The 135,283-nt window shown below is 56.6% G+C and overlaps 6 protein-coding genes, 5 long non-coding RNA genes and 2 other non-coding genes across 40 annotated transcripts in view; 7 read left to right on the forward strand and 6 right to left on the reverse strand.

The window, feature by feature from the left end:
• The first annotated feature begins 1,350 nt into the window (after positions 1-1,350).
• Positions 1,351-4,825, forward strand: RPL18A (ribosomal protein L18a). The gene is made up of 5 exons (XM_003982070.4): positions 1,351-1,504; positions 2,805-2,984; positions 3,617-3,746; positions 4,338-4,447; positions 4,668-4,825. The coding sequence occupies exons 1-5, from the start codon at positions 1,487-1,489 to the stop codon at positions 4,758-4,760; spliced, it is 531 nt and encodes a 176-aa protein (XP_003982119.1). The 5' UTR covers positions 1,351-1,486; the 3' UTR covers positions 4,761-4,825.
• LOC111559635 lies at positions 4,103-4,235 on the forward strand. The gene has a single exon (XR_002740759.2). It is a non-coding gene; the product is annotated as a small nucleolar RNA SNORA68 (small nucleolar RNA).
• Positions 4,826-9,001: 4,176 nt separating the features above from the next.
• On the forward strand, positions 9,002-22,677 carry SLC5A5 (solute carrier family 5 member 5). 5 transcript variants are annotated; one of them, XM_023247222.2, is made up of 15 exons: positions 9,003-10,886; positions 11,692-11,757; positions 12,134-12,185; positions 12,377-12,444; positions 12,718-12,872; positions 13,281-13,421; positions 13,503-13,632; positions 14,514-14,602; positions 15,207-15,319; positions 15,434-15,486; positions 15,918-16,004; positions 16,081-16,274; positions 19,590-19,714; positions 20,452-20,567; positions 21,599-22,677. In XM_023247222.2, exons 1-15 carry the CDS (start codon positions 10,530-10,532, stop codon positions 21,761-21,763), a joined length of 1,911 nt encoding a protein of 636 aa, XP_023102990.2. In that variant the 5' UTR covers positions 9,003-10,529; the 3' UTR covers positions 21,764-22,677. The 5 variants fall into 5 exon arrangements, with proteins under 5 accessions (XP_023103003.1, XP_023102990.2, XP_023102995.2 ...); XM_023247227.2 differs by having other exon boundaries at positions 12,757-12,872; positions 15,416-15,486; XM_011280067.4 differs by having other exon boundaries at positions 9,005-10,886; positions 15,416-15,486.
• A 19,369-nt stretch (positions 22,678-42,046) lies between these two features.
• Positions 42,047-53,653, forward strand: CCDC124 (coiled-coil domain containing 124). The gene is made up of 5 exons (XM_003982071.4): positions 42,047-42,196; positions 47,310-47,481; positions 52,243-52,432; positions 52,953-53,067; positions 53,204-53,653. Exons 1-5 carry the CDS (start codon positions 42,090-42,092, stop codon positions 53,409-53,411), a joined length of 792 nt encoding a protein of 263 aa, XP_003982120.2. The 5' UTR covers positions 42,047-42,089; the 3' UTR covers positions 53,412-53,653.
• On the reverse strand, positions 52,269-55,783 carry LOC123382658. The gene is made up of 2 exons (XR_006591348.1): positions 55,454-55,783; positions 52,269-54,613 (listed from the first exon to the last, which is right to left on the reverse strand). It is a non-coding gene; the product is annotated as an uncharacterized LOC123382658 (long non-coding RNA).
• A 3,144-nt stretch (positions 55,784-58,927) lies between these two features.
• On the forward strand, positions 58,928-91,373 carry KCNN1 (potassium calcium-activated channel subfamily N member 1). 16 transcript variants are annotated; one of them, XM_045048283.1, is made up of 13 exons: positions 58,928-59,045; positions 61,891-62,005; positions 71,767-71,984; positions 72,423-72,905; positions 73,663-73,758; positions 76,245-76,663; positions 77,081-77,089; positions 79,479-79,620; positions 82,896-83,006; positions 83,623-83,750; positions 87,894-87,902; positions 88,319-88,388; positions 90,769-91,373. In XM_045048283.1, the coding sequence occupies exons 4-13, from the start codon at positions 72,504-72,506 to the stop codon at positions 91,021-91,023; spliced, it is 1,641 nt and encodes a 546-aa protein (XP_044904218.1). In that variant the 5' UTR covers positions 58,928-59,045; positions 61,891-62,005; positions 71,767-71,984; positions 72,423-72,503; the 3' UTR covers positions 91,024-91,373. The 16 variants fall into 16 exon arrangements, 12 of the variants coding, with proteins under 12 accessions (XP_044904218.1, XP_044904226.1, XP_044904208.1 ...); XM_045048273.1 differs by lacking the exon at positions 58,928-59,045 and adding an exon at positions 59,999-60,148; XM_045048291.1 differs by lacking the exon at positions 71,767-71,984.
• LOC111558332 lies at positions 73,965-79,482 on the reverse strand. 2 transcript variants are annotated; one of them, XR_002739068.2, is made up of 3 exons: positions 79,343-79,482; positions 74,685-74,846; positions 73,965-74,136 (listed from the first exon to the last, which is right to left on the reverse strand). It is a non-coding gene; the product is annotated as an uncharacterized LOC111558332 (long non-coding RNA). The 2 variants fall into 2 exon arrangements; XR_006591361.1 differs by having other exon boundaries at positions 79,045-79,482.
• Positions 91,374-92,607: 1,234 nt separating the features above from the next.
• On the forward strand, positions 92,608-100,475 carry ARRDC2 (arrestin domain containing 2). 3 transcript variants are annotated; one of them, XM_023247295.2, is made up of 8 exons: positions 92,608-93,395; positions 96,392-96,458; positions 96,704-96,851; positions 97,372-97,474; positions 97,574-97,830; positions 97,944-98,106; positions 98,379-98,536; positions 98,780-100,475. In XM_023247295.2, exons 1-8 carry the CDS (start codon positions 93,137-93,139, stop codon positions 98,831-98,833), a joined length of 1,209 nt encoding a protein of 402 aa, XP_023103063.1. In that variant the 5' UTR covers positions 92,608-93,136; the 3' UTR covers positions 98,834-100,475. The 3 variants fall into 3 exon arrangements, with proteins under 3 accessions (XP_023103063.1, XP_023103060.1, XP_006928693.2); XM_023247292.2 differs by lacking the exon at positions 92,608-93,395 and adding an exon at positions 95,061-96,298 and having other exon boundaries at positions 98,783-100,475; XM_006928631.4 differs by lacking the exon at positions 92,608-93,395 and adding an exon at positions 95,063-96,298.
• A 102-nt stretch (positions 100,476-100,577) lies between these two features.
• On the reverse strand, positions 100,578-102,725 carry LOC123382673. Of its 2 annotated transcripts, XR_006591362.1 has the most exons (4): positions 102,523-102,725; positions 101,968-102,062; positions 101,433-101,601; positions 100,578-100,899 (listed from the first exon to the last, which is right to left on the reverse strand). It is a non-coding gene; the product is annotated as an uncharacterized LOC123382673 (long non-coding RNA). The 2 variants fall into 2 exon arrangements; XR_006591363.1 differs by having other exon boundaries at positions 100,578-101,601; positions 101,960-102,062.
• Positions 102,726-109,371: 6,646 nt separating this feature from the next.
• TRNAR-UCG lies at positions 109,372-109,456 on the forward strand. The gene has a single exon. It is a non-coding gene; the product is annotated as a tRNA-Arg (tRNA).
• A 3,041-nt stretch (positions 109,457-112,497) lies between these two features.
• Positions 112,498-115,657, reverse strand: LOC109494819. The gene is made up of 2 exons (XR_002149898.2): positions 115,143-115,657; positions 112,498-113,077 (listed from the first exon to the last, which is right to left on the reverse strand). It is a non-coding gene; the product is annotated as an uncharacterized LOC109494819 (long non-coding RNA).
• Positions 115,658-115,802: 145 nt separating this feature from the next.
• LOC105261320 lies at positions 115,803-120,667 on the reverse strand. Of its 4 annotated transcripts, XR_002149888.3 has the most exons (3): positions 120,457-120,667; positions 117,838-118,738; positions 115,803-116,225 (listed from the first exon to the last, which is right to left on the reverse strand). It is a non-coding gene; the product is annotated as an uncharacterized LOC105261320 (long non-coding RNA). The 4 variants fall into 4 exon arrangements; XR_002149887.3 differs by having other exon boundaries at positions 115,803-118,612; XR_002149886.3 differs by having other exon boundaries at positions 115,803-118,734.
• A 4,916-nt stretch (positions 120,668-125,583) lies between these two features.
• Positions 125,584-135,283, reverse strand: part of IL12RB1 (interleukin 12 receptor subunit beta 1) — a 19,437-nt gene continuing 9,737 nt past the window's right edge. The window contains exons 9-16 of one of the 2 annotated variants that reach the window (XM_045048334.1): positions 134,661-134,904; positions 131,931-132,092; positions 131,093-131,230; positions 130,572-130,727; positions 128,904-129,038; positions 127,852-127,954; positions 127,480-127,561; positions 125,584-126,704 (exon numbers count right to left, since the gene is read on the reverse strand). In XM_045048334.1, coding sequence (XP_044904269.1) covers positions 126,351-126,704; positions 127,480-127,561; positions 127,852-127,954; positions 128,904-129,038; positions 130,572-130,727; positions 131,093-131,230; positions 131,931-132,092; positions 134,661-134,904 — 1,374 coding nt within the window. In that variant the 3' untranslated portion in view covers positions 125,584-126,350. The remainder of the gene's footprint in view (positions 126,705-127,479; positions 127,562-127,851; positions 127,955-128,903; positions 129,039-130,571; positions 130,728-131,092; positions 131,231-131,930; positions 132,093-134,660; positions 134,905-135,283) is intronic. The other variant, XM_045048337.1, reaches the window with a different exon arrangement.

Consider the following 135,283-nt stretch of genomic DNA (forward strand, 5'->3'; position numbering starts at 1 on the left):
GCTTGGGATTCTCTCTCTCCCTCTCTCTCTCTCTGTCCACCCTCCACCCCCGCTAGCTCGTGCCCTCTCTCTAAATAAACACGTAAACTTAAAAAAAAAGTTAAAAGGAAAATAAAAACAAAACAAAAATATACAGAGTACGTTCACGGTGCCTGCTTGCGAGTTAGAGCCCCACCTTGAGTATAGAGATTACTTAAAAAATAAAGTCTTAAAAAAATAATAAAAAATATTATATAGTAAAAAAAAAACAATTAAAAGAATTAAAATGTTACACTAGAAAAGCCATTTCATGCAATATAAAGCAGTAAAGACATAAATTCTAAAAACAAACGAAGAAAGAAAGAGAGAGAGAGAGAGAGAGGGAAGGAAGGGAGGAAGGGAGGGAGGGAGGGAGGGAGAGAGAGAGAGAGAAAGAAGAGAGAAAGAGAGAGAGAGAGAAAGAAGAGAGAGAGAGAAAGAAAAGAAAGAAAGAAAGAAAAGAAAGAAAGAGAGAGAGAGAGAGAGAGAGGAAGGAAGGAAGGAAGGAAGGAAGAAAGGAAGAAAGAAAGGAAGAAAGAAAGGAAGAAAGAAAGGAAGGAAGGAAGAAAGGAAGAAAGGAAGAAAGAGAGAGAGAGAGAGGAAGGAAGGAAGGAAGGAAGGAAGGAAGGGAGAAAGAAAGAGAAAGAAAGAAAGAGGAAGGAAGGAAGGAAGGAAGGAAGGAAGGAAGGAAGGAAGGGAGAAAGAAAGAGAAAGAAAGAAAGAGGAAGGAAGGAAGGAAGGAAGGAAGGAAGGAAGGAAGGAAGGGAGAAAGAAAGAGAAAGAAAGAAAGAGGAAGGAAGGAAGGAAGGAAGGAAGGAAGAAAAGAAAGGAAGGAAGGAAGGAAGGAAGGAAGGAAGGAAGGAAGGAAGGAAGGAAGGAAGGAAGGAAGGAAGAAAGAAAGAAAGAAAGAAAGAAAGAACGAAAGAACGAAAGAACGAAAGAACGAAAGAACGAAAGAACGAAAGAACGAAAGAACGAAAGAAAGAAAGAAAGAAAGAAAGAAAAGAAAGAAAGAAAGAAAGAAAGAAAGAAAGAAAGAAAGAAAGAAAGAAAGAAAGAAAGAAAGAAAGAAAGAAAGAAAGAAAGAAAGAAAGAAAGAAAGAAAAATTCCACACAAGAGCATCACGGTAAGTGGAACGCTCGGACTGCCACCCAGACAACCCTAGGCCGCCTACAACTCCCAGCGTGCCTGGCACTCCCAGGCTCCCTTACCGGTCAAGGCGGAAGGGGAGGGGCTACTAGACCTACCTCCTGTGAGTTGTAGTCTAGCTGCGAACGAAGGCGGGGCTGTGTGAGGTTGGTGGATCCGGAGGCAATGAAAAAGCAGATCTGGTTGAGCGCCGGGCCGACAAACCAATGGGCGTGCGGCTTGCGGGAGGCGGGACTTCCGTCAACGAAATCCTGGTGAGCGGCTGCGCGAGGGCGGCCACTTCCTTTCTTGGCTGGCGGCGAGAGCGGAGGGTGCGCCATGAAGGCCTCGGGCACGGTAAGGCGAGCGTGGTGGGGCAGGGGGCCGGGGAGTGCGGTGCGGAACGAATCCGGGGCCCCGGCAGGTGGCGTGGACCGGGTAGAGGGAGCGTGCGCCCGGCTTCGTCCCTCGCCACGCGCGCCACTGCCTTCAGGTGCAGCCAACATGGCGGCCATAGCGGGCGCCGCGTGGGGAGGCTAATGCCATGCTCCCGGCCCGCTTGGAAATCACGGGGCCCGAAGAGGCCGGGCCTCCTTTCCGGGGGAAGGGACAAGTTGCGCGACTTGGACGCTCGACCGACGGGACCTTGTTGAGCCTCCGAGCCTCAGTTTTCCCGTTGGCGAAGAGGACCCAGTGGGAGGGTGCAATAATATTACTCCTCTCGGCGTGGCTGTGAGAAGTAGAAGAAAACTATAAACCCGAGCTGACACCGGGAGTGCGAGCCTTATCTGTGACAAGTGCTAGGTGAAGTCAGGGCGCTGTGGTGCAGAGATGGAAGAGCAAGTCCCCGGGACCAAGGGGGTCATGTACAGCTCTCCAGCCTCAGGCCAGCCGCATCGGTCCCTTCCTGAACGGGTGGCCCGCGGGGCTGAGGAGTCAGATTGAGAGGTGGGAGTATGAGCCGAGTTGGCGATACTTGGGGCTATTCTATAAGTAAAACGTCAAGTCCGTGAGAGATACGTTCCTTTGTACTGTATCGCAGAGTTTGGCCTTGGCCGACATACTTGTCTGTGCATCCGGGTAAACAGGGAGTTTCCACTGGGAAGTCCAAACCCCTTGGACTGCTGCTGGGAAAACTGAGGTAGCTGCAGGTCCCGTGGCAGCGGTGCTGAGAGTCCAGGGCTGGGGAGGGCACTGGATTTTTTTTTTTTTTTTTTTTCCTGGTTCTGCCTGGAGCGTGCTGTGGGATCCCAGGCTGGTCACTGTCTTTGGGGCCCCGAGTGGAAGAGAACTTTGGGAAGACGTAGTGAGCCGCAAAGATGCAACGGAGTTAGGAGGCTGCAGGCCTAGGCTTCAGCTTTTCCCAGGAATGTAAACGGAAGGAGGAAGGACAGTGAGATAGATAGCCCTGCCCAGCTTTCTGGAGCCGAGGCAAAGGGTACACAGGCACCTTAGTGAATCCTCCCTGCCCTCAACCCCTGTTGTGGAAAGGCTGGGCCAGTGGCGTGGCTCCTTCATCAGGATTCCACACGGATGCCCTGGGAGGGGACAGTCTTCTCGCTCTCCTGCTCCATATTGGGAAAGGGAGCAGGGTCAATCTTCACGGTTGCCTCAGAGCTCTGGGTCAGGCCTCATCTCACCCCTGTCTCTCTTTCAGCTGCGAGAGTACAAGGTGGTGGGGCGCTGTCTGCCCACCCCCAAGTGCCGCACTCCACCGCTGTATCGCATGCGAATCTTCGCACCTAATCATGTTGTCGCCAAGTCCCGCTTCTGGTACTTTGTGTCTCAGCTGAAGAAGATGAAGAAGTCTTCAGGGGAAATTGTCTACTGTGGGCAGGTACGGGGCGTCTGAGACAGGGTGAGGTCTGGAGTGGGTTGTTTACACGTTCCTGTGGGGCCCTTCCCCACTGCACAGAGTTCCCAGACTTCATAACCCCTGGCCTGTTCGTATGTGCTGTTGAGGCCGTAGGTCAGGATGGGACGGATCCCTCGGTGCCCTTTTCCTAATGAAAGAGCCCGAGGCCCAGAAGGGTGTGGCTGGCATGCCGGGGCACCTTGGCTGAGGCCCGCACCTTTGCTGGACCTCATCTACGAAGGTGCCGTCACTTGGGCATGTTTGCTGTGTTGGGCACTGGACTCTGCGTCATACGGCCGCACAGGGTGGCAGCTGGTTTTTGGTCTAGATAGACCTGGGTGAGTGGCGTTTGGGAGGAGCCTGGAGCTGGTGGTCCACATGGGGGGAATATCCAGGCCTGGACTGCTGTGTGCCCCCGGCTGCTACGGTGGGAATTTGTCCTAGGACAGCGGGTTTTCCTCGTGTACTTTAAAATTCAAAGACTAGGAAATAGGCGCAGGAGAGGCCTGGGGCTGGGCTGTCCTTGGAGCAGCAGGGGCAGATGATCAGCCAGGGTAGTAGAAGTCGGGCTCGAGCCCGCTCACTACGCTTGCCTCAGCCAGTGTCTTTGGCAGGTGTTCGAGAAATCCCCCTTGCGGGTGAAGAACTTCGGCATCTGGCTGCGCTACGACTCCCGCAGCGGCACCCACAACATGTACCGGGAGTACCGGGACCTGACGACCGCGGGCGCCGTCACCCAGTGCTGTAAGCTTCCGGTGGCCACAACCCGGTTTCTCCTTTAGACTCACCTCGCAGGCGTCTGCAGCTCATCTGCCTGTGGCCGCCCACTCCTTCAGACCGAGGCAGGACGGGGAGTGGGTGGTCCCAGGCCTGGTGGTTGGGGTGCAGAGGCGGTGTTTGTGTTTGCTAAGGGGACAGGAGTGGAAAGGATGTTCCGGGTGCATCTTTTTCTGGAGCCTGGCAGCAGGGGGACCTTTGGAGTTGATCACTCGTGTGGCGATAATTCCCACCCAGAATCTAGCCGGGGCCGTGTCCGTAACGGATGTGGTGCCAGTGGCCCCAAGTGCTCCCAGGGCAGGTTGCCTGCCGGGGCCAAAACCGAAGCACCTCAACCCAAGAACTGCTGTTTCTTGTAATAGCGGTTTAAACAGAGGTGCTGACAGCAAGTTGATCTCGTCGCCTTTGGGGGGCTGTGGCCGTGCTCCTCAAAGTGAATTGAGAGGTTCTACAACCCTGGTAGCCCACGCCTGTTGGGGTCCTTCCGGGTCAGTACTTGACGGGGGGTTTAAGGAGTGCGCGGACCCCCGGCACACGTTCACCTTCACCCTCCTGCAGACCGAGACATGGGTGCCCGGCACCGTGCCCGGGCCCACTCGATCCAGATCATGAAGGTGGAGGAGATCGCAGCCAGCAAGTGCCGCCGCCCGGCAGTCAAGCAGTTCCACGTGAGTGCCCTGGGGGCCCTGCTGGGTGGGCTGGGCTGAGGGGGGGGTCTCCCCTGGAACGTGGAGCTGGCCTAGTTGCTTCCCTGTCCCCCAGCCTTGGGAGCTGCAGGGAGGCACTGGGTTTGACGCAGGAGCCCGGTGGGGGGTGGCCACACCTCAGTGGCCCCTGGAAGAAAGGTTAAGAGGCTTCGTCCCCTTCACCCATCTCTCCTTACCACAGGACTCCAAGATCAAGTTCCCGCTGCCCCACCGGGTCCTGCGTCGCCAGCACAAGCCACGCTTCACCACCAAGAGGCCCAACACCTTCTTTTAGATGCAGAGCCTCCCTGGCCCCAGGTCCGCCCAAATAAACTCCTTGGGAAAACCCGGGTGCTCAGACACGCTTGTATTCTTTGTACACCCTGCAGAGCTCAAAAGGGCGCAGCCAAGCTGTGAGTTCTCTGCTCTGGGAGGGGTCTCTCTCTCTTGAAATGGGACCCAGACACTTGATTTCTCCAGAAGGGGAGCTCTAGAAATGAGAAGGCCACACCCCCTGGGACTTCATCCAGCAAGGGGCTGTCATGGGCCGGGTCCTAGAGCCAGAGGGCCCATTTTTCAGCCCCATCGACTGGCCCTCTGCTGTGAGCTTTGTAGCGTGTTGCAGGCCAAAAGGTTTGGCCCCTAAACCTGTTCCACCTGCCTTGTGAGGCCTCAACTCTCCCCACGTCTGTGGTAAGCTGTGGCACTTGGATGCCTGGAAGGAATCGGGATGTTCGGGTTGGTTCATTCCACCTATGAGTTTTCCCTTCCAGGCTTAGAACGCTAGTCTCTGGTTCCGGGATCCTCAGAGCAGACGTGAGGGGGCACCTGAGAGGGCTGTGAGCTGTGGTAGTTTGTCCTTCACTGGCTTGGGGGCCCCTCAAAGGACACCCTGATCCTGCCCAAGGAGGTGAAGGACTCACTGGGTATCTGTCTCCAGGCAACCGCTTACAGCCTGGGGAATTCTAGGCATGAAGCTAATCCCACCCTGGCTGAGCCCGTCAGGAGGCCGACACAGCCAGGAAGGAGCAAGGATCTTGGGAGGCATCTGTCCTTGGTGTGTGACCTTGAGCAGCCCCGGCCCTTTGAGCCTTGATGTTCTCAGAAGATGAGGGCACGGACCAGATTTAATTTACTCGGTTGACAGTACTGGGGAGAGTCGCAACTACGGGCACCGGGGGCAAAGGTCAGTCAGGATTGCCTTCTATTCCGGGGAGCCGGGGAGTGAGAAGAAGGCAGGGCGAGTCCATGTGGAGTGGGGTGTGGGGAGCAGGCTGCGCTGGAGTGTCCCAGGCAAGGGTACAGCCTCCCCTCTCCACTTGGGGGGAGGGGGCTAGTTGGCATGATCAGTCTGAGTGGTTTCCGGAAAACCAGGTCCTTTCAAACTCCACCTATGCTTGGAGAGGCACCCAAGCCAGGGTTTGTGCACAGCCAGCCGTTGTCACAGGAAAGACCCCCGAGGATGGGGTGCCAGGCTTCCGAGACCTTCGCGGCTGCCCTGCCTGCTGTTTTCGAGTAGTTCTTTCCCATCTCCAGGCCTTTGCGCTTTGATGGCTAAAGAAAAATCACTTCTTAGGATTTGGATTTGCTTTTTTCTTAGGAGGTGGGCACTTGTCTTTAAGTAAAAATCACTTGTGTGGTCTCGGCTCATTTCTCTACGGGGCTGCGGGTCATTTTTTTAAGTTACTGTTTTGTAAAGGTCTTTATGTATGTAGGCGGAAGATGGGAAAAATACATGTTTTTCCCCGTAGATGGTACAAATACTGTTCTAGGGCACTTCATGTTTCTCAAGGTATATTTGGGGAGCCAGGCTAGAGTTTTTGAACTTTTTGCCTTGTTGATTTCATTAATCTTTTGGGACTTCGGGCAGAAACCCCTCCTCCTTTCTCAGTAATTGGATCTCTGTATCTAGATGCCCCCCACAAAGAAAAAGTCCATTTCCCAGCCTTCTCATCTAGGAGTAATCATGTGATACTAGCAGTGGTGATGTCTGCCATTTCCAGGACGTCCCCATCTGGCTGGAATAGAGGCGGAATGGCCGGTGCGCCAGCGGCCCTATTTGGCCATCGAGAAGCCACACTTGAGCAGCAAAGTGGAAGGGCCTTGGACACCTGACCCTGTGTCTGCAAGATTAGAACATGGAGAAGGAGCCCCAGTCCTGCTTGGACTGGAATCTGGAGCCCTTCAGTCAATTGTGACTTGGTCTTGAGGTGGCCCTAATGGTTGTGCTTGGGGCTAGTCACTACCCACTCAGCTTTTGTTCTGTGTGAAGTGGGGGTGGGGATAGTTCAGGTGAGCTAGAGACTGGATCCATCACTGGGAAAGTGGAAGGCCAGGGCCTCGACACACTATTCCATGTTACAGCCTGGGGGCTGGCTGGGAGGGCTCTGCCTGAACCAGCCAAACGGTGGGGTCAGTCCCACTATTGAGGGACCTTTGAACAGATGACGAGTGCACCCCAATTCCCTAACTTCCGTGTCTTCGTTCAACGCCCCCCCCCCCCCCACACTCATTCTTGCCTGCAGACCCCTCTACTGTGTCCCCACCCCACAGACCCTGCACAGAGCAGCTGGCAGGACGCTGGCAGGAGGTGGAGACCGCTGAACTGGGCCCTCAGTCTCCAGAGGTAGGTGAGGTGCTGGAACCACGCAGAGCGAAAGCCCAGAGTAGGTGGCGATGGGCCCTTCGTTGTGAGGCCCATGAGATAGGGCTGGCCTCTTGGACTTTTAACCCTCTGGCTGGCTGGGGTCCAGGGAGGGGAAGATTCTTTTGGGATCACCCAGCCAACTCAGGTGGACAAGAATGTGGAACCCGCAAGGCCCTGGTGGGCCTCTCCTGCTTCCAGTGCTGAGACTCCCAGGTCCTGTCCCTGGGTTTGTCCAGGTGCCAAGTGTCATTCCTGGGCTGGGAGCCCTGGGGGAGAGACCTCACGAGCTGCCCCTCACTCCTGAGTCAGGGACCATCAGGGACAAGGGTGGGCACCAAGGCAAAAGTGGGACAAGTGGGGGGTTCCAGAAGACCTGACCCAGATCCTGAAACCAAGAGAGACCGAGAATTGTGGAATCCTAGAACCCAGTTGGGGTCCTCAGGATGTAGGAATCGTGGAATCTCACAGAGCACGCAGCACCGTTAGTAAAAAAAAAAGTTTGCTTTTACCGAGTGCAAGGTAGAAGTTCAAAGACAGCCAGCCAGAAAGTCATGCTGGAGCCACAGTAGCTCATAACCAGGGAGCTGTGGGAGCACTGAGGGTGCCTGGGCAGCAGGCAGGGTTGGGGACAACAGATACCCGTGCGACAGCCCCTTGTGCGCTCAGACTGCAGCCGCCCAGCCTTCAGAGTCTCCCTGCCCCTCCTCCTCCACCGGGCTGCGTCCCGCTTGCCCCCTCCCTGTTCTGTGATGGGAACTGGACACTCAGGGAAGGTAAATCTCACCACCCTGCTCCCCGTACCCCCCCAACCCCTGAGAAGATGGTCCTACACACCTCTTCAGGGTTCCCAGAACACGTTCCCATCCACCCATCTCTCCCTGCCACACAGCCGCTGCGAATCTACGAATCTCATTAGGTCCCTCTGGCTCCAAACTCTCCAGTGCCCACGGTCCCTCCCCTCCCCACCGCCAGCGCCCTCACAGTAAATTCCACACACTTCACAAGGCTCCAGGCTCGTGGCTTTCCCTGTCTTCACTCGGCTCATCGCACTTGTTCCACCTCAGAGCCTTCGCACTGGCTGTTCCCCCTGCCCCGAGTGCCCTTCCCCCCCCCCCCCCCCCCTCCAAGCTTGGCTCGTTCCCGGCCTTCAGGTTTGCAATCACCTCCTCAGAGAGCTCCCCTCCCCGAAGCCCCACATAAAGTCGCCCCCCAGGCCGGCTCCGTCTCCGACTTGACTTCACGCTTGTCACCTGTCAGCTTCTGAAATGTGCGGTCGTCTGCTGGCTGGGTCAGTGCCCTGTGCCCGTGAGCGGTAGGGGTCCGCCTGGATGCTGCTGCGCCCCCAGCAGCCGGGGCATGGTTCTGCACACAGTAGGCACTCAATGAATGCGCCTCAGCCCGAGCGTCAGTCTGTAGCCTCCCACCTCACAGTAGAGACAGTAGAGAAAGGCCGGCAGGGGCTGGTAACCGCTCCCGGGACCCCCCTGGCGATGAGGACTAGTTGGCCTGCTCTGCAAAGGTTTGCATATATTTGCATCCGTTTGCACGGCTTTTGGGGACGGGGATCCCCACCCGGATTTCCTCTTTCCCACCAGATTTTCCAGGAGGGTGCAGCGAGGCCGGGCCTGGAAAGCATGAACGCGGAGGAAGGAAAGGAACTCGGTGTCCTCCCCACCCTCCTGGCCCGCGTTGAGGCAACAGATGCCCGTGTGGCAGCCGCAGAATGGGAGTCCCGTGGGGCGGGGTGCAGGTCCGCTCCGCACCGCTCGTCGAGAGGGAGCGAGAAGGCAGTCCCCCCTCCCCCCCCCCCCCCCCCCCCCCCCCCGCCGGACACGAAGGGATGAAGGGGAGGGAGATGCTGGACCAAGCGAGAGTGGCGTGTGTCGACCAGAGGAGACCACCAGGGGGCGGCAGAGGCTTGGGGAGGACTCCGGTACCCTCGCCTAGAACCCCGTGGTTTTGATCCCTCCCGCTTTTGCAAGGAGGGAACCCAGTTTGGGGAGACCAAGTCAGGACTCAAGCACCGAGGTCCGAGCCTCCAGTGGCCAAAGTCCCTCTGGTCCACCAGCGAAGGGCCCCAAGACGACAGCGTCTGCGTCCTTTGATGGCACGGCCCCAGGCAACAGGCTTCGCCTCCCCAAACTGGGTCTGCTCATCTGTGCCATAGGGACGTGTCAGATACTACCTCCCAAGTAGTCGGGGTCCTCCATTTATTCTGGCTCATGGCCACGGACAGCCCCTCCTCCATGACCTCCATTATACATACACTTAGTGCCTGGCACAGGACAGTCGCTCCTTGCCGGTGCCGTTCTGGAAACAACAAATGAATAAAGAGTGAATGAGGTGCTTACTCTGTGCCGGGCTTGTATTATGCAAGTTCAATTTATTTCTCCGAGGCAGGGGCTGTTATATGCCCATTTACAGATGGCGAAACTGAGGCCCAATGACAAAGATTCCCCCAAGTGTGTGCATTTAAGACCTGAACCCCAATGTTTCCCACTCAGCTTAGCCCGAGGTTGGGGCTTGGTGATGCCCTCCCACTGGGCTCCGGAGAAAGGGAGTGGGTCCAGATGCCAGTTGGGGGAGGGGTTCAAGCGGCAGGACAACCCAGAAAGTGAACCCCTGTCCCGTGGGAGAGTGAGCTCCCCTCAGCCTAAGGCACAGAGGGAGGCACAGCGGCGAGCTGAATGCGGAGGCCACTGCTCCCAGCTGTGTGGCCGGCCTCAGGTGAGTGACATATGCCATCTCGGAGCCTCAGTTTCTCCACCTGTCGACGCGAGACATCATCAGCTCGTGGTGAGAGGAAACCGTCACACAAAGTAAGAGGGGCGTTTGGGAGCCTCCCCCAGCAGCCACCCACGTGGCCGGTCATGGGCCTTTCTGACCCAGTCCTGCGCGGAAAGGGTGCGGGTCCTGCCCGCCCCCGAGTCCAGGGGCGGAGTTTCGCGCACCCGGGGAGGCCAATAAATTCACAGCCGGTCGCCGCGAGCTGCCCCTTTAAGCCCCACGGAGGCCACCGGTGGTCAGCGCTGAGCCCAGCCCCCAGGGAGAGGGACCGACGGCCGCCGGGCGGGGGACACGCCGCTGCGCTGGGCAGCCCCGGGCCGAGAGGGGGAGGCGAGGTGGACGGACAGACAGACAGACGGCAGACGCGTAGACGCCGAGGAGGGACGGGGAGGCAGACGACCGCCGCGAGGATCCACAGATTCCTTGCCCAGGGAGCCCCTGCCCGAGTCCCGGTCGCTGCCTCCCTCCAGGGAGCGACGGAGACAGGCGTGCGGCCTCGCTGCGGGGGCCGAGCATCATCCCGCCTCCACGCGGCCCTGCCTCCTCGGCCGCTGCGGGTTTCCCTTCCCCGGGGCACGCGGGGTGGCTAGAAGGGCCGAGGACGCGCTTGGCCCCCCGCACCTGCGCGTCATGGCCGCCGTCCAGGGCGAGGCGCGGGCCGCGTTTGGACCCTGGGACTACGGGGTCTTCGCCCTCATGCTGCTGGTGTCCACGGGCATCGGGCTGTGGGTCGGGCTGGCGCGGGGCGGGCAGCGCAGCGCCGAGGACTTCTTCACCGGCGGCCGGCGCCTGGCGGCCCTGCCCGTCGGCCTCTCGCTGGCCGCCAGCTTCATGTCGGCGGTGCAGGTGCTGGGCGTGCCGGCCGAGGCCTACCGCTACGGCCTCAAGTTCATCTGGATGTGCCTGGGCCAGTTGCTCAACTCCCTGCTCACCGCGGTGCTCTTCCTGCCGGTCTTCTACCGCCTGGGCCTCACCAGCACCTACCAGGTACCGGGCGGAGGCCCGGAGGCAGGACCCGCCCGGCTGAGGACGCAGGGATGCGGCGGGGAGGCCCTGGGACTTTGAAGCGCTGCCCAGGGGGCCGCAGGCGGGCTCTCGGGTGCTTTAATGGGGAGAGGAAGGGGGCAGGCAGCCCTACGAGAGGGTTCTGGGAAGTCGCCCCAGGCAATGGGGGGAGGGTCAGGAAGGAGGAAGAGGAGCCGCCGTCCCGGTTCTCCTCGGTGGAAGCCCGCGAAAGGCGGAGCCAGATGTGCTCGGAGTGTGGGAAGGCTCATACCTGCCCCCCACATGCCTGGGCGTGCGCACGCCCGAGCCGTCGCCGGACAGCGGGCCCAGGGTTCGAAACCTGACTTGCCTCCTCCCTCGGCCCGGGTTTCCCAAGTGTCAGACTGGGCTGATCAGGGGGCCTCCCTTCAGGGCAGCAGGTAAAGGGATTAAAATCGTGACCGGTCCACAGTGGGCGACCGACGAGAGTTGGCCACAGGCGCTGGGCAGTTCGCGTGTCTGTTCAGAGCGGCGCCGCCCCGGGGGCCAGTTAGCCGCCAGTGGGGGGCGGAGGGACGTGAGCACTTCGGGTGGATCGGGCTTCCCGGGCACACGCCTTGCGCACAGGTTGTCTGCAGACCGGTCGGAATGTGTGCGCTTGGCGGGGGCCCCCGCGGGGACGAGCGGAGAGCAGAAAGGCCTCCGGAGGGAGGGCAGAAGCCGGGAGGGCGGGCGAAGCACCCCAGAGGCCTCGATCTCCTGGGTAGGACCTGCCCAGGTGACCACGAGCCTCGGCTCCTCCTTGCAGTACCTGGAGCTGCGCTTCAGCCGCGCTGTGCGGCTCTGCGGGACCCTGCAGTACCTGGTGGCCACAGTGAGTGGCCTCGGTCCTGCCCTCGCCCGCAGGGTCCCGCTCCGGTCCCGCTGGGGTCCCGGTCTTCGTCGGCCCCGCCCACAGCACGCCCCCCGCCCCACCCCCCCCCCCATCCATCACTACCGGGTCGCGCGGGTCCCACCCTGGTCCTGGAAGGCCCCGCCCAGGCCCGGCCGCAAACGCTGGCCCCGCCCCTTCGCGCCCGGCCCCGCCCCCGCCCGGCCCGGCCCCGCCCATCCGCCCTCACTCCTCCCCTCCCCACCTGCTGATCCCCTGCTGTCCCGACGCCGCCAGCTCCAGCACCGCTCTCTCCTCCTCTCCTACTCCTTCCCCCTCCTCTCCGTGGGCCTCACCCGGCCCCGCTCTCTACTTGCAGATGATGTACACTGGCATCGTGATCTACGCCCCCGCGCTCATCCTGAATCAAGGTTTGATTCTAGGAGGTCAGGGGAGGGTGACGGGGAGGGCGCAAGGGCTTCAAGACTAGACCAAAGCAGAGGGGAGGAGCAGTCCAGGAGAGACTTGGAAGGAAAGAATCCTGGAGAGAGGAGGGGCCTAGGCCCTGGGGCCAAGTCCGCCCCCTGCCCGGAGGCCTGATGTGGGGGGGTTCCTTGCACAGTGACTGGGTTGGACATCTGGGCATCGCTCCTGTCCACCGGAGCCATCTGTACCTTCTACACGACTGTGGTGAGTGCCCCCCTCCCCGCCGCCATCTCCACCCCACGTAGGGGCTCCATGCCCGCTGGGTGGGGGACACCCTGAGGGCATCCTCCCCTCCCTCCTTTTCCTTCCTGCCAAGGAAGCCTGCATCCCAGCTGGGCCTCAGTTTCCTCATCTTAATAGTGAAAAGTAATTTGAAAGGCTTATCGCGGAGAGTTCAGGGATAGGCCAGCTTCGGGACGGGCTGGATCCAGGGGCTACAACAGGATCCCCTGGGTCCCTCTCTGTCACATCTTGCAGGGCGGCATGAAGGCTGTGGTCTGGACCGATGTGTTTCAGGTCGTGGTGATGCTCACTGGCTTCTGGGTTGTCCTGGCCCGCGGCACCATGCTGGTGGGTGGGCCCAGGCATGTGCTTGACATCGCCCAGAACCACTCCCGGATCAACCTGATGGAGTGAGTAGAACGGCGGAGCTGACGTCCCTCTGCCCGGGGGGACGCCAACCAATGCCTCCTGCTCCCCTCCCCAGACTCCCCACAGGCAAACCCTTTGTTTCCCCTCTCTATACTCCCCCAGCCCCCCTCCCTCCATCTGTCCCACCACGTCCCCCAGCCCAGACTGGAGACTCCAGGCTCTCGGAGGCCCCAGCTGGGCACAGGGAGAATGGTTTTTGAATGCATACGTGGTCGACTTGATAAACAAGCGAATACATTTTCAATCTGGCAAACTCCTACTCACACTTCAAAACCCATCCCGCAAATCCCCTTAAGGCCCATAAGGTCCGGAGTGTCGATCCGGGGCCCTTGAGAGGGTGAAGTCAGTATGGCATTCCCTTATGGCTGTCCTGCCCTGCCCTTCTCCAGCTTTAACCCGGACCCACGGAGCCGCTACACGTTCTGGACTTTTGTGGTGGGTGGCACATTGGTGTGGCTCTCGATGTATGGCGTCAACCAAGCACAGGTGCAGCGCTATGTGGCCTGTCGCACAGAGAAGCAGGCCAAACTGTGAGTGTTTCGGAGGGGCCGAGTGGGGGCGTCAGGGCCGCGCTGCCCACCTCCTCTGCCTGAGGCTGCCCCTCCCCCCAGGGCCCTGCTCATCAACCAGCTGGGCCTGATCCTGATCGTGTTCAGTGCTGCTGGCTGTGGCGTGATCATGTTCACGATCTATATAGACTGCGACCCTCTCCTTGCAGGGCGGATCTCTGCCCCAGACCAGGTAAGTCCGGCCCGGGCTCCTAGGCCGCTCAACCCTCCCCACCCCCGCTCTGAACTTCTACACTCTGGGGGGTGAGGGTAGAAGAGAGAAGAGCCCGCACAGAAGCCCAGGGGCAGGAGAGAGGATCTGGAAGGAGTGGGGAAGATGAGGCAGTGTGGCGCTGCGGGGGGAGGGGCGGGGGGAGGGTGTGAGTAGGGGAGGGGCGCATTCAGATTTAGAGTCAGACTCCCTGAGGGGTATCAAGGGGATAGGACCGTGGTCCAGCACGAAATGACGGTGTTGAGATTAATAATAATCACCAGCTCTCGTGTCCCAAGCACCTACTCTGTGCCTCATGCTGTTCCCTTCACAAGCAGTGGGTCTCCCATAAAATCCTTCAACATGCGATGAGGCCAAGGCTGTCACGGCCCCCACTTTATGGATGGGGAAACTGAGGCTGGAGTAGGAGGGCAGCGACTGCCCGAGGTCGACAGGCAAGTCAGGGGCAGCACCAGGGCCAGGACCCATGCCTGGTTCAGAGTCCGTTCAGCGTGAGCAGAAGGTGGAAGGCTGTCCCACCTGCTGTCCTCCCCTGGGGTCAGATCCTGGACTGTGCCTGACTGTGCAACCGCAGGCAAGGACTGCACCTGTCAGCTTTACTGTCCTTGTCAATAAAATGGAGATGACACGGGCCTCTGCCTCACTGGGATCCCAGGGCTCTGTGCGCGGTGGGGGCTCAGTGACTATCCTCGGGTGTATGCAGTCAATCAGCAAGCACACACCAAGTGCCCGCTGTGAGCCTGGGCTGCACTGGGCCCTGGGGACATGCAGTGTGAAGACAGACAGAATCCCCTGGCCTTGGGGTGCTGCTGTCCTGGAGGTCGACCCCTGCCTCCCCCCAGTACATGCCCCTGCTGGTGCTGGACATCTTCAAGGACCTGCCTGGAGTCCCCGGGCTCTTTCTGGCCTGTGCCTACAGTGGTACCCTCAGGTGAGCAGTCCTGAGCAACCTCGGCCACATTTGAGCCCCTGTGGGATAGAATGTTCTGGGCGTGTCCTTCATTTACAGCTCCTGCTTGGTCCCCAGTGGGCAGCTCAGGGCCGCACCTGACTCCCCTCTCCCTTCCTTCTTTCCTTCCTTCTTCCCCCAAACACATGTTGATTGAGCACCTGCTATGTGCTACTGCTGTTCTAAATCCCAGGGCACGGCCGTGACCATGTGGTCCCCTGCTCCTGCCCTCAGGGGGCCTCACGTTCTGGTGTTTTCAAATATTGCATGACTTCTGTCACACCCCTGCTCCACGCACCCGTTCTCTGTGCCCCAATTTTGATGGCTCTGTAACGATAACTCGTGTCCTTCGTGTCTTTGGTCAAGGGTATCCTTGCGCCCGTGGGGGTGTCTCAGGTCTGGGGGCGGGGATGGTGGGGCGGTAGACACCTCCCCCCACTCTTGGGGTATTCTGTCACCCAGGCCTCTGTCCTTGGGGTGGGTGGGGTCCTGGGAAGTCAGATGGCCTGAGCAGCCGGGGCCTCCCCCAGGGGGGGTGTGGCCAGTCCCTCCATGGGACCTGATGACCACCCTCCCCCCCCCCCAGCACCGCATCCACCAGCATCAATGCCATGGCCGCAGTCACCGTGGAGGACCTCATCAAGCCTCGGCTGCCGAGCATCACACCCCGGAGACTCGTGATGATCTCCAAGGGGCTCTGTGAGTTCCGGGGTGGGGGGTGTGTGCAGGGGGGAGACTCAGGGGTGGGGCAGGGGGGCATCTCCCTGCTGAGGGTGACATCCCCATCTACTACAGCACTCATCTATGGCTCAGCCTGTCTCACCGTGGCGGCTCTGTCCTCACTGCTGGGGGGAGGCGTCCTCCAGGTGAGCCCCCCCTCCCGGGCCCAGCCCCATCCCCGCAAGGAGGGGGGCATCACCTGCATTGAACTGAAGTCCGCAGAGGGCCCTAGCTTTTTTCTGTGGCGGAACTGGGTTCTGTCTGATGCCACCGGCGTGACGCATTCTGCAGCCAGCCACCTGGCTGGTGGCACCTTGAGGTGGGAGGTGGGCGGCGGGTGGCTTGGAGGCGGGACCGGAATTTGTCAGGACAGAGAATCAGTGGTCTTTGCCTCCCACGCAGGGGACAGAGGCAGGAACGGGGAGTCCCCTCCCCTTTGGGGAAACTGAAGCCGGGAGGGGTCTCTCGAGGCCCGCAGTGGGATTCCTCAGGTCTGGCTTTCCCAGCGGGGTGACTGACGCCAGGAGAGGTGGGGTGGCGCTGCCCTCAGCTCTCCCGCCCCCACCCACTGTCCCAGGGCTCCTTCACCGTAATGGGAGTCATCAGCGGCCCCCTCCTTGGAGCCTTCATCCTGGGAATGTTTCTCCCTGCCTGCAACACTCCGGTGAGTGGGGGCGGGCGGGGCACAGGGTTGGGAGGGGGAGAGGCTTCTCTCCCCTGACGTAGGCTCTGCCCCCAAGGGTGTCCTCTCCGGGCTGGCCACCGGCTTGGCGCTCTCGCTGTGGGTGGCGGTGGGCGCCACTCTGTACCCGCCCGGCGCTCAGTCCTTGGGAGTCCTGCCGTCATCGGCCGCCGGCTGTGCGGTGCCCTCCGCCAACACCTCCGGCCTCCAGGGCCTGCTCGGGGCCACCAACACCTCCAGCAAGAGCCCCAGGTGAGCGGGTTGGTCTGAAGGGTGGGCGTGGCCTGAGAGGGTGTGCCTGGGGGCGGGGCTCTTAATGAGTTACCGAATGAGAAGGAGGAATGTGTTGGGGCGCCTGGGTGGCTCGGGGCGGTTGAGCGTCTGACTCCGGCTCAGGTGATGATCTCACAGTTGGTGGGTTCCAGCCCCGCTTCGGGCTCTGTGCTGACCGCTCAGAGCCTGGAGCCTGCTTTCGGATTCTGTGTCTCCCTATCTCTCTGCTCCTCCCCTGTTCACACACTCTATCTCAAAAATAAATAAGCATTAAAAAAAAAAAAAAAAAAAAAAAAAGGAATCTTCTTGGGAAGAGGTGAGGGAAGGACATTCCCAGTGGAGAGAGGGAAAGTGCAAAGGCCCTGAGGCCACCTCAGTTTAGTGCCTTCCAACTATGGTGAGGTTTGGTGAGGTTGGGGGGTATTTAGTGGGAGGAGAAAGGTTAGGAGATGAGGTCCAGCCAGAAGAATTTGGTCTGATTCTTTATTATCATAAATATTATTGAGGTGTAATTAAAATCAACCACTTAAAAGTGGTTTTTAGTAGATTCACAAGGTTATACGACCGTCACTATTAAGTCAAGAACATCTTCATCACCTCAAACGGAAGCCCCGTACCCATTAGCAGTCACTCCCCATTTCCCCCTCCCTCCAGCCCCTGGCCACCCCTAATCTTCTCCTTTTTGCTACGGACCTGCCTTTTTTGGATATTTCTCATACATGGAATTATCCAACATAGGGCCTGTTTTGTCTGGCTACTTTGACTCAGCACGGTGTTTTCAAGTTGTTGTTTTTTTTTGTTTTTTGTTCTTATTTGTTTTTATGTTTTCAAGGTTTATCCACATTGTAGCACATATCAGGGCTTGATTCCTTTTTATGGCTGAATAATATTCCCTGTACGGATGGACCACATTTTGTTTAACCACCCATCCCTTGGACATCTGGGTCGTTTACACTTTTTGGCTACTGCGAACAGTGCTGCTGTGAACATTTGTGTGCAAGTCTTGGTGTGGACATGTGTTTTCGTCTCTCTTGGTTTATGCCTAGTAGTGGAATTGCTGGATCATATAGTAATTCTTTTGTTTTTGTTTTTGTTTTTGTTTTACTTTTTAAATGTTTATTTAAGTAATCTCTATGCCCAAGGTGGGGCTCGAACTCACGACCCTGAGATCAAGAGTTGCATGCTCTTCTGGCGAGCCCCACCCCAACCCCCACCCCCACATAGTAATTCTACGTTTGACTTTTCAAGGAACCACCAGACTGTTTCCCACAGCGGCTGCATGAGGGTTCCAATTCCTCTGCATCCTTGAGAAGACGTGTTATTTTCCATTCTTTAAAATCCTGGGGTGATTGGGTGGCTGCGTCAGTTGGGCACCCACCTTCAGCTCGGGGCGTGATGTCACGGTTCGTGAGTTCGAGCCCCGCATCAGGCTCTCCGCTGTCGGTGTAGAGCCGGCCTCAGATCCTCTGTCCCCGCCCCCGCGCCTCCCCCACTCACGCTCTCTTTCACTCAAAAATAAATAAACATTACAAAAAATAATAAATTAATTAAATTCTAGCCATCCTGGTGAGTGTGAAATGACATCTCATTGTAGGGGTTTTTTGGTCAGTCTTTTAACCTTTATTTCATCTTTCATAAAGAACACAGAAGAGCAGATATGCAGTATCATTTAACGATGACTTTTATTTTTTTAACAGGTTTTGTTTTTTTTTTTTTAAGATTTTATTTGTAAGTCATCTCTACACCCAACACGGGGCTTGCACTCACAACCTTGAGATCAAGAGTCACATGTTCTACTGGCTGAGCCAGCCAGCCGCCCCCCTAATGAATATTTTTAAACTGCCGAAGCTTAGGGGCATGTCTGGCTGGCTCCGTTGGTGATGTGAGCAACTCTTGACCTTGGGGTCATGAGTTCAAGCCCCATGTTGGGCATAGAGATTACTTAAAAATAAAATCTGGGGGTGCCTGGGTGGCTCAGTTGGTTAAGCGTCCGACTCTTGATCTCAGCTCAGGTCATGATCTCATGGTTCATGAGACTGAGCCCCACTTTGGGCTCTGTGCTGACTGCACAGGGCCTGCTTGGGATTCTCTCTCTTCTCTCTCTGCCCCTCCACACCTGGTGCTGTCTCTCTCTCTCTCTCTCTCTCTCTCTCTCTCAAAAAATAAATAAATACGCTTTAAAAACTTTGTTTTAGATAATAAAATAAAATCTCTAAAAAGTAAATTAAAAGCATAAACTATAGAAGTTTAGATTATAAATCAAAACTTTCTTTTACCTAAAACATAATAGTTATTTTCCTAATATTACTCACTAATATAGGGTTGTATAAACATTGACATATAATTCAAATACCATAAAATTCACCCTTTTAAAGTGTACAACTTGGGGCACCTGGGTGCCGCAGGTCCCAGGGTCATGGGATCGAACCCCGTGATGTGGAGCCTGCTTGAGATTTTCTCTCTCTCTCTGTCTCTTTCTCCCTGTGCCCCTCTCCCCTGCTCATGTGCTTTCTCTCTCTCTCTCTCTTCCTAAAGCAAAAATGAAAGCCAAACCAAAACAAAACAAAAAGTGTACATCTCAGTGGTTTTTAATATACTGGAAGCCTGTACCTCCCTCTCCCCTCCACCTGTTTCGCTCATCTCTCCGCCCCCTAATCATTGTAATTTTGATTTGCATTTCCCTAATGACTAATGATCGATACTAGCCATTTTTACACCTTGTTTTGAGAAATGCCTATTCGAACCCTTTGCCTGTTGTTTAAGTGGGTCATTTCTTTTTTATGGTCAGGTGGTAATTTGTATGTCCTTTAAATCTGTACGTAGTCGGGACACTAGATCCTTATCAGATGTATGATTTGCACATATTTTCTTCCACTCTGTGGGCTGCCTTTCCATCCTCTTGATGGACAAAAGTTTCCGGGTTCGATGAAGTCCAGTTTATCTACGTTTTCGTGGGTTGCTTGTGCTTTGGGTGTCAGAGCTAAGAAACGATGGCCTGATCCAGGGTCACACAGATGCACGCACCTATGTTTTCTCCTAAGCGTTTAATTTGGGTAGATTCTGAGGGCCCTAGGGAGCCACAGAGGGTGGGGAGCAGTGGCGGGAGGTGATCTGAGTTACCTTTTAGTAACGCTCCCTCTGGCTGTGTGTAGAGAACACCTGTGGGTGGCAGTGCGTCAGCAGGAGGGAAAGAGAGGTGAGCACCGCACACATCTGAGTGGGCAGTAATGGAAGACTGGGCTAGAACAGATTGGGAGTGGCTTTTGGACTCATGCCTGCCTCTCACACCCCCAGCCCCGGAATGGACCCCGGTCGACCCGCCTTAGCTGACAGCTTCTACGCCATTTCCTATCTTTATTATGGTGCCCTGGGAACGCTGAGCACTGTGCTGTTTGGAGCCCTCATCAGCTGCTTGACAGGTAAGCAAGGTGTATGCCCTTCTCCGAGATCACCTTGCGCATCCCTCTGCCTCCAGGACCCGCCGGGCAGGGAGAAGAGGAAGGACATTCCTGTCAGCCCAATGGCCACCGCGTGCTGGATGCATCTGCAGCCTTTATGCTGTGTCGTCTTCGGGACAACCCCGCACTTCGCAGGGCTTGTCCCATTTTGCAGAGGCAGAAACTGAGGCACCCCCCTCCCCCCTTCTACCTGACTCTAGTCCCTCCTCTGCCTCCAAAACTGAGTCTTTGCTAGAGGTCGTGGGGTGGAGCCTGAGACGCTGTCCATTGTGCTGAAATCTCTTCTCATCAGGGCCTTGGCGACTCCGTGTCCCTCCTGGAATTCTGAATGCCACCGAGAAGTGGAGAGAGATCAAGAGAAATCAATAGTGATCACAGTACCTGTTCTTGCTTCCTGTGTCTCAGACTTGACACTCATCTGGGCTTTACTGAGCCCTTTCCTGTGCCAGGCGTCATTCTAGATGCTGGGGAAATAGTGAACCACACACTGGACCTGCCCAGCCACCCACTGATGTATTACATCCCCTCACTGTGTAGATGAGAAAACTGAAGCCCAGAGAAGGGCAGAGGCTTGCCAGGGCACCCAGTGGGTCATTACTGAGCCCGAGATTGGGACCCATCAGTGTCTCCCTTCCCCCTCCCTGTGCTTGGTCTCCAGTTCTCTTTGCCCTGTCACTAAATGCCCCCATTTCCCTCAGGCCCCACCAAGCGCAGTGCCTTGGGTCCTGGGCTGCTGTGGTGGGACCTTGCACGACAGACAGCATCGGTGGCCCCCAAGGAAGAAGTGGCTACCTTGGATGACAGCTTGGGGAAGGTCAGTCACAGGGCTGGCTCCCAGAGCAGGGGGAAGGGCAGTGAAATGACTTTGGGTGCTCTGGGCATGGCCATAATTCAGGGGAGGGACATGGTGAGTCACTTTCTCAACCTCTTGTTACCTCCAGTGGAAAGCCTCCACTGAGAGTCGATGTGTCTTCAACGCTTTTTATTATTCCCTTAGCAAAGACTGAGCAGAATTTCATACTGTTCATTTCCTTGTATCATTTTTACAATTATTTTCAATCTATGGCAGGTGAAACTGGTTTGCCTTTAGGGTGTTGATGTAAAGTCCCTCCTGTAAATAAAATTACGTAATTCAGAAGTGAGTCAACTTAGAGAAAATCTTACATAAGAAACACAACAGGGAGTAGACCAACTTCAGCCAAAGCCATGTGGTTACTATGTGAATGCCCTGAATTTGGAACATGCTGCCCCTGATCCAGACCTGCCCCTGCTTTGGAATCCCTGTTTCATTTTCTCATCTCTTACGCACTTGCTGTGTCCCCAGGCCTATTCTGGGCTGGGGTTCGAGTCCACTGTCTAGGAGGAGCAGGGGAAAGCTGAACTGAGAAATGAGTAGGATCTCAGCAGGTAATGAGGACAATAAAACAGGGTCCTGTGATGAGGGTGGCCTCTCGGAAGACGTAAGAGCTAGAGCCCACAGGGAGGAGGAGCCAGTCTGCAGAAGATCTGGGGGGAGGGCACTGTTGATGGAGAGCACAGCAGGCGCAAAGGCTGAGGCCAGAAGCTTGAAACGGGGAGGTATGGAGAGGGAAGGGATTTGGCTGGAGTGTTTTGAAAGCTCCTTCCAGCTGCTGAAGGGAAATATTTATTTTCTTGAAAGGAGAGAAGTGGATGGGGACTTTGGAGGCAGAAGGGACAGGACTGGCTGATGCACTGACCAAGGGGACAGTTGTGCAACCCTCCCCAAGTCTGTCCTTCTAGGCCCTCAGTGATCCCATCTGCGGGATGAGCTGACACAGAGCAGAATGGGGTCTCTGAATGGGATTTCTTCTCTCTCCCCTCTAGGGTGCTGAGGAGCTGCCCCCTGGAGCCAAGAGGCCTCCTGACTTCTTGCCCAGTGATGAGGACCGTCCGCTCTTCCTGGGGCAGAAGGAGGTGGAGGGAGCCGGCTCCCAGACCCCCAGCAGTGGACATGACCATGGCCAGGACCTTCGGGAGACCCACCTCTGAGCCAGCAGGCGACTGACCACTGAACCCCGCAGGTTCCTGGGATGGAACCTCAGGGTGGGCCACTCCCAGGCCACAGGAGCATAGCCTCGGGCTCCGATTGGCTGGACTGTGTCCTATGCAAATGAGCTTGGGACTGAATGTCCCGCCCTACGGAAAGAGGTGAAGCCCTGCCTTTAGGAGGTCATTTTATCCAGCCCCCTTCTTCCAGCCAGTCCCTAGTCTTAGGTGCTGCACCCTTGCCCGCTCCCCCAAAATGAAGCCAGATTTTTCTCCACGTTCAATGGAAAGATGTTGGAGTCCCCTCTGGACAACACAGGAAAACTCCAGGCCCAAGATGAGGGTCTGAGAAAGTCTCCGGGGCTCCTCTGGAACATGTCTGAACCTTAGCAAGGATTTTCAAGGTCCTCAGGCACAACCCCCTGCACCCCATTTCACAGATGGGGAAAGTGAGGTCTGGAAAGGGACAACAACTTGACCAAGGTCACAGAGCAAACTAGAGATTCATTGAGAGTTGGGCACCAGCTCTTCCTCCTTCACCTCTCTGTTTTCCTCCCTCTGAAGGGTCAGACATCATATGGCCCTTGACCTTGGGAGCAAGAAGGGAGGATAAAAGAGAAATAGTGTTTTCAGTCTTCTTCTTTGCACTTGGACACTCTCCATCGCATCTACTAAGAACCATGAGCCCCCTTCCCAGAGGAATACACTAAGGCTTAGTGGGGTTTCCTGAGGTCACACAGCGAGTTGGGTCTGGGCAGGGGCAGGCCTGAGAGCTGCGTGACGCTGACGCTCCATTGCCAACATGTCACCGGTGAACAGGGTCACTTAGGTTGGGCAAACCCACGTCCTGGGGATGCTCTTGACTTTGGTTAGAGACTTACTCCAGGCACATCAAATAAACGGACTTTGACGCTTGATGTTCTGTGCTCTCTGAAAAATCATTCTGGCTGTTGCCTCTGCTGTCCTCCGTCAGATCTGAGTGTGAATCTCAGGGTCTCTTGACCCAAGCCTGTGAATGAATAAACCCGAGTATTTAAAGCAACAGAGCAAGGTAATAATTGCCACATCGGGGTGCATTGTGCTGCCCTTCCTGACCCCTAGCTTCTCTCCCCTTCTGACTTACTCTTGAAGCACTCCTTCCTCACCACTCTTTGTGCCTGGACCCTGCCAGTCTCCACACTGTCCTTGCACCTGCACCTTGGGGTGGCTGTGGCCTCTTGAAAGCTGGCTGCACTCACCTCTGCCCACACAACTGCTGTGGCTCCTTTGGTCCCCAAGGGAGCATCCCCGGCTCGTTTCCATAGGGTGTCCCCACAATTCAAGACCCAGAACCTCAGAACGTGAGCCTATTTGAAAATAGAGTCTTGGCAAGTGTACCTGGTTAGATTAAGACAAGGTCGTACTGGATTAGGGTGGGCCTTCAGTCCAATGTCTGCGTCCTTATAAGAGGAGAAGAGGCACATAGGGAGAAAGCCACGTGGACACCGAGGCAGAGATGGACACATCTACCAGGCAAGGGACACCAAGGATTGCTGGAACCACCGGAAGCCAGGGAAAAGGTAAGAGAGTCTTCCGAGGGAGCACAGGCTGCCAACATCTTGATTTTGGACTTCTGGCCCCCAGAACCGTGAGAGAATAAATGTCTATTATTTTAAGCTATGATAGCCACGGGAAATTAACACACGCTTCCAGATCTGGTCTCTCTCCACCCCTTGGAGACCCGGCCCTCTGTACAGGCTGTTTTCCGGAGACCTTTGGATTTGGACTTAAAAGGGACCATTACAAATTTCAAACCAATGACTGAGCAGCACGGGAAGCGGACTTGCCACCGGTCGGGGGTGTTCGCTCAGAGCACAGCCCAACGTGGGGGTGAAAGAGGCATGAGGGGCTGAGGCAGAACAAGCTGGTCTGAGTTTTTCGAGATCCAGCCAGGCTGCATGTATCAGGAGTTCGTTCCTTCTCATTTTGCTGAAGCTCAAGCCACAGCTCGCTCATCCATTCACCGTGTCAGCCTTGAAAACAAAGCAGTCCCTTATTTTACCAGCAGAATGGGCTTATTTGGGAACGGCAGAGGGATTGCAATCCGGGACTCGCAAGCTGTGGCGAGACCGTGGCCGAGTCTAGAAGGCAAAGGAGCGGAACGTTGCTTTGTAGAGAAAAAGGAGGAAGTGGGGAGGGGTTGGGGAAAAGTGAGGGTTCAGGGTGGTGATGGTTTCTCACTGGCGGTTCCTCCTGCAGGGGTAGTAAAGCTCCTTCCCGCTGGAAAATGCAAGGTGGCTTCTTCCCCTTGAAGGGCCGCCCGCCATTGACAATGAGTTGGTAAGGCGTCAGAGCGCCCTCTTCTGGCCTCCCAACTATTTTAAACCCAGTTTCCCTCTCCGTTTCACATCCGGTTGATGAACACTTGGGTTGTTTCCATCTGGGGGCTGTGACAAAGTTGCTGTGAACATTCACATGCATGCCTTCGTGCGGACCCTGCTTTCATCGCTCTTGGTTAAATACCCAGGAGTGAAATGGCCAGAGTCTACGGTGAGCGTGTGTGAAAGAAACTGCTGAACTGCCAACAACGTGGCAAGAGTTCCAACTGTTCCATATCTTCACCAGCACTTAGTATGGTTCATCCTTCTAATTTTGGTCATTCTCGCGGGTGGTCTACAACCACGGTCTTGATTTATATTTCTCTAATGACTAATGGTGTTGAGCATCTTTTCATGTGCTTGTTGCTTATCCATGTGTTTGTGGCCAAGCGGCTATTCAAAGCTTTTGCCCATCTTTTAACTGCGTTGTTTATTCTCTTATTATTGTAAGGATTCCGTTTATATTTTGAATACAAGTCCTTTGTTAGCCATGTGCATTGCCAACATTTTTCCCAGCTTGTGTCTTGCCTCTTCAGTCACTAAAGATGACCTTTGGCAGAACAGAATTTGTAGTTTTGATTTATCAAAATTATACATTAACATTTTTTTAATGTTTATTTATTTTTGACAGAGAGACAGAGCACGAGTGGGGGACGGGCGGGGAGTGAGGGAGACACAGAATCCGAAGCAGGCACCAGGCTCCGAGCTGTCAGCACAGAGCCCAACGTGGGGCTCGAACTCACGGACTGCGAGATATGACCCGAGCCAAAGTCAGACGCTCAACCGGCTGAGCCACCCAGGCACCCCAATCAAAATTATACATGAAAACAAAAATTTTTAATGTTTATTATTATTTTTTTGAGAGAGAGAGAGAGAAAGAGAGAGAAACAGAGTACGAGCAGGGGAGGGGCAGAGAGAGAGAGGGAGACACAGGATCCCAAGCAGGCTCCAGGCTCTGAGCTGTTGGCACAGAGCCTGACGTGGGGCTTGAACTCACAGACTGTGAGATCATGACCTGAGCTGAAGCCGGACGCTTAACTGACTGAGCCACCCAGGCATCCCTCTTTTCTTTTTTTTTGTGGTAAAATATAGACAACGTAAAAATTAACGTTTTAGGGACGCCTCGGTGGCTCAGTAGGTTAAGCGTCCAACTGTGGCTCAGCTCACAATCTCGCAGTTCATGAGTTCAAGTCTTGCACCGTCGGGCTCTGTGCTGACACCTCAGAGCCCGGAGCCTGCTTCGAATTCTGTGTGTGTCTCTCTCTCTGCCTTTCCCCCACTCACACTCTGTCTCTCTCTCTCTCTCTCAAAAATAAACATTAAAAAAATAAATATATATATATTTTTTGGTCATCTGAATGACTATATATATACACACACACATATATATGTATATGTGTGTGTGTATATATATATATATATATAATAAATCTCAATATCACAATGTCTATTATATTGTTTGGGGGTCCCTTGAGATTCCATATGAAATTAATGATAATTTTTTTTAATTTAGATTTTTCTACTTTTTTTTTTCAACTTTTATTTATTTTTGGGACAGAGAGAGACAGAGCATGAATGGGGGAGGGGCAGAGAGAGAGGGAGACACAGAATCGGAAACAGGCTCCAGGCTCCGAGCCATCAGCCCAGAGCCTGACGCGGGGCTTGAACTCACGGACCGCGAGATCGTGACCTGGCTGAAGTCGGACGCTTAACCGACTGCACCACCCAGGCGCCCCTAGATTTTTCTACTTCTTAAAAAAAAACACTACTGGAACTTGATAGGGATTCCATTGGCTCTGTAGATCACTTTGGGTAGTATTGATATTTTAACAAGTTTAAGTCTCCCAGTGCATGAACGTGGGACATCTATTTGTTTTTAAATTTCTTTCAGGAACATTTTGTAGTTTTTAGTGTACAAGTCTTTCACTTGCCTTGGCTAAGTTTTTCCTAATATTTTATTCTTTTTTTTTTTTTTTTTTTTTTTTAGAGAGAAAAGAGAACGTGTGCACATTTGTGCATGCAAGTGGGGGAGGGGCAGAGGGAGAGGGAGCGAGAGAATCCCAAGCAGGCTCCATGCCCAGCACAGAACCCAAGGTGGGGCTCGATCTCGTGACCGAGAGATCATGACCTGAGCCGAAATCAAGAGCTGGATGCTTAACCTACAGAGCCACCCGGGTGCCCCTCTTCTTTTTAATGTTATTGTAAATGAAATTGCTTTCTCTATTTTTTTTCCCATAACGTTCATTATTAGTACATCGAAATGCAGCTGAATTGGGGTGGCTCAGTCAGTTAGACGTCCGACTCTAGACTTTGGCTCAGGGCATGATCCCAGCGTCATGAGATCAAGCCCTATGTCAGGTTCCACGCTGAGCATAGAGTCTGCTTGAGATTCCCTCTCCCTCTGCCCCTCTCCCCTGCTCTCTCTAAAATAAAAATTAAAAAATCAAGTGTCACTGAGATTAAAAAAAAAAAAAGTCACTGTCAGAATTTCTCAGCCATGGCACTGTTGACGTTTCGTGCTGAATAGTCCTCTATTGTGGGTGCCGTCCTGTGGGTTGTAGGGTGTTGAGAAGAATTTCCTGGCTTCCACCCCCTGTCCCTCCCCCTAAGCTGGGATAACCAGAGATGTCTTCAGACATTGCCAGTGTCCCCAGGGGAGCAGAATTATTTCCGGTAGGACACGACTATTCTATGTTCAAAAAGAGTCAAGATGGGGGCGCCTGGGAGTCTCGGTTGGTTGAGCATCTGACTCTTGATTTCAGCTCGGGACATGATCTCAAGGTTCGTGGGATCGAGCCATGTGTCCAGCTCTGTGCTGACAAAAAGGGGCCTGCTTGGGATTCTCGCTCTCCCTCTCTCTCTGCCCCTCCCCACCACTCTATCAAAATAAACTAAAAACAAAAAGCAAAAACAAAAAAGAATATCTCTAAAAAAAAAAAGTCAAGATGGTATATGTAAGATGTCCTTTTCCATAGCCTATTTTTAATTTTTAAAGTCATTCATTTTTATAATCAAAATAGAAGAATATTTTGAGGGGCACCTGGGTGGCTCAGTCAGTGGAGTGATTGACTCTTGATTTTAGCTTAAGTCGTGATGCTGGGGTCATGAGATCAAGCCTGTGTTGCCTGTGCTGAGTGTGGAGCCCACTTGAGATTCTCTCTCTCTCTCTCTCTCTCTCTGCCCCTTTCCCTCCACTCTCACCCACTCTCTCTCTCTAAAAAAAAAATAAATAAATAAAGGCTATGTTGAAATGGTTGACATTTACTGAGCATGTACTATATGCCAAGTGGTTTACTCATGTTAGGAGTGTTGGTGATGGGTCACCTGGGTGGCTAAGTGGGTTAAGCGTCTGACTCACTTTTTTTTTTTTTTGAGAGAGAGAGAGAGAGAGATGAGGGAGGGGCAGAGAGAGGGAGAGAGAACCCCAAGTTTGAGTAGGGCCCAAACCCATGAACTGCAAGATGATGACCAGAGCCAAAACCAAGAGTCAGTTGCTTACCTGAAGTATCTGATTCTTGATTTGGGCTAGGATCATAATCCCTGAGTCATGAAATTGAGCCCCATTTCAGGCTCAGCACCAAGCGTGGAGCCTGCTTGGGATTCTCTCTCTCTCCCTCTCCCTCTCTGTCCCGCCCCTACTCGTGTTCGTGTTCTCTCTCAAAATAAGTAAGTAAAAAATTTTTATTTATTTACTTATTTTAAAGAATTTTTAATGTTTATTTATTTTTTGAGATAGAGACGGAGTGTGAGCAGGGAAGGGGCAGAGAGAGAGGGAGACACAGAATCCGAAGCGGGCTCCGGGCTCCGAGCTGTCAACACAGAGATTGACACGGGGCTCAAACTCATGAACCAGGAGATCATGACCTGAGTCAAAGTCAGATGACTAACCGGCTGAGCCACCCAGGTGCCCTGTAAATGAATGTAAAAAAATTACTTTAAGGGGCACCTGGGTGGCTCAGTTGGTTAAGCGTCCGACTTCAGCTCAGGTCACGATCTCACAGTTTGTGGATTCGAGTCCCGCATCAGGCTCTGTGCTGACAGCTCGGAACCTGGAGCCTGCTTCCGATTCTGTGTCTCCCTCTCTCTCTGCCTCTCCCCCACCCACGCTCTGTCTCTCTTTCTCAAAAATAAATATTAAAAAAAAAACCACTACATTTTTCTTGCTTTGGTTTCCCTCACCAAGTACTGGTACATTATTATTAACTGAAGCCCACAGTTTACTCTTTGTGTTGTATATTCCATATGTTTTGACAAATGCAGTGTCCTGTCTCCACCACTACAGTATCATACAGAATAATTTTACTGTCTTACAAAACCCCTCTGTTGATTTTTTTTCCCGATTTTCTGTGGATGATAGTATCATCGGGTTTCAATTGTTTTTCTTACGTTATTACTTTGGCCAGTGCTTCTGCATCAGCATTTAAGAGTAGCCATGACTGTGGGCGTTCTGGCCTCGTCCCGGGCTAGGTTACCTCTTCTGTTTCACCGTCCGACACAAGGCAGATGATTGCTTTCCAATCATGATCTTTGATCAGACTAATTTTTTTCCTAGTCACCATCAACTAAGAACTTGGGGGAAAAAAAAAAATCAGAGGTGGTTGCTGAATGTTATCCAATGTTTCTGCAGCCCAGTGAGATGATGATCATTTGGTATTTTTCTCCTTTCATCTCTCCATTGAGTAAGTGAGGCTTTCTGAGGCTGAACTTTCCTTGCCTTTTTAGGGGGAAAAAAAAAAATCTGCATCCCCCTGGTATGGTGTCCTTTAGAGTACAGCTGCACTCAATTTGCTGATATTTTATTTAGCATTTTTGCAGGCAGCCAGGCTCCTGACCCCTTCCTGGCATCTGCTTACCCTGCAGCTGTGCTGATTCCTACAGAGTGTGGGGGAGGGTCTGCTCAGAACATCTGCATCAGCTTAACCAGGTGACTTCAACTCAGCACCTCCCCAGCCCCCTTCCCAGAGCTGCTCCTCCAGGTTACCCAGCTCCTGGACTTCTGCTCCCTGCTCACCTTCTAACCCCATCCCTTAGTACCGTTGACTGAGTCTACTGAGGGGGGGAGGGGCCGGCCACAAAGCTTCCCACCTCCCCGACACCCCAGGGCCTCCGGCTTGGCTCAGCCTCCCCTGCCCCGCTGATCTTGGCATCCGCAGCTGAGGCCAACAGAGGCCCCAGATTCTTGTTGAGATTCTTGTGAGACTTGTCAAGAAGCCAGACGGAGCAAAAGACGGGACCTGGTGGGAAGCAGGTAAGTTTCCACTGGTACAACCCCACCGGCCTCCTCCTCGGGGCGACAACTTGGGTCAGCTTCAGGCTCAGTTGGCTCCAGGCGCACCTGGGGCAGAGCAAGGCAAGGATAAAGGACCACCCCCCCCCCCAGCCCCTCTATCCTGTCCTCCTTGGGGCCAGGTCTCAGACTGGGGCTGGAATCTGGGACTCCCCCTAAATCAGCAGCCCCTGAGGACCGAGGAGGCAGCTGACCTCACACCATCCCAACCCACAGTATAGACTCTCAACGAAAGAGCTGTGCAACCTGCCGTCAGTTGCTGCCCCTGTCTGGGTCATCCACATCACTTTCTCCAAATCCTGACCTGGCAACAGGTCACTCAAAAAGCAGGTCAACCTCTTTGTTGTCCCAGCAACACAGGGCTCCTACATCATGGAAAAAAAAAAAAATAAAAAAAAAGATCACGAGAGGGAAAGATTTTTTCTTTCTTCCTTTTTTTTTTTTTTTTTTTTTTAAATGCCTACTGGGTCATATTCACATTGCTCTGAAATTTACTGTTTTCTTTTCAAGAGTAAATCACAGAAATGTTTCCTGGGCAGTAATTATAAATCTGATTCATCTCTTGACTTCTTAAAAAAACTTGAATTTCCCTGTTATCTTTTTATCACACAATATGAAGTTTAGAGAGCCAGATTGTTCTGGAACGCTTGTTATGAAACTCTGTAGCCCCCTACGGCTCCCGTGTTTGATGGAATCAAGAAAAACAGCCACACCATCGGGAGAGAAGGAAGAACAGTGTTGGAGGGATCTGGACTCACGGGTATTAGGGAACGAGGGTGTTTGGACTGGAGCCAGACACGTGGACAAGCCTCCCTCTTGCCCACCTTCAGCACCTGTGGATCCCAGATCCTCTTTCCCCAGGTTCTGAAACAGCCCCTTGGTCTCCGCTCCCTGCATTCCGGCCTCTGACCTGCTTCTCTACTCCCGAGGGATCTGACACCCAGCCTCCCTCCCCGGCTCACACATCCTTCATAGCTCCCTACTGCCCTCAGAACAAAATCCATCTGGTAGCATGAAGCCTCTGGAATCCCCTTCCCCTCCTCATGCCCACTCCCAGTGAGACAGCGAGGGCTCTGGACTTAGAGCCAGGCAGAGCAGAGTTCAAATCCCGATTTTGCTGTTTTCCGGCTCAGCCCGGGGGCGGGGGGGGGGGGGGGGTGTCTCGGTCTCTTGGAGATTCACGTTCCAGGTCCGTAATAACAATGGGTGTGTGTTCTAAGGGGGCCGTAAAGGCATTGCCCTTGACCAAAGGCATTGCCGAGATGACTGGCCGCAGGCTCTGAGGAGAGCCAACCCGGGGTTCCTGGTGGAGGCCCATGTTTGATGTAGGGAAAGAGGCACAAGACTGGGCGACTATCGGGGCGAGGTGAAAATGACGTGATTTGAAGTGAGGTTCAGGAGCGAACGGTCAAGAAAGAGTTCTTGAGGGGCGCCTGGGTGGCTCAGTTTGGTAAGCGTCTGTCTCTTGATTTCAGCTCAGGTCATGATCTCACGAGAGATGGAGTCCCCCCTCCACCCCATGGGGCTCTGCGCTGGCAGCCCAGAGCCTGCTTAGGATTCTCTCTCCTTCCCTCTCTCTGCCTCTCCCCTGCTCATGCTCTCTCTCTCTCTCTCTCTCTCAAAATACACAAATAAACATTAAAAAAGAAAAGAAAAGAACGCTTGAGACGTTTTGGTACAAAAAGGTGGTTTTTTTTAATGTTTAAATTTAAATTTAAAATTTTTAAATGAAATTGAAATTGAAATTTGTGAAATGAAATTTAAATGAAATTTGACATTTGTGAAATGAAATTTAACATTTGTGAAATGAAATTTAACATTTGTGAAATGAAATTTAAATGAAATTTAACATTTGTGAAATGAATAACATTTGTGAAATGAAATTTAACGTTTGTGAAATGAAATTTAACATTTGTGAAATGAAGTTTAACATTTGTGAAATGAAACTGAAATGAAATTTAAAAAAATTGTTAATTTAAATCGAAATTTTTTAAATTTAAATTTAGAATTTTTTAATTAAAATACTGAGTGTGTTTGTACTAAAGCATGAGGAGAGGACCGCGGGCAGAAAGAACTGGAAGAAGACCCGCGCCGGGGTGGGGAGGGGCCACTGATGATACACTCTGGAGTTGGGGGAGGGAGAGTGGAAGTCTCCAGAAGAATTTCCAAATGTCAAAGACTTCTGGGATCCTGCAGGCCTAGCTATTGTCAGGCTAGGTTGTTTTTATCTCTAGTGAGGCATTAACGCGAAGATTGGAAGGTCTTGGAGGAGGGTTATACCCCCCCAGCCCCCCCCCCCCCCCCCCCCCCCCCCCCCGTCTGCCTCAAGTATTTGTCAATGGGCTATAGGTTATAAGGAAATGTAATTTTATCTACATTTCCTTTTGCCTTTGTTCCCCACACCCGAGGTGTGCAAGGGCTTCAGGAAACCCACAGATTACTCTTATTGGGGAGAAGGGTCAACCCCAGAAAGCAAATAGCAGCTCCGTGTTCCCAATAGCCCTGGTCACCCATCGAAGTCTGGTCCCCACCCCAGCCCACCTGGGGTCACCACCATCCACAGAAAGGTGCAGCGTGTTTGCTAAATGCAGTCCTTGCTCAAACATTTGTTTTCACGACAAGACGCCTGCAGAGGCCCCATATGCCCTTTAGGCAGGGACAGAGCCCACAGCTGGCGTGGAGGAGGAGGAGAGGCGTGTGTCCCCCGAGGCTGCACACAGCGGGACCCAGGGCTTCTCTCCAGGCCCGAGACTCTGGGCCAGGAGTCCCGTGGTGGGAGAACACGCCCCGCTCAGAGCTCGGGCCACGGACTCAGAATCTTCAGCCTTCATCATAAAGAAAGAACGAAGTACCGACACAGGGCACAACACGGACGAACCTTGAAAACATCACGCCAAGTGAAGAAAGCCGGGAAGCAAAGGCCACGTTAAGTGTTGGTTCGTAGGTTCGAGCCCCCTTGTCGGACTCTGCGTTGACAGCTCAGAGCCTGGAACCTGCGTCGGACCCTGTCTCCCTCTCTCTCTGCTGCTTGTTGTTGTGTTGTGTCTCTCCCTCAAAAATAAATGAATAGGGGCGCCTGGGTGGCGCAGTCGGTTGAGCGTCCGACTTCAGCCAGGTCACGATCTCGTGGTCCGTGGGTTCGAGCCCCGCGTCGGGCTCTGGGCTGATGGCTCGGAGCCTGGAGCCTGTTTCCGGTTCTGTGTCTCCCTCTCTCTCTGCCCCTCCCCTGTTCATGCTCTGTCTCTCTCTGTCCCCAAAATAAATAAACGTTGAAAAAAAAATTTTTTTTTTAAATTAAAAAAAATAATAAATGAATAAACATCAAAAAAAAAAAAAAAAAAAAAAAGAAAGAAAAGAAAAGAAAAGTCCAGAACAGGCAAACCCATAGAGACAGACAGCAGATTAGTTAGTACTTGTAGGGACTGAAGAAGGGGGATGGGGAGTGGCTGTTAATGGGCATGAGGTTTGCTTTCGGGGAGATGGGAGCGTTCTGGAACCAGATGGACAGGATGGTTACACAACACCATGAATGTATTAAATGTCACTGAATTGTACACTTTAATCGGTTAATTTGATGGCATACGAATTTCACCCCAACAATCATAAATAAGTAAAATACTGTAATAATAATTAAAAAAAAAGAATCATAGCCACTATGGAAAACTATATGAGAGTTCCTAAAACAATCAGATGCAGAATTACCACATGACCCAGCAATCCATTTCGGGATAGATCCCCGAAAGAATTGAAGGCAAATATCGAACAGATTTTTGCAAACATAGCAACATTATTCAGAATAGCCAAAAGGTGGAAGTGACCCAGATGTCCACTGACAGATGCACGGAGAAATATATATATATATATACACACATATATAAAATTATATATATATATATATATATATATATACACACACACACACACACATATAAAATTATATATATATATATATACACACACACACATATATAAAATTATATATATATATATATATATATATATATATAGTGTATATATATGTGTATACACACACACATATACACCTTGGAATATCATTCAGTCTTAAAAAGGAAGGAAATTCTGATGCAGTCTACAGCATGGATGAACCTTAGGGACATAATGCTGAGTGAAATCAGCTAATCCCAAAAGGACAGATACGGCGTGTTTCCATTTATGTCAGGCCTCTAGAGTAGTCATATTTGTAGAGAGAGAAGGTAGAATGGGGGTTGCAGGGAAGGAACAGGGAATTAGTGTTGTTGTTTTTTTAAAGCTTATTTTCAGAGAGAGAGGGCCTGAGTGGGGGAGGGGCAGAGAGAGAGGGAGAGAGAGGGTCCCAAGCAGGCTCTGCACTGACGGTGTAGAGCCTGACATGGGGCTCAAACCCATGAACCGTGAGATCATGACCTGAGCCAAAATCAAGAGTCAGACGCTTAACTGACTGAGCCACCCAGGTGCCCCATCCTCAGCCCATTTTTAAAAAAATGTTGAGGGGCACCTGGGTGGCTCAGTCGGTTGGGTGTCCGACTTTGGCTCGGGTCATGATCTCACAGTTCGTGGGTTTGAGCCCCACATGAGGCTCTGTGCTGACAGCTCAAGAGCCTGGAGCCTGCCTCGGATTCTGTGTTTCCCTCTCTCTCTCTCTGCCCCTCCCCTGCTCTCTCCCTCTCTCTCTCAAAAATAAATAAACATTAAAAATTAAAAAAAAATTGAGTTATGTGAATTCTTTATATATTTTGGATATTAACCATTTATTGGACATATGATTTGCAAATAACTTCTCCTGTCCAGTGGGTTGCCTTTTCATTATGATGATGGTTTCCTTCACGGTGCAGTTCGATGCCATCCCATCTATTTAGTTTTGCTTTTGTTTCTCTTGCCTTTGGAGTCAGACACATCTCTACCTCTAAGACCGCTGCTGAAAAGCCTACCGCTTGTGTTTTCTTCTAGGAATTTTATGGTTTCAGGTCTTACTTTCACATCTTTAATCCATCTGGAGTTACTTTTTGCGCACAGTGTAAGATATCAGTTTAGTTTCATTCTTTCACATGTGGCTGCCCAGTTTCCCCAGCACTGTTGATTGAAGAGGCTGTCCTTCCTCCATTAAATGTTCTTGACTCCTTTAAAAAAATTTTTTTTTAAAGTTTACTTATTTTTGAGACACAGAGAGACAGAGCATGAGCGGGGGAGGGTCAGAGAGAGAGAGGGAGTCACAGAATCTGAAACAGGCTCCAGGCTCCGAGCTGTCAGCACAGAGCCCGACGCGGGCTCGAACTCACGGACCACGAGATCATGACCTGAGCGGAAGTCGGCCGCTCAACAGACTGAGCCATCCAGACGCCCTTCTCGACTCCTTTTTATAAACAAACTGTTCATCTATGTGTAGGTTTATTTCTGGGCTCTCAATTCTGTTCCATTGATCTGTGTGTCTGTTTTTATGCCAATGCCATACTGTTTTGATTATTACAGTTTTGTAGTATAATTTGAAATCAAGGAGCATAGAGTTTTTCTTCTTTCTCAAGATTGTTTTGAGCATTACATAATGATAAAAGGGCCAATTCAGCAAGAAGATACATATTTATAAATATTATGCACTATATATATATATATATATATATATATATATATATATATATATATATATATATATATATCACAGAAGTAACAATGACCTTAAGTGATACATTAAACCAGATGGACTTAAGCTATATTTACGGAACATTCCGGATCATATGTTAGGCCACAGAGCAAGTCTCAATAAATTCAAGACTGAAATCATATCAAGCATCTCTTCCTACCACAATGGGATGAAACTAGAAATCAGTCATAAGAAGAAAACTGAAAACAAAAATGTGGAGACTGGGGCGCCTGGGTGGCTCAGTTGGTTAAGCATCCGACTCTTGATCTCAGGGGTGTGAGCTCAAGCCCTGCATTGCATTCTGCAATGGGCATGAAGCCTACTTTAGAAAAATGTGGAGATTAAACAGCATGCTGCTGAACAACAAATAGGTCATCAAACAAATCAAGGGAGAAATAAAAAACTACGTAGAGACAGTTGAAAATAGAAATACAACGTACAGTAACACCTTGGTTTGTGAGCCTGAAACATGCTTGTAATCCAAAGCACTTGTATATCAGAGTGAATTTCAAGAACCATTGACTCAGTTGTCATCGTGGGACATTTCAGCGTCACGTACTACTCGTATGGCAAGATATCGCTCGTTTAGCAAATTAAAATTTATTAGAAATTTTTGCTTGTCTTACAGAACATTTGCAGAACAAGTTACCTGCAGTCCAAGGTTTTACTGTAGCAAAATCTATGGGATGCAGCAAAAGTGGTTCTAAGAGGGAAATTCATAGCAGTCCATGGTCTCCTCAAAAAACAAACCAAAAAAAATCACAAGTAATCAGTCTAACTTAACACCTAAAGGAACTAGAAAAAGAAAAACAGGTAAAGCCTGAAATTAGCAGGAGGAAGGAAATCATAAAGATCGAGCGGAAATAGATGAAACAGGGACTAAAAAGACGATAGGAAAGATCAATGAAACTTAATGCTGTTTCCTCAACAAGATAAACAAAATTTACAAACCTTTAGCTTGACCAACCCAGGAAAAGGGGAAGTTAGGATGTGATGTATATTTCACTCCAAATTAAGAGAAAAAAGAATCTAGAGTCTTCAAGTGGCAGATTCCTAGAATTTGGGGACTTTAGGGACAGTAACCTTAAATTGTGTTCTTCTGACAATACTTTGGGCTCTGATGAAGGCCAGCAGCCTTGTCCATGGCACCCTCTCTCAGTGACCTGGCCTGATCCGGCCAGGAAAGCCATGGAAGCTCTGGTTGGACCATGCTGGGTATGTTGGCTTCTTTTCTTTTTTCTTTTCTTTTCTCTCTTCCTTTCTTTTCTTTTCTTTTCTGTTCTTTTTTCTTTTCTCTTTTCTTTTTTCTTTCCTTTCCTGTTTTTTCTTTTTTGAAGTTTATTTTGAGAGACACAGAGATAGTGTGAGTCGGAGAGGAGCAGAGAGAGAGGGAGAAAGAGAGAATCCCAAGTAGGCTCCACGCTGTCAGCACAGAGCACGACGAGGGGCTTGAACCCATGAACCCTGAGATCATGACCTGAGCCGAAACCAAGGGCCGGACGCTTAACCACCGGGGCCACTGAGGCACCCCATGCTGGGTATGTTGGTTATTGGCAAGGGAGACAGACACCATAGGGACCAGAGCGCAAGGAGGGGCTTATTTTTATTGGGTTCAAGGAAGGAGAGTTGTGCTCTGGATCGGCCACAAAGAGGAAGAGGGGGATGACTCTGTTTTGGCATCTTGATTTTTTACCCAGGGGCCAGGAGGAATCGGGGGAGGCTGTGGCTATAACTGTGAGTAGCAGCAGTTGCTCCTGGTGGCCAGGAAGGGAGACTTCTGGCCGTTTTTGTGATTTGCAAGGTGTTCTTGTGTTTGCCCGTGCTCAGACATGATTATGAACGGGTCTTTCTGGGTTTTTTTTTTTTCCGTTTTTTATTTTGATTATGATTATAGACCCACAAGGAGTTGCAAAAACAGTACAGACAGGCTCCCTCTGCTGATCACCCGGCTACCCCCAAAAGTGACTTGCGTATATTTGCAAAAGCAGGAAATGGTGGCAAAAAAAAAATTATACACACACACATACAAGTACATTATACGTGTGTGTATGTATATATATGATGCGTGCATATTGTGTGAAGTAGAAACATGGCAAAAAATAAAGGCAGATTACAATTACGTGTAATGACCGGCGTTTTGTATCTCTTCCTTACTTAGAAACCAAATTTCTTTTCCACTGCTGCCGCATCAGATGACCACACACTTAGCAGCTGAAAACAACACTCATTTCTTATCTCATTATTTTCTGTAGGTCCAGGCCCAGGTTCATCAGAGCTCAACTGGGCTTTGGGTTCAGGGTCCCACAATCCCAAGTCAACGTGAAATTCAGTGGCCTTTTTTTTTAAGTTTATTTATTTTGAGAGAGAGAGAGCGAGAGAGAGCAGCGAAAGGGCAGAGAGAGGGAGAGAGAGAGAATCCCAAGCAGGCTCCGCGCTGTCCGTGCAGAGCCTGACATGGGGCCCAAACCCGCGAACTGTGAGATCATGACCCGCGCCGAAGGCAGACGCTTCACCGACTGAGCCACCCGGGCGCCCCCGGGGTTTTGTGTCTTTTCGACAATTTTGTCCCATTAGCCGGAGGAGATGCTCTGAGAACATGCGTGGAAAGACAGTGCCATTTCCATTAAATCGTCTTTAAAGTTTCCCAAGTGAGGAGGAAAGGGAGAAAGACAGAAAAAAGAAATGAGGGGAGTCCTTTTCAGGTATGACATTTCCACTCGGTCAAAGGACCGAGAAGTTTCAGTGGAGGAAAACCCATTGGCACAGGCACACAAGCACAAACAGAGTCATTACACCCAGTTCAAACATTCATCTGGGTCCTTGATAATCTCATCAAACCGTGGATTGCGGAGCCCAGCCCTTGTTACAGACGCCCCAAAGTCTAAAACAAACAAAGGGGTGTTTGGCCAAATGGTCTGTTTAGACAGGATGATGTCCCTGTGACAGCCTTTTTCTTTCTTGTTTCTAGATCCCTGTCCAATGAAAGGCCCCACAGTGGCCACTGCAATTCGAAACTTTGTTCCAACTCGTCCCCGATGGGGACAGTCCCAGCAGAGAGCGCCGTGTTTGAGTTAACGTGACGGAAACACGAAAGACGCAGGTGCTTGGCCCGGACCAAGCGCAGCTTTTGATGGAGGAAACTCCACAAGAACAGCAACGAGTGTTGGGAGGGCCCCTGTGCAACCTCGGCTTTCTAGAACTTTGCTAAAGGCTGGTCGACACCCATCGGAGGCCGAGAGGAGATCAGCCTGGATTTAGAGTGGACCCTCAACCCAATGACAGTGTCTTTAGAAGAGACACAGGAGGGGCGCCTGGGTGGCGCAGTCGGTTAAGCGTCTGACTTCAGCCAGGTCACGATCTCGCGGTCCGTGAGTTCGAGCCCCGCGTCGGGCTCTGGGCTGATGGCTCGGAGCCTGGAGCCTGTTTCCGATTCTGTGTCTCCCTCTCTCTCTGCCCCTTCCCCGTTCGTGCTCTGTCTCTCTCTGTCCCAAAAATAAATAAACGTTGAAAAAAAAATTAAAAAAAAAAATAAAAAAAGAAGAGACACAAGGGAAGGCCGCGTGAAGAAGGAGGCGGAGACTGGAGCGATGTGGCCCCCCCCCCCCCAGCTGAGGAATGCCTGGGGCTGCCGGAAGCTGGAAAAGGCAAAGAAGGATGTCCCCCAAAGAGCCCCTGGGGGGTCCTGGGTGGGGGCAGCGAGGGTCTTGGCGGGGTCTCGACAGGATGCCCATCCCTCCGGATGCCCTACCAGACATACCTGTAGTCAGACCGAGTTGGGTGTAATGGCTCATTGCAGGGGGGCTCTGTGTAGCATCCCAGAAAGAGGGGGTTAGGAAGGGCTTATTATAAAACTGGGGCTTACGTGCGGCGGTTTGAGGACGGGGAGGTTTGGCCCTCTCGGCGGTTTGTGATCATGACCTTGTGTTCGTCTGAGGTCAGATGCACCGGAGGGGGCTTGTTTTTGCCTTGCTTCATCCTGGCTAGAGTGGCCTTTTCTGACACTGACGTTCTGTGAAATTACGTCACGTAGGAGAAAACCATAGCGCCGCTGTAGACGCTGGGCCAACTCCCACCGGACCAAGGTCACGGTCCGCTTTCTTCTTTCTCACTTTACACCTATCACCCGGCCTTCGCGCATGCCATTCCCTCTGCCCAGAACGCCTTTCTCTCCCTTTCTTCACGCAGCCCTGTTTAAAGGCCACCTCCTCTGAGAAGGCCTCTTTGATCACCCAGCCTGCTGGCTTCTGTCACCCACTCTCAACGTGGGGAATATCTTCTGAGTATGGTGAGGATCATAATTTGGGGGGGGGGGGGCGCCGGGGTGGCTCAGTCGGTTAAGCGTCCGACTTCGGCTCAGGTCACGATCTCCCGGCTCGTGAGTTCGAGCCCCGCGTCGGGCTCTGCGCTGACAGCTCAGAGCCCGGAGCCTGCTTCGGATCCTGTGTCTCCCTCTTTCTGCCCCTTCCCTGTTCACGCTCTGTCTCTCTCAGTCTCAAAAGGAAACAAACATTTAAAAAATAAAGGATCATAATTTTTCTGTGTGTGACTTCCTGACTGTGTGAGCCCCAGAAAACCAGGGACCACGTCTGTCTAATTTTTTTGTAAATGCTTATTTATTTTGAGAGAGAAAGAGAGAGAGAGAGCAAGAGGGGGAGGGGCAGAGAGAGAGAGAGAGAGAGAGAGAGAGAGAGAGAGAAAATATATCCCAAACAGGCTCCACGCTGTCAGTGCAGACCCCCACATGGGACTCGATCTCACGAACAATCGCGAACCGAGCCGAGATCAAGAGTCGGACGCTTAACCATCGGAGCCACCCAGGTGCCCCCAACTTGTCTCTGTATTCCAGCACAGGCTCGAAGTAGGCACTCAACACTTGTTTGAGAAGGAGGGCATGGAAGAGCTGTAGTGTCACCACGATAGAAGCTAAGAATCCTTAGGACGGGGAGTAGCATTGTGAGGCAGAGTGCCTGGCCGGTGGCAAAAGTCATCTTGCAGAAGATTTTGCTTGTTCTGGAACGATTCACTTGACCTACACCTCTGAGTTATGTCAATATGAAGCAAGAGGCATCCTGCCCCCGGGAAGGTGTGACGAGCCAATCTCTCTTTTAAATTATTTTAGCATTTTTTTTTTTTTTAAACCTGGCTCTTTACCAGCAGAAGGTTGACTAGGTGTTGGCTTTGCTGCCTCCACACATCCTGTACCTAATACTGAACAATACAGGTGACCCTTAAACTGCATGGGTTTTTAACCGCACGGGTCCACTTATCCAAGGGTTTGGTTTTGTTTTGTTTTGTTTTCTCCATAAATGCAGTACAGGGCTACCAATGTAATTTCTCTCCCTGATGCTTTTCTTAGTAACATTTTTTTCTCTAGCTTACTTTCTTGTAAGAATGCATTACATAATCTATATAACATGCCAAATATGCGTTTAGCAACCGATTGTTATTGGTCAGGCTTCTGGTCATTCGTCATTAAGTTTCTGGGGAGTCAAAAGTTATAGGCAGATTTTTTCTGCAAGGTTATTATTATTTTTTTTTAATGTTTCTTTAACATTGAGAGAGATAGACAGAGCGCGAGCAGGGGAGGGGAAGAGAGAGAGGGAGACACAGAATTGGAAGCAGGCTCCAGGCCCTGAGCTGTCAGCACAGAGCTCGACGCGGGGCTCGAACCCACGAACCGTGAGATCGTGACCTGAGCCGAAGTCCGACGCTTAACCAACGGAGCCACCCAGGCACTCCGGCAGACTTTCTTTTTTCTTTTTCCAATGTTTATTTTTGAGAGAGAGAGAGAGAGAGAGAGCGAGCAGGGGAGGGGCAGAGAGGGAGGGAGACACAGAATCTGAAACAGGCTCCAGGCTCCGAGCTGTCAGCACAGGGCCCGACGCGGGGCTCGAACTCATGGACCGCGAGATCAGGACCTCAGCCGAAGTCCGACACAACCGACTGAACCACCCAGGCGCCCCTATACGCAGACTTTCGACCCCGTGGGAGTCGGTGCCCCTAAATCCTGTGTGGTTCAAGGGTCGGTTGTACATGTTTTCTGCTGAGGCTGCTCCAGCTGCTTGGGTTCCGTCCCATGTCACAGCCACGGGAGAAACAGAAAACAAACAGGTCAACAAATGGACAACGCAAGCTGATTCTCTGACTGAAATAAAGGAGTCTTGAAAGGCAGTGGGAACCCACCAGGCTCTAGAGCAAGGTCCTGGCAGTGTGACTGGGGTTGCCTTTCAGAGAAGGGTTCTGTGGTCCACTCGTCCTGCCCGGACGGTCCCCTAGATCCAAACCCTGCCTCTTTCCCCACAGCCAGGTCCAGGGTAACCACCCTCAGACCCCCTAGTACTCCCCATTTTTACAGATGAGGACACGGAGCCCCAGGAAATGCAGAAACTCTCAAGTGTAGGTGCCTGGGACAAATTGGCCCCCCGAACGAATTGCTGAATAAAATAAAAAAGCAAGGTGCGTGTGCAGGGGGTGGGTGAGAGTGGAGCATTTCAGGAGGGGCCGGCGAGGAATTTGAGCTGCTGGGGGGGGGGGGCCGGGGGGCGCTTACATTTTGAGTAAATTCACTTCCTGGTGTCTCTGAGCCTCGGTTTCCCCAGCTGAACGGGGTGGGGTGGTTCGTTTCTCTGCCACTTTCTCCGGCCTCCCCTCTCCCCAGCTTCGCAGGTGGGACGCAGAGAGTGTGGATTAGAAGAGCGCCTTCCCAGCGCAAAGCGACAGCACAATTTGGGAGGATTCTTCTGGGCTTGGCCGGCTGCGGACAGCGATTGGACCGCAGGCTCTGGCGCCCCCTGGTGGCAGGGCAACTCCCGCCTGACGCCGTCGGACCACGTGTGAGGTGGAGGCCGCCATATTTCATCCGGGCAACGGCCATCTTGGTAAAGGCGACATTCTAGATTGTCGTTTTTAGCCGCCCCTCCTAGTTTGCCAATATCTGAAGCGAGAAGAGGGGGTGGGGGGCCTCATAAAATAGCCTCTTCGCGGAGAGGAAAAGAAGTGGCTGATAACCTTGGCTCGGGTGGGAGTCCAGGGAGCGTTTCCCTTACCAAGATGGCGACAACGCTGACACGTCATCAGCCCGCGCCTCCGGGAGCTCGGCGCGCAAGCCCTGCGGTGACGTCATGGATTCGCGACCGGGCCGGCGCTGGGGGAAGGAGGTAGGAGCGGCCGCGGCGCGGGCGGAGCCGGGGGGCGGGGTGCGGGTGGGCCCGGCGGGGTGGCTAGGCCTGAGACCGTCTCCCTGGGGGGGCTGGAGGTGGGGTGGTCGGAGACCCGGGCACTTTCAGCGTCCAGGCAAGACGGCTCTCGCGGGGGCTGTGCCCATTTCCCGGAGCGGGCGACCGAGACCCGGGGAGAAGTGCGTCCTTTTGGAGGCCAGCCAGCTCCAGCCCTGCCAGGCTTGGGGGTGACAGAGCTGGGTACGGACGCCCCCCCAGTGTCTTGCAGTGGGGTCAGGACTGGGGAGAGGCACGACGGGCAAGGGGGAGCCCGGAAGGGGTAGCGGGAGGGCTTCTTGGAAGAGGCGGTGTTGAGCTTTATCTTCTATTCTCTCTTTACTTTTGCATCCAATCAACCACGTGGGTCTGGATTCCGTCCTAAACGTACCCCCTTGTCCATCCGGAGCCACTCCCCGGATCCCTGCCCGAGTTCCTTGCTTATCGCACCCCTACACTTCGCCTCTGATCCACAGATCAGCGCCTCCCGGTTCTAACACCTTCCGCATGTTTCCATCACCCTGAAATACAGATCCCCGCTTCGCAGCCTGCCTCCCCCACCCTCCTGGGGGCTCAGGAGCCCCTGACCCCTTCAGGCCTTTTCTTAGATGTCTCCTTCAGGAAGCCCTTTAACCCCAGCCTGGGTCAGAAACCCCCCTCGAGGCTTCCCCAGCGCCCTGCATGTCCCCATCACAGTTCTTACGGCAAGTTGTCACTCCTACTGCCTAAGCCCTAGCCAGCCTGGCGGTCAGATGGGTGCTGCTTCGCTACCCAGTGTCCCACGGGTACTAGGTGCTCGGTGCGTGTTTACTGAACGACAGTGTGAGTAAGTGTTTACCACAACAGAAGAGAAGTTGTCTGTGTAAAGCTCGGGCTGCCATTAAAAAAATACCACAGACTGGGCGGCCTAAGCAACAGGAATTTCTGTGCTCACGGTTCTGGAAGGGAGGAAATGCAAGATCCAAGTGCCCCCCAGTTTGGTTCCTGACGCAGGCACCCTTCCTGACTTGCAAATGGCCACCTTCTCAACCGTGTCCTCACGTGGGTGCGGAGAGCAGGCCCTGGTGTCTTTTGCAATGTTAGGGGCACCAGCCCCATTAGATTAGGGCCCCACCCTTATGACTTCGCTTAATCGCTGTCGCTCCCTCACTGGCTCTGTCTCCAAAGACAGTCGTCTTGAGGGTTAGGGCTTGTTGAGCCCCTGCTGTACTGGGCAATGGGGACCCAGGAGGGACCAAGGCAGTCCCTGCCTTCACAGAACTCCCAGGCTGGTGGGAAACATGGACATTTGTCAAATAATCATATACGTGAACATAAAATAGCAACCCGGACGAGGGCCTCAAAGAGAAGCTTGCGGTCTGAGAGAGGGTGTCTCAGGGAAGGCTTCATGGAGGCAGACACACCTGAGGTAGGCCCTGAAATTTAAATAGGAGTTAACTGGGGCGCCTGGGTGGCTCGGTCGGCGAAGCGTCCGACTTCGGCTCAGGGCGTGATCTCACGGGTCCTGAGTTCAAACCCCACGTCCGGCCCTGTGCTGACAGCTCGGAACCTGGAGCCTGCTTTGGATTGTGTGTCTCCCTCTCTCTCTCTGCCTCTCTCTCTGCCTCTCTCTCTCTCTCTCTCTCTCTCAAAAATAAATAAACATTAAAAAAATGAAATAAATAAATAGTCAATTGGGTAAAAAGAGGCGTGAAGAGCAGCCAGGTGGAGGATGCAGCAAGTGCAAAGGCCCTGAGGTGGGAACCTGCAGTATGTTTGGGAAATGGCAGGGAGGCTGGTGTGGCTGCCACCAGTGAGTGAGGGGAAGATGGAGGGAGAGTAGGGTGGCAGGTTTTCTCTCTTTAAAGTTTATTCAGAGAGAGAGAGAGAGAGAGAGAGAGAGAGCGCGCACAAGTGGGAGAGGGGCAGAGAGAGGGAGAGAATCCCAAGCAGGCTTCACACTGTGTGGATCCCCACGTGGGGCTCGACCCAGGAGATCATGACCTGGGCCAAAACCAAGAATGAGAAGCTCGACCCAACCGAGCCACCCGGGCGCCCCGGGTGGGGAGTTTTCTAATCTGTAACTTGGACAGTGACTCCCAATTCTTGGCACTCCCCTGGAGAATCCAGGGTGGGGGGGGTTCTATTGAGTATACTGTGGACACTCAGTAATGAATGCTGACTTAGGTGGTCAGGGAGCAGCTGGGAGGCCCGCGGGACCAGGCCAGCACATCCCCCCTGTGGCAGCTCTTAAATCCAGGGGGTCGGGAGAGGGACTGGGATCCATGCTGTGTCTCAGCTCAAGGGGAGCACTTCAGCTGTGACCGCAGCTCTGAGTCTCCTGGGTCCACTGATCGCCCCTACTTTGCCCTGCTCTGCCCCATGGGGCCCTCTCCTCAGCCTCAGCCTGGACCACCTGGCCAGGAGGCCACCCCTTGATGTTACGTGGGGCGGGGGGGGGGGGGGCAGTGGCCTCAGAATCCTGATCCGCGGGGAACATCAACGGGGCCTGTCGGGACCCCGGGGTGGGCCAGCGGTTAGGAGCACAGAGTTGGGATTGGGGGTCTGGCCCTGGGTTGGAATCGGGCCTCCTCCACTAACCTGCTGTGTGGCCCTGAGCATACTACTTACTCCTGCAAAGGCTTAGGTTCCTTCGTCTGTAAAATGGGGCTGAAAGTAGCCTCTGCTGCTGCTGCCGGGGGATGAAGTGGTTTAGCGTGTCCCTGGTGCCGGGCATCGGTCCGAGTTGACATCGTTATTATGCCCGGCTCCATCCGCCCCCACACCTCCCGTTCTGCCCATCGCATCATTGTCGTCCCCTGGCCTATCCGCACAGCAGCCACAGTGGGCTTGGGAGCAGCCTGAATCAAAATGTGTCCGTGCCCTGCTCCGGGCTGCTTAACGGCTCCCTGGTGCCCAGAGAATAAAATCCTTGCTCTTCCTTGGCCCATAATACCCCACTCTGACAGCCCCGTGCCCTCCCACCCTCTTTTCCTCCCCCTCCCCAGCGCTCAGTGGCCTCATCAGTGCCGCAGGGTCTTTGCATATCCTGTGCCCTCTGCCCAGAAGGCTCACCCCTTCACCCTCACGGACTGCCTCTGACCCGTCCCTCGGGGCTCAGCTCTGCCGTCACATACCAGGGTTGTGAGAATCCACTCAGACGCTGCGTACAAAACACGAAGCCCAGTGCACGGAGCTGCTGCAGATAGGAGCTGATGTTAGAGTTTCCTGAGGGCTCCAAGGTGGAAGCTCCTTGCCCCACAAGTCACACAGCTAGGAGGCTGGAATGGGGTGGCCTGGTGGTCCTGGATCAAAGTGGCCCCCACGTTCTCTCCCCTTCATCTGCGGATGCTGGGCCTATTTCCCTAAGGGGACTGAGCTGGAGATACTCAGGGGAGACAGACAACCCAGGAGTCAGGAACATCAGCCCATTTCCCAGATGACGAAAACTGAGGCCTGGAGGACTGAAGGCACATGCCCTGGGCCGCACAGCCTTCCCTTTCTCACCTGGAAGGCGGGCTTTGGAGGTGAGACTCTAGGTTCAGAGCTATGTGACCTGGCCAGGTACCTTGACTTCCCCATCTCAGAATTGGTCACAGGGGCAGTGCCCACATTTAAAGCTTTGGAGGCATTCATGAAATTTTTTTTTTTTTTTTTTTTGAGTAAGCTCTGTGCTGTGGGACTTGAACTCATGACCCTGAGATCAAGAGTCCCACGCTCTACCGACCGAGCCACGTAGGCACCCCGCTTTGGAGGCATTCAGTTGAGTTGGTCCATATGAAGGGGTTAGTGGAGGGAGGGTGGTGCCTGCCGTTTGTGTATATCATTTCCCCAGCACCCGGCGTGGGACTTGCACCGACCATGTGTCTGCTGGACACCAGCTTTCCACTTCTACATCTCCTGGCTGTGCAAGCCTGGGCTGGGTCACTGGCAGCAGTTCGCGGCAGCCGAGTACCCAGCGAGGAGGATTTGGCCTCAGGGTTCTGGGGACTGAGGTGTCATAAGTGGCAGAATAGGAGGGGCCACACACAGACTGGCCCGCAGGGGTCCACCGAAGCATGACTCCAAAAGCCAAAATGTGGAGGGGCGCCTGGGTGGCCCAGTCAGTGAAACATCCAACTTAGGCTCAGGTCGCGATCTCACAGTTTGTGTGTTCGAGCCTCACGTCGGGCTCCGCGCTGACAGGGTCTCTGTCTCTCTCTGTCTCTGTCTCTGTCTCTCTCCGCCCCCCCCCCGCCCCTCTCCCACTCGTGTTTTCTCTCAAAATAAATAAATAAATAAACTTAAAAAATGAAAGCCAAAAAGCGGAAACAACCCGGGTGAACGTTAGTGGTGAACGGATAAACAAAATGTGGTCAATCTGTACAATGGAATATTACTCGGCCATAAAAAAAGAACGAAGCAGTGACATGCTAAAAAGCATAGAGGAACCTTGAAAACATCACACCGAGTGAAAGAAGCCAGACCACAAAAGGCCACAGAATGCACCGTTCTGTTTATACGAAACGTCCAGAAGAGGCAAATCCGTAGAGACAGAAGGCAGATGGGTGGTTGTCAGGGGCTAGGGGGAGGGGGGAGGGTGCGTGACTGTTTGTTAGTGGGTGCGGGGTTTCCTTTTGGGGTGCCGGGAATGTTCCAGAACTATAGATTGCACGACATTGCGAATGTATTAAATGCCACCAAATTGGGCACTTGAAAATGGTTCATTTTTTGTTGTGTGAATTTCACCTCAATCCATTTTTTTTTTTAATTTTTTTTTCGACGTTTTATTTTATTTTTGGGACAGAGAGAGACAGAGCATGAACGGGGGAGGGGCAGAGAGAGAGGGAGACACAGAATCGGAAACAGGCTCTGGGCCATCAGCCCAGAGTCCGACGCGGGGCTCGAACTCACGGACCGCGAGATCGCGACCTCCATTTTTTTTTTTTTTTTTTTAAAGGGAGATCACGAAGTCTGAGGCCCTCATTTTACAGACAAGGCCCTTGAGGCTCCAAGGGGCTCTTGACCGCAAGTGTGGGCGCGGGGGCGCCGAAGGCCGCCTGCCCCCTGCTCACTGGTCCCTGCCCTCCTCCCGCAGCCTGCCGAGGGATATGCCCAAGAAGTTCCAGGGTGAGAACACCAAGTCGGCAGCGGCCCGGGCGCGGAGGGCTGAGGCCAAGGCGGCAGCTGATGCCAGGAAGCAGAAGGAGCTGGAGGATGCCTACTGGAAGGATGAGGACAAACACGTCATGAGGAAGGAACAGCGCAAGGTGGGTGGTTCCCAGGCTCCCGCAGCTGCGGGTAAGGTGGGCAGTCAACATGGAAACGAGGTAGAAGGTGGCAGGAGGCCCCTGGGGCTTTGGCTAGAAAGTGAGAAGGTCCTGGACGTAGACCAAGGACGAGGAGGGCGGTGGAGGCAAAGGGCGGGGGGGGGGGGGGTCGTTAGGCAAGGCAGCCACCACCCTCTGCGGGCTCCTCTCTCTCCTCCGTGTAATGTCCGGGCTGGGTCAGACTGGCGCTTCTCAGCCTCGAGCAGTTCTGCACCCAGCGGGCACTTGGCAACATCCGGAGACATTTTGGGGTGTCACAGCCGGTGGGTGGAAGGGGCCACTGGCATCTGGCGGGCGGGGGCCGGGATCGCTGCTCAACACCCTTCAGGGTCCCGGGACAGTCCCGCCGTGAAAAGAACGAGACAGCCCCAGACGTCCGCAGCGACAAGGCTGGGAGCTGCTGTACTGGGTCCCCCGCATCCACCCTGCTGACCCCAGGGCTCGCAGGCTCTTCTAGGTGTGTGCAAAAACACAGAAGAGTGCAGGGATGGCCATCTGTCCCCTAGTGGGTCCCAGTGTCAGGCACCCAGTGGGTAACTGAATTGGTGTCTGGGAAGTGGATCACGGGTGACGCTGACTGGCTCTGTCCAGTAGGTGGCGCCAGAGACCCATTGTCGCTGTCTCTGCGTGTTCTCGCCCCCCCCACCCCCGGGGGGCGGGGGGGGGGCTGATCAGAGGTTCCTGACCAGACTGGTAACAACTGCAGAAAATAGCACTGGTGACATACCTTCCCTGCTTGCCCGGTTGCGGGCATGCCTGGGTGCTTTTGTGAGTTTTCCCATCACCTTGCTGTGCAGGACTGGATCCTGCCTTTTTTTTTTTTTTTTTCAACATTTATTTATTTTTGGGACAGAGAGAGACAGAGCATGAACGGGGGAGGGGCAGAGAGAGAGGGAGACACAGAATCGGAAGCAGGCTCCGGGCTCCGAGCCATCAGCCCAGAGCCTGACGCGGGGCTCGAACTCCCAGACCGCGAGATCGTGACCTGGCTGAAGTCGGACGCTTAACCGACTGCGCCACCCAGGCGCCCCGATCCTGCCTTATTTTTAGTTGGACATGGCACGTCATTGGTTCCCTCCCCACACCCTGTGCTGCATTGGGTCCATGGAGGTCTTTCAAGTTTCTTTTTGACTGTCAATATTTTGATAATATAGGATTACGCAGAGAGAAAAAGCCAGAGACCATTTTTTTTTCTTTTCTTTTTTTTTTTTAAAGTAGGCTCCATGCCCAGCACGGGGCTTGAACTCGCGACCCTGAGATCAAGACCTGACCTGAGCTCAGGAGTCAATGTCTAACTGCCTGAGCTAACCAGGTGCCCCACAGAGACCTGAAGCAGAGGTAGCAGCCCAGGCCCCAGGCCCCAAGAGCCCTCCCTGGGCTAGTGTCTTGGGCTCTGGGGTCCCTGGTTGAGAAAAGTGCGGCACGGATAAGGCAGGAAGCCCAGGTCGCAGGGCTGTGGGGAAGGGCTGGGACTAGCCGAGGCCATGGGTCTACCTTTTGGTCTGTTACAAGGGTTGGCTTAAAGGACAGGCCCTGTCCTGGGTGTGTGGCTTAGGGAGCTGTCTGTCTGCCCGCCTGTGTAGCATGCGCCTACAAGAACATGCAGAGCAGAGGTCGGATAGGCTGGAGGGGCCAGATGAGCTCTCACAGCTTTTTGACCCTGTCCTTCTGACACAGAGCCACCATATGCAAATGGACTAAAACCTTTACCAAAACAGGTGGAGGACTGTAGTTTGCCAACCCCTGCCGTCTGGAATATTCTCAGCCTCCAGGCCCTTCCCAGGCAGTCCACCCTCCTGTTTTGCATGGAGTTGCCAACATTGGGTGGTTTTCTGCGGTTTGTCTAGCCCTCTTCCTGCTGATGGGCATGTGGTGCCCACAGTTTACGTGGCCCACCTAGTCCTTCTTTTCTTCCCTATACAACAGCTGCTTTAAAAACATTGTTTCTGTGGGGGCCCCTGGGTGGCTCAGTCGGTTAAGCGTCCCACTCTTGGTTTCGGCTCAGGTCATGATCTCACAGTTCGTGAGCTCGAGTCCCGCATCGGGCTCTATGCTGACAGCACGGAGCCTGCTTAGGATTTCATATATACGTGAAAAAAACGTTTCTATGAAAAAAGCAAATCTGGGCGCCTGGCTGGCTCCATTGGTGGAGCATGCGACCCTTGATCTCAGGGTTGTAAGTTCGAGCCCCACGTTGCGTGTAGAGATTACTTAAAATAAAATAAAATCTTTTATTTTTATTTATTTAAAAAGATTTTTTTTTTAATGTTTATTTTTGAGAGAGAGAGAGACAGAGCGTGAGCAGGGGAGGGGCAGAGAGAGAGGGAGACACAGAATGGGAAGCAGGCTCCAGAGCCCGACGTGGGGCTCGAACCCACGAACCGTGAGATCATGACCTGAGTCAAAGTCGGACATTCAACTGCCTGAGCCACCTAGGCGCCCCCTAAAATCTTTTAAAAAAGAAAGGAAGAGGGGCGCCTGGGTGGCTCAGTCCGTTGAGCGTCCGACTTTGGCTCAGGTCATGATCTCGTGGTCCGTGAGTTCGAGCCCCGCGTCGGGCTCTGGGCTGACAGCTCGGAGCCTGGAGCCTGCTTCAGATTCTGTGTCTCCCTCTCTCTCTGACCCTCCCCCATTCATGCTCTGTCTCTCCCTGTCTCAAAAATAAATAAAAAAAAGTTAAAAAAAAAATAAAAAAAGGAAGAAAAAAGCGAATTCATGCTCACTCCAAAACACTAAAAAACCCACGTCCTCCCTCACGTGACACCAGACTTTTCTCACCCAGTGTCCTACCCTAAAGCCCGTGTCTTCAGTTCAGTAGGGCCCCACAGCCATATTTCTCCTGGGTACCAGGCAGCGGTCGCGGATGGGGCCGTAATTCATCGCCGCCCCCTCCCCCGCCGCCCGAAGTCAGCAGTTTATCTCCACTTGTTCCGTATTAAGCAGCTCTGCCTGAGCACCTGACTCTCCGGGTTCCATGTCAATTATTTATGAGACTCACTTTTTATGGCGCAGGAATATTCTGCAGAGTGGACTTATCGTCCCCCATCACCAGATACTGCCAATTGCTGATGGCTCTTTTTTTTACAAACTGCAAGTGACTTTGTCACAAAATTTTGCTGAATGTCAAAGCATAAATGCTCATGCTTCCTCCTCAATCCCATGTCACTAGAGACTAACGGCCGCAAGCGAGTGTCTTTCCTGAGTTATTGGAGCTTTTTGGAATTCATGCATTCATGCAGCATACTTTTACTAACACCTACTGTGTTACCGGGCCTGGGGCCAGCAGGCAGCTGTTCAGAACCCAGGTCAGGGCCTGCCTCCTGCCTCCAGGACAAACCAGATGGTCAGAAGACCAGAAGCAGGGATTTGCGGAACACGGGAAAGAGCCATGGGGCAGAGGGGCCGATGAGGAGCCAGGAGCTCGGGAGGAGCCGGAGTTAGCCAGGGAAGGAGGCCTCGGCGCCCCAGGAGGAGAGGACAGCCAGTGCAAAGGCTGAGGCAGGGCCGTGTTGGGGACAGAACGAACATGGGCTGTATGAGTACCGTGCAGGGACGAGGGGGCCTCGGGAGGACATTACCTCTAATTGATGGGTAAACTCAGGCTCGGACAGTGGCCCTGCCTGAGGTGCCTGAACACAGATGTGGGGGCCCTTAACCTTTAACCTCGCCTCCACTTTCCTGCTGCGCAGGCAGGTTAGAGTTCAGAGGCCCAGGGGGACACTTCGTTCCACTATAGGAGTGTCACAGAGGGCACTGAAGGAGTGGGGATCACCCCCAGGGCATGGAAGTCAGATGGCAGAGTTGTAGGCAGAGGGTAGGCAGGTGGAGGTGCCTGAGGTGCAGGGCCCTGTGGGGGTGCGGGTGGGAGGTGGCCGAATATTCCAAGCCTGTGGTTGCCCTGCACTACAAATGAACCACGCCATGACTCTGCCCACTGGTGGAGGTGGTGAGGGGCAGCAGCCAAGGGCAAGTCCTGTAGGTCAGATGGCATCAAGGCCTCCCTGGGGGGCAAGGTGGGACCAGTCACAGCCCCTGCGACACTTGGCTAGGGACAGTGCCCATAAGGGCAGACCCCTGCCCCAGCCAGAAAATGGGCTCAGACCTTCCCTGGGTCCTGTCACCTTCGGAATCCAATACAAACCCCTCCCTTGAGGCCCCTTGGGGTCCCACCCTATGTCCTCCCCACCTCTTCTCCTGCCGAGCTTCCCCCCCCCTGCTCCAGCCACACCAGCCTTTGTGAGGCTCTCCTCTGTCCTGCCAGGAGGTTCCTGCCTCAGGGCCTTTGCACCTGCATTCCCACCTCTAAGGACTTTCCTGTCCTCCATCTCTCTTCCTGTCTGGCTCCTCCTCCAGCCCAGGTGTCGCCTGAGGTTCCTGCCTCAGGGCCTTTGCACCTGCATTCCCACCTCTAAGGACTTTCCTGTCCTCCATCTCTCTTCCTGTCTGGCTCCTCCTCCAGCCCAGGTGTCGCCTTTCCTTCAAGAGCCACCATCCACCTGCCCTGGCCAAGGTTCCCTTTGCTCCCATAGTACTGTAGGCTGGGAGCCCTCAGGTAGGCCTGTTGTGCTCCAGCTGTGTCCGCTGTGCCCAGCACAGGGTCTAGCACACAGCAGGGCCCCAGTCTGCCTTGGGTGAGATAGGTAAAAACCCAGACCTCATGCCAGTGGTGGGGCCCACTCCTGATCGCCTCCCTCCCCCCAGGAGGAGAAGGAGAAGCGGCGCCTGGAGCAGCTAGAGCGCAAGAAGGAGACGCAGCGCCTGCTGGAGGAGGAAGACTCCAAGCTCAAGGGTGGCAAGGCCCCCCGGGCGGCCGCGCCCAGCAAGGTCACCCGCGCCCAGATTGAGGAGACGCTCCGTCGAGACCACCAACACAAGGAAGCCCCAGACCCAGGTGGGGCTTTGGCTCGCTCTGGAGCTGCCTTTTCCCCCGCTAAAGGCCAGGCCGCAGGACTAACCCTGGCTGAATCTAGAGCCCCTTCCTCACCCCCAGAGAAGCTGCCTGGGCTGTGTGGTGAAGCAGGGGTGGGCAGCGTCCTGGCAGGCCTGGCTTTGGGCACGAGAGCATGGGCACAAACACGTGTGTATTTACTCGCTGTGCGTCTGACCTCCGCTTGTGGGCCATGGGGTCTCCGGGGACTGAATGGGGTGCCCGGAGGGTAAGGAGACAGCAGCCAGGAGTGGGGGTGTCTCCTGTGTGCTCAGCTGCAGGGAAGTCAGGATGGCAGCGGGGCCTGGGCAGGGGCCTGGGCGCTGGGAGGACAGGAGGGCGCCCCCGTCGTTCTTTGCCTGCTTGCCTCCTTCTCTCTCCTCTCTTCCCCCACTGCGTCGCTCTCATCTCTCCGGAGCTCTGCATCCCCGCTTATCTCCGTCCCTGTGTGCGTCCCTGTCACTTGGCTGTCTTCCGCCCCCAGCCGAGAAAGCCAAGAGCCACTTGGAGGTGCCGCTGGAGGAGAATGTGAACCGCCGCGTGCTGGAGGAGGGCAGTGTGGAGGCGCGCACCATCGAGGATGCCATCGCGGTGCTCAGGTGATGGGGTGGGGCTTGAGCGCCGGGGGTGGGGCTATGTGTCTGGGGGCGGAGCACGGCCCTCCCCGCGGGCGGGGCCGCACCCTAGACCCCTCCCCCCCCTCACTCGGCTCTCCTCCTCCCTGTCCTCCCCTAGCGTGACGGAGGAGGCTGCCGACCGGCACCCAGAGCGCCGCATGCGGGCGGCCTTCACCGCCTTCGAGGAGGCGCAGCTGCCGCGGCTCAAGCAAGAAAACCCCAACATGCGGCTGTCGCAGCTGAAGCAGCTGCTCAAGAAGGAGTGGCTGCGGTCGCCGGACAACCCCATGAACCAGCGGGCCGTGCCCTTCAATACCCCCAAGTGAGCCCAGAACTGGGGGAGCCGCCCTACAGGCGGTCAGGGTCATGACCTCACACGCCGTCCGCTGGGCCAGCTGCGTGGGTCACAGAGAGGTCCGGGGCTGAGGCAAGCATCCTGGGGGCTAGGTGGCATCATCGGTCGTGCCTCCCACCGGAGGGTCCCTGCTTCGAGTGACACCCACCACCCCCTTCCTGCGCCCGTGGAGCCCTGGGGCTGATGCCCAATAAAGGCGATCGGTGAGGCAAAGCGTGCACTCGACGTCTCTGTGGGTGGCGGGTGGGTGGGTGGGTGGTGGGGAGAGGAGGGCTGGAATGCAGGGGTCACGGCCAGAGAAGATCAGGGCCCCCAACTGCGTGTTGTCGCAGCAAGCTGAGACCTGTGCCTGGCTCTTACGGCCTCCCCACCTGGCTGGCCCCTTGTCCGTTAAGGGATCTGGACCACCACCCCTGGACGCTTTGCTGGGCTGCTACGAGGGGACTGCTCAGAGAGGTGGAGGCGCTGGCTCCAGGTCACAAAGTACTTCAGGGGCAGAACCAGAGGCGAGCTGAAGGCGACGTGTTAGCATCCTGAGGTTCTGGTTCAGAGTCAGCAGTCAGGTCACATGCTGTGCTGGGGGGGGGGGGGGGGTCAGGAAATGCTGGCTGCTCTGGTGTTACTCCAGCAGGGGAGGCATCTGGGTCAAGTCATGGGCAGGCTTCCCAGTGGAGGATTTCTTCCGAGCGGGCCTGAGCGGGAGATGAGTCGGATCCCATTGTATAGGCAGGGCCGTGGGCAGGCGAGGGCCTGGAGGCTGGAACGGGCAGGTGGATCCGGGTAGGAATAAGTGTCCCATCAGAGGCTGCATGTCCGGGAAGGGTTGGGTGAGATCTGTTCCTGGTTCTGGCTTCCTAGAGCTTACTTGGCCTTGGAAAGTTGGCAGAAAGGGAGGGCAGCAGCCAGATGGGCCCCCATGGGTAGGGGTAGGGTCCAAGCATTTACCAGGTCACTGCTATGGCTCTCACCCACGTGACAGCCCCCACAAGGCTGCCCTTGCGGCTTCTGGTCTCCATACCCCCCAACTGTGTGGCATCCAGGGCTGGGCCAAAGGAGGCCATGAGGGTTTCATGGAGGGAAGACCTCGAAGGATGCATAGGAGTTCTGTGCACAGACAGGGGCAGAAAAGGCTGAAGGAACCACATGTGCAAAGGCCTGGAGGTCACAGCTTTCCTGTTCAAGGGAGGGGTGCCATTAATAATTGGGTACAGCTAAAATGCAAAATGGAAGGTTCCTGAAGCAATTGCTGGTTGGCATGAAACTAACCAACATATATTGAACAATGGCTTAGTTTGGGGATCCTGGAGCCAACTCTAAAACCACCGCTAGAAGACATGTGAGGAATCCAGGAAGTATTCCCAGAAGACCCCGTGGGCTCTAGGGAAGCGAGACAGAAAGCAGGCGCCCTGCAGGGGTTGCCGTGACAAGGAGGAAAATCGCACCAGGAAGCAGGGTGGGGAAGCCACCACCAAACTAGACCAGCCGTGAGAAACATCCCCTAGATGCTGGGCCCTGGCCTAGCACATGGTAATATGTCCCCGAAGCCTGGGGACAGCCCCATGAGATATTTATCCCCTTTACAGATGGGAAAACGAAGCCACCTGCCTGTCACATAGCCAGAAGGCACCCAGGGCTGTGAGGGAGCCAGCAGGGACAGCAGTGGGGTCCAGAATCAGGGTTGAAGGCCAAATAATGGGTGGAGGGGCCCAGATGACTCCTCACAAATAGAGGGTTCTGCCTTTTACCTCTGCGGTCTTAGGCCAGGGCCTAATGGGGCTAAGCTTCAATTTCCTCCTGTATAAAACGGGACTAAAACAGTATCTAACCCCAGGCTATCTCGAGAATCAACGAGATGGTGCCTGGGAAGGGCATATCCTGAAGAAAGGCTTGGCAAAGGAGCCTCCTGCGTGGGCACGTTGAGGTCTTTGTGGTCTGGAAATGGGGGGGGGGGGGGGTGGGGCGGAGAGGGGGTGGTGGCTAGCTACCAATGGTGAATAACCAGAAGGTAGATACCAGCTGGGCGTTCAGGGCCTCAGACGCCGGGCTGAAGAATAGGGCTTCACCGCAGGAAGGTAGGGAGCCACGGCGGGTCTGTGAGCAAGGTAGGAAAGGTATCGGAGCTGCGTGTGGCAAGCTCTCCCGGGGACCTGCAGAGGGATGGCCGGTGGACCAGAGAGGAAATAACACTCCGGAGCTGAGAGGACCGCTTCGATCCTCTGACAAAGGGAATATGGTAATAGCCTTTGTTCCCTAGCACGGAAAAGCCCCTTCTTTCTCCGGCCCCGCCCCCGCGGAATCCCAGGCCCGCGCTTGCGCGCGGGCAGCAGGGAATCCCCGACTCGGCTGCAGTGCGCGGGAGGGGGCGTGAGACGGGAGTTCCGTGCTCTCCCAGCCCTCCCCGCGCGCGTTGCCGGGACAACCGGGCGGGGCTGTGGGGACGCCGGGCGCCCACTGCGCCTGCGCGGGGGTGCTCGCTTCACGCGCTAGGGCTTTCCCGTCGAGCGCCGGTCTGGGAGGGAAAGCCTCGCCCTGCGCGCATGCGTCGATCCCCGACCGACCCCCGCCCTGTGGGCAAGGGAATCCTCACACGCCGCAGTGCGCACTGGGGGAGGGGTGGGGAAACCGGCTCAAACCAGAGTGGGGTTTGCTGAGGAGGTGGCGGGGGAGGGAGAGAGAGTGGGGTCTTCCGGAGGTTCCCGCTCCGGCCCTCGCCGTCGCCTTGGCAACCGGGCGCGCGGGCCGCAGGGAGGGGTGCGGCGGCCTCAGGGAAGCCGGGCGGCTCTGCGCCTGCGTGGAGCGCGGCGCCGGTGGCCGGGGTTCCCCCTTGCGCGCCCCGGGGATTGACGGGGGAGGGTTCGCAGAAGAGAGGAGAGGGTGGGTGCCCGGGGAGGAGGTTAGCGCGGAGAGAGGGGCCGTGGAGGAGGAGGGGGGGGGAATGGTGGAGGGACGAGGAGGAAGGGTGGGTGCCAGAGAAGGTGGGGGAAACGCGAAGGGCTGGGGAAGATGGGGAGAGGGGTGCAAGAGGAGTAGGAGGAGTCGGAGGATGGGGTAATGAGGGAGGGCGTGGAAGGAGGGGGACAACAAAGGAAGAGAGAGGAGGGGAGGGGAAACTTGAGGAGCAGTTAAGGGACGTGGACAGCGTGTGGGGGACAAAGGAAAGCCTAGGAAGGGAACATGTGCGGCGCCGGCGACAGCGTGATGGACTGGGAGAGGACGGACACTTCCAGGGCCCCTTCTCCTCCTCCTCCGCACAAACCCCAGGTTTGCGTGGCCAGAAGATCTGGGCTTAGAGTTTCCAGGTTTAGAAAAAGAAAACTACGTCGCCCAGTAAAACTTGACTTGCAGATAAACAACGAATACTTTTTATTTTTACAAGTATGTCCCATTCCGTGTCCTGTATTTTATGTGGCAGCCCTAATTGTGCATGGTCGGGCACCCCCCCCCCCCCTTACTGTCTTCCCCCACATTCCGGCCTGTCCTTTGAGACTTTCTGAAACCTCTCGGATGATGCCTTTGTCTCTTGCCTGGCTGGTTCCCCCTGGTCCTGCATGCCAGGTCCCCCCACTTCCCATGCCAGTTCCCACCCTTCTGGCCTTGAACACCAGCCTGAGGTGTAGTCTGGGCCCGGCAGTGAAACGTGCAAAGACAGGGCACTCACCCATCCCGAGGCTTTCTCCCTCAGCACCCACAAGCCCCCGCCCCCCCACGTCCATGGCTGTGGGCCTGGCCCTGCTGACACCACATGTCCCTGCTCATCCCCAGCCCATCACCTTTTCCCAGAATCCACAAGGCTCTGTATTCTCAGGGACCCCAGGAATCCCCCCCCCTCCGAATTCAACCCTCAATCTCTGGGCATATAAATATATAGATAGTAGTTGCTCAAAGCCTTAAAGGTAAATTTATGGAGGCAAGTATGGGGGGGGGGTTGATTTCTCAACACTGGCAGCTGCGTTTTCTGTCCCATGGGGGGCACATACCCTCTCTGAGCTTTTATATCCTCCAACAAAGAGATTTTCCCTTTATCCTCCCCTTGGTTTCAAAAAGTGTAAGCTAATGAAACATGGAAAAGCTAATAACAAAGGAAAGGTCACTCCGCTCCCCTCAGTCACTGCTGAGGTCACTGCTGCGGAAAGGTCACTGCTCCCAGTGCCCCCTCCTCCTCTCAGCCTTTGCTCTTTATACTTACTTGCCATCTGAGCAGACATGCCTCCGAGCTGGCTTCTCAACCGGCCTGGAACTCCGTCCCTGTGGACCATAACCATCATGTTATTCTGGAAACGGGCTAAGCCATCCCTGGTGGGGAACATTTGGGGGCCTGTGGTTGTTAGTGTCCCTGTGCAAGGTGACACCCCTACGGGAGCAGATGATGGATCTTTTGTGCCACGTCCCAGGGGTGCTTTCCAGAGTGGCTAGCTGGGGCAGTGGTGCTATCTCTGTCTCTGGAGCTGGGTAGCTCCTGGGGAGGTGCTGGGTCAGAGTTGGCCCACCCATCATCAGCCAAGCCCAAGTTGCCGAGAACCCCCCCATTCCCTGGGGGAGGCAGAAGGTGAACAAGTAACACAGCACACCAGGAATTGAAGACCTGAAACTAGAGGGATGTTCCCAGAGCAGGAGGTGACTTTGAACCGGGCTCTGAAAGACAATAGGGGGTGAGGGAAGGGTGATCTTGGCAGAAAGAAGGGCAGATGCAAAGCCCCTGAGGCTGGACACATTAACACAGAGGTTGAGTCAGGCCAGAGTGTGGTGGGTGGTCTAGGGAGACAGCCCTAGTGCTGGGACAAAAGGGAGTGGGAGCCGGAGCTCTCAGGACTTGGAAGAGGGGGAGAGTTCAAGGAGGAAGGTGCTAGTTCTGGGGACAGGGACAGGATCAGTCACATAGCTGAGTATGGAATTCTGTAGTTGCATCACGGAGAAGGGACGAGGGAGGCCATGGGTGCGAGGCAAGGAACAGTGGGAGGGGCCTTCTGGGGGCTCCGCAGGGCAGATGTCCAGGTTCAAGGGTGGAGGACTCCCCCCTCCCCCCTGTGAAGCCACCCTGTCACTGCTGACTCTTGACCCTCCCTGTGTCCGACCAAGGTGCAGACCTCAGCCTTCCCCCCCCCCCCCCCCCCGCCGGTGGAGAGTCATCCCCGCAGAGGTACTGGGTGGGACCCCTCATCGGTGGAGTCCCTGCGGTTCCCCCCAGCCCTCCCTCAATCTGCCTCCACAATGAATACCCTAGAGGTCCCCCGCCCCTTTGTTCTCTTTCCCTACACACACGGTCACGGTCACGCTGGCGGCTCCTTCTGAGAGCATCTCACACACAATGGGGGGGGGGGTGGTGCGCTCCCAATCGCCCCCCACTCCATCCCCCCCCGCGGCCCCGCCCGCACCGCGGAATCCCGGCCTCCGGGACCCCACCCGGGGAGTGCATTACCTTTCCAAGGGAGGCGCCCGGCGGCGTGGGGGGGCGGGGGGGAGGAGAGTTGGAGAGGGAGGGCTATTTTTAGAATGAATGGAAGAAAAGAGGGGGGAAAAAAACAACCAAAAAGAAAAAGGATGGAGGCTCATGGAAGCTTCCTGGCTCCCAAGAGGAAACCCCCCTCATCCCAGGCCACAGCGGAAGGTGGGTGGGGGTTCGGAGACTGGGTGGGTGGGGCTGCGGGGGGCAGGGGGCCGAGAGGGAGAACACGGTGGTCTGGGAGGGCACCACTCCTCCTGGGGTGGGGGGGTGGGGTGGGGCGGAATTGGATAACAGCAAAATACAGCCGGCAGCCCCAAAGACCTCGGAGAGCTGGAGGGACCCCAGAAGTGAATGCTGTCCAGTCGCAAGAAAGAAATAGGCTGAGAGAGGGGCCTGAACAGGGCCAAGGTCACAGGAGGGGCTGAGCCCTGCGCAGCGCCCCCTCTGCCATCCCCTAGTGACCCTAACCCCGGGAGCCGCATTCTTCTAATTTGGCAGAGTGACCTTCACAAACAATCTCGCGGCCCAGGGCCCGGCTGTTCACGTTCAGCGGGGTCCCTGAATCGTGCGGTGAGAAGAGGGACGTCACAGCCCAACAATGACATTAGAGAAGTTTTCTGTGGTTTGTTTCATGGCCACCCGAGGTACCCCTCCCTCACTGGGACCTTCCAGCCCCAGCAACGTCACCAGCTGCCTGAAGCCTCCGGGTCCCCCCCCTGGACCTCCCAGGCCCCAGAGCCCGCTCAAGGTGGGGGGCTGAATTGCCTCCCTTTCTCTCCGCGGCTCCATTCCTAACCCGGACGCCAGGAAGCGAGCCCCCAGAGACAGGCGGGCAGCCGCATTTCTATGCTGCCGGGGCGCTGGGCCCTGGCCAGGGGCGCCCCAACTCTGGGTCTCAGTTTCCCCATCTGTGAAATGAACGTGATGGGCCAGCGGCGGCGGAGGGTCCTCCCAGCTCTTTGAGCGTTCTTAGAGATTGGCTGTTCCACTCCTGCGGGGAGGGGGATTCCCTCCCCACCCTTTCTGGAAAAGCAGAGCGGGAGAGGGGGGGTCGCACGGTGGCCGCCGCAGTCTGCCTCTCTCGCTCCACCGGGTAGGCGCCCCTCCCGGGGAGGCGGGGCGGGGCCCAGGTCGGCGGGGAGGGGGTCAGCTCTGCGGCGGCGCGCGCACACCCTCCCGGCTCACACGCCCTTGCCCGGCCGTGCACTTGTCTTCGCGCTCGGGCCAGGCGCTGGGGCTCCGGCGGCGGCGGCCGTCTCTGGCCGGTGAGTAGGCACTAGTGGGGCATTGGGGTGGGGGCGCTGACGGGGCGGAGGGCCCAGCGGCGCTCCCCTTCTCCTTGGTGGGCGTTTCGGTCAGGGTTTGCCCCGACTCCCGGAATTCAAAGGGGGGAGGTGCGGGAGGGAGGGGAACCCCTTCCATCTCCGCCCCCCCCCTCCCCAACTCCAAGCCTCGAGTCACTCCAGACGCCCCCCGCCCCAGCATCCCCCTGGGAGGAGGGGGGCTTCCGCTCCCGGAATTTGGAATGCGGAGACGTCCTCCCACAGAGGAGAAGGTGGAGACCAGGGGACCCTCAGGCGCTAGCTGGGGGTGGGGGGTGGGGGGGGCGGTGGTGGCTCCATTGCTCCCTTCCCCTGCCTTCCCCCTCAGTCCTTCCACCTCTCACGGAGTGTGGTGGGGATTCCCCCGGCTGGCCCACTGCAGAGTGGAAGGGAACCCCCCACTCCCCCCCCACCTGCCAGCCTACTGTGCGTGGGAGCTCCTCCTCTGCTCTCTTCCCTAAGCTCCACCTCCCCCCGCCCCCACCCCACTGACTGGGAAAGGGGCCGAGGCCCAGAGAGGGTTAGCACTTACCCAAGGTCACCCAGCTGGGCAGAGGCAGAGCTGTGTTTGTGGCGGACTCAGATTCAGGAACCCCAGAACTCAGCTGGTGGTGTGGGCTCCAGGGTCCCCTCTGCTTCCTGCGTTTAACTGTCAGGGTGGGGCTTGAGGGCCCTGTCTGGAACTGGGTGGGGGGAGTACCACACTCTCTCCAAGTCTCTCCACACTGCTGGAGGCCCAGACAGGACTGAGTGGATGAGCCCCCTAACTGGCTCCCTCCTCCGGGTTCCCGGGTCTCATGTCCCTCCTAGTCCTTCTTCCCCCAGCCTCCTCAAGCTGCCTTAGACCTCAAAGGAAGTCTGGGTGGTGAAGGGGAGAAGGGGAGGGAGGGCAAGGGGTCCTTCCAGAGCTGGTAGAGTGATCACTCTGACGCACCGACCCACTGGGTGACCTTGGACAATCTCCCTGTTCTCCCAGAGCCAGAGTCGGATCCAAAGCCCCCCCGACTAGAACAGGCAGCCCCTGACTCGTCCAGGTGGCCACTGGCCCCACTCCAGATCCCCAGCGAGAGGAAGGGCAGCTGGGACGTCCATCTCAGCCCGTGTTCCCCCTTCAGTTCCATCCTGGGGTCGTGCTCCCTCACCCCTCTCCGCCATGGGGCTGCCCTGGGTCCCCTTTCGCCCCCTCCTCCGGAGTGGGGCCTGGGTTCCATGGGTACCATGGGGCTTTCCCAACAGCCCAGTACAGAGTGAATTCCTTGAGGGAGTTACCCCAGGGCAGCTGCAGACGGGGTGAGGGTCAGGGGGTGGCCAAGAATACAGCCGGCTGAGTCAGGGATCCCTACCTCCTTCACCCTTACAGCAGCCTGTCCCAGCCTCATCCACCTAGATCTCCCTGTGGTGAAGGAATTGGGGGGGACCTAGGAGCAGGACAGGGAACAGCATGGGGAAAGGCAGGTAGAGCCTTTAGTGTGCAGTGTCCAGTGGATGGAAACGGGGCTTCCAGGGAGAGGGTCTGGTATGGGGTACTGATGTTAAACTGATCTTAAACTTCCTTCATGCTCACAGGGTAATTCGGCTAGTTAGAAGACAGGTCTACTCTAAAAACCATTGCAGTGTGGGAGGTACCTACACGCCACCCTCCTGGGACCCTGCCTCTACCCCTTACCCGTGTCTGGTCCTTACAGGTCAAGGGGAGAAGAAAGGCAGCTCAGCCCCCTGCCAGCCAGGTGATAATCCAGCAGGACTGAAGGGGACAGGCCCTTTGGTGGTGGCTCATCCGGGAGACCCCTGCACACCAGGGTGAGTGAATCCAGGTCTGGGTCCTATTTGGGAGTAAGGGTGGCCCGGGAGCTACGTGGACAATCTGGCGACGTAAGAAAAAAGCGCCAACCTCTGACATCAGACTAACAGTACAATAACCACCACCACAACAGCTGCGCTTTCTAGAGCCCCCAGAGAGTCACTGCCCATTTTCTCCAGTCGCTGGTGGTGGGGAACCCGCTCTGTGTCACACAGCCAGAAGGGAGGAGATGAGCCAGGTTGGAAGGTCCCCCACCCCTGGTCCGCCACCCAGATTCTGTGGTCTCGCTCCGGGAGACAGCTTTTAGGGAGTAGCTCCTTTACTCCTTCTGTCCCCTGCAAACATTGGCTGACATTTCAGGGTCAGCAATGAGTTGCCAATGGGGGCGGGGTATGGAGAAAACAGAGGCAACGGTTCTAAATACGTATGGTCGGTTTAATCAGTCAGCAAACACCGAACAGGTACTGTGTGCCCTGGGCTGGGTGCTGGGGACACGGCAGGGGCTGAGGCAGGCCCAGATCAGCCCTTGAGACATACTGGGAGGGGAATAGAACACAGTGATCCTTTTTTTTTTTTTTTTAAGTTTATTCATTTATTTTGAGAGAGAGAGAGAGAGAGAGAAAATGAATGAGTGGGGGAAGGGCAGAGAAAGAGGGAGAGAATCTCAAGCAGGCTCCTTGCTGTCAGCTCAGAGCCCAGTGCGGGGCTTGATCTCACGAACTGTGTGTGGAATCATGGCCTGAGCCAAAATCGAGCTGGATGCTCAACCGACTGAGCCATCCCCCCTCGCAATGATGTATGAGAGAACAACCCGGGGAGAGGGAGGCTCCTGGAGGGGGGGACAGAAGGCGGGAGGAGGAGCCAGCCAGGTGGCAGTTGGGAGAACGGCATACTTGGCAGCAGGGACAGCAAGTGCAAGGGTCCTGAGGCAGAAATGAGGTTGGCACGTTTGAGGAACAGTGAGGAGGCTGCTGTGACTGGAACAGAATGAGCGAGGGGGAGAGAGGAGGAAGAGGAAGACCGAAGGATCTGCAGGCAGGGGCTGAGGTCAAGAAATAGACTGCCGCGCCGTGGGGAACCATGGAGGGTGTGTGAGCAGAGAGGGACAGGGTCTGGTTTATGATTTTCAAAAGCCTCTGTGACTACTGTGGAGAGCAGGGACTGGTGGGGCAGGAGTGGAAGCGGCAGAAGGCCGGAGGGGAGCCCAGGAGGCAACTGGGTAGAGTGAGCTCCGCCAGGACTGGATAGAGGCAGAGACGAAGAGAAGTGGGCAGATTCTGGGACTAAGCTGGGCGTGGAGGATGGACTGTGTGTGGCCAGTTTTCTGCCCAATGCTGAGGAACCACAGGGAGGAGGGAGAGATTTGTTGTGCTCTGGGAAATCTGGGAAGGCATCCTGGAAGAGGTGGTGTTCTTGCTCTTTGAGCTGGGTCTGGTCGGGCAAGTAGGTCTTTGCTGGTGTCCAACTGGAGTTGTGCTGAGGGTCAAATTGTACAGATGCCACGAGGGCCATGGGGAGCCACCGAGCATTCAGAATTAGAAGCAACATAATGAGATTTTAGCAAGGAAATATCCCTCGGGGGCGCGTGGCAGAGACTGGACGGGCGCCAGAGAAGTCAGGAAGGCGCTTGAAATGGTTCAGATCCCGATCAGGCTAGTAGCAACTGGGAGCATCCGGTGAGCGCTTGCTGTGTGCCTAGCACATCTGAGGGGGATTGGATCCCCAGCCCCTCTCACTGCCCTCGGAGGGCCCCGCTGCCCCGCTGAAGAAACTGAGGCTCAAAGAGGGATGTGCCTTGCCTGTGACCACTGTATGGCTTTCCAGGGGCTGTAGTAATAAATGACTACGACCTGAGAACAACAGAAATGTCGCGTCTCACAGTTCTGGAGGCCAGAGCCTGAGATCCAGGCATCGGCAGGGCCACATTCCCTCTGGAGGGTCTAGGGGAGGATCCTTCTTTTTGTCTCTTCCCCTTCCTGGGGGGGGCTTCACGTGTCCCTTGGCTTATGGCCACATCACTCCAGTCCCTGTATCTGTCTTCACGTGGCCGTCTGAGAAGGACGCTGGTCATTGGGTTAAGGCCCGCCCTCCTCTAGTATGACCTCACGTTAATCTCACGTTAATTTCACTGTGTCTGCAAAGACCCTGTTTCCAAATAAGGTCACATTCTGAGGTCCTGGGTGGACTGGAATTTGGGGGGGAATACTCTCCAAACTAGTATGGCCACAAGCAGAATACCCTACTGCAGTCATGCCTTTGCCCCCAGGGCCTATGGTGAAGCAGTGGCCGCAGGGATGGGGACCGAGTGAATTTAGGGACAAGGATGGGCAGACCTGGGGTCCCATTAGATGTGGGGGTGGCCGGAAAGGAAGAGTTAGGCTGGAGCCTTCCAGCCTGAGTGTGAGAAGGGAGGGGACGCTGGTGCCTGGAATAGGGAGGCTGCCGCCAGCTGAATGGAGGAGACAGCCCCCGGGGTGGGGGGTGGGGGTGGGGGGAGGTGGTGGGGATCCCCTGGTGGGTGTGACAGGGGCTCCCAGGCCAGAGGCTGCTTTGTGGGGAGTCTGTGCTTCCGATAATGCTGCTTCCCTCCCTGCCTGTCACCCCCAGACTCCCAGCTCCTCCTCCAGAGCAAGGATTAGGTGGGCTGCCCATGGGGAGGACCAGGGGCTGCCAGGCTTAGCACCTCTGTACCCCTCCCTGGCCTCATTTCCCCCGGGGACCATCTGCAAGGGTCAACTGTATTTACTTACTGTCTCAAGATCTGATCTGGCCTGCTGAAAACACGAGTTCAGGGGACTTTTTTTTGTGTCTTCACCATGGTATCTCCACTTCGGGTCCATGCCTTGCATATGGGAGGCGCTCAAGAAACACTGATAGAATGAATGAAGCTTCTCTAAGTCCCCAAATCCCAGAGAGCCCAGGAATAAGCCCTCCGAGATACACACTCCAGCTCCCTTGGGCCTTCCTGTCCCCCCCTTCCTGCCCCTACAATTCACAGGACCCTAAGGGGCTTAACCCCCCATGACTCCCAGTCTGCTGAGGCCTCGCGCACTCAACCCTGCAGGTGGAACCCCTGCCAGCCTCTGGCTTGCCCCATCCCTTTGCCCCTTCCCTCCAGCCACACAGGTCTCCCTTCCTTTCCTCAAACATTGCCCACCTCAACGTCTTGATCCTTGCAGCGTCCTCTACCCGATGCACCCTTCTAGCTCTTCGAGGGCCTGCTCCTTGACCCCTTTTGAATGTCCCCCCTTCCAGGAGGCCTCCCATGACCACCTCAAAGTCTCCCCATCCCCATTCCTATTTTTCTCAACTTCATTGGATCTTTTCCTAATACTTTTGTGTATCTAGAATTCTTACTGGTCCCTTTATTTGGAGAGGGTTGTGCCTAGCGTTCTAGAAATGCAGCGCCACGAAGGACGGGTTTGTATCTCTGCTTCTGCATTCCCAGCAACAGACTCAGAAAAGGGGCTTGGTGGCTAGGTGAATGAATGAATGAATGAATGAATGAATGAATGAATGAATGAATATGTGAGTGAATGAATGAATGAGCGAATGAGTGAATACATTCCCCACTCTGTCATCTCCACACTTATGGGGGACTCAGGGTCTAGCCTCCTTCTGGGCAGCTATCTGTTAGACCCAGGATGGGTCTGAGATTTCTGTGGATGCACACCTGCGGGCTTGAGTCCTTCCCTACTCAGGCAGCCTGTGGGTCCCTCAGCCCCTGGGAGACCTCTCCCAGGTCTCTTGCATCCGGACCTAGACTTGTGGCCCAGCCCTCAGGCTCCTGGAAGAGAGGCTTCCTGTTCAGCCACCACCCCAACCCCTGCCTCTTTGATCGGCCATTTCCTGGGAGTGTGAGTCCTGGGGCATCCCAACTGACAGGTTCGTTTGGAGGCTCCTCAGGTCTCTTCCAGCCAGCCATGGGCTGATAAGAGGCTCCATCTGGAATGGAATCTCAGGTGATGCCCACCCACAGCCCCACCTCCATCCACCCCTGACCCCTAGCCACCTCTGCCAGCCTCGTCTCTGAGGGGTGAGGTTCAAGCAGGCAGCAGGGCAGACACGGGTGGATGGTGATCGTTCACCAGGCCCCCCCATTCTAAGTTCAGCCCCTTCGAGGGGGTCTCTGACCCCTCAGGGCAGATGAGCCCAAAGGGGAAAGAGGGATCTTCCCAGAGAGAGAAGGTGGGTATAGAGCCTGCAGGGCCTGTTCAGGGTGAGAGGCCTGGCAGAGCCTCCAGGGTCTGTGGCTCGTGCTTTTGTGAGTATCTGGATGTTGACATATTGGACTTGAATTCAAAAAGCATCAGATGCCGCAAGGACTCCACAGAAGTCTGCACAGGCTGGAGTCAGCCGGTGGGCACAGTGTGAATGCTTCTTATGGGGCAGGGACCCGCACAGGGGCAGGCTCTGTTGTCAGGGGCTGGGACACTGAATGCCATACAGGGATGTGTGCCCGGTCCTGAGGGAGATGTGGGTGGCTTCATCACGACTGTGCTTTAGAAAGAGCCCCCAGCAGGCCACGCAGGCCTGGGGTGGGGGCCTGGTGAGTGGATGGGGGGATGGAGGGGGGACGGCTGCTCTTCGAGCATGGCTGAGAATGCATCCATTTAGGGTCCCCTCTCCTGGCATCCCTGTGGACATGGGAGGGCATGAGTGGTCCCCAGGCCTCCTCTGCCACCACAGCCAGGCCTTCTCCAGGGTGTCCCCAAGAGGCTGGGATGAGAAACCGAAGTCCTGTCTGCAGACCCCAGGCCATCACCTGGCTCTGCTCAGCCTCATCACTGGCCCATGAGGCCACCCCTGCCCAGGCAGCTGTCCACTCATTCATTCATGCGGCCCAGCTATTTTCTGGACACCACAGAGGAAACAGATCAGCTGCCCGCAGGCAGTGACGAGCAATCAGATGTCCTGACCCTGTCCCAAGCTCAGAGCTAGGAAGAAAACACTGGGAGAGAGATGGTGTGTGTGTGTGTGTGTGTGTGTGTGTGTGTGTGTGTGTGTGTGAAAGCTGGACTCAGTCACCCCCAGCCAGGCTGGGACAGGGTGAGGCCTAGGTAGTTAGGAGGCCTGGGGGAGGAGGAGGAAAGGGCTCCCCACCTCCCTGTCCCCAAGGCTGAATGAATGAGTCGCCCAAGCACGCCCTCTGCCAGAAAGGAGCTTGGTTTTGGACAGCCCCAAAGCAGGCTTCTGCTGGCCTGTCTTCCTGGCATTGGTGATAAGGGTTAGAAATGGGGGTGGGGGCTCAGTCCCGAAGATGGTGGCCTTGAACCTATGGCCCTAGCAGGCACCCCCTCAGCTCCTGGGAGCCCCCACGTCGGGGTCCTAGGCACCCTCCACGTGGCAACATCCTGCAAGCAGGACTCTGAGGAGGTAGTTTCAGGACGGAGGTGTCCAGTCGCTTTGCAAAGTTATCCCCTCAGCAAATGCGTGTATTTGAGGGGTTGAAGGAGGGTTGGAGTTTGAAGACCCGATTTTAGAAAGGGGGCGGCTAGGAGTTCTCGAGACCTGTCGGGGACCGGAGTTGTCGCTTCGCTAAGTAAGGTCCCCTCCATTGCGCCCAGCCAGACAGCGAGTTTGAGGACCAGCTGAGCGCTGGGGGCCGAAGGGGGCTCCCGGGAATGTGGGATCTTTAAATGTAGGCGGAGCTTGCGGGGTCGCCGGGGGCGGTGCCAACCCGGGCTCGACCAATCGGCGGCGCCGTCCGCGTCGCACCGCCCCCTCCTCTCCCGGCCCGGGCGGGCGCTCGCCCCCGGCCGGGCCCGTGGACAGGGCGGCGGGGGATGCACCCGCCGCCGCCCCCGGCCCGGCCGCCTCCGGGCCCCACGCCGGTCGGCTGCTGCCCGCCCCGTCCGCGGCCCCGGGCCCGGCCCCCACGCGAGGGTCTGCGGCCGCGCGGGACCCTCTCCCCTCCAGCTTCTTCTGCCCACGGGAGCCGAGCCCTGCAGGTACCGGGTGGGACGGACCGGAGCGCCCAAAGAGGGAGGCACGTCCTGGAGGGGGGACGCGGTTTGGGACAGGGGCCAGGACGGAGGGTCTCCGAAGGATCCGGAACCCAGGGGACACGGAGAGGAAGGGAATGTGTGTCTGTGCACTGCCTGAGCGAGTGGAGATTCGCGGACCCCCAATCCCGGAGGGGGAAGGTACTGGGTTCACTTTGGCCGGGGTAGAGCAGTGAGTCTCTAAACTCCATAGATACGGTGGGGGGAGCTCTTGGGGTGAAGGCAGTGACCTGGGACTTATTTGGGAACGGGAGGGAGGAGACCCTCACCACTGGCTCCCAGATACTGCCGTTAGGGTCGCCCTAATGCAGGGGCCAAGGAGCTAGGTCTCTCAGCTGTCCCTGGACAGAGGTTCGGGTACCCTACACAGGGCACTGCCTTGGCTGTCCTGGAGGGCAGGCTGCAGATGTGAGTGCTGGAGGCTGGGAGCCAAATGGGAGACGCTGATGGAGAGGGGTCAGCGTGGAGGGCGCTGGTGGAGGCAGCCCCGCGGAGGGCAGAGCAGGCTAATTGCATCCTGCTGAGCGCTGGCAGGTTCCTGACTGGTGGTGATGGGGGGGGGGGTGGGGGGGGGCGCCCAAAGGAATTGGGCAGTCAGCGCCTGCCTTACTGTACCCACTCCTGGGCAGCCCAGGGGTGGGAGGGCAAGTGGATCCCATCCACCCTGCAGAGCTAGGGTGCAAACAGTGCTGGTGGGTGGGTTGTCTTAGGATCCTTACGCACCCTCCACTGGGACACACACCCCACACAGCTCACCCACACGTCCTGGAAGGTTCTGCCATGTGCTGCCCTGGCCACGGTTCCAGGGAGCGGTGGGATGTGGATTTCACCGCAAGGTGGGGCTCTGCTTTGGAGATAGGCCCCTTCTGGTCCAGCTCCGAAGGATGGGCAGCAGCACCTCCTCAGATGTACCCACAGCCACATGCTAAGCATTTTCCATGTGAGGTCTCACTTCCGTTTTGGCCACCAACCTGCTGGGGGGGGGGGGCGGGGGGCAGGCACCGAGACATCCTTTTACTGAAGAGGCAGGCGGCTGAGGAGGGGGCAGTGACTTCATCCTGGCTGGGACACCCAAGGGTCCCTCCCAGGCAGACACTGCACCAACTTGTCATTTGTAAAAGGGCTCACTCGAGGACCTTGGGGGGGTCTGGCCAGTTTCTTTGTCTTTCTGTTGAGTAGAAAAGCTTGGAGAAGCCAGCCGCCCTGCTTCCTGCCACCTGCCTGCCTTCTCCCACTCCTCGAGTCCTCCTGGGCGCCCCCTGCCGTGGGTGGCCCGCCGGGTTCCCACAGTGTCTCTTGGGGTGGTGTGAAAGGGGGCGGGGGTTCGGCTCATCCTCCCATGCCAGCCTTCAGTGAACAGAGGGCTCATGCCCCAGACATATTAGGTAATTTTGGCAATTCTAGGGACCTTCTGAACCAGATGCAGCCCACGAGGTGTTTCTAACTTTTTAGAACTCATTGGCGAACCCAGGGCCTTCACCCAGAAAAATACACCCTTTCACAGACATCCAAACCTTGGCCAGAGTTTTAGAGAGGCTCCTGGTTCTTTGGGAATCTCTGAGGGTTCCAGGGACCCCAGCTTTGGGCCTAGTTGCAGTGGGGGAGGGGAAGGTATACCTGGGAAGGGGTGGGGTCTCTCGTCTCCCAGGGCGCCCCCCCCCCCCCCCGTCCCACCTGAACTGCAGAAACCAGCTGCCCCCTTCTATGGAATCTCAGGCAGGCCACTCTGTCCTGTTTCTTCTGAGGTCACAGGAAGGGTCAGACACCCACCGTGCCTGGGTCCTGAGCTCTGTGGCCCCTCAAGGGCAGGGCTTGGCTGACTCCCTTCCCAGAAGGCTCGTCAAGAGGGAACTTGGCACATCCCACCACCCTCTGCCCCCCCCAGATGGCACTGACTTCGTCTCTGCTCCCTTCCTGACTTTGTGACCTTGGGAAGGTGCTAAACCTCTCTGAGCCTTGTCTCCCATCTGTAAATTGGGAGCGGGAATGCCGCCTGCCTCACTTAGTGGCCACGGAGGCTAAACATGATAATTCTGATAAAGAGCCCAACAAGCCCACAGTAAGCGCCATGGGCACGTTAAGGTGATGGGCCACAGGAAGGCCCTCCACCTCACTCCCTCCCAGAAGCCACCTGTACCCATCCCCCCAACCCCTCCCTGCCCAGGGCACCTTAGGACGAGGCTGCCAGGCAAGGATGGAGCATGGCCGACACACGGCTGAATTTGGCCTATGCGTCGGGCGGCTGAGTCACATCCCCAAATTGTATCTTCGTAAGTGCGTTTCGGAAGGTCGTTTGCAACACCCCCACCCCCTCCAGGCTCCGTCTGCCAGGCCACTCGCCTCTCCTGCCTGTGCCCCCGAGCCCTGGGTGAGGACCCCCTGCGCTTTCAGGAGGGATGGTAGGAGCGATGCCTGGGGTTTCCTCACCTCCTGGGAGAGAGCAGGGTCTGCGATCGCTGTGTGTCTCCTGGTGACAGGCTCCCGGCCCCACCTGCCAGCCGATGGCCCTTCAGGTGGCGAGCAGGGGCCCTCGCCCGGGAGTAGCAAGGCCCCTGAGTGTTCGTGAAGGTGGAGAGAGAGATCCGGGGCCAAGGTCAGCCTTATAAGCCGTGAAGTACGGGGCGTGCAGGAGACCAGCTCATATAAACCATGAAGTGCTAAGCCCGTGTGAGGCCAGGACTTACAAACCAACGTGTCAGGCCACAGGTGGCCACGGCCTGGTTGAGGTAGTGCATGGAGGGGCAAGGGAAGGGACATGTTCTAATACTCATGAGGTCGCTCTGCCACGAAAGGAAGGTTTCTTGTGCCCCTACTGTGCGCGGGCACCAGCATCTGGGGACAGGCGGTGAGTGGGACAGACACTGTGGGGGGGGTGCCCGACAAGGTGTCATCTTGGCATGTCTTTATGTGACAGTTTCCGTGTCTGTCACCCCCCGCCCCGAGTGTGGTTGCAGGGCCGCAGAGGCATCCTGTCTGTGCGCACAGCCCTCTCTCCCGGGCCTGGTCCACAGGGGCCCGCCGTGCATGCCAGGCTGGCCTTTTCAAAGGGGGTCAGCACTTGGCCACTGCCTGTCGCTGCCCCGCTTATTCCTGCTGAGAGAATCTTACAAAGCAGCCCGGTCCAGGATCTGCCCTAGAAGGACATGGCCCCTTCATGGCACAGCGCCTCAGTTTCCCCACCGGTAAAACTGGCCAAATCCCAGCACCCCTTCTTGGGGGGTGTTGGCAAGGATCAAGGAGCAAATTGGTGTGAAGGACGTAGCCTGGCGTGTTGTAGACGTTCGCTAAACATCAGCTCGTAGTGGCAACGGGGGGTACACAGGAGGGAGGGAGAGATGGTGGGTTGGGGTGGGACAGGGGAGGGTCTAGAAGGTGAGACTCCAGGCAGCCTCATCTTGTATGGGTCACTGTCCTCAAGGTCTTCGCTCTCGAACATGATCCCAGAGGACACTGCCCTACGCAAGGGCAGAATCCCAGGATGTCGGGGCGGTCAGACAGTCTGCTCTCTGGTAGCCTGGTGGGGAAACTGAGGCTGACCCGGGGTCACAGGGCCAGGCTGAGCACATCTCACAAGGCCCTACAGAATCAACTCTGGGATCTTAGAGGTAAATACCGGGTTGCCACGTTGGTCCCGGAGTCTCTTTGGAGATCACAAACCTCCTTCCACGCAGGCAGGAGGGGGCTGGGGGGTCTCTGCAGCCACAGCCACGGTCCTCGTGTCCCCACACTGATACCCCATGCTTGCGTGTGTTCAGGCCTTCGGACAGCTCTAGGGGAGGAATTGGAGGCCCAGCAGGGCGAGCTTGACTTGCCCGAGAACCTGAAGGTCAGAAGGAGACGAGCCCAGGTTGGAACCACCTCCTGACCACACACACGGCCTCTGGTCCTCCCAGGCAAACCTGCCAGCACATTCTGTCTCCAGACATTCCCAAGTGTTTACTGAGCGTCAGCTGAGTGCTCGGCATTGTTCGAGGTACTTGGAGACAGAAAACCAGTGGGCAAAGGTTCGATAAGAGGGCGTTCCAGGCAGAGGGCCCAGCGGGTGCAAAGGCCCCAGGCTGGACCAGGCTGGTCAGGATCTGGTGATGGGGATGCTTCCGTGGTCGGAAGAGAATGACTCTGGAAGAGTGAGAGGGTTGAGGTGGGTAGGAGCCAGACCACAGAGGGCCTCCTGGCCACAGTGAGGCCTTTGGTTTTTGTGCAGCAGCACTGGGGAGCCATGGGAGGGTTTTGAGCAGGAGAGGAATATAGGCTGACTTGGGTGTTTCTTGGATGGCCAACCCACGCGTCAGTCACGTGTCTGGGTTCAGGGCTTCCTGAGCCTCAGAATGTCTTGGGGTGGTGACAGGGGTCCCTGCCCTCTGGTCGGTTGGCAAGGCCCTTCCCTGACTGTGTCCCTCATGCCCCTCAGGTCGGCACAGGAGCCCGGTCACTGAGCCATGCTGGGCCCCGGGTGGCCTACAGCGAGCCCAACCCCGGCACCCACATAGTCATGAACAGCCACAGCCACAATGGCTGTGGGGGGCGGCCGCTGGGCAGCGGGCTGGGTGCCCTGGGCAGAGACCCTTCGGAGCCCGAGGCCGGCCACCCCCCCCAGCCCCCACACGGCCCGGGCCTCCAGGTGGTGGTGGCCAAGAGCGAGCCAGCCCGGCCCTCACCCGGCAGTCCCCGGGGGCAGCCCCAGGACCAAGAAGAGGAGGAAGACGATGAAGAGGATGAGGCAGGCAGGAGGAGGGACTTGGGGAAGACCCCAAACGTGGGCCACCGCCTGGGCCACCGGCGGGCACTCTTCGAGAAGCGGAAGCGCCTCAGTGACTACGCCCTCATCTTCGGCATGTTTGGCATTGTCGTCATGGTGACCGAGACGGAGCTGTCCTGGGGGGTCTACACCAAGGTAGGCATGGCCTTTCCCCTTGGCCCAGGGAGGGCCCTGTGGACCTACTTGGCTCCTCACTGCCCCTGGGGCGTGGGGTCAGGGACCATATTGGCCCCAGGAGGAGCAGGTGGAAGATGCTGGAGGAGTGGGGGGGGGCGGGGGTCCTGGAGGCAGGGCAGGGGGTGGGTACTGGGCCTCCCACTGTGTCTACCTTGTGGGGGCTGCAGGCAGGCTGTACATGGGGGAGTTAGGCTCCAGCCCATTCCTTCTGCCCTGCACCAAGAGGCCACACCCTGGCTTAAGGGAGGGGGGGGGGGGTGGCAGCTGCCCCCCAGTCCAGGCCTAGGACAGGAGAGCCCCAGCGAAGGCCTGGGCCTCAGAGCCCGGAAAGAGCTTCTCCTCCTGAGAGTGATCGGGCTGGGCTGCGGCTATGGCTGCACGCCCCCTCGTGCCACCCAAGGGTGTGTGAGGACAGAGAGAGAGATCGGGGCACGTCCGCCGGTAGACTGTGAAATGCCGCCGGTGGATGCGGCGAGGCCTTCTAAACGGTGAAGTACCTACGTGAGGCCAGGCCTTATCGGCTGTGACATGCTGGGCCTTTAGGAGGCCAGGCCTTATCAACTCTGAAGTATAGGCCAGCATTGCCATCGACCCAGGCCTAAGGAGAAAGGACAGGAGCATTCCTTCCTGAGGGGGGAGCCCAGATGGGGGGGGGTCAGGAGGGCCACCCACCCCCCAGCGCCCTTGTCCTCCTGCCCTCTCTCTCTCCGCCCAGGAGTCCCTGTACTCGTTTGCACTGAAATGCCTCATCAGCCTCTCCACGGTCATCCTGCTGGGCCTGGTGGTCCTCTACCACGCCAGGGAGATCCAGGTCAGTGCCGGGCTGGCCAGGGCAGTTCCCCTCTCCGTGCCCCCAGAGACCCTCCCCGTACCAGGCACCTGGGACCCCAGCCCCCTAAAACATGAAAGGACCAGTAGCCTCTTTATAGAAAAAAAAAAAAAAAAAAAGACCTCGCTGAAGACATGCCCTTTAGATCACTCTAAATTTCTTTAGAATACTTGTCTATGTTTTATTTTTTATTGGTTATTTGGGAGGGTAGGGGTGGGGGGGGGGCGGAGAGGACAACGAGGGAGCCAGAGGTGAGCTGGGGTCTGGTACACATAAGTCATCTTCGCAGCCCTGGGGGTCTTCCGAGGTTTTGCAGCCTTGGAAGCCGACCCCAGCCTTCTGTTGCTATTCGGTTAGACCCTGCGTTTGAAAGATTTATTACATGCCAGGGAGGCTGTTCTCCTGTTTCGGGAGTTCACTGAAACCTCGATGGACCCCGGAGAGCCCAGCTCAGGGCGTGCTGTCACAGCCTGTCACAGCAGGCAGATGTCACCTGGGGTCGGCACCGGGGCCTGGGAATGCCAGAGGGTGTCAGATCTGGCTCCCGACTCTGGCCCCTGACCCCTGGCCTGAAGGAGCCGTGGTCTGACGGGAGGTGGGTGGAGGAAAATCCTGCCTGGGTTGAACCACCTGCAGAGATCCCTGGGGACATCCAAGAGAAATGAAAACCTACACCGCCTACATCCACACGCAACTCGTATACGGATGCACCTAGCAGCCCTATTCGCGGGTACCACAGAGTGGAAACAACCCAGATCCCCGGTGTATGGACCAACAAAATGTCGTGTGCCCCCCAGTGGGATGTGGTTCACCCACTAAAAAACCGAAGCACTGTGTGAGGGTGCTCCCGGCTGCTTTAACAGAGCACCACAGCCGAGGGGCTGAGACGGCAGGAAATGTGTTCTCACAGTGCTGGGGCTGGAAGTCCAAGATCAGGTGCTGGCAGGGTCGGTTTCTGCTGAGGCCCCTTTCGTCCGCTTGCAGACGGCTGCCTTCTCCCCCTGTGTCCTCTCGGCTTCCTCTGTGTGCGCGCATCCCTGGAGTCGCCTCTTCTTACGAGGACACCGGTCCTGTGGGAGCAGGGTTCCACCCTTATGACCTCATTTAACCTTAATTACTTCCTCAATTTTTTTAATGTTTATTTATTTATTTTGAGAGAAAGAGAGAGAGAGAGAGAGAGAGCGCGCAAGAGAGGGGCAGAGAGGGAGAGAGAGAATCCCAAGCAGGCCCTACGCTGCCGGAGCAGAGCCTGATGGGGGCTCAAACCCACGAATGGTGAGATCATGACCTGGGCTGAAATCGAGAGTCGGACGCTTAACTGACTGAGCCACCCAGGCGCCCCTAACCTTAATTACTCCGTTAAAGACCCTCTCTCCAGGGACACCTGGGTGGCTCAGTTGGTTCAATGTCTGACTCTCGATTTCAGCTCAGGTCGCGATCTCAGGGTCGTGAGTTCGAGCCCCACACTGGGCATGGAGCCTGCTTAAAAAAAAAAAAAAAAAAGCGGCGGGGGAGGGGCTGTCTCTCTCCAAATACAGTCACAATGGGAGTTAGGGCTTCAATCTATGAGTTTTGAGGGGACACAAGTCAGTCCAGAACATTTCAGCCTCGGGCCCACCCCCCAAATTCATGTCCTCCTCCCAATGCAAAACGCATTCACAACTTCCCACCTGCCCCAAAGGCATTCCGGCACCAACTCCCAAGTTCCATGTATCACTTAAGTATCAGATACGGGTGAGACTGAGGCGCCACTCCAGCCGAGAGCCGGACACATCACCCAAGATGGAGGGGTGGGACAGGCGTAGGATAGGGCCTTCCTATTCCAGAAGGGAAGTCTAAAAGAAGGAAAGTTGGCAGATGCTGAGCAAGTCAAAGAGCTCCCGAGGCAAATTCTCTGCGTTCTGAATGCTCAGTGCCGCGGTTTCCGGGCCCACCGGGGTGGCACCGTTGTCCCCTCGGCTCTGGGTGGTGGCCTTTGGTGCCTGTGTTCTTCGACTCAGCATGTTTTCGAGGTTCTGCCACATGGCAGCGTGTATCAGAGCCCCTTCCTCTTGACGGCCGAATAATACTCCATTGTTTGGAAGGATCCCATTCATTCATTGACGGACACTGGGGTGGTTTCCGCTTTGGGTAGTTGTTCGCGTGCAAGGATTTGCCCCGATGCCGGTTTTGTTTTGGTTTCTGTGTTTCTTGTTGTTTTTTCCGATGCTCGCTTTCATTTCTCTTGCGTGTGTCCCCGGGGACGAGATTGCTAGGCCCTTGGTAACCCCGTGTTTTCTTCCACATTTAATTTGAATCGTGGCTGACCCCGAGAGCTGGGGAGTTTCGCGTCGGGGGCTGTGTTTCTCATAAAAGCCAAGCCAGGGGTTCGAGGGCTGGGGGGGGAGGGGGGTCCTCCCGGAGGGGGGCACGGGCGCGAGTCTGACACCCACCGCCGCCTGTCCCCCCCCCCGCCCCGCCCCCCGCAGCTGTTCATGGTGGACAACGGGGCGGATGACTGGCGCATCGCCATGACATGCGAGCGCGTCTTCCTCATCTCTCTGGAGCTGGCCGTGTGCGCCATCCACCCGGTGCCGGGTCACTACCGCTTCACGTGGACGGCGCGGCTGGCCTTCACGTACGCGCCGTCGGCAGCCGAGGCTGACGTGGACGTGCTGCTGTCGGTCCCCATGTTCCTGCGCCTCTACCTGTTGGGCCGCGTCATGCTGCTGCACAGCAAGATATTCACAGATGCCTCCAGCCGCAGCATCGGCGCCCTCAACAAGGTCACCTTCAACACACGCTTTGTCATGAAGACACTCATGACCATCTGCCCGGGCACCGTGCTGCTCGTCTTCAGCATCTCCTCCTGGATCGTCGCCGCCTGGACGGTGCGGGTCTGTGAGAGGTACGCCCCCGGCCCCGGGGCCCACCGTGCCCTCCCGCGGCTCCGGGGACCCAGGGCTCCCCTGGCCATCACAGCCCCTGACCCACATGATACCCACCCCCCCCCCCAGTTCCTGGCCTCAGTGACCGTCCTTCAAGCGCGGCCCCCTCGTCCCTGGGACTCCAGCCTGTGTATCCTGTCCCCTACCCCAAGCGACACCCCCCTGGGACCCCAGGCCTCTCCCCCAGGGTGGGGTGGGGGCGGGTCTCATGCTCGTCTTTCTCCCAGCTCTTCCGCTGCGAGCAGCTAACCTCTGACCTCTGGCCCAGGGCAGTGGAGGCAGCAGGAACAGGATGCCCCCCCGCCCCCCATCTGCCTGTTTCCCCCACAATTTAACCAGCTCTCCTTCTCCCCTCCGCCCGCCCCACCGGACTGTAGGGAAAACATGTGAGTCCTACCCTTGACCAAGCTGTGTGCACAGAGCCGCTGCTGTCCTGTCCGCCAGGAATTTAAGATTAGCTGCCGCAAGGTGGGGTGGGGCGGGGGGGTGCGTTGGTGCGTAGGGAGGTGAGGCGGGGCCGGGGCAGGCAAGTTCGGAGTCAGGCCCACGACTGCTCTCAGGCCGTGTCCACTGGGCATCCTGGAGGTCCTTGTCTCCGAGGTTGGGGAGGGTTTTGTCTGGACAGCTGACCCTGGGGGACTTGGACAGCCCCTCCGGAGAGTTAGGTGGGTCTGGAGTAAATAAAAACTGGCCCAGCCTTTAGTACCTCTCTCTGCACGGGGTTTGTTCTCAACAGCCCTGGAAGGTGCAGGCCATTCACCCAACTTACAGACGGGGAAAGGGAGGCTCTGGGGCAAAGGGACATTCCTGAGGGCCTGATTCCTGGTCGGCCCTGAGACCCACAGGGTGCTTCGGGAAAGGGAGGGTCTGCACCGGGCCTCTCGGGACGTGGGGGTGCCTTGGCTGGGAAAGAGCCTCTCCTACCTCGTGCTTTGCTGGGGAAGGCCCTGGAAGGGTGTATGGCAGGTTGGGGCTGAGACTGGGCTTCCTGGGGGTCCCTGGGCTGGACTTGTGCCCCCAGGACCCCAGTCTTCCCCCCTTGATCTCCTCCATGGCGCCTGCCTCAGCCTGATGTGGGGCTCATGGGGGCGAGGGCCCAGCCCTTCTCGTCCTCGAGGCTTACCGTCTTGGGACCAGACGGGGTCCCCTTGGACCCCTGCTTGGGTCCCTATGCCAGTTCCCACAGCCCATCCCCTACCCTGTCACGGCGGGGTCAGGATTGTGGTCTGGGGAGTGAGACAGGGGCTCCCCTCCTCGGGCATCCTTGAGGTGCAGTCTGGGTCATCGCAGGGGTCCCCAGGTTGGGGCAGGGAACGGGGCAGGACCAGGGGGGCAGCCAATCCTAAATTCTGAGCCCTACGATGCTGCTTGAAGCCCCCTCGCCTGCCTCGCTCCACCCCTGCGGCTCTGTCCCACCCCCACCCCGCCTCCCGCATGTTCCCCACTCTGTGGTCCTAGGTAGGCCCCGGGGGGTCCTGCAGCTCCAGCCAGGCCCCGGGCTCCCCCACCCGCTGCTGGAGGGCCTCCCTCTCGTCTTACTTGCTGCTATGGGGTGCTGGTTTACCGGGAGACAGAAGCCAGGGTAACTTGGGGCTCAGATGCCTCGCTGGGATTCGGTCCCAGGTCCCCCGCACCCAGCAAGCAGACTGGCAGCCCAGGAGGAGGGGCCTGGAATGGCATCCCGACAGGGACCCCCAAACACCACACCTGCCGAGAAGGTCCCCAGCCTTCCCATCCTCCTTTGGGGGCTTCTATGGCCTCCTCTTGAGCCCCTGACTCCAGCCCTGTCTGTCTGGAGCAGCCCTCCCCACCCAGCCTCCCCTGTCCTGCCCCTGCCAGCGTCCCCCCTCCTCTGCGCCACCTCAGTTGACCTCTAACCTTGAGCCCCCTCAGGGCCTGAGGCCTGGGAAAGAGTGGGTCATCAGGAAAGGGCTCCCTGAGCTGGAGGGGCTTCACAGGCTGGGGAACCTCGAGCTAAACCCCTCTGACCCCCAGCCTGGGCTGACCGTAGGCAGGACTTGTTTGTAGCCCACGTGACCGGGTTCGCAGGGCTGGCCGTGGCCAGGGACGAATTCACGTCCCTTGGGGCCCGCCCCCCCATACCAAAAAGTTAACCGCCAGCCTCCCCCCAGTGCCAAGCTGCCGCCTCCTTCCCCAACTCCCAAACGAACCCTAAGCCTGGGATTTGGGGACCATTGGTGCTGCCCCACACATGCTGACTTCCCTTTGCTCCCAACTCCTGGAATACTGCAGCCACCCGTGTCCCCCAGGGGCCCCCTCCCCCTGCCCCCTCAACCTCACGGAGCCCTGCTGGCTGGGGAAGTTCTTCCCGATGTCTCACCTGAATCCTCACCTCCCCTCCCTGCCGCTTCTGGCACCCGTGGCCACCCGTGTCTGCGTCTGTCTGTGCGTCTGTCTTCGGGAGGGGGAGCGCGTGGACACAGTGGACGTACCCTCACCCGGACCCCTCTGCCCCCGGACCAGGACCAGGGCCAGGGAGGGCGCGCATCCTGGGCGGCAGCTTGGGGTGGGGGTGAAGGGAGAATGGTGGAAGGGATCCCGGGAGGAGAGTGCGGGTGCCCTCCGCCCGACGGCACCCTTGGGAGGATGCTGACCATCCCCTCTCCCTGCAGCGGTACCTTTTCGAGTCCTCAAAGTGGTCCGCTGCTTGTAGTCAGGGTCCCCACCCAGCCGGGTGGACCCAGGGCACCAGAGGGAATGATGAAGGCAGAGAGACCAGTGTGGACTGACTGGGCCTTCCCCGGCTCCCCTCAGGTACCATGACAAGCAGGAAGTGACCAGCAACTTTTTGGGGGCCATGTGGCTCATCTCCATCACCTTCCTCTCCATCGGCTATGGCGACATGGTGCCCCACACCTACTGCGGGAAGGGCGTGTGCCTGCTCACTGGCATCATGGTAAGGGCGGGGGCCCTTGCACACCCCCTACGGATGGGGAGCTCACTCCATTGTGAACCGTAATGCATCAGCCTGCCCCTCCCTCTTTGTGTCATCCTGCTCCCTCACCCCCCCCCCTCCTCCTTACCCCGGCTGTGACTCAGAGATCTGCACCCTTGGGCTTCCTGGGGGGCATCTCTTCTTGGCTTCTTCCAGCCCTAGGTATGTATGTAACTCCTGTGGTCCCCGCAGGGCTGGATGCTGTGGTCCGCTGTTAGCCCGGCGTTTGTCTGCCCCTTTATTCTCTGCAGGCTGCTTACTTCACAGCCCTGGGGTCCAGGGCTGGGGACTTGATGCTTCCATGCCTCAGTTTCCCCAGCTATAAACCGGTGCCCATCTCCTCTGTTCATCGTGAAGCTCAAGTCTGTCCCTTTTCATTTATTTATGTCTTTTTAAATTTTTTTAAAGGTTTCCCTTTATTTTTGAAAGAGACAGAAACAGAGCACGAGCAGGGGAGGGGCAGAGAGAGAGGGAGACACAGAATCCGAAGCAGGCTCCGGGCTCGGAGCTGCCGGCACAGAGCCCGACGTGGGGCTCAAACGCACAAACCGCAAGATCACGACCTGAGCCGTGGTCAGACACTCAACCGACTGAGCCGCCCAGGCGCCCCTCAAGTCTGTTCCTTTATGTGAAACGTCTAGAACGGTGAATGCTGTGGACACCCAGTCAACACCCTCTGGGTTGTGCCGTCACGGCTCCCTTCCCCATCCTTGCCTGATTCTTGGGGCATCCCAAGCACCCCGCTGAGCCCCCATGCTGTGCAGCTTGTCTCCTGTGGCTCGTTGGGCCCTGACAGCACCCCTTCTCCCCCGAAGACTTCTCAAGTCTGTCGGTGGGTGTGGGCAGCCTTTGACACCCAGCACCTTCTTTCCCTGGTCCCGTCTTCGGTTTTGCTGTTCATCCCCTTCTGGAACCTTCTGGAACCTTCTTTCTCCAAGCTTCCACCTCCTTCACAAATGCTCTTCCGTGTTTTGGGTCGCAGATGATCGGATGCGTGATAGGGGACTCCTCTCCCCAGTCCCCAGTTAATAACCAACCTGTTCATTTGTGAAGAACAGTGAGCATCGGTGGGACCGAAGTAGCACCAAAGAAACTGACTTAATCCCACCCCCCCAGGTTCCACGCCAGGCCACTCCTCCTCCGTTCTGGCAAACATAGGGCACGATCCCCACAAGAGTTTCCTTTTCTCCCGCCGACGGAAGGAGCATCTTGCGGTGCCTCTGCCCACCCTGTTTCGCTGCTTGCAGACCGTGGTCAGTTGTCACTGTGTCCCGAGGCCCGCGGCTCTGTCCCCATTTCTCCTCACCCTCTCTAAGCTGTTTGAGCAGAAGCTGGGGGCTCCACGTCCTCCTCGAGCCCCCACCGGGGCCTCCCTCCTCCTGGCTGCGCTGACGCGGCCCCCCTCTTGTGAAATGGCACCACGCCTATTTGCCTGTGTTACTTTGCAAGAGGCGAAGGGGGAGAAACTAGAGGTGGGCCACAGTCCAACCCCCACTACAAGCAAACGAACTTTACAAAAGAACCAAAAAAGGACTCAGGTAAGGCGAGCTCAAACCCGGAAAGCCCAAGACAAAATGGAAACGCCGAGTTCCGTTCTTTGGGACGTGGCTCCTTCTGGAAAATGAGTTCCATGTGTGGCCACGTCTCCGCCCTCGCTGCTGGCACACGCACGGGTGGTCACGCTTGGGCTGGTTTCTAGCTCTCCTCTTGGCTCTCTCTGCCGTCCTTGCCCAAGCGTGTCCGCTCCCGGTCACTGCCCTGTCCAGGATCTCACCAGCCATGCGTCTGTCTGTTCTTGAACTTCAGGGCATCCCAGTGTGGCCCCCTCTGAGCCTGGCGTCTTTTGCTGGACGTGGTTTCCATGCTATTTTGCGGAGCCACCAGATGTCTTTTTTTTTTTCCTTTCTGCGTCGCATTCCACCTCGAGGGTTTTGTTTCGTTTTGTTTCGTTTGTTTGTTTGTGTGTTTTTTTGCCCCAGTTGACAGGGCTTCTTCTGAGAACAGACTCCAGGAACCCATGTCAGGGTTTTCTCAGAAGGCGACCTTGTGCCCGTGTCGCCCTGGCGGGGCATGTGGGGACCCAGGCCTGCCCAGGACCGTCCGATGGTGGCCCTGGCCCTGGCCCACCCCTCCCCATAGATGTTTCCTTCCATCCCTAAGAAGAACGGAGCATCCCTGGCCAAGTGTCCCAGGCCGAACTCTCCCTTCTTCCTTCTTGGAGGTCATGGCCTCAGGAGCAAGCAGCTTGTAGGAAAGCGTCAGGAACAGCCCTCAGTGCAGGCGGGGAACTGCTTCCCCCCTTCACCCCTGCTCCCGCCACCTGCCTTGAACACCTGCTGGCCCCCCTCACCTGCTCTTGTCACCGGCCTCGGGCACTTCTGGGGCTGATGACACCCCTGGGGGTTCTAGGCTGGCCCCTGGCCCCTGCTCCTCGGTGGCAGACCCTCTCCCTCCCTCCCACGTCACTTTTTGCTGCCCCCCCTCCACCTGTCTGCCCTCTCCTCTCTTGGGTCCTCGCTCCTGCTCTTTTCTCTCTCTTTCTCTCTCTCCCAGGCTGCTCCCAGGAGACATACAAGTCCTCTCTGACCTCCTTCACTAGCCAGGAGATCTGCCATTTAGGGCATCCTGGGGAGTGTGATTGCATCAGGCGGGGAGGCCACCATTCTCCCCTCCACTCCCCACCCCTCCTGGGACCTCCGCCCTGCTCCTTCCTACCTGCAAATGCCCCACCACAGGCAGCCGGCCTGACCCTTCACTCACGCTGCCTTCTCACCCTGCCAACTGACCCCTCCCATGACTGTAGGAAGACGTGTTGTCTGGGTCTCTGCCCTCAACGCCCAGACCCCAGCGCCTTGAGGGAAATGCTTCCAAATCCTCCCTCCTCCATGTTCTGAACGTACCTGCAGATCCTGCCCTTTTCTTCTCCCTTTCTTATTTCCAAGCCTCAGTTTCCCTCTCTGTCTAGTGGGGATAAGAGTGGTATTCCCTCCCAGGGCTGTTGGGGATCGGATGAGCTCATCAGTGGGACACAGTCCCCAGACATTCAACCGATATTAAGCAGGTGGGGCTGGGAGTCAGTGAGCTCAGCAGGTGGGACCTGCCAACACTGTGGGCTTAGAAGGTAAAGGTGAGGGTGGAATCAGGGCAGGCTTCCTGGAGGAGGGAGGGTGTCCTGCCTGTGACCCGGGACCTCCATGGGGCAGGACACTGATGTGTTCCCCACCCTCCGCATGCAGGGGGCCGGCTGCACAGCACTTGTGGTGGCCGTGGTGGCCCGGAAACTGGAGCTCACCAAGGCAGAGAAACACGTGCACAACTTCATGATGGACACTCAGCTCACCAAGCGGGTAAAGACCTCCATCACAGCCACGTCCTCTTCTCGGTCATCAAGGGCAGACCCTCCCCACCTTACTTCTGCACGTGCCAGGCATGTGCACATGCCCACCGGTCACTGCCCTGCCTTGTGCTCTGCTGCCCATGTGAATGTGCATGAACCATGCACAGAGACGTGGCAGTGGCCCCAGGCGCCCACCTGTGTGCCTAGTCATAGCCCCACCCTGAGCCACACAGCAAGAGGCAGGCATTTGGGGGCCAGGCAGCCGGGTACAACTTAAAAGCTGTCTGACCTTGGCAGGTCGACCGCCCTGTGCCTCAGTTTCCCCATGTGTAAAGTGAGAGAGATGCCAGCGTGTGTAGATTCACTGATACAACATTTGCAAGGTGTATAGAAAGGGTCTGACCCACGCTGAATGATACAAATGAAGTGCACACACACACACACACACACACACACACACACACAGTGCAGGTGTGGCCACGTAAACATGTCCTTGCCTTACGGTCCCAGGATCCCAGAGGGGCTTTTCCAGGAGTTTCTAAAAGTTTCTGGAGGTTTCCGGAAGTTTCCAGAGCCTTCCACAGTTTCGTGCCTGCCTTGAGGAACTGTTCTTTTTCTGGCCCCAGGTAAAAAATGCCGCTGCTAACGTTCTCAGGGAGACGTGGCTCATCTACAAACACACTAGGCTGGTGAAGAAGCCAGACCACGCCCGGGTTCGGAAACACCAGCGTAAGTTCCTCCAAGCCATCCATCAGTAAGTCCAGCACCTTTCCCGCTCACGTTTCTGTGTCCACCTGGTGCGGAGGCAACTGTGGTCCTCGGGAGGAGGCTACAGGCCAGGCCAGACGGCTCAGCATGGCCTCATCACGGCCCCTCCCATGCCGGGTGGTCAGTTGGTTGGGGCTTGCAGTGTCTGTGCTGGTGGGATGGTCAGAAGGAGGCAGGTGATGGGTCCAGCACTTGTCCAGGGCGATCACCTTTGATAAGTCATGCAACCCACCCCAAATAAATGGCAAGAAGCATACTGTATTCTCCAGAATAGCCAAAATTGTTTTACCTTTTAGATGAGAAGCCATTTCCCTTTTTTGCTTTGGCTGCCAGGAAGCTCCGAATTAAATTTGTGTCCTGATCCATGTGATCATGTGGGGTAACTAGAAATTCCTTGATTCCCTCTGTTGTCCCTTTGTCCTGAGAATTATTTAGTCAAGTAGTTCTCCACCTTGGCTGCTCACTGGAATCCCCCACGGGGCTTTAAAAGGCCCACAGGCTGCACCCAACACAGCAGAGTCTGGGATGCACCGTGAGCTTAAGTTTAAGTTCCTCGGGTGAGTCCAGTGTGCGGCCAGAGTTGGCAAACTTTTCCTATAAAGGGCCGGAGGGTAAATATTTCAGGTTTTGTGGACCAGACGGTCTGTCACAACTACTCTACTCTGCCACTGTAGCAGGAACACAGTGAAGAGGAGTGGGTGGGCTATCCTCTAATAAAACCTTATTTTCCCAAAACAGGTAGCTGGCCAGATTTGGGCTGGGCCAGGCTATCATATGCCAAGCACTGTCCACTAGAAATATCACGTAAACCACTATACAGTTTTAAGTTTCCTAGTAGCCACATTACAAAAAAAGTAAAAAAGGGGGACCTGAGTGGCTCAGTCAGACTCTTTAAAAATTTTTTTTTTCAACGTTTATTTATTTTTGGGACAGAGAGAGACAGAGCATGAACGGGGGAGGGGCAGAGAGAGAGGGAGACACAGAATCGGAAACAGGCTCCAGGCTCCGAGCCATCAGCCCAGAGCCCGACGCGGGGCTCGAACTCACGGACCGCGAGATCGTGACCGGGCTGAAGTCGAACGCTTAACCGACTGCGCCACCCAGGCGCCCCAGTCAGTGTCTGACTCTTGATCAAGGTGTTGATCTTGGGGCTGTGAATTTGGGCCCTGTGTTGGGCTCCATTCTGGGCATGAAGCCTATTTTAATAATAATAATAATAATAATAATAATAGTAATAATAGTAATAATAATAAATTAAATTTTAAAATAGTAATGAAAACAAGTGAAATAAATTTTAATATATTCATGCAATAGATGCAAAATATTATCTTAACATGATTAGTATAAAAAATCAGGTATTTTAGAATTTTTTTTGTGCTAAATCTTCAAATTCTATTGTGTGTTTTACATGTATTTACAGCCCATTTTTATTCAGACCATCCACCTTTCAAATGTTCGGTAGCCACACTGAGGATGTATGAGACCAGCACCCAGTCTAGAATTTTAAACAGCTCCAAATCCTGGGAGTGAGGCACTCAAATATAAATTACAACTGAGTCCCGTGGTACCTGATTTAAAATACTAAAAACATATTTAGGCACTTTTCAGAATGAGCCCATGGATTCCCATCTCTCGTGTTGTGGGAAAACCTATTCACAATTGGGTTCCCCTAAGAAAATCAGGTGGCTCCTTGCCCCGGGAGCTCCTAGGCCGGACTCAGGGGCCAATGAGTCACAAAGTAAAGTGAATAGTGTTAGAGGCTGAACTAGTACAGCAGCAAGGCAGCTGATTCAGCTGTGGAGAAAAGAGACAAGAGGCAGCATGGAGAACCCTGGTGTCAATGGTAGAGTAGGAAGGTTGGTTTGGAGCAGAGCTGAGGGTGTGGCTGAAACAGCCCAGCTTCTGGGATGTCAGAAGGTAAACGAGTGTGGCCATGAGGAGACCAGGCCATAGGAGAGGAAGCTCAGCCAGCTGGATTTCAACTTTTTAATCCTGTTTGATAATCTTTGTCTCTTTAAAAAAAAAAAAAAAAAGCTTTATTAAGCTATAATCGACTATAGTCAACTGCACCTATTTAAACTGCATAGTTTAATCAGTGTTACCGTATGTATACATCCACATAACAATTAGCACAGTCAAGATTAAAAAAAAAAACAGATCCATTGCCCCCAGAGTTTCTTCGGGCTCCTTACCGTCTTTGTCTTTTAGCTAGAGAGTTTAGTACATTTACATTTATTGTGTTTACTGTTATAATTGGATGGGTTTCAAATGATAACAGTCCCTACTTCACAAGACTGCAGGGAGATCTAAATGGGAGGATATGCAGAAATGCCTGGCATGGTCCTTGGCACAGAACAAATACTGGTAACACATGATGCCCTCTGCTTCTGCTTCCACCATCATCTAAAAAGCAGGGAGAGGAGCTGGTACCACACTTACTCAACCTCACTGTGTCCAGTGCCTTCTCACAAGACCCCAAGCCCCTTGAGGACAGAGACCCCTCCTCGTTGGCCCTCCCGCAGTTAGTAACCGACTACTGTTGTCCCAGTCTGGTTTCTGCCACCTAACTGTGGGACCTTGGCAAGTAACTGTGCTATTCCAAGCTGCGTTTTTGTATCTTTATAAGTGGAGACATTGGTCGTTAATGTGCCTTTCCTCCAGGGATGAGGTGTGGATAGAACACAACTGGGGATTCACCTCCGCCTACCTGCCGTACAGTGTTTTCTAAACAGGAGAACCAGCAATGTTGTCATTACAACCCTTGATATGTTCATTTGGTTACTGTATACGCATTTCCTATGCCAGCCGGTGTGCCAGGCATGGGGGGCACAGACATTGGCCCTGTCCTGGACTTTGCCCCAAGGGAGGTTCTGGAAGGTTGTTGGAGGGAAGCAGGAGGGTAGGAATTTAGGAAAGCCAGGTCTGTGGAGAAGGCACTTGCTCTGTGAGTTACCCGTTTCCCTTTGTTCTGGGGCAGGACTGTCTCCTTCTTCTTTATTTACTTGTTTGTTTGTTTCTTTATTTATAAATAAGCCACCTGGGCGCCCCCATTTTTTATCTTTTTAGCGATTTCATTTTTAAGTAATCTCCATAACCCACATGGGGCTTGAACTCACAACCCTGAGATCAAGAGTCGTCCACTCCACCGACCAAGCCAGCCAGGCGCCCCTCACTCCATCTTTGGGTCCCCCTAAACTTACTCCCTTCCCGATCGGAAAAGAAAAAGAAAAAAATGGCCCCGTAAAGCTGATAAAACCAAACAAGTTGGAACTAGGGCCTGAAGGGTGGGTGAGATTTGGTTAGGAAGCCAAAGGGGGGGGGGCGGGCATAGCAAGGATTGTCCACAGCCCGGGCAGTGGTGGGGACGTAGGAATGAGCGTGGTGCCAGTTGGCAGGGTCTTGCGCTGGGGAGTCTCCGTGACGGCGACACCGTATGATCAGCCAGTGAAAAGGCGGACGTGATCTCTGGACAGATCGACGAACGTAGTGGGCACTTGCTCGGGATGCCATAACAGATTACTACCAACTGGGTCGTTTAAAACAGTAGAATTTATTATCTCACTGTTCCAGAGGCCGGAAGTCCAAGATCAGAGTTGGCAGGGCCGTTTGCCCTCTGAAGGTGCTAGGGGAAGATCTGTTCCAGGCCTCTTTTAGCTTCTGGCAGCCTCAGGCGGTCCTTGGCTTCTAGATATATCTCCCCAGCCCTCCATCTTCAAATGGCCATCCCCGCTGAGGTGCCGGTGGGCACTGGCTTTGCCTCTCGGAGCCCCGTTATTCTTGGGAAGCAGCATGGGCATAGTTCCCAGGACTGAATGCCACCTCTGGGACCAGGTGCCTGGCACAGACTGGGATACCGTGGCACCGCAAGGCTGCAGGCAGCTGCATTTGCTGGGTGGGCGCGGCTGGAGGGAGGGGAGGCCAACGGATGCGTCCCCCAGGGGCTGGCGCTGCCCGCTCAGGCTGGGCCTCTTCGCAGAGTCAGGGCGACAGCCCCTCAGCCATCCAGGGCTCCCGGTCTGGTCTTGGAGTCGTGCATGTGGGAGGCGGGCAGGGTTGGGCGCGCGGCACCCGGCCGCACGGAGATTAAAATTGCCTTGTGATTTCTCTCTGCTCTGCCGGGGCCTGCCAGAGCTCAGAAGTAAGTCTCTCCCGGGGGTTGAGGGGTGCATGGTGCTCGCGGGGCAGGGGACACACCCAGGGCCGCTGGCGGATCACTGCCCGCTGGCCCCAGGAGGTGGCCAGGGTGCGTGTCCAGCGTGTGCAGCCTTCACCTAGGCCTGGGAGTCCAAGTTCCCGGGACATCCTGAATCGGGCCGCGTGGACGTGGCCAGAAGGTGGACGCTGTCGGGGGTGGCTTAGCCACCCGCCAGGCCCTGCTACCCCATGTGTGCTAGGAGGGAATGCGCAGCATGGGGCCCGACCCTACCTCCGCCCTCATCTCCCACCTTCTGCATGTCCCACAAGGCGACCCTGGGTGGGGTGGGTGCATGAAGGGCCCCACTCCCCTGCAGCCTCCACCAACCCTGTCTACCCACCCCCCTGTCTGTCTCCCAGGCTCCGGAGTGTGAAGATTGAGCAGGGGAAGCTGAATGACCAGACCAACACTCTCGCCGACCTGGCCAAGGTGAGCCAGGCGGGGCTGGGCAGGGTGGCTCCCCAGGCCAGCAGGGGTGGTCAGGCCCCTCCGAAGGAGGATGGGAGACATTCAGTAAAGAACAGAGCCCGCCTCCTGCCCGGGGAGGAACAGTGCGGGGCACCGGTAGGGCAGACGGGGGACTCAGGCCGGGTCTGCAAGGCTCCACAGGGTCCACTTGTCAGAGAGAAGCTAGGAATCCACATCTGTAAGTAAACTACTTTTTTTTAGCGTTGGCAGCTTTTTTTCTTTTTTAAAACCGTATCTAGTAAAATAGCTTTAAAGGGATATCTTTTTTGTTAATGTTGATTTAGTTCTGAGAGACAGAGCAGGAGAAGGGGAGGGGCGGAGAGAGAGGAAAACACAGAATCCCAAGCAGGCTGCAGGCTCTGAGCCATCAGCACAGAGCCCAACGCCGGGCTCGAACCCATGAACCATGATCGTGACCCGTGGCAAAGTCGGGCGCTTCACCAACTGAGCCACCCGGGCGCCCCTTTAATAAGAATATCTAATTAGTGGGCCACATGGGTGAAGTGGTCCTTTGTGTTTTAGGCATATCGACACCCAAGCTCCAAAATTCAAGAGAAAATCCAAATTCTTTTGCTACGGATGGAAATTCAAATCCTGGCATCAGCAGAGAGCTGCTTTGCACGGCAATTAAACATCTTTCAGGAAATTGAAGCTGGTTGCAAGGGCTCTGTGAGATCAGTTTATGGTATACACCAATCTATTTGTTGGTCTTATTAGCAAGTCCTGCTCTTTGAATATCCGGCACACTGTTCTGAACCCCCTTCTGAGCAGTGGCATACCCTCCACGAATAGTTCATGTGTGAACTCTGCTCACTGGCTCCCTCCCCGAATCAGTTTAATTAGTCTGAGGTTAATTTAATATTATCTTCAGAAGATGCTTATAAGTCCCATCCTACTTCTAATACCCAGAGCGTTTCGGACTCATTCTCTTCATCATTGTCAAGAGAATGCGATATAATGTTAACCTACATAAATTTAATTTGGAAAGAGACATTATGGAGGAGGAAACATATTCTAGAACCCTGAAGAAATCATTCCGTTGGTAGTAGAGAGAACATAGTCCCAAAAGCATATGGAAAATCCTTGCCAAACTAATTTGATGTCGTGTGAGATAACGGCTATAAATACACACGAAATGCCTTTGAGACACTAGATATTATAATTTGGATTATCTCTATCACACTTCCTTCTGTTAGTACAGATGACTGAAATTTGAATTTTTCAAAGTTATTTAAACCTTGCAATCACGGTAGTATACCCCGAGTACATTTGACAAAGCCTTCTTTGAAGGAAGGCTTTAACTGGATTGGATTATATGGGTTCCTGAGTGTTTTAATTTAACAAGGTTAAGATGTTTTCCAGTATTAAACTTGAATGCGCTCCTGCCCAAGGTTGCTGATTTAATTTGTGTATCTCTGATAAAAGTCACATGCGTATTCCAAGTTTTAAAAAAATGTAAACCTCAGAGGCCAGGAAAAAAAAAAAATCATCAGAGGGCTGGACGCCTCCAGATGTTGTCCTCTGGCCCTGGGGACCGCGGCCCTCTGAGGCATGGAGGTTGGAAGGGAGAGGCTAGGGGTGGAACGCAGCAAAATGCCGTGGTAGATGCCTCATCCTGTCCCCCTTCCATGGAGCGGGGGGGGGTGGGGGGGGTGGGGGGGGTTGGGGGCTCTTTCCCCGCCTCAGCATCAATTCTCCCATCCCAGGCGGTGGCTGGGGAGTGGCTGTCCCCCTTGCGGGGGTGCCCAGCGCTTAGCTGAGGTTAGAGATGAGGAACGATGTTCTATCGCCACCTGGTGGCAGCATTGGCCCGCCACGTGGAGTGGCCAGCCTCCCCTCCCAGGGCCTTGGAGCGGTCCCTTCCCCAGTGTAGGGCGGGGCACGGGGAGGCGGTTCACAACTGACCTCCTCCCTCTCAGCCTTGGCCCCAGCCTGGAGCAGCGTCAGCCCCAAACCCCCTCCGGGCCTCTGGGCCGTGGTTCCCCTGGGTGAAGGCACCACCCAAGACCCCCCCCCCCCCCCTTTGGCTGCCTGTCCAGGTGGCCAGTTGAACCCCTCAGGGCAGCTCTGACCACTTGTGCCCCCGGACCTCCCTCCACCTTCCCCTGGCCTGCTGGCCCCCAGCCTGGCGTCCAAGACCTGTCTCTCCTCTTGTCTCTCCTTCTACCAGTTCCGGGGGCCCAGCAAGAGACCTGTGGCTCTGCCATGTCCTCACAGTTGTCCCTCACTTGGGTCCGCCTTCCTGGGCCCCCCCCAACTGGGGCTGGTCAACCATCTCTGCGCCTGGCCCTCCCTCTCTCTCACTTGGCCTCTCCTCTCTCTCCCGCTCTGTCTCTGGCAGACTCAGAATGTCATGTACGACCTCATGTCCGAGCTGCACGCCCAGCACGAGGAGCTTGAGGCCCGCCTGGCTGCCCTCGAAAGCCGCCTGGACGCGCTGGGCGCCTCCCTGCAGGCCCTGCCCGGCCTCATCGCCCAAGCCATACGCCCGCCACCCCCACCCCTGCCTCCCCGGCCTGGCCCCGGACCCCTGGACCAGGCAGCCCGGAGCCCCCCGTGCCGGTGGCCACCCATGGCCCCTTCAGACTGCGGGTGACACCCCTGCCCACCACCAGACCCCTCAATCTTGGCCATCGTGTGGCCGCCACGTCCACGCCATCCAGGAAGCCCTGTACAGTGGTGCCTCTTGGAGTTCAAGGAGCCGAAGCTGAGTTGGGCTGAGTGGACCAGGGCCCTCCCCACCCAGACCGTCTGGGCAGAAGGCAGGGCCGGACCGCAGGCGAGGGCAGGGGTGGGCCACCACCCGTTTCCTCCCTGAATGGAGCCGGGGGGAGCCAGGAGCTTCCTCTGGTCCCCTGGCCCCCTGGCTTTCCCCAGGCCCCCGGTGGGCACGGAGCAACCAGGAGAGGGGTCCTTGCCAGTTCTGAATAAAGCAGGACCCACCCAGTTGCTGCCTGTTTTGCATGGCTGGGGGACACTCATGACATGGGAGGTGGCCACCTGACTCCAGGTCCCAGAACGGATGTGGGGGTCTAGGCGAGCCCCTGCCATCACTGTTCTAGCCTGGTGGCCCCCCAAGCCGGAGCTCAGCTGGGTACACCTCCTGAGGACAGCAGCGGCAGTCCCCACTGGACCCAGCCCCGCCCTGCAGGAGGCAGCAGATAATCGAGACATCCTTCCCATTCTACCAGCCGAGTTTGCTGGAGCACCCACAGTGGACCAGGGTCCGGTGGGGAAGGTGACATGAGTAGGAGCACCATGTTCATTGGACCTGCCGTGGACAGGGACCATCACGTAAATCACCACACTTGGTCACCAGAACCTGGCCCCGGGCGGGGTGGGGAAACCGCGGGCCAGAGAAGTGAAGCCACCTGCCTGGGGCTGCAGAACGAGGAGGGCTGAGTCGGGATACAAACTCGGGGGCCCATGGGTCAAAGCGAAAAACCTCGGTGGAGGGTGCTGGAGCGGGGGGGAGTACAAGTGGGGGAGGGTGTGGTATGATCCCCGGGTTAGAGTGGCCCCCGGGGTGGGCTTGGGGCGGGCTGGAGTTCCCCTCCGGAACCTTCCCGGTTCTGGACGCAAGGAAAATCAGAAAGGTCCCTCCAGGCCTTGGGCTCAGTGTGCTGTGGTGAGGCAGGGGTGGCAGGCGCTTGGCAGCTGCTGGGCTCTGGGTATAGCAGGGAGATGGTGGCCTGGCCCCTGGGAGGCTAGTCCTGGCCCAGCTGAGAGCCTCAGGTCCTGGCAGCCTCTGATAAAGAGCTCAGCAACCTGGCTCAGCAGATAACGTGGGTGCAAGATCGAGAAGAGTGGGGACGTGCCCATGGGCTCCAGACCGGAGTTGGGAGTCCTGACTAGCAGGGCTGGGTGCTACCGGGCAGAGGCTGCCCCCCTGTGGGGGCCTCAGTTTCCCTCTCTGTAAGATGGGCTGAGGAGAATAGGGCACAGTGCCCAGCTTTGGGGATCACCTAGTCGGAGGGAGGAGGCACGGTAAACAGCACTCAGACAGAGACCAGAGCCATAAAGAAATCAACAAGGCAGAGTATGACTAGGGGACTCTGAGGAAGTGACATTTGGGCGTGGGCGGGGCGGAGGTTGCGGGGGGGGGGGGGGGTAGTTGGGAGAGCCCATCTGGGGAAGGGCGTTCCTAGTAGGGGACTGGTCAGTGCAAAGGCCAAGAGGCAAGACCTGAGTTCGGGGGGTTTGGAGGACAGTCAGGAGGTGGCACGGAGACCAGAGTGGGAGGCTGGGTCGGTTCCCGGGGCCAAAGGTGCCGGGTAGGGGCCAGATGAAACCGCAAGATAGCCCGGTGGCTGCCTCCGCTCCGGGCCAGCCACATCCGCCCCCGCCCGCCTCTGACTCAACGGCGCCGACCCTGCAAAAACAGGGCCCGCCCCGCGCCGGGGGGGTGGCAAAGTCAACAGCGCGGGCACGCGGGCGGCACGTCCCCGGCGGCCCCGGGCGCGTCACGGGGGCGGCCGCGGAGGACCAGGAAGTCGGCGGCCGACGCGCCCGCCGGGGGTGGGGGACCCGGGGCGCCCGCACGAGTTCGCGGAAGCCGGAGGAAGCTCGGGGGCGACCGGCGCCGCGAGGAAGGGCGCTGAGCCGCGGGAGGGCCTCGGGCGCACCCCGGCCGCGCGCCCGGTCGCTGGGCGCGGGGGCCGTCCTCCCAGCGGGGTGCCGCGTCCCCGCCGTGCGCCCGGGCCTGCGCCATGCGCCCCGGGGGCGTGCGAAGCTTCGCGCTGGAGCTGGCCCGGGGCCCCGGCGGCGCGTACCGCGGCGGGGAGCGGCTATGCGGCCGGGTGCTGCTGGAGGCGGCGGCGCCTCTGCGGGTGAGAGCGCTGGAGGTGGCGGCACGCGGCGGGGCGGCGACGCACTGGCTCGAGGGCCGAAGCGTGGGTGTCAACGCGGTTTCCAGCGACTACGCTGCTGCCGAGACGTACCTGCGGCGGCGGCAGCTGCTGCTCCGAGGTGAGCCTCTCAGCCCCCCGCCCCCACTCCCGGCTGGGATCCCCTGGGACCCTCGCCCCAGATCTGGGCGCTCTACTCCAGTGCGGGGAGAGTTTCAGTTTAGAGGCTGTGTGGTCGAGTGACCTTTCTTAAGTAGTGGGGACCTCCTCCCCAGGGTCTTGACCCTCCCACAGGACACCTACCCACCTACCCCCCTCCCAAACCAAATCCTCTTTCCCAGGAAAGAGACACCCCCCCCTTTACAGGGGGTGTCTGGGCACCCCCCCCCCGACAGAGCTGGGAAAACCCTCCACCTAAAGGCTATGCGCGGGACCCTACCCCCCCCATCCAGAGTTTGGAGAACCCCTGGGTGGAGTCGGGACATCCTTCTCTCTGGACCCCAGGATCTCCTTTTAACTCCAGATTTGGGTCCCTGATTTCCCAAAGAAGACCCCCATCTCCCGCGCCTTCAGTTTACCCCCAGTGTTTGCAGGAACCAGTTCTAACCCGGGTTGGGAGTTCTGGTGATAGCTGCAGGTAGGTTTGCATCCCAAAGAGAGAGGAGACTTGGGGTGGGGACAGATCGGGCTGGGAAGACTTCCAGCTCTGAACCTCAGCCCCCCACATTTAGGCCAACACAGAGAGTCAGGAGCAGGCCAGGGGCGAGCCCCGGCAGTGAGCTATGTTTGCTGTGGAGGATGTTGGCTTCCTGGGTCCGCCAAACCCCTTCGGCTAAGCCAGACTTCACTATACTCTTCTGTGAAATGGGCAGAGGAAAGAGGCAGCTCAGACCTGGTTTCCCACCTATGGCCCCCTTTTTTCCAAGCAGATGCTTTGCCCACAGCCTTTCAGTCTTGTCTCAACGCCCTAGGTGCAGGCTCTCCCCTTACTAGCTGTGGAAACCCAGACCTCAAGGGCCCTAGGGCGGGACAGGAAGGGCCCCCCCCCCCAGGCACTTCCCTTCCCCTGAGGTTCAAGGGAAGTTGGGGCTGGTCTCACCCCTGGTTCCACTCACCAGCTGCTTCATTAAGACACTGCAGGGGTGAAGCTTGCAGAACTGCTGGGTAGCCTCAGGTGAGGCCCTGCCCTTCTGTGGGCCTCTGGGGACCCATCTGTGAAATGGACTCACCTCATCCGCCATCTCCTCCTGGGCTTATAGCCTCCAGGGCTCCACTTGGCCCTGGTGGGCGGGGGGAAGGTACTAGCCCTTCATTTTGGTCTCAGAGTCCCCTCTTCCGTGCAGACCCCCCAAGCTGATCACTGCGTCTACCGCCTCTGCCCCTCCCTTACGTACTGTTCTGACCCCAATGCCCCTGTGGCCACTCTGGCTGCAGGTTACCGTGTCCGGTTATGATTTCCTCCCACTGGGGCTTCCGAGGCCTCAGGGCTGGTCCCAGGGTCGTCTGAGGGCCCCTCAAAGGTGGCCGCCAGGGTAGTGGGTAGGTTCGAGCAGCTGCTCATCTCGCTGCCAGCAGAGGGCGCCGGTGCCCTGCAGACCGCCAAGAGGAAACTGCCTTAGAAACTCTCCTGGAGGTTCTTCTCTGAGGAAACTGAGGCCCAGAGAGGAGTCCTACCGTCTCGAGGGCACACCGCAGCCCTGACCCTAGGGGTTCCTGGGACGTCCCTTCCACTCGGTTGTCTGGGAGGGGACTGGGGCCCGGGTGAGGGGCGGGGGGGGGGTGCTGCCAGGAGTGGGCACAAGGACGCCTAGGGGGTTTGTAGGAGTTTGCTGGGGGCTGCAAATTGGGACAGGAACATCGAGAGTTGGGAACAGCCTGGGCAAAAGCGCCGAGGTGCGACAGAGTGGCGGCTTGTGGGGAGTGGGTTGATGACGTGGGAGCAAGGCTCTGGGAGAGGTCGAGCATGGGCTACACAGTGATTCAAGGCCCGACATTCTGAGGTCAGGACTGATTTTCTTCCAGCTCTACAAACATGGAAACTTAGGTTTTAAGAGATTGTCACTAGCCCGGGGTCACCCAGCTAAGCGGGATTCTAATCAGAAGAGGGGGCGGGCGCCCAAGCAGAGGAGGGCCCCACGCACTTCCTCCTCCTTCCGCCATCACTTACAGGCGAAACTGAGGCCCAGGGTAGTCCTGGGCACTCAAGGCCCCGATTGGGTCCAGCCCATCCCACACCCCTCTAGCTCGGGGCTGGACGTGTCTTGAGTCAATCTGAAAGTGGTGGCCAGTTGATGATTAAACCTAGTGCCAGAATGCTCTTGCTGGGTAACTTCAAGCCCGGGACCCGCTTCCGGCCCTGTTTCCCCTCTTTACCCCCGGGGTCTTCGAGAGACCGGCTCTGGCCCCCGATGCTTCAGTTTCACCGAGGGTAGAGGGCAGGCAGCTGGGGCGTTTTGAGGTTTTGTTCCACGCCTGGGAGGAGCCACGCCCCTCGCCGCGCCATTGGTGTGGTCCTTTGTGGGGGTGGGGCCTGTGTCTCGCCCCGCCCCGCCCCTCCCGCCGTATAAAGGCAGCGCCGGCGCCGGGCTCACAGGAATTTCTGGCCTGGTCCGCAAGTGCGCCTGCGCACGTTGGGCCGGTTCGAGTTCTGAAGCTGTAGCCTCGGCGCCTCGCGCCGCCGTGCCGCCGTGCCGCCGCGTCGCGGGTTCGAGGCCAGGGTCTGCGCGTCGCGGGTTCGCATCCCGACCGCGATGCTGTTCGACAAGGTGAAGGCGTTCGTGGTGCAGCTGGATGGCGCGAGCGCGGGCGCCGAGCCGGTGTTCAGCGGCGGCCAGGCCGTTGCCGGCCGAGTGCTGCTGGAGCTGGCGGGCCCGGCGCGCGTGGGCTCCCTGAAGCTGCGCGCGCGGGGCCGCGCCCACGTGCACTGGACCGAGTCGCGCAGCGCCGGCTCGAGCACCGCGTACACGCAGAGCTACAGCGAGCGTGTGGAGGTCGTGAGCCACCGTGCCACGCTACTCGCGCCAGGTACCGGCCGGCGACCCCAACGCGGCGCACGTGCTGCGCGCTCCTGGAACCTGGCGCGGCCGCCGAGCCTCCCCTTCTGGCTTTTACTTGCAGACACCGGAGAGACCACGACGCTGCCTCCCGGGCGCCACGAGTTCCCGTTCAGCTTCCAGCTGCCTCCGTAAGTCTTACGGTGTCTGGGGCGCAGGATTGCAGGGGAATCCCTAAGCCTGCTGCTGCTTTCAGGTTTAGGGCTCCACTGCTCTGTATCTGGGGACCCTCGAAACCCCAGCACCCCAGCACTGCTCCCCTGGGGGAGGATCCTCCGGGTCTCTGCCTCTCATCCTAAGTCTCTGGGGCCACCCCCAACTTGTATCTCGCCCCCTGAAGTCCCTTCCCTCCATCTCCCCGCCCCCCCCCCCCCAGGACCCTGGTGACGTCATTCGAGGGTAAACATGGCAGTGTCCGATACTGCATCAAGGCCACCCTGCACCGGCCCTGGGTCCCTGCCCGCCGGGCAAGGAAGGTATTTACTGTCATAGAGCCCGTGGACATCAACACGCCTGCCCTGCTGGTGAGCGGCTGTTCCAGGGGAGGTGGGATGGGAGCGTTGCAGGTGGGGGCCTGGCTGCTGGGTGACCCCGACGGGCTCCTCACCCCCTTCACTTCCTTCACAAAGTGGGAAATCACTGCGGGGCCCTGGCAGGAAGGGAGGCAGGCGTGGGGATGCCTTTGGAGTCCAGTGGAGCTGGGTGCAGATCCCACCTGCACCAATAATCTGTGTGGCTCTAGACAAGTATCTCACCCTCTCTGAGCCTCGGAGGGCTCCATCTGTGAAATAGGGGACCGCCAGGACTTGCGATGATAATGGTTTTTTGAGCACTGATTGTATACTAAGCGATTAGCTCGTTCATCACATTTTCAGCCTTCTGAGATGGGTTTTATCTGCGGCTGTCTGTTACGGGTGGTTATGAAGAACCCAGGAATGCTGCCCCAAATCCCCCCTCTGCTGGGGGTGGTCGGGAAGCTCTTGGGGCGGGGTCTTTGGTTTGCACAAAGTGACCTGTTCCTGTCCCTCTCCTCTGCCCCACCAGGCCCCTCAGGCGGGAGCTCTGGAGAAAGTCGCCCGATCGTGGTACAGCAGTCGTGGCCTTGTCTCCCTCTCGGCCAAGATTGACCGAAAGGGCTATACGCCAGGTACCAGGCGAGCGGAGCTGGTTGGGGAAGAGGGCCGACATCAGAGCTGCAGACGGGGAAACTGAGGCCACCCCCCCTCCTTCCCGCTCCCCACTGCAGGTGAGGTAATCCCCGTCTTCGCCGAGATCGACAACGGCTCCACGCGCCCAGTGCTGCCTCGGGCAGCAGTGGTCCAGACGCAGACCTTCATGGCCCGAGGTGCCCGCAAGCAGAAGCGAGCAGTGGTGGCCAGTCTCTCGGGCGAGCCCGTGGGCCCCGGGCGGCGGGCGCTGTGGCAGGGCCGGGCGCTGCGGATCCCCCCCGTGGGTCCTTCCATCCTGCACTGCCGGGTGCTACATGTGGACTATTCCCTCAAGGTAGATTGCCCCGTCGGTCCTAGGAGGCAGAGGCGGCTGTATCTGCTCTGTTCTCCAGACTGGGGTTCCCCCGAGGCTGCCTGGGGGCCCTCCCTCACGGTCTGTCCCTCCAGGTCTGCGTGGACATCCCTGGCACCTCCAAGTTGCTCCTGGAGCTGCCGCTGGTCATCGGCACCATCCCCCTGCACCCTTTCGGCAGCCGCTCGTCCAGCGTGGGCAGCCGTGCCAGCTTCCTGCTGGACTGGGGGCTGGGGGCCCTGCCAGAGCGACCCGAGGGTGAGCTCCCCGTCCCGCTGTCCGGGGGCTGGGGGGGCGGAGAGGCGGGCGCCAGGCTGACCCTCCCCGCCTCCCCCGGCCTCAGTGGCCACGTCTGTGAAAGTACACAGTAACGATCGCGTCGGTGGCCCCAGATCCCCCCGCAGAATCTCATCCTGAGGGCACACCGCCCGGCAGCCCCAGGATTGGCGCACGCCGGCTCCTGGCCGTTGTCCCCGATTCTGGGGCTCCCCTTTCCCGCCGGCCTCACCCACCCTGTCTCTCACTTGCAGCTCCTCCCGAGTACTCAGAGGTGGTGGCAGGTGGGGAGGCGGCGGCCGCGGGGCAGAGTCCCTTTCCACCGCTGCAGGACGCCGACGTGAACCTTGAAGGCCCCTTCTTCGCCTATATCCAGGAGTTCCGCTACCGCCCCCCACCCCTGTACTCCGAGGTGAGCTTGGGGGTCCGAGAAGCCTCTCCAGGCCCTGGGAGCCCGGGTGGGGGTGGGACTCGGATGAGTTTTAAATGTGAATGGCGTGCATTCGTTCAGGGCCCGAGCCCCCCTTGCGCCCCAGCCCGCACCGCGTGTTGCTGCCCGGCTGAGTGCAGGAGTCGGAGACGAGCAAGGCGGGAGAGGGGCGTTGCCGAGCCTCTGGAGCCCCGCCGTGGTAGTTGACCGGGTTCTTTCTGTCAGGAGGATCCAAACCCGCCCTCAGAGGCCATGAGGCCACGCTCCATGACCTGCTGAGGGGCAAGTGAATACCTCGAGGGATGCGGGTACACACAGGCTTCCGGCCTCCGTGGACATGGGGAATGGCTGGATCGAGAGCGGCCCGACCGGACTGCGCGGAAGCTGGGGAATCCGCGCCTCGGAACAGGGCAGGGCTTTCCGACATAACCCAGGACGGGGGAAGAGTCTGGAACCTGACCGACGTGGACTGGCCCTCGCGAGGCATCAGATGCCCCTTGTCGGATCCCGTCTTGTCTACGCCGGCCTGTGGACAGGGCTCGGCTCCCCCGGGAGCCTCTGGTCTGGGAGAGACGTCGCCAGACGTAAACGCTTCCGGTCCCGTGGGACCGGAGGAAGAGACCCAGGACCGGGAGAGTCCAGACGGGAGCAGAGAGGGCTTCCCGGAGCAGAGGGCGTTCTGGCTGAGGCGGTGGCGTGTGAATAGCGGCCCAGCAGGCAGACAAACAGGAGGAGGAAGAAGTCGGAGAAGGTCAGAGCTGAGCGATGTTTGGAGATCACCCCCTTCATCTCAGAACTGGGGCTCAGAAAGCGAGTTGCCTCCGTTGAGGCCACACGGCAAGGGCCGGCAGGCGAGAGGGCCCAGGAGTGAGGCATTCAGGGAAGCGGGTCATTGGAGCTCCGGGGGGCTTATGGGTGGCAGGAGACCACTGCTCCAGCCTTTGTTTTGTTTGTTTTTTTAAAAGTATTTATTTATTTTGAGGGAGCGCACGAGCAGGGAGGGCAGAGAGAGAGGGAGAGGAGAGAGAATCCCTAGCGGGCTCCATGCCGACAGCGCAGAGCCCAGCTCGGGGCTTGAACCCACGGATGGTGAGGTCATGACCTGAGCAGAGATCAAGGGCTGAACGAACGCTTAACCGACTGAGCCACCCCGGCCCCCCTCCAGCCTTTGAAAGCCAGAGAGAGATTCCTGGCCTAGGCTGGGCCTGCCTGGGGGCTCCTCCAAGTACTCCAGGACATGCGACTTGCCTGGGTATTGTATGACCAGGGAAACCCGGTTCAGAATATTAAGCCAGACCTTGGGGTCAGAGGTCAGCCTGGGGTAACACACGAGGACCAGCGAGCCTCTGGAGCCCTCCTGTATCCTGGAGGGACAAAGTGTGAGGGGGCAGCTGGACAAGCCCCCAGTTGGAGAGTCTCAGCCATAGCTGGGGGCGGGGCCCCCGCCTGGGACTCATCATTTTTGATAAGCCTTAAATTGTTCTCTTTTTTACAGATGTTGGTTTTTTTTTTTTTTTAAATAAAAGCGTGGGGAACGAGACTGGGTTTACTGGTTTATTTCCCCCAGCTGACAAGGGAGCTGAGTGGCCATGACCTCCATCTTGCGTCAGGATCTCAAGGGTCGAACTCCAGGCCGCGGAGGGCGGAGGGGCCCCTTGTCCAGAAGGAGAAACTGAGGCCCAGGGACACAAAGGGAGGCTGAGCTCAGGTTGGAGCTGGACCCCATGCCCCTTCCCTAGCACAGTCACAGAGGCTAGGAACTTGAATGGGGGAAGGCAGACAGAGGCCTCAGAGAGGAAAAAAAGCTGGCTGGGCGGGGGCGCCCGGGGACACGTGGATCTTGCTTCTCTTGAGTTTGAACCACTTTTGTTTTTATTCAGATGAAACTTCTGTGCCATGAAATGAACCCCTTTAAAGCATACAGTTTGGTAGCGTTTTGTGCATTCACACGTGCGGTGTGCACCCATCACCTCCCCAAAGGAGACCCCGCCCCTGTTAGCAGTCACCCCCACCCACCCCCTCCCTCACTCCTGGCACCCACTCATCTGCTTCCCGCCTCTGTGGGTTTTCCTGTTCTGGGCATTTCACGTGGATGGGATCATGCTCCGTGTGGCCTCTCCGGCCGGGCTTGCACTCAGCATAAACGTCCACGTTTTCACCCACGTGGCAGCATTTCGTCAACGTTTTGTAACGTTTTGTGGCCAAATAATATTCTTTAGCGTGGATGGACTACATTTGGATTCTCCCTTCACCCCTCGATAGACATTTGGGCAACGGCGAACAGGGCTGCTTTGGGCATGCGTGTGCAAGGATTTGTTGGCATGGAGGTCATCATTCTTCTGGAGCTGCGGGTAGGGAAAGGGAGTCCAGTGGAGTGAGGTGACTCGTGCAGGGTCCGGAGTCCCCACTCGGAACCGCCAGGCTCACAGGTCGGCTCCTGGAGGGGCTCCCAGCCAGAGCCGGCGCTCAGGCCCCGCCCCCGCCCCGAGGCCCCGCCCCCACAGGGCTGGGCCCAATTAGAACCCCGTTTTAATAGTCCCGGCTGTGTTCACCCATTTGCCCCAGGCACTGAGAATTAACTGGCAGTCTGGGGTGACCATTGGCGGGGCCGAGGAACAGGGAGGAGGACGAGGGCACCCAGGGCCTGGACCCTGGCAGGTATGGGTTCAGGCTTAGCTTTCTGAGTGACCTACGGGCAAGGGCAAGTCACGTGGCTCTGAGCCAGTTTCCTCCCCCGAGACTCTTGGGACACCTCCCTGCCACAGCCTCAGTTGTCTGCCACCCGTGGTGTGAATTTGGGTCCTGATCCCCACCGACTTCCGGCCCCGGGTTTTGCCCAGCCCTCCCTGTCCAGCGGCGTCTGCCCTCGGCAGCTGACCTGGCATCCAGCTTTGAACCCGTCAGATTTGGGGTTCCTTTGGGCCCCGCAGAAGAGAGATGTACCCACAGCACAGACCAGGTCACCCAGACCTCCAAAATAGCCTCAGGAGGGGTGAGCTCCCCTGTCGCCCTGGTGTGCAAGACACAAGATCCCAGTCTCCAGAACTCTGTCCCCACACAGAAGAGTAAGGTGTTTGTTACAAAAGTTTCCCCTGGCAGGCTTGGGAGGACAAGCCATCGCGCGTCCCCGGGACTTCTGCGTCTGCAACTGTCTGGAACCTGATCCCTTAAGGGGTGGATTATCCGGTTCAGATAAATGGGAATCAGCATGGAGCTGGCTTGGGTCATCCAGAATTCAGGGAACCCCCTGAACACAGAGTGAGGCCCATAGGGCATAGAGGGGGGTGGCCGAGATAAAATCCCACCCTTCCCTAGGCCCCTCTCACCCACCCCTCCTTCCAACCCCCCCCCCCCCCCCCGCCCGGATCCCTGACTGCTATTCACGTAATCCAAGCTGGTTTCCACCTCAGGACCTTTGCACATGTGGTTCCCTCTGCTGAAAGGCTCTTCTTCTCTGTGACTGGCTCTTCTTCACCTCCTAACCTCATTTTTCCAAGAACGCCCCAACCTGTTGGTTAAAGGTGACACTCCCTGTTACTCCCTCTCCCATCTCCCTGTCCTGTTGCCTTCATAGCCCTCATCCCTCTCTGAAATTTTGATTTAGATACTCATTTATTTGAAGCTTTGGGGGCCTCTGCCTCTCTCTGCCTCTCCCATGTTTTTTCACTGTCTCTTTTGCTCACTTTCTGTAAGTCTCTCGTCTTTGTCCCCCACCCCCACCCCCTCTCTGTCTCTGGTTCACCGTCTCTGCATCTCTGTTTCTCTCACTCCTATCACTTGCTGTCTCTTGCCCCTGGCTCACCATCTCTTATGGTCACTATCTCTCTGTTTCAGTCTCTGAGTCTCTCACTGTCTCTCTGTTTCAGTCTGTCATTGTCTCTGTTTCCCCCTGTCTGGCTCACCATCTCTCTCTCTCTCTCTCTCTCTCTCTCTCTCTATCTCTGTCTTTGTCTCTGTCTTTCACTCACCATCTCTCTTGTTTACCATCTCTCTGTCTCAGTCTCTGTTTCTTTCACCATCTCCGTCTCCTTTCCTGGCTTGGCCAGGCCCCCAGGGCCCTGGGGGTGACAGGCAGGGCGCCCTTTGCTTGTTTTCCACCCTCGCTGGCAGGGGCCCGGCTGGGCCGCTGTTCAGGAACCCTCCAGCTGCCTAGCTGCAGCCACCAGGCACAGCCGCCTCTGGCCTCTCCTCCCAGCACATTCTGTCCCGAGCAGGGAGCACTGGGGGTGGGTGGGGTGGGGGTGGAGGGTTCCTGTCGGGCTCCAGTTACAGGACAGCCCGTCCTGGTGGCCTTGCTCCCCACCAGTGCTGCCCCCTGATGCCTCCCCTCCTTGCTTGGGACTTAGATCTTCATGAATGGGGCCCCTCTGCCAGCTCATTCCTACCTCAGGGGCTTTGCACCTGCTGTGCCTTCCCCCTGGAGTTCCCTCTCCCCAGATATGCCCAGGACCTTCTCCCCAGCAGGCTTCAGATCACAAGTCACTGCCCTAGGATGCCCTCCCTGTCTCTGGGTCAGAACACCCCTCAATTCCCTGACTCCTGTCCTGATGCCTTTCGCTTCCTGATCTTCCCCCTTCCTCAAAGTTATATATTTACTTGTTCGTTGGTGTGGTGTCTGTTTCCCCAGAGCCCTCCCGGGCACACACTAGGTGCTCAATGAATGCTTTAGAATTGTTGCCATTTCATCCCAAAGTTCAGCTCTAGCTTAGCCACCCAGGCGCCCACACACAGCTCCCGTCCCTTCAGCCTGGCTGACCTACCCCAGACCCTGCCTCCTCCTGACCTTGGCGCCCCCTGCGCCCCCCGCACACCAGCAATATCTCTGCCCTCCCAGCTGCTCCTGGCGACTTCCCTCCCCCAGATGCACCTTTTCCAGTGCGGGGCTGAGTCTGTCTGTTTTTTAGACCCACTGGGCTCCATGCGGGGGCGGCTATCACACACACACACACACACACACATACAGGGACCCAGAAATGGGCCGGTGAACTCGGGCACACACAGCCTAGACCTCCACGGACACAGACCCGCGTGCGCCTGCGTGCACACACACGTAAGGTCCAACAGCATTGACCACGCCGGGCGCCCCCGGCTCTGGTTGAGGGTTTGCAGGGTGTTCCCTCTGCCCTCGCTTCCCCCACCTTATTTCGGGTGTTCGAGGAAGGCCAGGAAAGTCCCCAGAAAGCATCAGGCTGGGCGAGAGGCCCAGGAGGAAGCAGTGAATCAGCTGGCAGCCATCAGTGCCCAAAGGGACCCCCTCCGGGGGTTGGGGGGACTTACAGAAAACAACAATAAAGGATTGGGGGGTGGACGGGGCCAATGGGGCCTGCTGAGCGGGGTGGGGGAGGGGAGGGGGCATGCCTCTATGGGTTCCCGGGGCTCCAATACCCCCACTCTGCTGAGCCTGATTCCCAGGTGGGGAAACTGAGGCACGGGGCTCAAATGACTTGCCCAAGCCCCTCCAGCCATGATGGGGCAGGCAGAGGCCCCCGAAGTCCTTGGTCAAAGGTTTTGGGGGGGGCGTCCCCTCTTCCTGCTCTCCTTTTGGAGGACAAAAGGAGCCTGGTCCACTTCATGGCTCCAGATGTGGACATACGACCAGGTCCGGCCAATTAGAGCCTTTTGTGACCACAGACTCAGGGATTGGTTCAGGAATAGGCATGTGACTCTGACTGGGCCAATCGTGCTGGGAATCTGTGGTGGAATCCACAGACACCCCTTCCCTGGAGGGTCCCGGGAGGGCTCCCAGGAGGAGAGGCCACTGGGGTTGGGGTTTTGATGGGTGAAGAGGAGTTCACCAGGGAGGTAGAGAAGGGCATTCCAAGAGAGGGCAGCCGCGGCTGTGTTTATTTGCTCCTAGGCACCCCCACGAGCCCCCTAAGGGTGAGACCACCTCTTTGCCGGCAGCCTTGTTGGCAGCTGACGTTCCATTAACGTTTGTGGTGTAGGTGGCCCTTGTCTGGGGACGCAGATGAGTGAGATGGGTGGGCCGTGAATGGGAGAATGGGATTCAGGGGGCCAGAGAGCCCAGGGCCGGGTCAAGGTGGCCCCGGGGGGCCTGGGAACAGCACCGCGGTCCCAGGCAGGAGGGGGCACTTCCCGTCTCCCCGTCTGTGAGCCCCCAGTCCTGGGCAGGGCCCTCCAAGGGGAGGCAGGTGGGGGTCTCTGCCTTCCTGTGCGACCCTGGGATGGTGACGGCACGTCTCCGGGCCTCAGTTTTGTCACCTGGAACCTGACTTCGTGGTAGGACAGGGTCGGTACCGGGCACAGAAGCAACACCAGGTCTGCGGGACCGGATGGGGTGTGCTGAGCCAGTGGAGGAGGGGCTGGGCCGTCCAACACATTCCCTCAGCAGTTCCTGGCCTCTTTGAAAACAGGAAGCTGGCTCTCAAGGGAGCCCCCCAGCAGCGCTTCCTGAGCCTCCTCATGACGCGTGCTGGGGGGGAGGGAGGAGGGAGGCGGGGGGGGGGGGGGCCGTGCACGCACATGCGTGTTTGCAGGCGGCCTGGAGATGAGTGAAGCCCACCAACGCGTGCACACGTGTCTGCGTGTCAGCTTTGTCCGTGGAGTTACCCGGAAGCACGTGCCCATGGTGCGTGTGCTTGAATGTGGGTTTGCACACGTCGGCCAATACGGGAAGCAAATGCGGGCTGGTGGGTGCGTTTGTGAGTCTGGGTCTAGGTGGCGGGCATCGGTGTCTATCCGCAGTGGGGACCGGGGAGTGCTGGCGGGAGCTAGCCAGTGGGGGAAACACCTAAGGGTCAGTGACGGTCTGGAGTCAGCCACAGGGGCCAGAGGGGGCCAAACTGGGGCCTCCTCACGCCATGTTCCTGAGAGGCTTTTCACTTGCCGGCAAACTTCTACTCATCCTTCAAAACCCCATCTCGCCTGGGTGGCTCAGCGGGTTGGGCATCTGACTTCGGCTCAGGTCACGATCTCACGGTTCGTGAGTCCGAGCCCCGCGTCGGGCTCTGCGCTGACAGCTCGGAGCCCGGAGCCTGCTTCGGATTCTGTGTCTGCCTCTCTCTCTGCACCCCCTCCTCTCAAAAATAAATAAATGTTAAAAAAAATTATAATAAGAAAACCCCATCTCAAATACCCCTTTTTTCTAAGCCAGTCCTGACGCCATGGGCTGAGGGCATTTCGTGTCTGGCCATGTCTATCCCCTCTGGATGCTGAGGGGCATCACCAGGAACACAGGGCCATGTTCCCCACATGCTGACTTTCTGGAGTTGGCCCAGATTCCTTGGCCATACCTGATCCCCAGGAGGGGGACTCCTGCTGCCATATAATCCTCAGGACCTGCCAACCCCGGTGGTTTAGAAGGTCGGGCAAGACATTTCCACTTGATCCACAGGCCCATGTGTTCCGGAAAGTCCCCCGCCCAGGCCTGTGGGCTTTCTGGCCTTGGCCCACAGCAGTTCAATGCCAGTCTGCTTTGTCTGTAGGATGGACCAGAGGTTTTCCAAGGCCCAGGCCGTGTGATGGGGGTTTCTCGCTGGTGTCTCAGTGTCCCAGTCCCAGGGCCGCCATGGGGGGCTTTGAAACAAGGCTCAGATCCCATCCCTCACGCCCCCTCCCCCAAAGCCCACCAGGCCCTCTGTGGCCTCGCCCCGCAGCCTCTATCACAACAGATTTAGGCCTACCTCAGGGCCTTTGCACTGTTCCTTCTGCTCAGAGAGCCCTTCCCTCGCTCCCTACCTTCTCCTCCTTGATCTAAGTTCAAGTGTCCCCTCCTCAGAGGCCCCTCAGCCTCCCTGACCAAAGCTGCCGCTCTCTCAACCCCTCCCTTCCGCCTCTGGCAATTCATAATTACCACATATCTGTGGCTTCGTGGCCATCCTCCACCTCTCCTCTGTAATGGGACCTCCAAAAGGAGGGGGCGGGGCGTAACGCCCCTCCCCCAAATGGGAGAGTTTCCCAGCATCATGTCTCACCCTTTCCTTCCAGACTGGGCCTAGAAGTTTCCTCATTCTGGCTGTTATCGGCCAACAGCATAGATGGGAAATCCCAGGGAAGGAGAGGCAGTGTCCCCGTGTCCAGGCAGAGCATACTCCTCCCCCCACGTGGCCAGAGCTCCACCTCTCCTGCAGGAGAACGTCCGCTCTTAGGCTCGGAGTTCAAGGTCCAGCCCGCGTATGGCAAAACCCTTCCTCTTCCTTTCCCTAATTCTCAGCTGCTGTCAGAGACCATTTGCTGCACTGAGCATGTCAGCACATCGGGCTGAGTACGAAGCAAGGGACTCGTTTGCACGGTATATGACCATTGCGGACCGATGAACTCATAGTCTGCCCAGTACGTAAACTGGGCCGTTGCTTGTTGGCTACTGACAGCCGCGTAGAGAACAGAGGCTGCCCAAGCGCTTAGATCAGGGGTTGACAAACTTTTGCTATAAAAAGTCACATAGTATGGGGCACCCGGGTGGCTCAGTCGTTGGAGCGTCCGACCCTCGATCTCAGCTCAGGTCTTGATCTCAGGGTCAGTTTGTTTTGCTTTGTCTTTAAAGTGTGTTTATTTATTTTGAGAGAGGGCGTTCGCATTAGCGGAGGAGGGGCAGAGAGAGGGAGAGAGATTGGGAATCCCCAGCAGGCTCCCTGTTCCACGCTGAGCCCGACGCGGGGCCGGACCTCATGAACCCCGAGAGCCCGTGGCCCAAGCCAAAATCAAGAGTCCGCCGCTTAACCCGCTGAGCCACCCAGGCGCCCCTCAAGGTCATGACTTCAAGCCCCACGTTGGGCTCCATGTTGGGCCTGAAACCTACTTAAAAAAATAACATAGGGGCGCCCGGGTGGCTCCGTCGGCTGGGCGACCGACTTGGGCTCAGGTCACGATCTCACGGGTCGTGAGTTCGAGCCCCGCGTCGGGCTCTGCGCTGACTGCCTCGGAGCCTGGCCAGCCGTTCCCTTGAAAGCAGCCATAAACAATACACAAATGAGGGGGGGGGGCGTGGGCAGTGTCCCAATAAAGCTTTATTTACATAGTTTTGAATTTCATATAGTTGTGTGTCCGGAAACCTTCCTTCGGTACGTTTGTAATCATTGCAAAAGCGTAAAAGGCACGTCTAGCGCGTGGCCAAAGCTACGTTTGCCAGCCCCTGGATGAGACCTTCAGTGGGCAACAAAGTATCGGGAGTGGTCGTCTTACAAACACTGCAGCTCCGCTTAAAGGATTGCAGGTCGCCAGCGACGGAATTTTAGAGCAGGGTAGACGCTTAACGGCGTCTGACCCCTGACAGGCGACAGGTATCACGCTTGATGTTTACGAAGCATTAGATCGGAGCAAGTGAGGGTGGCTCCCTGGGTGTCAGGACCCAGTTTAAGTTGGACCCAGCCCCCCCCCCCCCCCCCCCCCCCCCCCCCCCCCCCGGCTCCAGCACCATGCGGACCAAACCGGGCGCCGCCTGCCCATTCTCAGAACACTGTTTACCAAGTATCAAGTGACAGGGGCCGGCGGCCGGTATCGAGTCACAGGGCAGTCACACTGAGGCTTGGGCGCTGTGACAACATCTCCAGACACCAGCTGTTTACAGTGACATGAGACTGGCTGTTTACAGGGGACCAGCTGACCTGCTTCCGGATGCCAGAGCCCAGATGGCCGGTGGGACGGGCTCCTCTGCAGGTGTTTGCAGAGGGCCCAGGTCCTGGGGACCCCCCCCTCCTGCGGCCGCCTCCAGCAGCAGGAGTGGGGATGAGGAGAGAGCTCGTGGCCGAGGCGAGGCGAGGCTTTTGCTGGCCGAGGACCCCCACGCTCATCCCTGCTCTTTGGGGGCAGGAATTGAGCCCTGCGGGGCATCAGGTTCCGCGGTCTGGCCGCCACCCTCTCTCTCTCTGCTCATGCCCGGCTGCGCCACCTTGCACGCATCGCTTCGCTTATCTGAGCCTTCACTTCTCTATCTGGAAAATGGGCAGGGCGATGGATCAAGGTTGCCAAATCAAATACAGGATACCCAGTTAATATGGAATTTCAGGGGCGCCTGGGTGGCTCCGTCGGTCAAGCGGCCGACTTCGGCTCAGGTCATGATCTCAGGGTCTGTGAGTTCGAGCCCCGCGTCGGGCTCTGTGCTGACGGCTCGGAGCCTGGAGCCTGCTTCGGATTCTGTGTCTCCCCATCTCTCGGCCCCTCCCCTGCTCGTCCTCTCTCTCTCTCAATAATGAATAAATGTTCAAAAAAAATTAAAAAAATAATTTCAGACAACCAGCCAATACATTTTAGTAGGAGTATATCCCAAATGCTGCATGGAATATACTTATGCTAAAAAAAAACAAACAAAAAACCCACACACAAAACAAACAAAAAAACAAGGTGTTTATCAAATATGCCTCGCCTATGATGAAGTCTCCCTGATAGGAGGTTGTGAAGGTCTTGAGGGGATCACAGGCCGGGCACAGAGAAAGGGCCTGATGCTTCATAGGACTGACGTTCACTGTCCCTATCTCCCCCAGGAGCTCACAGGGATCAGCCCAAGTGAGGTCTGCTGATTAGCTCATAAATGCATCATGTGCCTCTGGGGAGCAGGGCCTGGGTGACAAGAATGATGCCATTATTCAAGAGTTTCACTAGGATGTCAGCAAGAGGCCCTGCACCACAGGAAGGAGAGGCTTTCTTCATTTATAGCGTGTCCCCAGCACCCAGATGCTCTGAAGGGCTCAGCAGAGTTGTTGGGTGAAAATAAGAAGACATTCAATAAATAGCTGTTGAACTCCATGTCTGATCCCATCCCTCTTTATTGAATACTTACTGCATGCCAGGCGCTCGAACCCATGCGTGCCCAGGGCTCCCCATCAGCAAGGGAGATGGGTATTAATACGGTCATCAGGGGCGCCTGGGTGGCTCAGTCGGTTGAGCGTCCGACTTCGGCTCAGGTCATGATCTCGCGGTTCGCGGGTTCGAGCCCCGCCTCGGGCTCCGTGCTGACAGCTCGGAGCCTGGAGCCCGCTTCGGTTTCTGTGTCTCCCCCTCTCTCTGCCCCTCCCATGCTCACACTCTGTCTCTCTCTGTCTCAAAAATAAATAAACATTAAAAAATTTTAAAAAAATACAGTCACCTGCATAAACGCAAAATTATAACTTGGACAAGACCTGCCAAAGGGAGATACGCAGTGCTAGTAGGATCCAGAGGGTCCTGAGTAGGGCCCAGAGGGGCTTTCTATGGGAGTGACACTTTATGGGGAGCTGGAGGAAGAGATTCGCAGGTACAAACATGGCACAGAGCATCCTAGGTAGTGGGCGCAGCCTGTGCAAAGGTCCTGGGGTGAGAGCGAACGTAATTTCGGGGGCTGGCTTCGTGCCACCCCCAGCTCCCTTTGACAATTTGCAGGCTCCAGCAGATAGTCAAGGCTAAGTTTAAGATGGTCGGGGTCTCCCGGCGAGTGGAGCAGGATGTGATGCCCTCAACCACCCACAGCGGGGGAAGGACAAAAGTCTGGGCGCATCCTCAGCCAGAGGGGTGGGGAGGAGCAGGTGAGGTGAACGGCGCCCAGCACCGCCTCTGCCCTGGAATTTCCTGAGCTACTTGCCGGCCCAGTCCACCCTCCTCGCCCACATTGCCATAGCCACTTCCCAGGGCACAGAGCAGCAGGATCGAGACAAGGCCACAAGCCACTGCTGGGTGGAGTCAGGAGGCAGAGAGAAGAGTTCTGGGACGCCCAGCTGGGAACTCTCAGGACGGAGAATCAGAGCCGGGATGGCAACAGTAGCAATCACAATAATAGCTGCTAAGGCCTAAAAGTGCCCAGCTGAGTCCTGGCAGGGAGATTTAATAGCCGCAAAAGCCCCAGCAGGCTGGTTCCGGAAGTATCCCCGTTTTAGAGACAGAGAGACTGAGACTCAGAAGGGTGAAGCGACCGGTTGAGGGCTCCCGGTGACCCCGGGATGTGGCAAATCTTCATTCTGGCTCCTACGACAATAACTACCACGGAACGGGGGGCTTAAACAGCAGACAGGTACTTCTTTCTCACAAGTCCGGAGGCTGGCAAGTCCAAGATCGGGATGCCGGCAGATCCGGTGTTTGGTGAGGGATGATTCTTGGTTTGTGGGCACCTGCCTTCTGTCTGTGTCCTCACATGGCAGAAAGCAGGGAGAGGGAGCAAGCTCTCTTGTGTCCCTTCTCATAAGGGCACTAATCCCATCGTGGGGGCTCCGCTATCGTGACCTAATCGCCGCCCAAAGGCACCCCCCCCTTCTAACGCCATCACACTGGGGATCGGGGTTTCAATTTATGAACTTGGGAAGGGACGCAAGCATCAGTCTATAGCCACACCCGCATTTCCTTTTTATCCTCACTGTTGAGGGGCTGACATCAGGGCCCATTGGACCCTCCGGGCCATTTGTCTCTAGCCTCATTAGTACTGGCCATAAAATGGGACTTTGGCCAATTGCCAATATCCAGAGGAAGACCTTGACCCCGGGCTCCTGAGCCCACTCTGGGCTCAGCCCAGGGGGACTACGGCAGGAGATGTTTCCATCTCCCGGTTGAATCTGTAACTCGCCGTGTCCAGTTGGTAAAGGCAAATGTGTACATCCACTATCTGTTACTTACTGTATATCTGGGGGAGGGGATGGGCTGCCACGGGGCCGATGGAACTTTCTGGGTGATGGAAATATGATATCCAGATTGACAGTTTCAGGATTTATGCATTTGCCAAAACACATCCAACTGTACTTTACTGGGTTTTGTTTTGTTTTGTTTTAATTTTTTTTTTTAACATTTATTTATTTTTGAGACAGAGAGAGACAGAGCATGAACGGGGGAGGGTCAGAGAGAGGGAGACGCAGAATCCGAAACAGGCTCCAGGCTCCGAGCTGTCAGCCCAGAGCCTGACACCGGGCTCGAACTCATGGACCGCGAGATCGTGACCTGAGCCGAAGTCGGCCACTTAACCGACTGCGCCACCCAGGCGCCCCTGGGTTTTATTTTTTAACGTTTATTTATTTGTTGAGAGAGAGAGAGAGAGAGAGAGAGCGCTCAGGAAGGGGAGGGGCAGAGAGACGGAGAGAGACAATCCCAAGCAGGCTCTTCGCCATCAGCACAGAGCCCAATTCTGGGCTCGATCCCACGAACCACGAGATCATGACCTGAGCTGAAATCAAGAGTCGGACGCTTCACCAGCTGAGCCACCCAGGCTCAGTACGTGAGTCCCGTACTGAATTCTACTGTATGGGAGTTATGCCCTAACAAAGCTGACCTTTAACACAGTTATATGAAATTTTATTTTAAGACCAGTTGGGGAAAGGCAACATCATAACAAAATTCACATGCTTTTTTTTTTTAATTTTTTTTTTAACGTTTATTTATTTTTGAGACAGAGAGAGACAGAGCATGAATGGGGGGAGGGTCAGAGAGAGAGGGAGACACAGAATCGGAAGCAGGCTCCAGGCTCCGAGCTGTCAGCCCAGGGCCCGACGCGGGGCTCGAACTCACGGACCGCGAGATCGTGACCTGAGCCGAAGTCGGACGCTTAACCGACTGAGCCACCCAGGCGCCCCATAAAATTCACGTGCTTTTATACAAAGTCTTCTGTTTGGGGAACTTGAGTTATTTGCTGTACCTACGGAAGGACGTCAAGTGCTATCTCACTATAGACTCTAGCTGTCCAGACGTGCCTGGTAGTGTTCCCTTCCTCCCTTCGGAATAAAACGCGTCTGTATTTTAAATCATGTCGACCCTAAGGTGCTATCTGCAAAGCCTTGGCGAAATACACACGGACATACTGTTACATAAACACAGAAAAGAAGATAAAAGCGGTCAGTCTAGGCTGGGAGATGTCACAGCTGTCAAAGCCGCACACCCAGACGCTGCCTCCGTTTCCCCATCTGTGCAGTGACATAATAACCTCCTTGGGATTCTCTCCCTCCCTCTCGCTGTCTCTGCCCCTCCCCCCGCTCACACGCGCTCCCTCTCTCTCTCAGGATAAACAAAAATAAAATAAAATAAAAATAAATCCTAGATTGGATTTGGCGTCCTTTGCCCTGTCTGCTGTACGTGTTTGCTTTATGCTGACGTAAATCGACACAACGGGAGGACCGCGATTCCCACCGCTGTCCAAGTGCCTGAGTTGTTCGTCTACACGGCAGGCTTCCTCGCAGGGTGCGGGCCAACCCAGCGAGGCGGCGTTCAGCAGCACCGCCTCAGCCATGCCCAGTGCGCAGCCGCCCCTTGACAAGGTCCACTCGTGGTCCTGCTTTTCTAGAACAATCTTGGGGGTGCTGAGGAGCCCAGGCCGGTGCCTTGAGACCCCGGAGCCCCTGGGGTCACCAGGAGGTTGGATTCAGGGTGACCAATGGGGGAGCTGGGGTGGGAGGCTTTGGGACCCAGCAACGTGGCTCCCAGGATGAGGGGAGGGGGTTAACGGGTGGGGCAAGGCAGCCAGGCCCAGGTTGGGCTCAGCGTGTATAACTTGGGCCCCTTTCAAAGTCCAGCCCGTCAACCGTTCCCCGGAGGTTCGACAGCGTGGCTCATCCCACTCAGACTGGAGGCCCAGAGGTAGATGCAGGAGACGGGGGAGGTGAGACAGGGGACCCAGTCCACCTGTGAGAGAGACAGACAGATGGGGGAGAGACGGGGAGAGAGGGTCTCAAGGGTGATTTTGATTTTGGAGCTGGGCTCATCCCGTAAGACCCATCTCGAGCCTCGGATGAGAAGCATGACCCTGGGATTAGCAGGAACCTCATAAGGTCGAGGGGGAAGGAGTGTCACGGAACGGAGGTCAGTGCCTCCTGGGTCACTGTGCGTCCGGGGACGGGCCCATGGGTCACTGTGCATTCTTGACTTCAGGGCATGTTTGAAATTTTCCATAACACAAGGCATTTTTAAATGATCTCTGGAAAAAATAAATAAATACATAACATGACCTCTGGGCTCCTGGGTCTGATCCCAGGCCTGATGTCCAGGATCGAGGGAAATCTCAGCTCTTCCTGGAGCAAAGCCCAGTGGCGCCAGAGTGGGGGATGTCTAGAAAACTCCGAGAATGCCCCAAGCCTGAGACAGAGGCGCCAGGCCGCCTCAAGAAGGCGGCTGGGAATTCTGCCGCTGGCATCCCCCTGCCATTCCGGAAATATGTGATGTGCACCCCCACACCTGCCAGCTCCGAGGCTGGAGAGACCAGAGCAGTGACTCCTTCATCCCTGGGGAGGCACTTGCAATATAAGGAGTGACCGCCCTTCCATGGGCTGCCTTCCTGGGAGACGCTGGGGGGAAGGCCGGACAGGGGAGAGGTGGGGAGTGAGAGGTGACAGCCTGAGTTTTAGGGGACCTGGGGATCTCATCTCATTCCCTGAGACTGGGGGAACGGGGCTGGCCTTATGACTGATGTCGCTGAGGAAGCGGGCTGGAATCCAAATGACCAGATCTGGAGAAACCCATCATTTCACCAGGAAAAATCTCTGAACCATGACCTCCACCAAGAGTGGGAACAGAGGACGGATAGCTTAAAATGAACTTGTCGTGCACCCCAAGACCCATGAGGGCAGATGCCGGCCATGTGAAAATCGGTCCACCCAAAAACAAACAAAGAAACAAAACAGCTCGGTGGTATCGGGAATATGATAGAGGAAGGAATGATCTGGTGAAACAGATCAAGTGGAGGCCTCCCTACATTGGAAAGAGAAATAAATGAAATAAATGGGGCTCTCGACCCTTCAGGGAAACAGAAATGGCTCTCTTAAGAGATCCTAAAGAAGCAACAGGGAAGGTGGATGTACCATATTCATGGATGGGGAGGCTGAGGCTTAAAAGATGCAGATTCTCCCCATTGGAGGGTCTGTTTTGTCCCCCCCCCCCTTCTGAAGTTTTAACACAACCCCATCCAAAGTCACAACACGGGCTTTCCCTCAGGAGCATGATAAGGTGACACAAAAATTCACCGGGAAGAGCAGAGGGTTGCAAATAGAATACTTATACAGAAGAACAGGGCGGTGTTACCTGTCCTACCAGCTATGGGGACCCATGACAAAGCTTGTAATTAAGTCAGAGGGATACTGGCACAGGCAGGGACACGTTGACCAATGGATTGGAATTAAATGCCCACGGTCACCCTATGGAGGTCAGGAATTGGCTCCAAGATAGACAGGATCTATCTCAGCAGCGGGGAGGGGAGAGTATTGTCTAAAAGAATCTGTAAAGTGAGAGTCTATGTTGAAAACAATTCAGGCAGTTCTTTCTGCCCACGGGTCCTGTCCCCATGCTCTAATAAAACCAGTTACCTTTTCTGTACCAAAAAAAAAAAAAAGCCCAAACAATCCAGTTGGGTCCCTTTGTCACATCACACACAAAACTCAGTCTCCCGCTCCAGTCTCCGTTTCCATCTCACATGGCCTTCTCTTCTGTCTCAGCTCCTCCCCTCCTTTCTCTTATCTTCCAAGGACATTTGGCATTGGATTTAGGGCCCACCCTAAACCAGAATGATCCTATCTCAAGATCTTTACCTTAATGACATCCACAGAGACCCTATTCCAAATAAGGCCACATTCACAGGTTCCAGGTGGCCCCGTCTTTTGGAGGACACCAGGCAGATCGCTTCGGGGGACCCTTGGTCTTAAGCTCATATCAGAACACAGTGAACATCCATTAGCCTGGGGTCCACAAGGCCATGTACCTGTTGCTTCCAATCCTTGCTCGCCTCGATGTCCCCAGCTTCCGGCAAGGGCTTGGCCCACAGCAGATTGGAGAGGATTCCAGAGCGGTGAAGCGAATAGATTCAGGCTCCCGACAGCCAGGGTTGAAGTCCTAGCCCCTCAGGGCAGCAACCTGATCTCTCTGTGCCTCAGTTGCCCATAAAGTAGAGCTGATAATGATCTTCTTGGACAATGCTGGGTTGTGCCCCCCCCCCTCACAAAAAAGAGATGTCTACCCACAACCTGAGAATGTGACCTTAAAGGGTGTGAAAGCAAAGCCACAGGCCCGAGATAGTGTCCCTTAGGCCAAAAGGGGGCTTAATACCTAACCTAATTGCAAATGCAACCTCCCTGAGAATGTAAGTCTTAACCAGTCAGCCAGGAATTTTCTTTCTTTCTTGTTCTTTAATTTTTTTTAATTATTTATTTTGGGGAGAGAGAGTGCGTGCGAGGGAGGGTCAGAGAGAGAGGGAGACACAGAATCGGAAGCAGGCTCCAGGCTCTGGGCCATCCCAGAGTCTGACGCGGGGCTCGAACTCACGGACCCGCAAGATAGTGACCTGAGCTGAAGTCGGACGTTTGAGCGACTGAACCGCCCAGGCGCCCCGTGTCTGGCTTGATAAAGGCAATTAGGTCTTCTACTCGGTCCAATTTTTGTTCTTTAACAAGGGTCACTGCAAACATAATGAGCTTTGGATCTGGAGACAAGAGCTTCGGGGACTCGGGTTAAGGGACAAAGAAGAAGACAGAGACAAAGGGCACGTGCACGTGGACATAGAGGCAGACATCGGGGTGATGCAGCCACAAGCCAAGGAACCCCACGGGCTGCCGGCGACCACGGGAAGCCAGGAGACAGGCCTGGGTTGGGCGCTCCCTCTGAGCCCCCAGGAGGAGCCCACCTCGCCACCACTTGGGTTCCAGGCCTCCGGCCCCCTGGACTGTGTGAGAACAAGTTGTTTGAAATGTGGCAGGTTCACGGTCATCTGCTCCAGCCCCGGGAAGCTCAGACTTTGCCTTACAGCGTTGTTGAGGGTGATGGGATGAACTGATACCTGGTACACAGCCTTTTAAACAGCAAGCACTTAATATATGCTCGGCAGGAGAATAAAATGTGCTAATTCAGCAAAGCATGAAGTCATTGTTGACGATTGAATGAGTGATCAAAGCTCGGTGGGGATGAGGGCTCCGTGCACTCCCAGGCCCCTGGCTCCCCCACACGGTCCCCAGACCCCTGACCTCCCCTCTGCCCAGGGTTGCCCTGCCTCCCCTGAGCAGACAGGTTGATCAGCCCCGAGCAGCCGAGCAGCCAGTGGGGCAGCAAACCTCCCCAGGCTTCAGGCGGTTGGAGGCAGACGCTATTTGCAAATCTGCAAATCGAGCAAATCGAAACTGGGACTGAGGCTTTGGCCACCCACTTGTGAAACCAGCCGCTGCTGTTTCCTCCCTGTCAGAAAGTCCCCCAGTGAGGGGACATGGGGAGGGGCAAGGGGAGTGGAGGAGGGCTGACTGTGTTCCCAGGGGGCCTTGGGAAGTAACGGCACCTTTTTGCTTCGGTTTACCCATCTGCGACTGGGTGGGGGCAGGGGAGGGATCTGCGGGCTCCTGGTTGGAGACGTGGGAGTCGGGGACGCTGGGTAAGTGACTTCACCCCTCTGAGCCTCAGTTTCCCCATGTGCGAACTGGTGAGACACACACAGCCGCTCTTTCCTTTGGGAGACATGACTCCAATCCGATCACCTGCCTTGACTGCTCTGAAGGTGACGACCAACCCCCTCCCTGTGGCCCCAAAGGCCCCATGAGTCCCACCTTGCTGCCCTCCCCACATGACCTCCCCACACCACCTCCTCAGGAAGAAACAAATGCATTCCTATCTCAGGGCTTCGGTCTCTAAGCCGCCCCTTCCAGAAGGTGCTCATCTGAAAAACTCTCTCTCTGCCACATCTGGCCAAGTGTCCTACTCCATTCATTCCATCCACCTCCCTCCCTGCCCCCAGGCCATAAATCCCACCAAGGGATATGTCCCCATCGTCCTCAGCCCTGTCCCCAGCCCCTAGCCCAGGCCCTAGCACAGAGTAAGCGCCTGGTAAATGGCTCTCATTAAGAACGTGATTAAGCACGCTGATTAAGCACGTTGGCTTGACATTGCTGTGAACAAAGCACAGACTCCTGATGGCAAGAGAAACAGAGGGGCATGTGGGCGGACCTCCGAGCTGAGACCTGAAGGAGGTGACGGAGACATATGGGTGTCTTGGGGGAGACTGTCGCGGGCAGAGGCACGGCCTGTGCAAAGGCCCTGGGGCAGGAGAGTGCCTGCCGTGGAGGAGTTTCCCCGAGGCCCAATGTGGCCAGAGTGGAGTGAGAGGTGTGTTAGAGTCAGCAGTTCGTTAGGCTTTAACAGGATGTCTGAAGCCCAGCAAAGTGTGAGTCACGGTCAGTTATGGGGAAAGTCAGAGGTCTGTCCTGGCAGCCCGCCAAAACAAAGCCACAAAAAGCCGGATCAAACCAGACAGGCCCAAGACAACAACAACAACAACAACAACAACAAAAGTGCAAAGCCCTGCTCCCCCCAAAATCCCCTCCCCAAGAAATAAATATTCCACCCCCTCGTTAACAACTGTCAATAAAGGCTAGAGACCCGAACCCCAGGCCTAGCAGCTCTTCCTTGCCCGCTCTCACCTCTCAAGAGCGTACGCTCGCTTGAATTACACGTTCCTTCTTGAACCACTCAGCCGTTATGCCTGGTCTGTCCTCGAATTCTTTCTCGCAAAGGAGACCAAGAGCCTCTGGCAGCATCCCGGGGTGCAGCTGGATGGAGGCCGCAGGACCCGGGGTTCTCCCCAGCCTCCCTGCCAACAGTTGGAAGGAAGTGGGGACCGCAAGGCCAGCAGGGTCCTGGGGCTATGACAAGGCCTTTGGCTCTTACCCCACGGAAGGTGGGAGCCATAGAGGGTTCTGGAGAAAGGCAGGGCGAGTCTGACCCTGGCCACGTGGAGGGAAGGTTCTATGGGGGCTGAGAGCAGAAGCACGGAGACCAGGGAGGCAGTGCCTTGCTGGTTACAGGGACAGATTCTGCTGGGGTTGGACCAGAACCTGGGGAGAAAGGGTCGGGCTTAGGAGCAGTTTTGCGGGAGAATGGAGAAGAGGGTGGGCCTGTTTGAGCCCATCTCACAGGGAGGTAAACTGGGGATCTGGGAGCAGAGGGATGTAGGTAAAGGAGAGGCTGAAAGGGAAAGAGGGAAGTTAAGAGGTGGCCAGGGTCTGGGACGGAGATTCGGGGCCTCCCCAGACTCACCAGGGCTGGTACAGACACCATGCTTCCATCTCTGATTTCCTCTAGAATTTCAATCTTGTCAGAGGGAAGAGGCTCACCTCTTCCGGTTGACGATAGGCCCGACCCAGCTTCCCACAGGCTCATCTACTCCCCTCAGCAGCTCCGAGACCAGGGTACCATCTTTCACAGAAGGGGAAACAGAGGCGCAGACAGATGAACCCGTCACGCAGGTTGATGAGTGGCAGAGGAGGGGTTTCGAACCCAGGACGTCAGGCTCCAGACCCCGTTGTTGGGATGGCGCTCTGCCTGGGGGAGGGGGTGGCGTCATCCAATGTCCCACCCTGGAACGTATTATTTAGTACCCGGCTTCAGATGGGGTTTTTGTGGTTGTGGGATTGTTCATTCATTCCTAGCCACCTTCAGGTTCCTGCCTTGTGCAGGTGAAGTCCAAGGCCCCAGCTTGGGAAGGTCTAGGCCTGACACAGATACTCCCAGTTCCATAGAGTCTAGGCCGGGAGGAGTTACCCGGAGCTGGGGGTCCCCAAGGGCCTGGGGGCTTCCTGAAGAAGGGACCCTCAGCCTGAGACTCCCTTCCTGCACCCCCCCCCCACAGTTCCGATGAAAGGCAGGGAGCTCGGGGCCAATGGGGGCACTTCCTGGGTGGAGGTTCCACCTCAGACCCTGCTTCTAGCCGCCCCCCCCCCCAGCTCCTGGCTGGCACCAGGCCACCTCCAGTGCCACCGCGACATGACTTGGGCCACCCACCAGACCACAGTCACTGGGAAACCAGCTGCGGGAGGTGAGGGTGTCGCTGTCCAGCCTGCCCGGGGTGGGGGGTGGGGTGGGGGGAACCATTTACAGCGACTATTTATGGGGCAGGCCCAGGGGACCGCAGGCTGGAGGACAGCCTGAGAGCCACAGAGCCTGGTGGCTGGACCAGAATGACCAGTCATGCCACTGGGGGTTGGAGGCCCTGGATGAGACTCCTCATGATACAGGCTTCAGTTTCCCCATCTAAAAAAGTCAGGGGAGGGGAGTGGTGGATGTCGGGCTGCTGGGTTTCCTAGGTTTGAGAGGGATTCTGACGCGGTTTGGGTCTCCTGGGCAGCAAGAGAGAGCCCCAGGCTTCCTGGAGCGGGGGGGCCCCCCCGAGGCCACAGTGAGGACAGATGGTGGGGGAGATTAGGATCTGGGCTCGGGAGAGCCTCTTAGACGGAGGGCTGGCGCTGGGTTAGTGCGGGAGATCCCCAGGCAGGCTTGAGGGAGAGACAGAAGCAGGGAGAGACAGGAACGGATCGGGAGAATGTGAGACAGGGAAATGAACCATGAAAGGGAGAGAAATGGGAAAGATTGGGGGGGGGTACGCTCAGGGAGGCACAGGCCCCCCCACCCTACAAATCCATGGGAAGCTGGGGGCTCAGGACCAGCCCCCTTGTCCACTGGGCCAGAGGAGCCCCTGGGTGGGGCATTAATCTGTGTGCTGTTTTAAATTATTATTAAATATAATTTATTGTCAAATTGGTTTCCATGCAACACCCAGCGCTCCTCCCGACAGGTGCCCTCCTCAATGCCCCTCACCCACCCTCTCCTCCCTCCCACCCCCCATCGACCCTCAGTTTATTCTCAGTGTTTAAGAGTCTTTCATGGTTTGCCTCCTTAATCTCTGTGTGCTGTTGAGCAAACCATGACTTTAATATTAGGGTGGATGAGGGGCACCTGGGTGGCTCGGTCGGTTAAGCGTCCAGCTCTTGATTTTGGCTCATGATCTCGCGGTTTCGTGAGTTCGAGTCCCGCTCCGGGCCCTGTGCTGACAGCTCAGAGCCTGGGGCCTGTTTCAGATTCTGTGTCCCCCTTTCTCTCTCCGCCCCACCCCTGCTTGTGCTCTGTCTCTCTCTGACTTTCAAAAATGAAGAAACATTCTTAAAAAATGGTTTTTTTAAAAGATTTTCTCTCTCTGCCCCTCCCCCCCCAAAGTAAATAAATAAACAAACTTGAACAAATAAACACACTTTAAAAAAACATACCGTTGTGGATGATGTCAGCGACAGCTTCACTCTGCTCGCTCTCCACTCTCACAACCCCGAGGGAGGACTAACTACCCCCATTTCACCGATGGAGAAACTGAGGCTCAGAGAGCACCTCCCCTCCCCCCCGTCAGGCTGCACAGCTAGGCTGGGAGCAGAGCCGGGACAGCCCGGGTGCGGTACGTGAGACGTTTGTCGGTTGCCTGGGTGACCCCACCCTCACCCCCCACCCCCCCACCCCCCCACCCCCCCACCCTCACCCCCCCCCTCACCCCCCACCCCCCCCCCCCCCCCCCCACCCCCGCCCAGCCCCCAACCCCAAGGCACATCTGCCCACCGCCCCCTTCCCCCACCAGCCCTCCCGGAGTGTTTTTCTTCCCTCCTCCTGGGTGTTTTGGTTTCGGCCGGCCGCGTAACAGGCGGTTCCCGCCGGCAGGGTCAGCCCAGGGCTGGCGGGGAGCCAGGAGCAGCGCCAGGCCCAGGGTGGGGAGGACTCAGAGAGAGATCACCGCCCTTGCCCCCCCAAGGGGGTCAGCCAGTTCCGTTTTCCTCTCCCCCTGTCCCCACCCCCCCCAAACCCATGTCCCGCTGGCTCCACCTGGACAGCGGGGCCCAGCGTGGTCGCGGCCCCCATCTGTGGCCACGGGGGCCCCCTCGCTGGATGCGGGCGGGTGGCTCCGGGCGGGGTTTCCCGCGTCCTTGCCAAGGTTCCGTGCGCTCTGTTCGTTATTAAACATTGATGGAGGCTGCAGGGTGCGGGCCCAAGAGGCCTCCCAGTTGGGGGAACGAGGGCAGGGCGCAGACGCCCCAACCCCAGTGGGGTGGGGGGTGTTCCGGCCAGGACCCGAGGGAGGGGCTGGGGGCAGGAGGATGGGACAAGTGCCTGGAAGACCCAGAGAATTCTTAGCCATGACACCTGATCACAAGCAACCAAAGGAATACGTAAATTGGTCTCCATCAAATTAAAAACAACAACAACAAAAATTGACCAAGGTCATTCCTAAGAAAGTTGAAAAGGCAGGGGCGCCTGGGTGGCTCAGTCGGTTAAGCATCCGACTTTGGCTCAGGTCATGATCTTGCGGTTTGTGAGTTCCAGCCCCGTGTTGACAGCCTGGAGCCTGCTTCAGGTTCTGTGTCCCCCCCCCCCCCCCCCCCCCAGCTTGTGCTCTGTCTCTCTCTCTGTCTTTCAAAACTGAATAAACATTAAAAAAAGTTCTAAAGGGGCGCCTGGGTGGCGCAGTCGGTTAAGCGTCCGACTTCAGCCAGGTCACGATCTCGCGGTCCGGGAGTTCGAGCCCCGCGTCGGGCTCTGGGCTGATGGCTCGGAGCCTGGAGCCTGTTTCCGATGCTGTGTCTCCCTCTCTCTCTGCCCCTCCCCCGTTCATGCTCTGTCTCTCTCTGTCCCAAAAATAAATTTAAAAAGTTGAAAAAAAAATTAAAAAAAAAAAAAGTTCTAAAAAGAAAGTTGAAAAGGCAACCCACAGAATGGAAGGAGAATTATCTGCAAATCTTGTATCTGACAAGGGATCGATATCTAGAATATAGGAAGCACTCTTACAACTCAGAAGGAAACAGACCAATAGCCGGAGTAAAAAATAAGGAAAGGAGGGACTTAATGTGACAGCCTGTCAACATTTGAAGATATTGGTACTTGATATCCTGTTAAGGAAAACGTGCCTCCGAATTTTAAGCTGGAGGGGGTCACTGGAACAACTTTTCGAAGAGAATCACAACCACGTGATTTTTTTAGATTTTCAGTACATACTAAGAATTGTGTACAAACTGAATTGTCTGTACTGACCCTCAGAACAACCAATGAAAACTCCATGATGAAAAAAAATATGGAAAGCATTCAAATAGATGTTTCTCCGAAGAAGGTCTATAAATGGCCAATAAGCACATGAAAAATCTAAGAAAGAAAGAAAGAAAGAAAGAAAGAAAGAAAGAAAGAAAGAAAGAAGGGAGGGAGAGAGGAATGAAAGGGAGGAAGGAAGGAAGGAAGGAAGGAAGGTGAGTGAGTGAATAAATACACGGGGATAACGTCCATGCGATGGAATATTACTCAGCCATCGTAAAGGAATGGAGTTCGGACACACGCTACAACACGGATGAAGCTCTGAGACATTTATGCTGAGTTTCTTTCGCTGAAGAACACACACGGGAGGCCACGCGTCGTATGATCCCGTTTATATGAAATGTCCAGGGGCGCCTGGGTGGCGCAGTCGGTTAAGCGTCCGACTTCAGCCAGGTCACCATCTCGCGGTCCGTGAGTTCGAGCCCCGCATCAGGCTCTGGGCTGATGGCTCGGAGCCTGGAGCCTGTTTCCGATGCTGCGTCTCCCTCTCTCTCTGCCCCTCCCCCGTTCATGCTCTGTCTCTCTCTGTCCCAAAAATAAATAAAAACATTGAAAAAAAATTAAAAACTTTGAAATGTCCAAAGAGACAGATCCATAGAGAGACAGAGAGCAGATTGGCGGGAAGACAGAGAGCCGGGGGGGGGGGGGGGGGTGCTGGGGGAGGGCGGGGGAGGGGAGGAGGAGTGACCGCTCATGGGCACAAGGTTTCCTTTGGAGGTGATGGAAATGTTCTGGAATTAGACAAAGGTGACAATCGCGCAGTATTGCGAAGGCACCAAGCACCACGGAATTAATTGTTCGTTTTACAAGGGTGATCTGTATGGTGTGTGGACATCTCTTAAAAAAAAACACTGACAAACAAAAAAAGGAGGAAGGAACAAAGGCACACAGCTGGGGGAAGGGCCAAGGGCCTGGCGTCTGCAGGGTGAGGGCGGTTAAGCGCGAGCGGCCTGGCCACGGCTGTCCTGCGTCATCCCTACGGCCCAGGGTCCTCGGGGGCCGCTGATAACCTCAGCCCCATCCTGGCTCAAGGGAGGAGACAGAGAGACAACATCTCTTCCTGACCAAGCGCAGAGGCCCCTGGAGAGAAACGGAGGAGGGAGGGATCTGGGGAGGTAAACTGAGGCAGCCTATCTCCCTGATGGAGACATGCTTCCAGACTCGAGGCGGAAGCCATGATGAAAGGGAGTCAGATCAAGAGAGACAGAGACAGAGGAGAGGGAGCGAGAGGGGGCCAAGGGCTCTGGAGAGGCCACCTTATCCATTTTCCAGACCAGGACGCTGAGGCCAGCAAGGCTGAGTTGTCTGTTCCTCTGAACAGTAGCAGGACTCACGCATCAGGTCTCAACCATCCTGCTCCAGGACACCAACCCCCAGCCTGAGAATAAAACCCATAGGCCCCAGGAAGCAGTAACCTCTATCCCCACCCCCCCCCCACGCCCCCACGCCCCCATCAACCACGCCTGCCTCAGGGCCTTTGCTCTCTCCCTTATGCTGGCCTCTCTTCACCACTTGACCCTGGTTATCACTGCTTCCAGGAAGCCCTCCCTTACCCACTGTTCACACTTTCACTAGTCGCCGTCACTGTGTCGGGTTTATTATAAGTCCCTGCGTGACGATCACGTGACCATCTGCCTTCCCCACCGCGCCAGAAGCCCCTCGTGACAGAACCAATTCTGACCTGCGCAGGATAGGGCTTGGCACACAGTAGGTGCTCAACGCGGACTTCGCAAATCAACGGATGAATACAGATGTGAAACGGGGTCTACTACAGTCCTGACTGTCAGAGCTGCTGGGAGGAGCTGAGGGCTGGACATTCAGAGGACCCCGGAATAACGAGTACACACTGGGCACTCAATAAACACCGGGCTGGGGCTCTGCTAAGCAGGGTGGTCCAACCCAGTGAGGTAGGGACCCCAAACCAGTGCTCTGAACCCCCTCCTATTATACACACAGGCAAACAGGAACCCAGAGAGGCACCTCCTAGAGGTCACTTCCTAGCAGCAGAAACAACTCAAAGTACAAAAAGGGAACTCAAAGTCAACAAAAAGGGAACCTGATGGAGGAAAAAAAAAAAAAAAAAATCCCAAGGTGGTGGGCTTCAGGCATGGCTGGATCCAGAGACAAGGGAGCCATCTCACTGGGCTGCTGTCCTCCCTGAAAGCTTCTCTCCCAAGGCAGTTTCAGCCTTCCCCATTCCCCCCCCCCCACTCCTGTGGAAGCAGGGTGTCCACTCTCCCCATTCTACAGCAAGAACATTCCAGATGGTGCTCAATAAATGTCCAACTCCTACTCCTTGGACCCAGGGAGGCTGTGCCTCGGTATGGGTTTGTTACCTCCTGGGGCCACCAAACAGGGTGGGTCCAGGACTGGGGCAGCCCCTATGGGGGCGTTTAGTTACCTGGAGGCTTCACTGTGAGGGGTAGGGGTGGGTATCGGGTTCTGGGCTTGAGAAGGTAGCTTTGAGCTGCGGCCCAGGTCCCTCTGGTCTTTTTTATGAGGCCGCTGACCCGGCATCCCTTGCTGTCTGCCCACTTGGTCTTGCCACCAAGGAAGGAGGAGCACTGATTCGCAAGGGAAGGCATGCCTGGATGGGAGGTGGCACATCCACGGGAGGGAGCATGCGCACAACGGTGAACCGTCTCTCGCCGCTGGAGCACGGGGTGGGGGTGGGGGTGGGGGCAAGGCTTCTGTTCTGTCTAGATGCATAGATGGAAAACCGGGGCGCCCCCCAGGGGGCGGGGCCTGAGCCTCTCCCCTGCCCGGGGCGTTATGGAGCCAGACCTTTCTGCCCCAGAAGTTTCCTGTCCTTTTGCCACAAAATCCAGGGGTTCTGGGTTCTAATCTCCTCCCCTTCCCCCTCCCCGCCCTCCCTTAAAACCGTTAAAGTCTGTTTTGCAAACTCCGTGGCAGGGGAGGGGGCGGGGAGGGGGCAGGGGAGGCCCGCGAGGGCCGGGAGACACGGGCTGGTGTTGCCACCTGGTGGCCACGGGGGAATCCGAGACGACGGAGGAGCTCGGGTGGGGAGGGACGGAAAGAGGGCAGATTCAGGGTCCGAATGGGGCGTGGGGGGGGGGGGTGGTGCTGCGGAGCGTTGAGGGCGAAGAGAAAGGAGGAACCCCAAGCGCTGACCCTGGGCGGAGGGCGAATCGACCCCTAAGAGGGGTGGAGCTGGGGGAAGGAACCATGGCTCCTGATTTCAGGGGACCCGCTCCCCCTCGGGCTGTCCCTCCCCTTGCCCAGTCCTGATCTGGGAGAGTTCGGAGTGATCATCCAGTTGTGTCTCATTTATTAAAACGGAAGGCTCATTTATTCAGCTATAAGCTCCCTCCCCCACCCCACAGCTCTGTGAGTTCAGTATTATCCTCACCCCCATTCTACGGGGGAGGAGACTGAGGCTGAGGAGGGGCCATCACTTCCTTAAGAATGATTAGAGCCCCCCCCGCCTTGTTTTCCCCACCACTAGCTCCTTAGAGCCTGGACACCCTGCAGCGCCCGCCCGCAGGAACTCTGTGCCCAGACTCCCCATCAAGTGCTCCTGGGACAAGACGTCCAGCCTCGGGTCCTAGGATCAGCACGAGCCCCCCCCCCCTCCCCCCTATTCAACACCGAAAAGTTCTGTTCCTTCCCCCATGGATGTCTTGTGGGGGGGGGTGGGTAGCAGCTTCCATTTTCTGGCGCTTTCTAGAGTCCCCACCAGAGGACATGTTGCAAGACTTGCTAGACAGAGTCGGGGCGGGGGGGCGGGGGGGGGGAAGGGCGGTGGCATCAGAGCCTCGAGGGTGGAAATGGCGTCTGGGTCACCTGGCCCAGGTTTGACTCCCACCAGTGCTGTGTAGCTTCAGCCTAGCCACTTGCCCTCTCTGAGCCTCAGTGGCCGTGTCTGTGAGATAGAACAGCCATGTACCTCTCGAGGTGGTTGTGGGGGTTCAGGACATCGCGGGAGTGTCTACACAGAATAAGCTGGGTATGCAACGTTTGCTTAATAACCGGCTGTCTTCAGGCTTCCTGCCCGAAGGACGACTTTCCTCTCTGTCCCTCAGGCCTCCAGGCCGGTGTGCGAAGGGCCACTGAATACGGGAGTCTGTATTAGGTCTCCCAAGAGCAGTGGGAGTCCAGCCGCCTGGGCAGGGCTGCCCTCCAGACCATCCTGCCTTCCGGGCTCCGGAGTCTGAGCCTCAGGGTGTCCTCGCACCTGTCTCCTGTCCTCCGAGGGCAGCTCCGCGTCCAAGGCCAGCTCAGGAGTGCCCTGAAGCAGCCGTGTCTTCTCCTTGAGATGCCCGGGCGTGTCCAGGTCCGTTCCCTCACCTTTTTCCCAGGACACGTTCACCACCAGGGCCTCTTTTCGGTACACCTCCTCTGGGAAGTCTGCCGGGCTTGTCCACTGCCAAGCCTAGATAGGAAGGGTGGGCCCGAGGCTGTGGGCAGCGCCCTATTTCCTATCCACACGGGGAGTGGATCGTGCTCCTGCTGGCTTAATTCTCTAAAATCCTGAGACCAATTCGAGGATCAGCTCTAAATCAGTGACCCCCCCCCCCATTCGGCATCCCCTTGGGAAGTCCTCCCCGGCCCCCCATTTCTCTTTGGGAAATTGTTCCTCTTCTCACTGTTGATGTGATTGGGCAGGCAGGGCAGTGTCCCCACCCCAATTTGAGTGATGGACATGTGACCTGGCCCAGCCAATCAGAGCACTCTAGCCCCTGACTCCATGAGCATGTGGCCCAAGCTGGGCCAATCAGTGATAGCCCTGAGACTTTTGCTGAAGTGAATGGGGAAAACGGCACCTGCTTCCACTGGGGAAAGACTGCGCCTGGCTGGGAGGGAAGACTGCGGGCAGAACAGCAGCCCAGACAAATGGATGTTCAGTGTCGGGACTCCTAGATCTAGCCATGCCTGAAGGCCACCATCCAGGGAATCCTCCCCTTACCCCCCACCCCCACCCCCACTGGGTTCTTCTGTTGTTTCTGCTGCTAGGAAATGACCCACAGGAGGTTCCTCTCTGGGCCTCTGCTTGTCAGTGTGTGAAATAGGACGGGTTTTTGGAATCCCTGTGTCAGTGGTTAGGGGAGAATAAAATGAGTGAAGGCATGGCCATTACTCTGTAGAACCCCGGCCCAGAGTATAGACCCAATAAATAAGACCTTGAATTAGAAAAGGAGTGCCCTTACCTGCTTCCCCTGGCTGCTATGGAACTCGACCACAGTGCTGGCACAGGGTGTGGGCAGGGGCGGGCACAGATACCGCGCAGCCCTGGGGAGGGAAGGGAGCTGGTCGGAGGAGCAGTGTTTCTATCCGTTCTTACTTTTTCATTGTTCTGTCTTATTTTGTTCATCTCCACTAGGTTATAAAGGGAGAACTGATGTGGATTGGGGGGGGGGGAGGCGGGCATCTGACAGACTTTGTTTCAAATCCCAGCTCAGCCCCCACCGCTGGATACTTTGGACCTGACTCTCTGAGCCTCAGTTTCCTCATCTGTCAACTGGGCACCAATACGTACTATTGCCATTATGGACCATCTTGGGGGAGATGGTGTAAGTTACCTGTTCAGGCCGAGGTACCCAAGGACGCCCAGGAGAAGGATGCTCAGGAAGCTCCCCAGAGACGCGAGGAGTACGGACAAATCGAACTGGGAAACCTGGACTTCTGGGAGTGGGAGAGGTTGGGTTGGGGGAGGGACACCTCCTGCCTCTTACTGGGAAGGGAGGTGGGAGGGCTGGACCCTCCATCAACTCGCTGCTGACCATGGCATGCCATGGGTCCCTCTGTGCCTCAGTTTCCTCATACGTGAAGCCGGAGACCGGGGAACCCACTTGCCCTGTGTCTGCGGGACAAAGGCCTGGCCCGCCGCGCCCAGGACACCGTGGCTGCAAGTGCCCGCAGGTTGTGCCCATGTGGTTGCTCCCCTGGACCCAGACCTGCCACCCCACGCAAGGACTGACTGGCTGGTTCTCTTGGGACCAGATTTCACCGTAAGGACAACAGGCAGCGACTATGGCAGGAACAGGGATCGTTTGATTTCCAAATCTCTTCCAGCCACACACCCCAGGACAACGGAGCCCGCCTCCTTATCTTTGCGATAAGAGAGACACTCATTCATTCACATTCACTCACTCAATAAATAGCCTCCTGTCCCCTCTACCTCCCCTGGAGCCCCCAGCTGGAGAGGGGGGGGGGTGGTGGGACAGAGCCTGGGACACAGACACCCTCCCTCACCCACTCCCAAGATGTCAGGCCAGGAAGGAAGGGCAGTAACAGCTAGGGGGGCAGGGGGTGGGGTGGGCACCCAGAGGAAAGCGTGGAAGGCTTCCTGGAGGAGGAAGCTTATGAGCTGAGTTTTGGAGGATGGAAAGGAGTTAGCGGGAAGCACAGACATTCCGGGCAGAGGTGCCTGCACAGGCAAGGCAACAGGAGTGTGAGAGAAGGTTCCGGAAGGGAAAAACCGCAAGAAGAGGTGGGAACAGAGTGAGGTGGGACTTCCTCCTGAGGGTGATGCACTGGGGACAGGGGCAGGGCCAGGGCGGCATAGCCGGGGGAGGCTTGGGCCGGGGCAGTGCATGCTGGGTAAATACCCAGGCCCTGCCCTCCTACTCACCGAAGCTGAATGGCTGGGGTTGGCTCCAGGCGCCCTGCAGCGTCACTGTGTCTGCTCGAACCTGCACGGTATAGGCTGTGCCAGCCCGAAGGCCACCAAGGGTGACCTCGGTCTCCGTGGGCTTCACAGACAGCTCTGTGGGAGGGAGGCAGGCGTGGGTTCCTAGACTGCCTTTACTCCCATCGGGCGATGGGATGCCCGGGGCCTGGCTAGGCAGCGACACCCTAGGAGTGGCAATGGGGACTCAAGGCGTTTTGCTGAAAACTCTTAATGCACCCATGCACCTCGGCTTATTTGGAGGAATCTTCGTCACCAAAATGGTGCTATTTTTCTCAAATCCTGACCTCTGCAGGCTCCTTGCTCCGTCCCCTGCCCAGACCCACCTGCCTTTTCCTCCAAGCTCCTTAGAGACGCCAGGTTCTGTTACACCTCAGGGCCTTTGCACGGACAGTCCCCCCCTCCTCTACTTTGTTCACCCTTTCCCCGGATATCCGCGTGGTTTCCTCCCTCTCCTCCTTAAAAACACTTTTTCGGGGCGCCCGGGGGGCTCAGTCGGTTGAGCCTCCAACTTCGGCTCAGGTCATGATCTCGCGGTCTGTGAGTCCTAGCCCCACGTCGGGCTCTGTGCTGACAGCTCAGAGCCTAGAGCCTGCTTCTGATTCTGTCTCTCTCTCTCTCTCTGCCCCTCCCCAGCTTGTGCTCTCTCTCTCTTTCTCTCTCTCAAAATAAATAAAAATCTTTAAAAAAATAAAATAAAGCCCTCCATAAAAATCCTCACGATGAGAATACCGCTGCCGGCCGTTATCAAGAAGAAAAAAACTCCTAGAAGCCTCAGTCGATATTCTTTGTGTACATTCAAGATAGAATATTCTTCAAACGGAATTTGGGGGGAACGGGTAAATGTGGCCAACGGGTGGTTCGTGCGCTAATCTTCAGCAACCTGACTTTTGGCAGATGGGTTTTCGGTAATGGCCGCTGCCAGCTACGCCGCCCCGAATAAGCCACCGAACCCCACTCGGCCTCATGTACCCCCTCTAAGCAATGGGTGGCCAGGCTGATGGCAGGTGTCTTTGATACCTGGGTGTCCCCCCTGCCCCCGGGGCATCTGTGCCTTGACCGGTGAGTGCTAGGTGCTTGGTGGGAAGGCAAGACACGAAGAGGCAGGTCTCGCTGGCCCGGCCCGTTGCTGCAGGAGGTGGGGGGTGTGAGGCCGTATCGGAAAGGCCGTGTTCCCCGCGTGGAAGAGGGGGCCCCCAGGGTGTGGAAACGATAGGAACCTCCGGGCCTAGTGAGACTTGCCCGGCGTGTTCTCACTTCGTCCCCTCCTAAGGGGCGAGAAGGGGCACCTGACTGAGCCCAAGTCCAGGCTTCCTTAACCCTTGGGCGGGAATCCCGCTCCAGGCCTCAGTGTTCCCATCTGTGAAATGGGGACAGCTGCTGATTCACAGGAGGGGCTGCCACTCACACACGGGGTATGTTGTGGGCACACGGCTGCTGCCCCCTGGGGGCCCGGAAAGGGCCGTCGAGACCCGGAGCCCATCTCCTGGGTTGTGGGTGGGAAAACCAAGGCCCAGAGAGGGGCAGCGAGGTGCTCGGGGTCCCGCAGCCAGGCAGACCTCAATCCCAGACCCCTTCTTCCCGCAGCCAGACCCGCGCTGCCTCACGTACTGGACATCTGGCCTCCATCCTTCTCCCGGCAGAGCACGACGTACTCCTTCAGGACGCCAGGGCAGGCGCTCAGCACGGAGGGCGCCCACTCCACCGTCACGGAGTCCTGGCTGAGCCTTTTCACCAGCACGTGTTGTGGGCTTCCAGCCCCCGGGGCTGCAACCGCGGCCATGGTCAGTTCCAGGAGTACCGGCTCAACCCTTCCTTCCCGCGTGCCCAGCCTGGCCCCGCGCAGAGACCCACGCGGGTGACCTTGGCGGCAGAGCCGGGCGGGCCTGGGTTCGAGTCCTGGCTCCCCGACCAGGTGCCATCATTTCTCTTCTCTGCGCCTCACTTTATTGAATCTATAAAACGGGGCGAGGCCGCTCGGGGCGTCTACAGGAACCCCCTTCTGCGTGTCTGGCTTCTGGCCAAGGCCTGGCCCGGAGTAAGTGCCCCTGAATGTTCTTTCCCTCCTCCTCACGCCCAAGGCCGCTGCCAAGCCCTCCGGAGGGACCACCCCGTAGGTCTGGGCTACTCACCGTGGCCTCCGAAGTGGTAGGTGGACAAGACCGTGGACCACGAGGTGGGCTTCTGTGGGTTTGCGGACGCGAAGATCGTGATGCGGTAACACATCTTCTGCTCCAGCGCCCCGGATGCCCTGCTCCAGCTGTAGGTTGCTGGAAGGATTGGCCCGGGCCAGGCCAGTAAACAGGTTGTATTTCCCTCCACATCTCGGCGCTGGCTGTGCCTCGTGCCGGGAACTCCCAGAGAGCACTCCTGCTCATACTTCAAAACCCTCGCACCAATGTCCCCTCTTCCAGGATCCCTTCCTTATCCCCCCACAGCCCGTCCCCGCCCCCCTCCAGCCCAGCCCTTCCTCTACAGGGCCTGGTGTGCCTGTCCCCAGCTCTGTCTCCCCAGTCTGCGGACTCCTCACGGGCCAGTCTGAGGCTGAGGTTCCTGGCGGAGGCCAGGCCCAGGGTAGGAAGCGGGAGGGAAGACGCGAGGTTGCGGGGGCCATGAGCCCTCCCCGTTTTCCTCCGGAGGCCTCATTAAATTCGCCACCAGTATCTTGCTAGCTGCACCTCCTCTGGCACGGGTGAATGTTTAACAGGCACCCTGGGATGTGAGACTCATTACCTACTGGGGCGCGATCTGCCCAGGGCTAAGTAAGCCCTGATGCCCCAGGATCCTGGCAGGGAGCTCCCGGCCTGCATGGGGGGGAGGGTCCAAGTCTCAGCCTGGCTCCCACCTCTGGGGGACATCGGGTAAGCAGCCAGGCCTGTCTGGGCCTCACACATCGCACACGCACAGCCCATAGAGGTCTGACCCGACCAGGGGCTCTAAGGCAGAGGCAGAGGCGGGGCATTACGGTACCCATTCCAGTAGGGTCCCGATCCTGGGGTGGAATCAGGGTGCAGGTGGTCAGGCTCCTGTCCTGGCCCCGGGGCTGCCACTCGATGCAGTAGGTCATGTCCGGGGCCCAGGCTGGCCAACGCATGATGGTCCCGTTGGCGCCGGCGCTGATATTCAGAACCCCTGGTTTTGGAAGGAGTGGAGAGAGCCACGTGAGAACAGGTGCCCCCTTCTCCCGCCAGTCCAAGGCTCCCGTAACCCTGTGCCATCCTCTGGCCAAACCCTAACCCCTTGGGGCCGCGGGTATCTGCGCCTGGCTCTGTCTCCTCACACTGGGGGCCACCGGGCTGGGAGCCGGGCCCAGGGGCTGTTTGAATAAGTTCGGTCGTTTCCAGGTCTGACCATGAGTTCCCTGCCAAGACGCCCACCGTCTGCGACGCCTGTACTGATTTCCTGCGCGCGCACACACACACACACACACACACACACACACACGCATGCGCACCCCTCCCCTTCCCACCCCGCCAGCCCGGAGAGCATCTCTTGTTCCAGCAGATGTCTGGCCGCCCACCTCCTGCCTCACCCAGTGACGGGTGGGTGTGGTGCCGGATGGTCCTCCTGGCCTGGGCACAAGGACACATCCACTCAGCTCCCGGCTCATCTCTCCCACTCCCTCCCGCAAGGGCGTCTGCAACAACCTTGGGGAGGTGGGCACGACTTCTAATTCCGGGGTCCACAACTAGCACGTATTGAGCGCCGACTATATGCGCCGGGCCCATGTGAGGGCTTTGCTATACCCTTCGCTACCAACGGGGACCGTGATCACCCCACTAACACAGACTCGGAGGCTCAGGGAGGGAGAGCCACTGGCCCAAGGTCACACAGCGGGGCCATGACCCAAACCAGGCCGGGAGCTGACCGGCTCGCTGCTGTGCGAGTGGCTTCACCCATCTGAGCCTCAGTCGTGTCATCTCTGAAATGGGCATCATTGTAACAGCCCTGTGCTCACAGGGTTGCCGGGTGGCTCGGTGGGGCCGGGACCGGGGTGTGAGTGAGGCAACGATTGGGCACAAAATGTGAGGCACCGAAGAACTCAGTCGTCAAGGTAAATGTTGTTTTAAATGCGATATTTAAAAAAAAAAAAAAATCAAGGGGCACCTGGGTGGCTCAGTCGTTTAAGCGTCCGGCTGGGGTCATGATCTCACGGTTCGTGGGTTCGAGCCCCGGATCGGGCTCTGTGCTGTCAGCTCAGAGCCTGGAACCTGCTTCAGATTCTGTGTCTCCCTCTCTCTCTGCCCCTCCCCCACTCGTGCTCTCTCTTTCTCTCTCTCTCTTAAAAATAAGTCAATAAAACATTAAAAATAAAATAAAATATAAATAAAGCTAAAGAAGTCAAAACATGAACGGAAAAGTATGTGATGAGCACAATTTACAATCGCCAAAAGGTGGAAACAGCCGAAGTGTTCATCCGCGGATGAACAGGTCAATGCGCCGGGGTCCCGGCCACGCGATAGAATATTCCTCGATCATAAAAAGGAAACGTGGATGAACTTGGAAAACGTTATGCTGGTGAAAGAAGCCAGATACAAGAGGCCACGTGGTGTGTGACCCCGTTCCCGTGAAATCTATAGAGACAGAAAGCGGGTTAGTGGTTGCCAAGGGCTGGGGAGAAGGTGGATGGGGAGTGACGGCTGATGGGCACGGGGTCTCCCTTTGAGGGTGATAGAAATGTTCTGGAACCGGACAGAGGTGATGGTTGCGCATCACTGCGAATGTCCTAAATGCCACTGAACCGCACCTGTTAAAGTGGCTGGTGTTGCTACGCGAATTGCACCTCAATAAAATATGTGTGTGCGCATACGTGCCCGTATACATAAATATAAATCTTGATTTGTTTCATCATACGTATAAATACATGTACATATTTAATTATGTATATGTATACATAATGAACAAACATCAAGATTTTTATTTTATGCTGGGGGGGCGCAAGCGAGACAGAGGGAGAGACAGGAAGACAGAGGGAGAAGTGGGGCTCCCCCCGAAGCGGGGCTGGAGCTCCCCTGCTGCGGAACTCGAACTCACGAACCCGCGAGATCATGACCTGAGCCGAAGTCAGATGCTTCGTGACTAAGCCACCCAGGCGCCCCAGATATCAAGATTTTAAGTGAAGATAGGATCAATCCTGTGCCCGCCTCGCCCACCACACCCTGATCTCACCCTGGTCCCCGTACAACTTTATTTACAAAAACAGGTGGTTGGTCTGGGCTGTACTTTGCCAGCTAGAGTTTTGGTGTTTGCGCGTTTGCTTTAAATACTGCGTTGTGGGGCGCCTGGGTGGCGCAGTCGGTTAAGCGTCCGACTTCAGCCAGGTCACGATCTCGCGGTCCATGAGTTCGAGCCCCGCGACGGGCTCTGGGCCGATGGCTCAGAGCCTGGAGCCTGTTTCCAATTCTGTGTCTCCCTCTCTCTGCCCCTCCCCCGTTCATGCTCTCTCTCTCTCTCTCTCTCTGTCCCAAAAATAAATTTAAAAAAAGTTGAAAATAAATAAATAAATAAATAAATACTGCGTTGTAACATGACATGCCCTAATTAGTTGATTTTGACACGTTCCTAAATTCGACACCCCCTTCACTTTGTGCCTCACGCGCCTCCCCGCTGCCCCCCGGCCCCCCCCGCCTGGCGGAGGCTCAGAGTAGGTTCTCAGATCCCAGAGGCCCTCCCGCAGCCCTCCCCGGCCGGAGGAGACACCTGGGTGGGTGTGGGCATGGGCAGGAATGTGCCACGTCTGGTTGGGGCCGGGGCCAAAGCGATTCTGGGAGACGACAGCCAGGTCATAGGCGGCGCCGGAGATATTGATGAACCTTCTCAGCTGCAAGGTCTTTGTGGCCTTGGGCTTACACGGGCAGGACAGCATGTGCAGGTGGACACGGTAGGTCACCTCCCCGCCAGACTTGGACCTGAGGCAGCCTTCTGGAAGCTCAAGCTGGGGCAGCTGTGGGGAGTGTGAGAGACGGCTTGCTGCTTGCGGAGGCCTGACCCCGGTCATCATCCCCAGGGTGCGGCCCCCGGGCAGACTCATCCATGGGCCAGGGCCTGTGCCAACAATCAAAACAAAACAACACAACCAGCCCCCGCCCCCTGTCCCCCAAAAAGAAACCCTCCGTGCTGCCAGGGCGGCTGGAAGATAGCCATTCATGTCCGGTGCATGTCGGTCTGAGGGGGAAATAATTTGGCGAAACTCACAGAGAGCCAGGGAAAAAAATGTTTTCGTTTTCCGGGGTTTTTTTGGTGGGTTTTTTTTTTTCCCCATCTTTGGAAAAGCCTGGAAATTTTTCCGAAGAAAAGGAATTCGAATGAGAGGAAAGCCAGGA

Source organism: Felis catus, chromosome A2 (assembly GCF_018350175.1).
Source record: "Felis catus isolate Fca126 chromosome A2, F.catus_Fca126_mat1.0, whole genome shotgun sequence".
NCBI classification, from domain to species: domain Eukaryota; kingdom Metazoa; phylum Chordata; class Mammalia; order Carnivora; family Felidae; genus Felis; species Felis catus.

Bases quoted from the DNA above. Each gene is read 5' to 3' on its own strand.
- SLC5A5 (XM_011280067.4), top strand. From the start codon at position 10,530: ATGGCCGCCGTCCAGGGCGAGGCGCGGGCCGCGTTTGGACCCTGGGAC. The intron at 13,422-13,502 runs GTGAGTGTTTCG...CCCTCCCCCCAG, and splicing joins ACAGAGAAGCAGGCCAAACT to GGCCCTGCTCATCAACCAGC. The intron at 16,005-16,080 runs GTGAGTGGGGGC...TCTGCCCCCAAG, and splicing joins TCCCTGCCTGCAACACTCCG to GGTGTCCTCTCCGGGCTGGC.
- CCDC124 (XM_003982071.4), top strand. From the start codon at position 42,090: ATGGCGACAACGCTGACACGTCATCAGCCCGCGCCTCCGGGAGCTCGG. The intron at 42,197-47,309 runs GTAGGAGCGGCC...CTCCTCCCGCAG, and splicing joins GCCGGCGCTGGGGGAAGGAG to CCTGCCGAGGGATATGCCCA. The intron at 47,482-52,242 runs GTGGGTGGTTCC...CCCTCCCCCCAG, and splicing joins TGAGGAAGGAACAGCGCAAG to GAGGAGAAGGAGAAGCGGCG.
- ARRDC2 (XM_006928631.4), top strand. From the start codon at position 96,025: ATGCTGTTCGACAAGGTGAAGGCGTTCGTGGTGCAGCTGGATGGCGCG. The intron at 96,459-96,703 runs GTAAGTCTTACG...CCCCCCCCCCAG, and splicing joins TTCAGCTTCCAGCTGCCTCC to GACCCTGGTGACGTCATTCG. The intron at 97,831-97,943 runs GTAGATTGCCCC...CTGTCCCTCCAG, and splicing joins ATGTGGACTATTCCCTCAAG to GTCTGCGTGGACATCCCTGG.
- RPL18A (XM_003982070.4), top strand. The intron at 2,985-3,616 runs GTACGGGGCGTC...TGTCTTTGGCAG, and splicing joins AAATTGTCTACTGTGGGCAG to GTGTTCGAGAAATCCCCCTT. The intron at 3,747-4,337 runs GTAAGCTTCCGG...ACCCTCCTGCAG, and splicing joins GGGCGCCGTCACCCAGTGCT to ACCGAGACATGGGTGCCCGG.
- KCNN1 (XM_045048232.1), top strand. From the start codon at position 67,793: ATGCACCCGCCGCCGCCCCCGGCCCGGCCGCCTCCGGGCCCCACGCCG. The intron at 79,621-82,895 runs GTAAGGGCGGGG...CTCCGCATGCAG, and splicing joins GCCTGCTCACTGGCATCATG to GGGGCCGGCTGCACAGCACT. The intron at 83,007-83,622 runs GTAAAGACCTCC...TTCTGGCCCCAG, and splicing joins ACACTCAGCTCACCAAGCGG to GTAAAAAATGCCGCTGCTAA.